Source organism: Wyeomyia smithii, chromosome 3, assembly GCF_029784165.1.
Source record: "Wyeomyia smithii strain HCP4-BCI-WySm-NY-G18 chromosome 3, ASM2978416v1, whole genome shotgun sequence".
Taxonomy (NCBI): domain Eukaryota; kingdom Metazoa; phylum Arthropoda; class Insecta; order Diptera; family Culicidae; genus Wyeomyia; species Wyeomyia smithii.
The window spans coordinates 129,174,570-129,307,258 of record NC_073696.1 but is presented as its reverse complement, the minus strand read 5'-3'; the positions used below and the strand labels follow the sequence as shown (position 1 = coordinate 129,307,258).

Genomic DNA, 132,689 nt, shown 5'->3' with positions numbered 1-132,689 from the left:
ATAAAAACTGGAAAATCAACTTCCCGAGTGAAACTCTTGTTGTTTTTAGTACTTATTAGAAAAAATTAGACATCGCGATTTTTAGTGATCCGTTTCACGAATTCTGACCCTATAGATTTTGTAATTTTTAATGTTTCTTTCACACAGTTCATGTCTCAAAAAATTCAGAATTCCCTCAAGAAGGAGCCATATACGCCGAAACGTCCGGTGAAAGAGCAATACTAGGTCATCTGCAGATTCATATTTCGGTTTCTGCATACAATCATCATCAGTGGACTGCTCAAGAACATAACTGAGCAACCCTCTTTTTATGTAGGTATGTAGTTAGAGCAAAAGCTAGGATGTCAGGAAGGTGCCATGAAGTTTCCTAACTGTAGTTAAGTGGTCAGGTTCTATGATTGGTTTTGTGCTCAAAAGAGTTGGTCGGCGTGCGTTCAGACCGAACCAAGCGCCAAAAGCACTCTTACGAGTAATCGGCGTTAAAAGTTTAACCACCCCGTATGTTTCCTGCGAGGTTGCTGTAGAGAAATTTTATTATAATACCATTATGAACTGTTCAGATGATTTAATTTTTTCATGAAAGATAAATCATCAATTTTAACATCCACTGGTATTAAAAACTCAATTTTCAAAATAAATGCGCTTGGTTCGGTCTGGTTGCACGCCGACCAGTTTATGTAAAAAAATGTATCGGTTCCAAACAATAAATGCGCGTTTTAGTAATAAGTGCTATTCGGTAAGTTATTCAGCAAACAACATTAATCATAAACAAAGTCGAGATTATCTCAGTAAATTTTATCGTGTTATAACAATTCTCATATTCGAATATAAACATATTCTGAAGCAGAGTCGAATATAATAAAGAATGTTTGGATTCTAGCGCAAATGTAGAGTATCTGCAAGATGAAATGTGTGGCAAAATGTAGTAACCATTCATTTGCGGGTTTATTAAAGTCCCATGTGTCTATTTTTATTTTACAGCCAACATAATACTGTACTGTTGATGGTAACCGTACATCTGACAAACATCTATATTTTGGGCTGTCCGGTTCTCGTTTGAACTCAGGATAACGGAGCGTAATTTTTACCTCTGTAATAAGGTTTCACACGAGCGCAGCTTTTATGTAATTCACCGTATTTTACAGTTATTTTTGATTTTATATTTGATTCTTCGTAAAATGTAAGTTAATCCATTTTTTTGTGAATTTCAATTTGTGAATTGCGTTAAGTAACTCTAAGGTTAACTTCGTTAGCTTTCGGAAAAACCATTATGGGCTAAAAGCATAACAAGAGTTAGGTGTATTCAATTAAGTTATTATCTAGGGAAACCGGATGCTGGGTTTCTCTCTTATAAAAACACGAGAACAATCGTACTAATAGTGAAACGTGGTTCACGTATAAGTATACTAAATTGCTGTTTATAATCCCGCATCACTAATCATGCTTATGCAATATTACTCGGTAAAAAATCAGCACCAGTGCATATTCCCTGGTGAAACCAGGTAATGTAATTATCTGCCACCTCCCTGCAGGGTCACACCGGAAGATAGTGAAACACGCAACCATGCGTAAATGCGTGGCGCAAATTACAAAACGATGCTCATCACTTTCTTACCTTTCCGGGGCCAGAATCGCGAAACACCGAAACATGTAAATCTACAATCTCGTACCGTGATGACATTATGATTAACGGCTCAGCTCCCACACTGTATACGCTCTATGCCTATAGCGTTACAGATAATACTCGGCAAAGATAAAAAAGTTCCAGTGGAAGAATTTTCGTAGGCCACCGCACCGTAATTTACATTTCGCGCCTCGTTCTTTCGAAAACTTTTTTTTCTCCTGTTCCGTCCTTGTGATTCTGTCGGTATCCTCAACACGACCATCGTCACACGGCAGAACGGTGCGCTGCCGGTGGTGCTTCAGAAATCACATGTGCATAAATCATGTTGATCATCGCATTTTTTCGCTTCGTTTCCCTCAATGTCGCGGCTGCCTCGCAATGCCATGTTTGTCGGATGGTGGACTCTTAGCGCTTTCGAGTTCCTGTTTTCCAACGAGACTTTTCCAAGGGAGCAGTGTAATGAGAAACCTCAGAGCCGCGGTCATGCCTGCTGTAGGACCTCAAGTGGGCTGATGGTAGTTTCGTAATTCATGGCTGATGTTATCCTGCTGCTGGCATGCGGTGCTGAAATTTACAAGTTTGCGCACGGTTATTTATTCTTATCATCCAACATACTGTTCACTTTACCAGTAATTTTTTAGGTATTCCACCGTTTTGAGCGCACTTTCGAAGGCCAAACATTGATGCTTGCTATGCTTGTTTGGTGTTGCGAAAAAGGCATTTCAATTGATTATTTTCTATTATGTACGTATCCGTATGTAATCTTGAATACGAAGGGAAAACTTTCCCCGTTAACAAATCATGTCCACAAAATAAATAGCAGATAAGATAATCTTGTAAAAGTGCCCCAATTTTTCATGACAATCGGTGTTGGAAGAAGTTCCGAAAATTAAGATAGCAACGGCTTCAATTTGAACCATGATTCAAATTACTAGCTGTTTTACGCAATAAATTTACGGGTAAACTATTACATACAGGGTGATGTTATGAAAGTACATATTTTTGTCCTACTCAATATCATGCATTTTAGTCAGTTTACTATATCAAAAAAGCAAATGAAAAAATTTCTTGAAATGTCTCGAAAACTGCGTCCATCCGGAATATGTGGTTAACATGTTCCTCCTAATATCGTTACTTGTACTCAAAGCACATAGTTTACGTTTGAATTTCAAGTAAAATTTAAATTTCAAAAGTGTAAATTTTGTGTGCCTCAAATTAGTTTTAGCTTTTTCTCCCACTGTAAATTTTTTTGACCCCATAGTTACTTTTTCTTGTCTCATCGAGATCTTTCAAACCATACATATATCACTCACCGGTATACACCAGAGAACTGAAATCAACCAGTCTGCGGTCATAATGCAATTGTTTTGTTACTTCTATTTCATTTTTGCTACTCAAGGACAAACTGTATTGAACTCACAGATGGCCGACTTAGAGCCACCACTTCGAATTTTCAGAAGCACAAGACTCAGTAACATTTAATGCGTCACTTGTGAAAACGCTATTTTAGGTTTGCTGCGCCGAAGGGAATTCAATACCGGTTCACCTTAACCCTCTAGTGCCCAAATTATTTTTCTGACGGACTTCGAAAAAACCACTTTAAAACTTTAAAAACATTTTTTAAGTATTGATTGAAGCTTTTTAGAAGTTCAACTGAAGACCGTCTAAAGGCGGCACTGGGCACTAGAGGGTTAATGTTAAAGAGTGTTGGAGCCTCAAATAGCCGACTTCGAGCCATCACGTGATCGATTTCGAATTTTCAACAACATACCACTCATCAATAGCTTTTTTTTATCCATAATAGTATATTTGACACGGCACGACCACTCAATAATAGTTTATGCGTAACATGTAAAAACATATCCCCGTGTTTGTTATGGTGATGAAAACATTCGACAGTGTTTTCATAAGTAACGCATTAACTATTTTCGAGTCTTGTGCCAACGAAAATTCGTAGTCAACCACGTGGTGACTTCTCCAGGGTCGTCGTCACACTTTTTCCCCGAGCGGGTAGTAAGGAATCGGGGAGGAAAATAGATGCGACAACGCCTCTATACAAATGTATCACTCGCGGTCAGAGATGCCAGATCTACGAGTTTTATTTAGAATTTTTTTTACCGTCACTCACTCATCTACATGTATACATTAGCTCCCATGCACTTTTCGTGTTTTTTATGGGTCCTATAACAACCGTGTAACTTTTCAGATCGATCGGTAGAACTATATTTTTGCGCCCAATTTTTAAAGTTTCCATACGATTTTATATGAGAAAATCCGCTTTTTCAAAACTTATTCTCTAGAGATGTCCAGTTGGTTTGTGGGAAATTATTTTGAGAAAAACTACAATGCTTGTAGAAAAAGTTATTCACCCCGAACTGATTGAATGTCTGACGAACGGCTCACCATTGATTTTCACTAGCAATACTGCTGTAGTATGCTGCTGTTGCAAATTCAATCATGTGATAAGAAATGACATCATCTAAAATTTATGTTGGTGGCTTCTCCGAAGATACTATGAGCAAAAATTACACTTTCAAGCTTACTTCCACGCAAAATTATTTCTCATTTATGTTAAACCTTTAAGATCGACGCGAAAACCCATTTTTAGTTGATTTTTAGTGCAAAAAGTTACATCATAGCTTAAGTGTGATGTAGTACGGTATTTTTAAAACATATCTTTTGCTGTGGACAAAGTGGTTTTAGATGGATTGATTTTTCAATTATTCGCAGTTTTTTCTGTCACCGCTGAATTTCAATTATGTTGATATTCGATTTTTTTCGGTGAAAAATTGACTTGGAAAGGCAAAAAATTTCCAACAGTTAATTTTCGGTCTCCCTCAGCGCTACAGACTATAAACTATACCGGTGTAATTTTTCCTTTCTATAAATATAAAAAAGAGGTCTTACTACAGTGTATTTATTGTTTCAACTTTGTTCCAAGTTCTTCATAAAGCTCAGCTTTTCAAGATGAATTTTAAAATCACAACGCGTGCCCCAAGTTTAACTAAACAACACCGTGAACGCTCTGTCATGCATTCCTGCTCGGATTTCCGTTCGGTCGTTGCCACATCATGGAGAAGTTTGCTATTCAGTTCCCGAGGGTCGGCGGTTCCGTGTGCGCCATTCGAACAGGAAGTGAAGCAAAATTCCCGACATAACGTGCTTCGATCATGGAACAGGGAACACAAATCGAGTGAAAATTCCATCTGGGGGTAATTTTCCACCACATGCGCGCTCTCAGAATATGTACCGTGTCAGGCAGTGGATACATCATCGCGGCTAGCATGAAAGCTAATGCCTGCCTACATGAACATGATCGCTATTTATCACATGGGGCGACGTTTCATGTGTTTCCGCAGTGTTTCTCTTACGGTGGCATGCGAACTTTTGAACGCTTGTATGTACCTAATCGATTAAACAAAAGTGTTGAACTTTAATAAATTATCAACACGGCCGAGCTGCTTAGCTTGAGGCGATTTTTTTGTAAAAAATGTGCTCCACTCAAAAAAATCACTGCTGGACGGAGGTGATCAACACTTATACACTTACATAGACTAACGCAATAAGCGAAATTGTTCAATACTGTATGGCATGTTTTTGATATCGAATATCATGACATGTAAAAAAATTAAAGTAGCAAAAATCAATTTATGAAAAATGTATTGTTAATACAATAATACGCATGATGTAAATTAAACATTATTTTGAGGGTCATCTATTAAAACTTTCATTTCAGTGACGATAAAAGTTAATCCATAATTAAAATTGTATTTAAATTTTATATTACTTCCAAGAAAATAAAACCCCTGAAATTTAGTAATTTGGAATTGGACTCACCATAAACACTGCTAAAACGAAGTGTATGGTGGCTGGCAGAAAGCGTGAGAGTTCTGCGGGTGTTGGTGCTGCGATGGAGATGGATGGGGATACTCTCGAAGCTGTCGACGAATTCGTTTATCTTGGTACTCTCGTGACATGTGACAACGAGGTGAGCCGCGAGGTGAAGAGATGGATTGTGGCAGCGAATAAGCACAGAGTCAATGTAGCCAATAATCTCGAGTAAAGTCTCTAACATTCAATGGGAACTACACAAAAGTGAATACCATCATTCATCAATATCTTCAGGCTAATAACTACCCACGAACACTCGTGTCTCGGCTGATCAACCAGTACACTGCGATGTAACGTACCGTTGCATCTCCACTACCAGCAGCTACCCGTTTCGAACACCCTTGTATCGCCTACTGGAAACAACAATCAAGGTGTGCTCATCGTAACCAGCTCACATAACAAACTACCCATTGATGTCCAGCAGATCAACACAATGCCCCCTCATCAGCAGCGAAACACTCAATGAGCAACCTACAGTTGAAACCGCTTATCGTACTCTCCCCTATATCCCTTAACTTAGTGATTGGCTCGTTAAGTGCTTCAAGAAAGATTATAGTTATCCTTACATCCGCATCGCCACAAAATTAAAAAGAATGATCAGCACCGTCATAGTTAGGTTAACCCTTTATAAGGCAGTGGCAACTATATTGCCACCAACAACTTTCGTTTTTTCCTGCTTGATAACTACGAGCTATGATTAGTGATCAGAAATAAACGATAAAATTTAATGACATTTTTTTATCCTCGGTCCGTTAAAGGGTTAAATCACCTGTAAATAAAACGAACATAGTAACATTACTTGAAAAATTCCGTGTAGTGGCTACAACAGCAGTTACATCGGAATGATTACCAACAAGTTAAAAATTAGACCGTATGATCATACATCTCATGTAAACAAACTTTACCAGATTTTGGATAACGACAAGAAAACAAACACTCAATTATCTGACCTAAGAGAGAAAACCACTTTAATAAAGCACTGTATCGACACACAACACAGATTCAATCCCGAGCAAATATGCATAATAGACAGAGCAAAACACGCAGCCTCACTCACAGCCTCGATATGTGTCATATTTACTGTACCACACACATAATGAACCGACGTGTTGATGTTGATCATCTCAACACAGCGTACGCGGGACCATACACAAACTTAACAATAGGCGGGAAGAAAGTAGGGGTAAGCGGGGTAAGACCACCCCCTTAAGCATTTCTGTTTATAGAAAAAAAGTTGCGACTGCAGTTTCATTTTTTCTTTGCCAGAGGCTCTTCCATTCAATACCCGCATCTAAAAAATAAGAACTGAAATATTTTTGTTCATTTTCCAGTTTCTTTTTCAATTTCAAAAATGCATTGAAAATTTGCAGATCTTTTCCATGCAGGGTAAGCCCGCCCACCAGCGCACAGTGGTCCAATAAGGCAAAAAGTGGAACTTAATTCCATAGCGCCTTTTAACTTCATCCTAGCTTAATAGTGTCTTCGGAGCAATTGTTTGTATGAATGACCCGCATAATTGCAAATTGTAAAAAAATATTAAAAGTTTACTATACTAAAAATTAAAAAATTAACTTTTTTGTGTTAAGAGATAGAAGAATAGTTTATTCAGCAAAGTTGTAGAAAATTCAAAAATATGAAACTTTGTTGAACAAATGAAAATCCTATCTTTTTTCGGTACAAAGTTATAAAGTACATTACATGGAACTTATTTAAAAGTTAGTTTTTTGTACTTAACTTTAGTTAGTTGCATTTTACACGAAAGTGTAGTTCGGAGGAATTGTTAGGGCACACAAAACAAACATTTTTGCCGAAGACTATATATCTCCAGGAGTTTTTTTTACAAAGTTATATCATATTTTAGCTCATTTTTTCGATAACTTCAAGAATGTATAGGTTAAAAAGGGGCAAGTGGAATCATGATGTCAATAGTTTTTCTTGAAGTTAAGCTGAAGTACTATAAACTTCTTTAGGTTCCATTTGTCCCAATGCACCCATTTTAGAGTACGGCGAACATATGTCACAGTAGGTTTTCATATATCAAAAATACTAACTTTTTTGTGTTAAGAGATAGAGGAATGGTCTTTTCGACAAAGTTTTAGAACGTGCAAAAATATGAAACTTTGTTGAACAAACAAAATTTGTATCTTCATTGGGAACAGAGTTACAGAGTATTTCATGTAAAAGTTACTTAAAAGTTAGTTTTTTGTACTAAACTTCTGTTAGTTACATTTTACAAAAAAACGTTGTTCTACAAAAGGATTTTGGCATACAAAATACACGTTTTTGTTGAAGGCTACACATCTCCAGGACTTTTACTTACAAAGATATAGCTTAATTCAGCATATTTTTTCGATAACTTTAAGAATGTATAAAGGAAAAAGGGGCAAGTGGAATCATGATGTCAATTTTTTTTTCTCAAAGTTCAGCTCAAGTGCTCAAAACTGCTATAAGTTCCATCCGTCCCAATCCACCTAATCTTTATTCTATACGTTGTTGAAGTTATCGAAAAAATATGCTGAAATGTGCTATAACTTTATAAGGAAAAGTCCTGGATATGTGTAGCCTTCAACAAAAACGTGTGTTTTGTATGCCCAAATGCTTCTTTAGAACAAAGTTTTCTTGTAAAATGTAACTAACAAAAGTTAAGTACAAAAACTAACTTTTAAGTAACTTTTACATGAAATACTCTGTAACTCTGTTCCCAATGAAGATACAAATTTTGTTTGTTCAGCAAAGTTTCATATTTTTGCACGTTCTAAAACTTTGCCGAAAAGACCATTCCTCTATCTCTTAAAACAAAAAAGTTAGTATTTTTGATATATGAAAACCTACTGTGACATATGTTCGCCGTACTCTAAAATGGGTGCATTGGGACAAATGGAACCTAAAGAAGTTTATAGTACTTCAGCTTAACTTCAAGAAAAACTATTGACATCATGATTCCACTTGCCCCTTTTTAACCTATACATTCTTGAAGTTATCGAAAAAATAAGCTAAAATATGATATAACTTTGTAAGGAAAACTCCTGGAGATATATAGTCTTCAGTAAAAATGTTTGTTTTGTGTGCCCTAACAATTCCTCCGAACTACACTTTCGTGTAAAATGCAACTAACTAAAGTTAAGTACAAAAAACTAACTTTTAAATAAGTTCAATGTAATGTACTTCATAACTTTGTACCGAAAAAAGATAGGATTTTCATTTGTTCAACAAAGTTTCATATTTTTGAATTTTCTACAACTTTGCTGAATAAACTATTCTTCTATCTCTTAACACAAAAAAGTTATTTTTTTTATTTTTAGTATAGTAAACTCTTAATATTTTTTTACAATTTGCAATTATGCGGGTCATTCATACAAACAATTGCTCCGAAGACACTATTAAGCTAGGATGAAGTTAAAAGGCGATATGGAATTAAGTTCCACTTTTTGCATTATTGGACCACTGTGCAGCGGGGTAAGATCGCCCACCATCAGTTGAGGATAACAAATATTTGTGGTCAAAACGGTTGATTTTACCGGTATAGTGTTTTGGCGAAGTTGTACCTAGATGATATTTTTTTCTTTTTAAAAAAATATACGCTGTAAAAAATCTGAAAAAAAAAATTTTTTTTTCTAAGTTTAAACTATTTTATTTTTTCAAAATGTTTCTCAAGTTCAAATCAGTGATTAGGTAACATTTGTGGTTTTCATAATAAATAGATATTTTAGAAATGAGGTTTCTCAAGATATTCAATTTATAATATACCTGCCTTTAATCTAAAAATAAATACTCATTAAACCAGCCTGTGTGATTTTTTCGAAAACTTTTTATATATGGAGTAATAAAAAAAAATATTAATTTATTAATTCATATTTTAATTTTTTATATACATATTTTTTTAAGAACAAAATTACTCTCTGAAACCTTACCAACGATTCTATACTGATACATATACAAAAACATGACTATTTTGAAATAAGTTTTGAATAATTTTATTTTTATTTCTATTTTTTTTATCTCTCCCTTAATTTTTTTACAATGTATACTTTTTTCGGAAGGACAAAACTACTATATTCAACTCTGCCGATGACGTCATACCGGTCAAACAACCCGTCATTCCTCTAAAATTATTTCTGTTCATCAATACTAATTTCACACAAGTTTACTTTTTTCCAAAAATTAGTCGTGATTGAAAAATATTTCTAGAAAAAATTACTAGAAATTACAAAATTACTCACTGCTTTCGATATTTCCGAAAGAAGATAGATTCAGGCAACCGATTAAACGTATATTCGCAAACAAAACAATAAATTTTAAGAAAGAAAAACCTTAAGTCCCGTTGCGGTAAAACAATAGCGCATTGACCGGTTGTCGGCTGAAAGGTTGTTTTTGATTATTTTTGTGACCGTTCGCGCACTAACAAAGCAAAAAAAAAATGCAAAGTGTTATGTAATTATATTATAACGTGTCTATTAAGGAAATTTTTCAATTATTATATAACTTGGTAATAAAACTATGGTGGGTGGTCTTACCCTGTTTACCCTATATACCAAACAGTTGAAACAGCAAAGTCTATGTGTATATAGAGCCGCGCAAAGAGAAAATCTATCGTTTCGGCAACCATAAGTTAAACATTTTTGAAGTAGTTCGAAAATAATTATTGTAAGTCAAAAATCAATTTTGAATGAAAATTTATAATAAAATAACCCTTTCATAGTTTCCCCTGATGAAAACACCAACAAGTGCTATGTGCCTTTTGTCTTTATATCATGTGTATAGTTTCACGAACTTTACTAATTTGCTCATTTTTCTGGATAGGTCAACTAAGTGTCATATCTGTCACTAATTATTTTTAGAAAAGCTGCACATTATAAGATAATCAAAAATGGTTAATTGAATTTGATAAAAAAAAACAATATGAAAAAAATAAATTTATCAAATGAAGGATTTTTTGACTTTTCTTGAAGTGAATATTATTTTTGAAGGACAAAATTATCATCTACAACTTTACCGAAGACACTATACCAATCGAATAAACCTTTTCAATGCTAAAAATGTTTTTTCATCTTTAACAGGCAACAAATAGTCCCGACGTTTGATTCATGTCAGCACAAAATCCGGGACATCAAGTTTCGGGATTATTTCCGTTGCCAAGATTCTATTAATGATAAAAACATTTTTAACATATAAACAGTTTGTTTGATCAGTATAGTGTCTTCGCCAAACTTGTAGATTTTTTTTAAATGCTTAAAGTCATCAATATTTTCTCTGTATAGCATTTTACATAGTCGTGATTCAAAGAAAAAAAAAGCTAAGGTTCAGCCAAATCAGAAATGACAATTGAAAAAAAAAAGTTGAACTGGAACATTTTTTGTGAAATTGCTCAATAGTAATGCTTTCAAACTAAATTCGAACCAAGAAATGTTCCACAAACTAACTCAAGCTGTAATCCTGGAAACCATTTATGAATACTTACCACTTTACAAATCAGCTACACGTCGAACTGTTCCTTACTATTCGAAAAAATCATCTTCATTTAATTCGGTCCATGGCTGCAGTTCGCCAGCCATGTCGTCTGCGGAGGCCCCGCAGATCGTCTTCAACTGCATCGATCCACCTTGCTCGCTGTACGCTTTGCTGCGTTGATCGAATCTGGTCGTTGTCGAGAAACCTTTCCGTCATTCGACATTCTCTCTCCTCCGGCACGATCCATTTTCATTTATCCTCCACCGCAGTATGCTGCACCTTCTGTTCGAAACCCCCAAGGGCGCGTTGGTCCTCCACGAGTATGGTCCAAGTTTCTTGGCGATAGAGAACTACCGGTCTGATCAGTTTTTTATAATCCCTCGCGCGTTAACGATTTTCATTCAATCGGAGCATCCCTCGTAGTCCGAAATAGGGGTCCACGAATTTATCTGCTGGTGTCGTTGTCAGTAATCATCGGTGAACCCAAGTACGAGAGCTCGTCTACCACGTCGTTCTTATCCCCGTTAATCTGAATTCGTAATAGGAGGTTGACTCTGTCTTCTCTGGAACCTTCTCCCTCTCATGTACTTAGTCATCGACGCGTTTATGACCATTCCAATCCGTCCGACTTAAGCCTTCAGTCTTCGTAAACTGCTCAAAACTTCATGCTACGATATCAATATCATGAGCAAAGCTTAAGAGCTGAACAGACCTGCTGAATTTCGTACCACTCGTTCCGATACCTGCGTATCACACCTTTCAAAGCGTCTATCTCCTTGCCGAAACCAGACATGTCCAAACGAATGGCGACAAGCGAAACGTCGGAGCCTGTGTCAGTGTTATATTTTCGGCCCGGGGGTTTTAAACTTTGCGCATTTTACCCAGCACCATGAAGCATGTCCTCAGCTCTTTGATGGTGCCACAGACCTACAAACCGTTGTTTTGAGACGCGACATCTTGGTGAACATACGTTTGTGATGGCGAAGTTAGACCACAGACAAACAAACGAACCACTCCATACATAATTCTAAGAAAGTTATGATCCCGACTAACTTGTGCGACACCTATTGGACATATACCGTACAAGATAAACTTTCCGTCTTTCTGCTATTTTGGTAGCACGGCTCGGAACAACTGTCAACTGAAAAAAGCATACCAGTCCCACCACCGCTGCGGCGGTAGTATTTCGTATAACTGTAACTCATTTGAATCGAACTTCATTTCGTTCCACGAAAATAAATTTTGTGGTACGTCTGTTTGTCTGTGGTTGTACCTCTACCACCGAAGCGCCAAAGATCGCGCCGTACCTTCTCCATCTCTGCTGGCAGTCTATTGTGATCGTGGAGGCATGAAATAGGGACTTGTGAGGATCGGAGCTAAATTTGACGCTCCTGTCAGGTTGTCAACTCATCATTTGAAGCTCAACTATTCAAACTGAAAAAGCTTTCATGTATTATTTCTCAGTGTGGGTAATCGAAACAAAAATACAGCATTCTTTTAGTAGTAGTTTGAATTCTATACAAGTGTTAGGCAACAAACTCATTAACATTAGTGTATTCTATCGACATAAGAAGGATTTTAAACTGATTGAATAATTTCTAAGAAAACGGGTTATTAGTGTCACACACAAACACAATAAGCTTAAATTGTTGGTCTGATGGCGAAAGATCTGTTAAATACATGAGAATGTGCGAATGTTCCATTTATTAGTAATTAGCAATTGTTTTATTGTATTTGCTAATCAATATGCGGAATTATAGGGTGCTTATTTTGAATAACAGCTTCGACGATGAATAACGACTTCGAGTGCAAGGTGCATACATTTGTAAGTTATCTTTTGATTTATAGAATGTATCAGTATAGTATCTACAAACCGATGGAAACTTATGACAACCCAACTTGCACGCAACATATCGGGTGAACTTCTCAAGATGAATTCTTCCCGCATTTTCAAGGCGCATGTGTACCAATCGAGAATGAATCGTACGAATCGGAAGTCTCCGTGAAACCGATCCACAATGGCAGATTATTTATTTGATACCTACAAAAGTAGCGACGTTGGGTGACATACGTTTAGTCCTTTTGCAAGGCTTCATTCTATCGGATCGCTTGCAAGCTCTGCGGATAGTGTGAAATATTTATCGCGCGCAGTGCCAGCTGATGCTTTGCGCCATCTGCCAAGAGGATACTATCTGATACATTTGAAAAAGCTGTTGTTACATTGCCAGTGTCCTCCGTACCTTCGACTGCTTTGTATGTACCATTTCGGTGTAGGGTCGTAAAAATAAGTGCGAATAGTATTGTGACTGGGACGAGGGCAATCTGATTTCATGTTTGTTTATTCCACCAGATGACGTTCCGTGGGGGCTATTCCCATCGATAGCGAAAGAAACCGCTCACGATGCTATCAGCGGCACGTCTGGGATTCGGCCCGGTTTGGTGGAATGCTCCGATCTTATGATAAAAATAAATCAACGTTGACTTATTGAAAGCTTTGCCCAGTAAGGTTCATAATTCTCAAATCAAACAACCAAGGAAAAACAATCATTTATAGTGCGTCCGAAGAAAATTACTGGTAATGTGGACGGGTTTGTTAACGGGAAAATTGATTCCGGCAAACGATTAGGTTGATTTTCATAAATTCTGTACGCGCCGAAAGTGAAGAATGGAATTACTTGAATCTAAATGAGTTTCTTTCCTTCCAACGACAATCTATCATCAAAGCAAAGCAAAATGCAAATACAAAACCTAAACATTGAGGATTACTGGTGACGATTTCCTTAAACGGATAAATGAATATCAAGCGTACACAAATGCGATAGCAAAAAGGTGCTTCCCAAGCTCCAGTGCCATCCAGTTCCGCAGCGTCAAAATAGTTTCGGCTTGTGCATACAGTGCTATACGGTATGAGTGAAGGGTGAGTCTCACCTACTTGTTGTGGCAACCGATTGAAGAAGGTTCAGCCAAGAAAGTAATAATGTAATAAATTTCTGTAGAAAGTACAATTCCGTGACAATCGGCGATAAAAACATTTCAAACAAAGAATACCTAAAGTGTAAAAACCGGCAGAACAAGCTAAAGCAGAAAATAAAACGGAAAGGAAATCTCTCCGCCCTGTGTTTCCTACTTCAGGGAGAGAGCCGGAGGCACCCCCAGCTCTTTTCTTCGTACAGACCGCGTGGTCATGCCAGCTGCCTTCGGAAAGTGTGAGAGCAAAATATTTATTATGCAAGACTAAAGTGAAGTGAGAAAATTCAAAGTGTTTTATTTTTCCTGCACTCATCCGTTCTTTGTCTGTTTCGGTTTGGCCGCTGTTGTCGGTTGAATCTGCTGCTACTGGGGTGTACTAACCCGAATCCACAAACCGTTCACCCGGTGTAGGTAGTATATGGGTTGTGCTGATGGTGGCGCTTATCCTTGGCTTCAGTGCAACCGTCATCGACACCGGATTATCACCGTCATCATCATCAGCATCACCGTCATTAGACAAAACCGCCAACCATACTCATCAACTTTACGACGAGCGGTGCGCTTGAATACAGTAAGTTCAACCTCTAGGAAAGGGTTTTCTAGCCTGCAGTGCCAGCACCACGTGGAAAATTTATTCGTATAACTGCTACCCCCAATCTCAAGTACAATTACACACACCAAACGAGAGCTTCAACCAAGTACCAGTGCTCTACAGCATAGAGTTTCTACCCTGCTACTCCAAGGAAAAGAAATTCGTCGCCATCGGGAAGAGAACGAAGTTTACCTGCTATAAGTTGAGCATGAAAGCATCAAAATCGAGTGCAATGCTGCTTGCAAGTGTTTTACTGATTTTAAATGGATTTCTCATCACAAGCACGCACAGTGAAGAAGGTAAGGAAACTTTATTGCACACCATCGTTCGAATAGACGTGCTCCAACTGCGTTATGTATGGGAATATATATATATTTGTCTACAAATGCGTTATATACCAATCTAGATAGATCGTTGAATAAATGAGCGAATGGTACCCAGTCGATAAAGATTGCAAATTTTCCATGTTTGCACACTAAGCTGTGCTTCGAAACTTAGTTTACTTCCTTTGATGATAATAATCTTCCAATTTGTGAATTGAAAAAGCGTTTAGTTCCAAGAATGACTTGCGTCACTCTGGTGCAGTGAGAAGGTTCGAACAGGACAAATTACACTTCAACTCGTTTCATGTTCCCTTGGCGTGGGACTACGTCTCGTAAGAAGGTACGGGTGTAGGATAAAAATCTAAATATTTAACCATGGAAAAGCGGTCAGGTTTTGAGCGCTGATATCTTTGTTACTTCTTATCAGATTCACGAGTTTCTAGCATCAATAGATCAAAAATTCTTTCACCACTGGATCCGTAGGAATAAACAACCGCTTACCAGTAAACACGCTATTGATAAAATTATTTACCGTGTCATAGCAAGCATAATCTATATCAATGAAACAACCAATCGTATTTCTTTCGCAATATAGCCAACGCTTACTTCCACAAACGATTTGATGGCGGGGGGCCTAGTGTAGTTGGTAACATATCCGCCAACCACGCTGGTGGCCTGGGTTCGAATCCCAACGCCGGCATATGTTTCGATTGTTGTGAAGATTAAACCCTAGCCGACATCAGGAGATTTTCTGAGGCGAAAAAATCTCTGGAAGTAAAGCCGTTGGCGCCGGTCCGTTAATCGACGGGTCGTTAGTTAGGGTCCTGGGTGGAGTCACCTTCCCAGGCGTCGGTGATTGGCCACTGTTAGCGGAACCAGGCCGACGGAAAATAAGCGAGGATAAAAAAAAACAACAAACGGTTTGACGACTTGTGAACGATTCGAACACCTTGAATATCTCGTGGTCCGGGAGTCTAAGCACCATCATTACCACATGTTACCAGAGTGTCGCGGTTCACAAAATCATCGGGCATCTCGTAATGTTAGTGTTTAGGCAGTGTTTGTGATCAATTCAGTTCTCTTAGATTCTATTTTCAAAGCCTCCACATAGTTTTTTGCGATCGACTCCAACACTGTTGAAGTCGTCCGCAAGTACAAGGTTCAGGTGCATGCGCAATTTAATAACGAATGCACCTGATGTTGCATCAGCTATTTTGACACTTGCTCCATCGAGCCTAATTCGTTTGATTAGCTCGGTTGGGGAACCAAGCTTAAGCATTATCTGTTACAATTTTTTTCTTTTTCTATGAATCTTCTTTGAAATATATAAACAGATGATGGGCCTCCAACTTGTATTTCCAGAATTTGTCACAAATTTGATCCATTTCATTTGATCTACCATCAGTGAATATCATACTGGTAACCAACGACAAAGGATGCTGGTAACAATCTCTAATCATTGAAAAAATACAGGGGAGGTACTGTTAGATTGCCACAAATTGGGTTGAATTGGGAAAAAAAACATCAATAGTGCCAGATGTTTTTTTGGCCGTGCCAACCATTATTTTTTAAAAATTGTTTTTGCCAGGAGGACGGCTCAATGAGCACCACTTTCTGGTAGGGTATCGAACGTCTTCTTCAGTGATTTTCTTCGGCAGGTTTTAACATTAGATCGCTACAGGAAACCTCCCGAAGACGTTCGATACCCTAGTTACGCTTTCGACGTCGGGGATTTTTTTATTGGAGCTCGAAACTCTCAATACCGATATCTTGATCAGCTCACTGCTGTAACCTAGTAACTTAGTGTCTGTTGTTGACCACTTCATAGACCTGTCGCCATCTCGCGTCCAGCATGTCTTCATTTGTCTGTTGTTTGATTCTTGCATCAGATTTATGAAGATTTCTGAGCCGATAGTTGCTGAATGTTAAGGCCCATCATTTCTAGACGTCTGCTCGACAACCTAGTGCGAACTACCAGATAATAATCAGGGTTGACATTGACATTTTCGAAGGACCTAATATCCAGAAACAACCTGCCATCAATCAAGACAAGGACGATTTGAAAGCACAAATCCCCATTTTGGTGCCTCCAAGTGTGCTTCCGAAGATTTCAGTTTACAAAGTAGGTGCCACAGGTTGTCAAATCTCTTGCTGTAGCGTAATTGACCTGAATCCGTTATCATTGGTAGTTAAGTGAAAGAAAAAAATCTTCCCTTACTATCTGTGCATGTTATCCAATGATTCCTGAAAATCAAACGCAGGACTCGATCTTGCGGAAGCTGAGGATGGAGAACCCGTTCGCAGAGTAATGCCTCCAATCTATCGGTAGCAGAATGAGCACTCTTTGCTATACACAATTGTTTTACCTTGATTTCAATTCCAATTCCAATCGATCCAATAATGTATAATAATATTGATAAAGATTTTTTCTATCATTTTCAAGGAAGTCGATGAATATTATGCCTTGCAAATCTCGAGAAATACTGGCTTCGAACGACTCTCACCAAATGAAAGCTACTCTACTATCTGCCGATCCATGATTCATCCATTAGCACGAATAGTCGCGAAAATTTCTTCCTATTCCGCATAATCAATGCCAAATTCTCCGTCAAAATTGCGACGTGTTGGTCTATTTGATGAATGATTAAGGGGTTATATACCCTTTGCTCGAGAAAAAAGAGAAAATTTCAGAATTCTTTTAAGCATGTAGCATCTTTTTTATTGCATAAAAGTAATTTTCTGAAATTTCAGTTGATCAACAACAATAAAAAATAAAAACAATAGTAATTTTCTGAAATTTCAGTTATTCAACAACAATAAAACACGTTTGTTTATAAGAAATGCCTAATATTTGAGGAGTAATGGCCGGTTCTCCAGAGCGTTTATTTGGCAGAGGTTTGCGGTGTTTACAATGGCGACGCAGCAGATCAACTGAAATCAAAAAACTCAAACTATATTATTAGTTTAGAAGTGTGCCAGGTATCTCAACGTTTGTTTTTATAAGTATTTTCAGTGCAAACTGGAACGCTTTTCCCGAAAATAACATGTTTTGAGCGCTGAAAATTGCAATAAAATCGTTTTTTCGGCAAAGTAAAATTCGTGTGTACAAAATCGATTGTTCAACGACTGGGGAATTTAGTAACGAACATTAAATGAATAAGATGAAGAAAATCGGTCAAAAAGTTTCATCGCAATCTCAAACACGGCAAAGTCATTTTTTGAGAAACAACATTCCGAAATAAACGCGTATAAAGTTTCAAGTTGAGCTTATGCGGCCGTAGCGAGGCGTGCTGCAAATCACTCTAACTTTCTCCTTATTGCTCAGATACTTATGAAAATTTGTAAAAATGTTCTCAACATGTTGTACTTGAAAATAATGCAATAAAATTTTTCGATTGTTTTAAAACTAAAAAGGAACGAGCGTGGTGTATCACGACGAAATTGAGCAAATCAAAACTTTACTGTTAAATTAGCTGGAGCCGATATTTTATAACACTTATTAGGCCCCGCTTGAACAGTAGTTCTTCCTATCAAGAAACAATACGTAATCAGTAGAGCTTATAGCCTCAAGATTAAAGAATCCGCTTTGACAAGCAAATTGTCATGAGTTCGAATTCTAGTAGAATCAGACCGTTCGGTGTCAGCATTCCACACTATTGACAGCATTCCACAAAGATTTTTGATTCGCAACGTCACCTCTGGGTCAGGCCAACAACTTTTCAGCGCATATTGGGAATTTCCCTATCAAAAACTGAAATGGATTTTTCTTTCTGTTTTTTGTTACGAGCACAACATTTTCTGGGTTCTCCACATATATAGCTTGCAAGATTCACTAATCTAGTTGTACATTCAAGAACTATCTAGATTTTTCACTTGGTACTCGCACGTTGTTTTTAATTGCTAAAGTCTGTTTCAACAAGCATTTGGCTGCTGTGCTCTTGGGAGGCCGCGGGAGTTGGAGATAGCTTGGAATAAACCTGTTGGGAAGAAAGTCTTTAAACCGAAGTGCGAATACAAGGTGAAACCGCAGCTGCTAAAACAACTCAAGCCGTCACGTACACCAGAAGCCGTTTCAATTCCACACTGTCTACTGTCTAGGAGCAGAGATTCCCGGCAACAGCCAACCTGCCGAAAAAGCGTCATCACGCTAATCCGGAAGAGCGTCGTCACGCCCAGCCGGAAGAGCGTCGTCGCGCCAAGCCATGCTACAGTCGGACATCCAAGCAACTACCGCCGCGGGACACCGAGCGAACAACGCAGATATCAGGATCAATAAGAGGTCACATGTAAATGGTAGTCAGTGAGTACACCTTCCTTTTTCTTTGTCATGCGCATGATCAAACCGTCCGGTACATACACACCGGCTATAATGAATCATTGGTTCAGAGGTTAGGCCGACTAGCCCACTTCGGGAAAGTTGTAACCCCCAAGTGCGAGCTGACACGAAGGTCGTTGAATCGGAATCCCTCTACCAATAATATATATTTGTGTGGCCGTAAATAACCTCTCGCCTCAGTGCGTCTTGAACTGTCCTACAGATCAGACGTTTTTTCGGTTGCTTGTGGACTGGTCTTTGACTGCCTGTAGCTTCAAAGTTTGTGTTTTGTAAGTGTGTCTTTTAAAGATTACCTGAAAGTTATTTCCCATCAGTCTTTCTCAAGACTACCTACTTTTGAATTTAATATTTGTTTTAACTTTTTTCGTATCACCTGAAATGGCTGGACGGAAAGAGAAACCTCGCATCGCTGCGGGGAGGAAAAGAGAGGCATCTCTTTCTGACACATCGAGTGTCTGTAGTGACAATCCTTTTGATATTTTGCCTGAGCAAGAAGCTGGTGAAATGGAAGTTATTAATAATGAAACTATACAAAATATAAAATTTTTAAAAAAGGAGAAAGTTCCACCTATTGTGGTAACTATTTCTTCTGAATTTAATATATTCAAAAAGGAACTTTCAACGTTTGTTTCTGACGTTAAAGTTACCTATCAAATTGGCCGTAGAGGTGAATGCCGCTTATTAGCCGACTCAGTAAAGGGTCGTGATCGTCTTGTTCAGTATTTAACTGACAAGATGTACAAATTTTTTACATATGACACCAAGAACGCCAAGCCGTTCAAGGTTGTCTTGAAAGGTCTTACCAACGATCAAACCGTTGATGAGATCAAACTTACTTTAACAGAATTACTTGGCATAGCCCCTACCCAAGTAATTCTAATGAAACAAAAATCACGAGGCGAAAACAGTCAGAGAACTGGAATTTCCCTTGTTAATTATTTAATTCATTTTAACCGCAATGAGGTTAACAACTTAAAATTTTTTGAAAAAGCACATGCTTTGTATAATGTGCGTGTAAAGTGGGAAATTTATAGGAAGTATGGCGGAGGTGAAAAGCATATCACCCAATGCCGTACTTGCCAACGTTATGGCCATGGTTCCAAATTCTGTAACATGGACCAAAAATGTCTTAATTGTGGAGACTCTTCTCACAAAAAGGATACATGTCCTGTGAAAGAGAGAAAAAATTTTCGCTGTGCGAATTGTAACGGCAACCATATGTCAAATTTTTATCAATGCCCAGTCCGTTTAGCAATTGTTAAGGCAAGGCAAGGTAAACAAAATTCAATTTCTCAATTAAACCCAACTTCAAAACAAAATTCTCCAAGCGTACCAGTGACGCATAGTTTACCTACTCCTTTGCATACCCGTTTAACTTATGCACAGGTTACAGGTAGTTCGAACATTATACCGCCTAGTGTTGGTAGTTCGAAAATGACCGTTAATATGGGTAAGCAAAACACGCTAGAAAATAATTGTACACCCATTACTCCAGCTAATTTTGCTGCCGAAAATATTTTTTCTAATGTCGACTGCCTGGGGCCTATTACGGCAGGTAAACTTTCTTTTTTGCAACAGGCAATGTTCGATCTTATGAACGCCATGTTGCAGGCAAAATCAATGTTTGAAGCCATTCAAATAGGCACAAATTTTACAATTAAAATTGTTTCTAATTTAAAATTTAGCAATGATTTTAAATAAAGCAATTAAAATATTAAATTGGAATGCTCGCTCATTGAAGGCCAATGAGAATGAGCTTTTTAATTTTTTAACAGTAAATAATGTGCATATTGCAATTATTACTGAAACATTTTTGAAACCTAACATAAAATTAAAATATGATCCCAATTACGTGGTTCATAGATATGATAGGATTCAGGGTTCCGGCGGTGGAGTTGCAATTGTTATTCATCGCCGAATCAAACATCGTGCTCTTCCCCATCTTGAGACGAAAGTTATTGAAACTTTGGGAATTGAAGTTCAAACTGAACTTGGGATTTTATTTATTGCCGCAGCATATTTACCATTTCAATGCACACGCGAGCTCAAAAATTATTTAAAGGTGATTTACAAAAACTCACCAGAAATCGTTCGAAATTTTTCATAATCGGCGATTTTAACGCTCAACATCGTTCATGGAATAATTCTCAAAGTAATTCCAATGGCAAAATTTTATTCAATGATTGTTCTTCAGGATACTATTCTATTTTGTCTCCGAATAGTCCTACATGCTTATCTTCTGTAAGAAACCCTTCAACAATTGATTTGGTGCTAACAGATCAAAGTCATGTATGTAGTGATTTGATCACACATGCTGACTTTGATTCTGATCATCTTCCAATAACTTTTTCTTTATCACATGAATCAGTTTTAAACCCTATGAGCTCTGTTTTTAATTATAACAAGGCTAATTGGGAAAGATACAAAACTCATATTGAGAGAAATTTCAATAATGAGCTTGATTTGCAAAACGAAGTGAATATTGATTCCGCTTTGGACGCATTAAAATGTGCAATTGTTGATGCCAGGAATTATTCTGTTCCAAAGGCTCAAATGAAATTTGATTCACCAATAATTGACGAAAATCTTCAACTTCTAATTCGTTTGAAAAATGTCCGCAGACGTCAATATCAACGTTCTCGTGACCCTGTTTTTAAAACTATTTATAAAGATTTACAGAAAGAGATTAAACATAGATTTACTCTTCTGAGAAATCAAAATTTTGAGACTAAAGTTGAAAAATTGAAACCATATTCAAAACCATTTTGGAAGCTGTTGAAGATTCTTGAGAAACCTTCAAAGCCTATTCCAGTTTTAAAAGATGGTGAACGTTTTCTTGTATCCAATGAACAAAAGGCTCAAAGACTTGCTCAGCAGTTTGAGAGTGTTCATAACTCAAATTTGAATTTTGTGAGTCCAATTGAAAATGAAGTCACACGTCAATTTGATTTAATTTCTTCCCAGAATTTTTTACCTGCAGAAATAATTGAAACTAACTTGAATGAGATTAAATCAATTATTAAAAATTTCAAAAATATGAAAGCACCTGGTGACGATGGAATCTTTAATATACTAATCAAACATCTCCCTGAGAGCACAATGGAATTTTTAGTGAAAATTTTCAATTGCTGCTTCAAAATTGCATATTTTCCCAAATTATGGAAAAATGCAAAAATTACTCCCATTTTAAAACCGGATAAGAACCCAGCTGAAGTTTCAAGTTATCGACCAATCAGTTTGCTTTCTTCAATAAGTAAACTGTTTGAGAGAATTATTCTTAACAGAACGATGTCACACATCAACGAAAATTCAATTTTTGCAAATGAACAGTTTGGATTTCGCCATGGGCATTCCACAACTCATCAATTGCTCAGAGTTACTAATATGATACGAGCCAACAAATCTGAAGGTTATTCCACTGGAGCTGCTCTTTTAGACATAGAAAAAGCATTCGACAGTGTTTGACATAAAGGTTTGATTGCGAAATTGCAAACTTTTAATTTTCCAATTTTCCTAATCAAAATTTTAAAAAATTATCTTACTGATCGAACTCTGCAGGTTGTCTATCAGAATTCAAAATCTGATAGATTTCCTGTCAGAGCAGGTGTACCTCAAGGTTCAGTCTTGGGTCCAGTCCTGTACAACATATTCACTTCAGATCTTCCTGATTTGCCTCCAGGATGCACAAAGTCATTGTTCTGCGATGACACAAGCATTTCCGTAAAAGGAAAAAGTCTTCGTGTCATATGCAGTCGATTGCAGAAAAGTTTAGATATTTTTTCTTCCTACTTGCAAAAGTGGAAAATCTCTCCCAATGCTTCTAAAACTCAAATGATAATTTTTCCGCATAAGCCTAGGGCTTCTTTCCTCAAGCCAAACAATAATCACGTTGTCAAGATGAATGGGGTTATTTTAAGTTGGTCCGACAAGGTTAAGTACTTGGGACTAACTTATGATAAAAAACTTATTTTCAAAGAGCACATTGAGAGTATACAAGCCAAGTGCATCAAATATACGAGATGTTTATATCCTCTCATTAACAGGAATTCTAAACTTTGTTTAAAGAACAAACTTTTGATTTACAAACAAATTTTTAGACCAGCAATGCTTTATGCTGTACCGATCTGGTCAAGTTGCTGTTCAACAAGGAAGAAAACGCTTCAAAGGATTCAGAATAAAATTCTGAAAATGATTTTGAAGCGTCCTCCTTGGTTTGGTACACTCGAATTACATAGACTTACTGGTGTTGAACCATTAGAAGCTATGTCAAATAAAATTATTAACAATTTTCGACAAAAATCGTTGCAATCCTCAATTGCTACGATAAGCTCTCTTTATAGCCAATAAGTTAGCAATTAAGTTAGTTGTAAGTTTACTTCCCCTTTTCTGGCAAGTAGGTTTAAATCCCTACGAATGATAAGTCCTAATTGCGAAAGCAAACAAATCCTAACAATTAAAATTACAAATTTCTAACAGTGTTGAGAAGTCACCATTTGTGATTGGACACACATACTCATTATTTACTAATATTTATCATAAATACTTAAGCTACTAACAAATCCCCCCTTAATAATAAAAAAAAAAAAAACCTCCCGCCTCCACAAACCGAAGTTGAAACCTGGGTCAGCGATGCAGAATTAGGTTCGGTCTACCGACTCACGCACTTAACCAGTTACCGATCATGTCGGTAGAGCTATCCTACCCGCTATAAGCGACCTGCAAACAGAAGTCGGCGATATCCGAGAGCGTTCGCGCACTGATGTAGAAGTTAGTTATCCCGTTCCAATCTTCACGTGTAATGAGTTGATAAAAGCGAAATAAAGTTCTCTACTTTAAGAAACTATTTCGGATATTATTTTTGGAATAACAAGAATCGCCGATTAGCTCGCTATTGTTTCCCATGTTTTTTGTAGTTGCTAAGTAAAGCTGGCTTATATTTTTCAGCCTCCTTTGATGGTATCTGGAGCGTTCGTAGTCAAAGCTGACAGAGAACATTCCCCGTGATGATAACCGGCAACTCCGATTGAATAGAGTTTTTGTTAATTTTCTTGGTTGCGTGAGGAATTGCTGACGTGGATTCTGACTCAGACGAACTCAGCCGTTTTCAAACCAAAATTCAAAAACAAACTGTACCCGCCCGTAAGAGGAGTCTCATCAGCTGGGCAACAGAGAAAAGCGAATGGCCTCCTTCGGGAGTGGCGCTCCAGCCATCCGCTAAATTTTGACGTCGGTTCCGGGTGCGTCTGGTCAAGGCGACATACGAATACGTCTCCACATCACACGATCTTCGGCTAGAAGTCTCCAATCGTTTTTATTCTCTACACCGTTCAAAAACACCTCGAAATGTTGTTTCCAACACATGGCTACCAATGTTCCATCGCTTATCAGATTTCTTTTTCTGTCGTTGCACAAGGCAGAGATTTGCACAGTCTGGTTTCCGTTTCTGTTTACCACTTTATAGAACCTTCTCGTGCTGTGCCTGGAGAAGCATACCTTCGGTTGTTCGTAGTACTCACGTTTTTTGCGTTAATGGAGTCTCTTTAACCTTGATAACGCTATCTAATCTGGCGTGTCACAAGATTTGCTGTCACCATCGTGCAATCACGAACGCGCTTTTTCTCGTCCTTTAACATTTGAAACTCCGCATTGAACCACGTACTGTGTGGTTACGTCGATCGTGAACAGCACCACTCGCGCTGTATTGCTAACCGTATCTCGGATGTGCCTCCTCTGTTCGTTCAGGCCTCCAACCGGTTCACCAATCTGCTTATCTGCTTTTCGGATGAACTCTGGAGCAACTCTGTCAACTGACAACTTCTAGATCTCCAACCGTATCTTCCTCGAAGTGATCGATTTGTATACGTTGGTCAGCCGGGCGCAAACCGTTCCTATCACGAGATGATGATTTGAATCGACGTTTGAGCCTAGAAAGGATCACACATCGATGACGTCTGAGAAATGCCGACCGTCAGTCATAATATAGCTGATTTGAGAGCAAGCTTTGTGATTTGACGGCTAGGAAAAATGAAGTCCTGCTTGTTTTCTGGACCAGATGGAATTCCTGCCATTGTACTTAAAAAATGTGCACCACATTTCTGAAGCTCAGCATGGCTTTTATCCCGGACGATCGACAACAACAAACTTGCTGCTTACCTCACACTGTTTTACGCGCATGGAGCTTGGATTGCAAGTGGATACAATATACACAGATTTGAAGGCAGCATTTGACCGCGTTGATCATGCTATCCTATTATCGAAAATTGAAAGACTTGGAGTTGCATCTCCTCTTGTTAATTGGATGAAGTCTTATATTATAGATCGATCTTTATCGGTTAAATTGGGAAATGCTGAGTCCTACAGTTTTGTGATTTTTTCGTGTGTGCTTCAAGGAAGCAACCTTGGTCCACTGCTTTTCTTACTGTTTTTCAATGATATCTGTCTGGTTTTGCCACTAGGATGCAGGCTGATTTATGCCGATGATCTTAAATTATATTTGGCAATCAGATCTATTGCTGACTGCCGGGAGCTGCAGAGGTACGTTGACCTTTTCTGCGACTGGTGTTGCAAAAATCCTCTGACCATAAGTGTGACAAAATGTTCCGTGATTTCATTCATCCGGAAGAAAAACCCAATAATCTGGAACTACACAATCAACGGTGAATTACTTAATCAGACAATTGAAGTTAAAGATCTTGGTGTACTGTTAGACTTACAAATGTCATTCCATGCAAACCACTCACATATCGTTTCGAAAGCGAACAAAAAACTTGGGTTTTATTAAGCGAATCGCCAGAGAGTTCAGAAACCCATATTGCCTAAGAGCCCTATACTTCTCGCTCGTGCGTTCTGTACTGGAATCATGTGTCATTGTATGGAGCCCGTACGCAGAATTATGGATCAGAAGTATTGAGTCTGTGCAGTCTAGGTTCATACGTTTTGCCCTTCGGTTCTTACCTTGGTGTAACAGAATGGAGCTGCCTCCTTACAAAAAGAGACGCTATCTACTAGGTATGGATACCCTGGCTAAAAGACGGAAAATATTTGGAGTTGTTATGGTTGGTAAACTGTTGACCGGCCTTATAGATGCCCTGGTATCCAGCGTCACCAGAACTATTTCGGTAAAATCCGTAGATTCTACGGATTTCTACGGCTTTCCCCTGATTTCCCCTCTTTTCTACGGATTTCCCATATAAATGTTTTCCGTAAAGGGAACAAATCCGTAGATCTGGCAAACCTGCTTGTATCTTGTCGCAAATAAACACCAACGCCCCCGCTAGAAACTCAGATCAGCAGATATTCTTAGACTTGACTTCCAGCGTACTGTATACGGACAAAATTAACCAATTAGAGCAATATGTAGTTTATATGTCCATTTTGACTTTTGTAGTTCTAGTGATAGTTTTAGGAATAGGCTAAGACAAGTTCTTTGACAAATTTTTAATGCTAATGTTAATTGTTGAATGTTAAATGTGGTATGTTGAATGCTAATTGTTAAATGCTAAATGTTAAATGTTTATTATTAAATGTTATTTTACGAAATTCTGGTGGGGTTTTAACGCCCGTTTGAGACTGGCTCTTGGTTATCTCAAGTGGGCTTTTGCCCGCCCTAGAAAAACCATCATGACCCTAAAGGCTAGATGGTCAAATAAGAAAATAAATAAATAAATAATGGAAAACTTGGAATCCGATAGGGGATAACTAATTCGCTTTATTTGTCTTTACTAATTTTTATTAAGTTATGTACAGCTAAAATTGTGTAGCTTATTTTCCAGTTATGTTCCAGTTGGAAAACAAAAAGAGGATGGAGATGTCATTCTATTTTATCAGTTCTTTTTATAAAATCACGACTGCTTTCTAAAATCAAATCAATCAAAAATGATACAAATAGGCACTAGTTTAAAAATTTCATCTAATCCATGAGAACCGATCGCGTTTTATGTTATAACACAGCACCAGGCGTCTCCATTGATCGGCATATGAATAACCAAGTGTTCACTTGGACGAGTGCGAAGCGTTGAAACAACGAACTGGAAAATTTCACAACCAGGTTGTTATCGAATTTTCTTGTATTCAAAAAGAGCAAAACACATATATTTTCACTTTATGACTCTATCACGATTCAAGACATTGCGATTTTAAGGACATCATAATTTTGAGTAAAACAGAGATGTTTTCTATAACGAACAACATAAGTCTATTATGAGCATTGCAACTCCAAAATATATCACTCATGTGGACAACCAATTTGAACAACTATATAACACCAAAAACTTGAGTGTGCTATATCGTGCCAAGCGAAAAAAAAAAACAACTCAAGATATTTATTACATCCTGGTGCTATCTAATTTGTATCAATCTAAGTACCAGCTGGATTGTCTGCAATTTTCTCAATTCATCTTACGTTGTATTCATCTGTACTTGGGGATTTTTTCCCAGCTGAAATTGTTATCACTTGCTCAGAAATGCACAGCAACACGCGATTCAACAATTTTCCGTTGTAAGACTATCCTCCCCAAAAAACCTAATCCATTTTCTTCATGTTTCGTATATTGTCCAAATGAGAAGAAAGAAAATAAAATGAGATGATCGTGCTAGCAAAAGGTTTGAGCACGTTTCGTGCTGCTTTCATTCCGATTAAATCTTCGCCTTAGTTGCTTCTTATTCAAGCTGAACTAGCACGTTTAGAGACCAGGGAAAACTCCATTACCGCACAACATGTGAAAATTTCATCACAAACAATGCTTCACTAACCGGCAGAAAAACGCATGCCTAGGTAGAGAACAGCTGAAATCATATTTATGGAATGTGATAAATCACCTCAGTAGAGCACATTTATCTCTTTACCACGCGCACTAATTTGGGATTCGAAGAAGCGTGGGAGGATTGTCCCTTTGGAACTGTTTTTTTGCTCGCAATTCCATTGCGACTCGTTTGTTTCAGATTTATTTCAAGTCTGATTTTTGCCCTACGCTCGATCTACTGGTACGGTGCTAAGTATCCCCGATGAGCTGATGATTATCGATTTTCGGCAGGGAATGATTAATTGTTCAATCCTATTTATTATAACTGTTACTTGAAATTGTTTACATTCCAAGGCCATTTAATCGTTCATCTAACTGAGTGGTGACTATAAGCACACAACATACAATAAAGGAACATCAACCCTCTAGTGCCCAATGCCGCCATTTGGCGGGCTTCAGTCGAAGTTCCGAAAAGCTTCAATAAATACTTAAAAGTGTTTATAACGGTTTATAGTGATTTTATCGAAGTCCATTTAGAAATTAATTTGGGCACTAGAGGGTTAAAGGTGGCGATCGAAATTGGAAAAACAATTAGCAATTATATTTGGTACACGGTTATTGCACAAACTTGCTTTATTATAGAATTGAATTGATATGAAAAATTTTACTGTAACGTTTGCGGTAAAAAATGGACTTTTTTTCAGATGGTGATGAACAAAAAAATAAAACAGATAATTGAGTTGGATAAATTTCCCATGGAAGTAATTCATATTCGCTTACTCGCAAAAAAAATATAACGTCCTTGCGTGCGGCCTTCCGGCAGTTAACCGGAACATTCGCCATGGCGAACGAAAACATGCGTGTAGTCATGTTTTTAAGCTCTTTCTTCGTTTTTTATTAATTCCTCCTCCGTTTCGCGACAAAATTGTTGGAATAGATCTTGCGCTTCAAGTTTGCCCAGAATTTCTCGTTGAGAAGCAGCTGGGGGACAGCAGCTCAATCTCCTCCAACGATCGCTTCGAGTAGTTGGCCGACGTCAAATCTGGTCCGAATGCCGTGTCTCCGCGCTTATGGTATATCTTGATGAACAATGCAACTTCTGGCAGGCACTTCGTACTTTAAATTTTCCCGTTCACGGCCAGCCCGGAGCGGAAGATGAGCAACTTTGGCACCCCTTTCTCGCTAATTGTCAGCCACAGCCGCACCTTCTTGGGAAACTTGTTCTGTGAAATAAACTTTACCCCGGTGCTCGTGGGGGAGGTAAAATACGAAGAGCCCTGCTAATCGTTGCCATCCAGGGTGAGATAGGTCTCGTCGTCCATCACCACTGCCACGTCACGATTCGCTGGGAAAATCGACTTGACCATCTTATTCAACCGCGCAGTCGCTGCGTCATTGCCTGCAGCTCCGAGACCAGTGGACGAGACTGACGCTTCCTGACATGTATGTCAATGTTCTCCAGATACTTTTTCACTGTTTTAGCGCAAGCACCAACCTCCCGGCCAAGTGCACGCGGCGATTTAGCCACTTCTCCCTCGGTCTTCCTCTTCAGCATCCTATGAAGCTTATTGTCGCACAGGGTCGTTGGCCGTCCGGAACCGGGCTTTCTTCCGATGCTCTGATCGTTGTCCAATAGTGTTAAGATGTTGTAGATAGCGGAACGGGCATACCCGGCGTCCACAAAGTGCCGCACGATGTCCGTTTTTTACACAGTAGGGTACCGTTCTTTGAACGCGCACACTTCTGAACGGAGTGGCTTCCCTTTTTTTTCACAGTTAGAGTTTGACTGATAGAGCTGTCAATTTTTTTTTGCTAACTCATGGGTTACTATGATTGATGATGCATGAGTAGTTTTATCAGTGCAATTAAAGGTAAAGCCATGAAAAATCGGCAATTTTTGTCCATTTTTTTACCGCAAACGTCATTTGTTCGGTGACTGCTCGAAGTTTATTTAGATTGATATTTTAATTAGGAGTTACAATAACCATTTTAGATCAACTGTTCATTTTTTTTATTTAATTTTTTTTTAATAGTATACTCTTGGGTTGAATCTGTTGTCTATTTAGATTGTTACAAAAAAACGAATTCTGAAAAAAAAATTAAAATAAGACTTAGCTGTTGTTGTTGTTCCTCATGGGATAAAAGGCGTGATCCCTGAGATTTTTCACCTCGGTAAATCTTCCATTTTCGGCTGAGATTGGATCTAGACCAGTTGGGGTAGGGAGTGGGTCATGCCACCCCACAACCATCGACACCTATGTCGGCGTTGGGATTCGATCTTAGGCCACCAGCGTCGTTATTGGAAAAGTTGCCAACTACGCTAGGTAAAATCAAAACTTGTCGCTTCAAAACTTTTTAGGTAGAAGCAATTCTCGCTGAGAGCACCCACCGCAGTGCGAATATAGATTCGGACTTCTACCTTGTAGCTGTATGCATGCGCTCGAAACACTCGACGGTGTATAATACTCGCCGAAGTCTAACGCCGAGACCAAATGTCTCTGCCGAACACCGAGGTTGCACAGGAATACACGCAGAAGCTGGAGGCAGCGCTACCCACGGAAGTAGCAGTGTAGCAGCTTGACTCTTGAAGATGACTGGAGGAGCATTCGATCCGCCATAGGTGACACTAATGTAGCGCTATTAGGTACAAGGGCTCCGAATCATAGAAAGGACGATCATGGAACGATACCAAAACTCAGTTCTCCGAAGAAGGAAGCGTCAATAAGAGGACCGAGATTGTGTAGCCATGAAAGAGCTATACTAAGCTAATGACACTCGGAAGTTCTAGGAGAAACTGAATGGCTCTCGCAAGCTTTGCGTACCGTAAGTCAATGTATGCAGGATCTTGGACGGTAACCTTCTTACGAACAAGTGTGAGGTCATCGGAAGGAGAAAGCAGCACTTACAGTAGAGCAAGAGAAGGGCACGGCAATTGATCTTAGTAAATCAGCAGGAGACAGCCCCTGATCTCTTGGAGGTGGAGAAGGATATTGACTGGCTGAAAAGCAACAAAGCTGCTGGAGTGGACCAACTTTACAACGAGCTGTTGAAATACGGAGAGACACTGGCTAGAGCCGTACACTTGATCATTGTCAAGATTTAGGAGTAAGAACGGGTACCGGAATAGTGGATGGAAGTTATTGTGTATCCCATCTACAATAAAGCCGGCAAATTGGAGTGCTGCAACTGTCCGATAATCACTCTGCTGAACGCTGCCTACAAGCTACTCTCGTAAGTACTTTACCGTCGACTATCACCATTTGCGAAGCAGTACGTGGGGTACGATGAGACAGGATTCAATGGTGCCCATGCTACCACGGATCCGATATTCGTGGTTCGGCAGGTTATGCAAAAATATCGCGAACATAACGTGCTTACACATCTTTTTAGAACTTTCAAGTCGGCATACGGCATAACCTAAAAGAGCTACGTCGTTTATGGGTGTTCCCTCAGAAGAACGGGGATAAACACGAGTGGTATTTTAAAAGCAGGTTCAATTGTTTGGCTTTGCCGACGATATCGACATCATGACTCGGACCTTTGTGGAGATAGCACAGACGTACATTGGAGGACCCTTGTAGTTTTCGAGCGAAGTTGTAGCGTACCATCTCCCGTGTACTGCAGATGGAGAACGGAACGTGCAGAAGGCGAATAAACCACGAACTACAGGAGCTGCATGGGGATCCCTCTATCGTTCACAACATTAAGATTGCTAGGCTGCGGTGGGCTGGACATGTTGTAAGGATGTTAATCGATAGTCAGGAATAAAACGGAGAGGTGCACAGTGGGCAAGGTGAATTAATCAGGTGCTAGACGACCTACGGATCCTACACAGATTGCAAAGCTGGCAAACTGCATCCATTAAGTGTGGAGTGGAGTGACTTCTTTTCTATTTGAATGTGTACTTCAGATCTTACCCACAGCAAAGACCACACCACGGCTTGGGCTTGTTTGGGAAGGAGATTCTAGCTGAAACCAGACCACTGGAGACTCGAGGTCTTTCAAAACCGAATAATGTGTTCAAATGTATGCAAGTAGTGTAGAAATGAGAAAACAACTTTGTTCAGTTCAAATTGATGACGCCCTCGGAAACCAAGATGTCAAACGGTTTCCAAAAAAGTTGTATTTGTGCAATTCTAGATCTTTATATTGATCTACATCTCTAAAATTTGTCATTGAACCCTAGTATCAATTTCGGTTTTATCAAAGTTTTATAGCGCTTAATACAGCCAAAACAGCACTATATGACTTTGATAAAACCTTTTTTGTTACTTGGGAATCCTCTACCCGCTTCTCATTTTTCTCTGCTTTCAATAATTTAGATTTCCAACATCCTTTTTGAAACATCTCGTATCACCAATAGCCCGGTTTCAACGAGATACTTTGTCACAGGCACTACTCAAAGAACGCTTTATTATTGGCTTTTCAAACATAAAAATGAGATGAATTACGGAGATCAGAGATGAATCTGTAATATAGAAATGGAGTTCTGTACGTCTGTTTGTCCGTCTGTCTGATCCATATAGACTCGGAAACTACTGAAGTGATCAGTTCTTATGATAATTTGAGACCCTCCCTCTTCTGAAAGGAAGGGCCACCTTACGAATGAAATACAAATTTGTGTATAACTCGAGATTTATCCAAGCAAATAAAACCAAATTTGGCATGTGGAGGTTTATAAGAGCAAAAAATATTTCTGTGGTAGATCGACACTTCTCCCTTTCCTATAACGGGGGGCTCTCATACAAAGAAACACAGATTTCTGCATAACTAATAAACAGATCAAGTAAATGGAATTAAATTTGTCATGTGGAGGTTTCCGGGGGTACGAAATGTTTCTATGGTGTTTTGACATCTTTTCCTTCTCTAAAAACGGAGGCTCCATACAAATGAAACACAAATACAAATTTTTGCATGACTTCAGAAAAAATCAAGCAAATGGAACTTTTGTGGGCAAAAAATACTTTTATGATGGTTTGACACCCCTCGCTACTTTGAAAGGGGAGGGGGGGCTGGAAAAAAGCCGAAGAGGCTCAAATACCACGAAATATGAGTATTTCTGTATTCATGGCTATGCACAGAAGTCAAAAATTGACCACAGGCACAATTTTTTATTCCAAAATGGTGACTTCCGGTATGTGGATAAAAGCTTAACGCGACCAAATACGTGAAGTATTTGAACATGGCTTTTTCTGTAATTGTGATGGTGCATAGAAGTCAAATTTCGACCTCAGACACCATTTTGAATTCTAAGGAGGTGACTTCCGGTGTCTGGAAAACAACACAAAATCACCAATTACCGCGCAACGCGGATATTTTCGGAAACAAAATGATACACAGAAGCAAAAAATCGACCCCGGACATCATTTTTAATTCTAAGATGGCGACTTCCGCTTTCTAGAAAACAGCCGAAAAAGACTAAATACCATACAATGAGCATACATATATCTGTAACCGTGACGATGCGTGGACACCGAAAATCAACCTCATATACCATTTTGGATTCTAAGATGGCGACTTCCGGTATCTGAAACATAGCTGAAAGTGGCCAAATATCATCCAGAATGGATGTTTCCGTAATTGTGATGATGCACGGAAGCCAATAATCGACCTCAGACACCATTTTGAATTCTAAGATGGTCGCTTACGGTTTCTATGAAACAACCCAAAAAGACCGATTACAACCCAATATGGTTATTTTCGGAACCAGAATGACGCTCAGAGGCAAGAAATAAACTCCACATGCCATTTTGAAATCCAAGATAGCGACTTCCGGTTTTTGGAAAACAGCCAGAAAATGGCCGAATACCACCCAATCTGGGTATACTCGGAGGTAGAATAACGCTCAGAGGCCCGAAATTAACTTCACATGCCATTTAGAAATTCAAAATGACGACTTCCGGTGTCTGGAAAACAGCCGAATGTGATCAAATACAGTATTTCCGTAATAATGATGATGCACAAATACTAAAAGTCCATCACAGACACCTTTTTGAATTCTAGGGTGGTGACTTCCGGTTTCTGGAAAACAGTCAAAATGACTAAAGGGCCATCTACATTCCACGTGGACTGTTCTGTAAGATCTGTGAGTTTTAGCATAATTTTAGCACCGAAATCTGTATAACTTTTTACCAAACAATCTGCAAAAATGCCAAATTGTGAATGCGGTGGCCATTTTTCTCATACGTGTAAACGTGCAGGACGCGAATATGTTCTACTGGTGCTGCTGATTTGTTTTAATTGTTGTTGTGTGCAAACATAGTATATTTATGATTTGAAAAGTGTTTATGGTGAATTACTGAAACAGGATGTACAAGTCGCTTACATTTTTCGTAAGTAATCTGGTTAATTTAGTTTGATTTTAGACGGTACCGGCAGGCTTATTTATAACCCACTTTTTCTGCTACCGGTATTTTTTACAGGTGCGTTCGGTATTTTTTTGTTCATTTTTACAGTTTTTTCGGTAAATTTTACTGGCTGCTCGGTTTGGAACATAACCAAAAAGCTGGTTGGTGGTTTCACAAACTGTTCGTCAATTTTCGGAAACACCGAAGATTTCACCGAACGTTCAGCTGTTGAGCTTCCGGTAAAATTTTACCGAATTCGGTGTTTCATTTTAAGTGTGTAAACAAATCGGAAGTTAAATCTTTGAATGCTGATGAAAATCAATTTGGTGTGAAATCATTTAAATGAAAAAAAAAAAAATGGGCGGAATGCAGTATGCCGGGACAGCTAGTTTTGAAATAAAAACATTCATTTTGTCAATCTGCATAGCAACAGTAAACAATCAATACTGTAAACCGTTATCAATTTCGTGTACGATGAGGGAAGCGCTGCACTGCATCCTGGTATAAAGATACGCGAACAAGCCAATTACCTCAACCGCATCATCGTGAAGTTTAATTATTTGTCACAAATTTTTCGCTCGGGAGCACCCAAACTACCGGGGTCGCTTGGAAAAGTTCAGCCAAACCGCATCAAAAGAGATTCATAAAATTTACACGAACCATGGTAAAAGGCCTTATTTCGTTTAATTAGCAGCTACCGTACGCCGCGGTGGCCGATGCAAAACATCCTTTCATCATCAACATCGTGCTAGCATTAAGCTCGACATCGGCGACGTCACCTGAATCCCAACGGTACCGCCGCTGTTGCTTTGGAGCTTTATAAAAACCAAGAAGAGAAAACTGAGCATCGTAACACTATCGACTTTATCGTTGAAGCAGAGTCAGTGATTTTGCTCCGCTAGGATGTCAATGGCAAACCGTTACAATTTCACAACCAACCTCCTCTCGTTGCGGGCGGGCATTTGCGGGTTCAACGAAGAAGGAATTATTTTCAAAGAGCTTACACAAACCAGAACTGGCGGTAAGCGTGAGCTTATGCGGGAAAACGGATGCAAAAATTGTTGGTTAACTTTTTTGTTTTTTTATTCAATTACACTTCAGATTTGAATAACAATGCAAGTGTCGTTACTTCGGATTCGCACTTATGTAACTTATTTTATGTAAAACACTTATTGTCTATAATTGCGCCAAAACCGATCCTGTACTTATCAATAGCGTAATTTTAACCGAAAATTCATATCAAATAACCAATTGCATGGTTTACATTCTCTGCACAGACATCATCAGATTTACATTATGTCACGAAAAAATATTCCAACATTAATTTTCCTGGCGATGTTCATTTTCGGTTCACGAAGAACAAGTTCGCCTCGTAAAACTGATATCGAAGAAACTCTTAATACTCAGAATCAGTTCAGCTTGAAAAGTTGAAATAATGAGAATAGACTTACGCCCCCACCCTAGCTAGAAGAATATCAACATTACAAAATACGTCCAATGATCTGCAAACAAACTTCATCGTTGACCTCCTATGAAGATATCTTTTCCTATAATAAGCTTTGGATCAGCATTCAAGCAGCCAAAGAAAAGAAACAACCAAATTACAAACGAAATGGAAGTTTTCAAAAGCGAATTATGACGCCTTGCATTTTTTTTCTGAATCCACAGAACATTTGCACATGAAGTCAGAGCTTAGATTTAGGCAAACATTAAAGTATTCATGAAGATTTGTAAATCAACTTCATTGTCATTATTGATCCAAGACCTTCGGTCAAATACTAATATTATTGCAATAGCAATATTTGGTGAACAGAATAGTCGGCTGAATATTTGGTTACATATTTGTTTAGGGATTGAACGTTTTAGTAATGTTGAGTCAATAATGATTGCAAGTACTTAACTAAAAGCATATATTTGAATAATGTAATATTTCTTGGATAGTACTTTCTCATAAAAGCGCGAAAAATATTTTAATTCAAGTATTTGTCAATTGAAAAAATCAAATTTGTTTGCAAACCGACAACTGATTGAGAGTACGTGATAATAAGCTTTCATGAATGAAGTAGAGGAATGAAACTGTAGTAGTATTCAATTAAATTTTACAATCAGTCTTTTAGGCTCAGGACTGGTCTAGCTCATACCTACTATACTGGTAATAATCAGAGCTATGAACATTAGTAGATGAGAGCGAGCTGTTTAATATTTCATAAACCATAAACAAATTCACGTTCGCATCACAAAAAAAACCGAGTTGCCATTGACTCTAACTTTCTTATTTACAATCAATCAATAGTATAAGTTACAAGCTTGTTTACAAATACAATTATCTGTTTTCTTCCTTCCTTCGAGCAGGCCAGATTCGTGAATTAAATCTCCATTCTTACCATTGTCGATAGCGTACTGAGCCCCGGTATGAATCTCGTTTCAAGTGAATTTCTTATACCTACCGCAATTTTATTACATAGCAATAAGCACTGAATTGAATCCCGCACTGTGCCTCCGAAACGGTGTGGTGTGATACGAATAGAACCGGTCGCACGTAAGACGTCTGCAGGCTTTGAAACTGCTTCCACCACTTATCCGTAATCCACTCATTCAATCGCAAAGTACCGCTTTGTGGTGGAACTCTTGGTGTAGGAAGATTAGACAGATTTGTTCCTTCGATTTCGAGGTTTCAGGCTTGTTTATCATCGCGATGGGGAGCTGATATTGTATTCTTTGATGAAACAATGTTTTAAGCATAAAAATGGAATACTTCTTGCAGGCAGGTTAAATTTAGAGGAACTAAAATAACGAAAACCATGAACGAACAAAAAAAATAAAACTTGTTTATTTTTCTGTGTCGAATCAATTTCTTTTGGAAATGCAACCGAAAGTTTAGCTTTTTGAAATTCCAGTGTTTAGGTCAAGAAAATAAAAACGGTAAGTTTCTTTCTGCCACACCGCGTGCCAGAGCGAACATAAATAAAAGGACCACATTCTTTTATTGTGTCAAATATCTTGATCCATAAAGCACTTTTTTTGCCCTTATAGACTGATCCGGCTCGGAAACCTGTGACCGAAGCGACAAAAAGATGGAAGAGATATGGCAGAGTTCGGTTATTTTCTGGTACTTCTCACTCCCTTGGACTTTTTATTCGTTTGTTGAATTTTATAGCTTCAATTTATCGAATAATATTCATAATGGATTCAACTGTCAGATACTGTGTTCTCCGATGCTGACAGTGCTGACAAGAGAAGAGAAGTATAGAACTGAACATGAGGAATGCCGCCCGTTAAATGTTTTCATCCAACAAGTGAAGAGCTGGGACTGCTCTTTGAAACTCTCCATATCCACAACAAAAACGTACAAAACCTGTCTGCAACTAAATGAAATTTGTTCACATTGCCTGTATACATGTTTGATCAGAAAGGAAGGTTGTTCACATTGTTTGATTGAACGATTGTTTTATGATTATACGATCTGATTTTAACACAAAGTTAAAAAACAGCATTCACCACGTAACCCGTACAAAGTTTTCGTTAGTGGCCTAAAAAAAATTAAAAGTTCTTTTAGGGAGCGTTAGTAATTTATGTCGACAGAATTACATATTGACACGTAAAGTTTCAAGCAGTGTTGGGTTCAGCTAACCAAAAATTTGGTGCAGTCCACGCTCTTCTGTCAATCGTAGTGTCCCTAACAAATACTACAAGGTATACAGCCCTAGGGTTGTATGAAATGGTGGCGTGGGACTAAACACTGTAATTAGGGGATTTTTTGTTACAAAATATACAGAGTCTGCAAACAGAATCAAGGTGTTTGCTCAGCGATTGTACGTATTTTTTTTTTCAGTCTACCCTGGAAATCAATTTTTTGAAATATATTCAACAACACTCGGAAGAATATCGTTTATATTTGGCGATATTATGCCTGTAGTATAATATCGTATAGCAAAAAATCGCAGCAATCAACAATTCCATTTTTGTTTTTTGCTTGTCAATTTTTTTCAATTGCCTACAACTACATTCGCTGTATTACGAAGACAGCTAATCAGCGTTGCCAACCCTCCAGTTTTTCCTGGATATCTCCAGTTTTTTTGAAGATCGCCAGCGAAACAGCTGAAGGTTAAATATTTTCAGTTTTTTGAACATTGGTCCAGTTTTATCCAGTTTTCTGTTCATCACCACATTTTTTGAACTGATTGACATTACATGTATGGTCTTTTCAGTATTTTGTGAATTCATGCCCTTCGGTTGTAAGATTTTAATCGAAATTCACTCAATTTCAAGTACGCCAGTGACTATAATCTCCATCAGTAAAAAATTTAATTTCACCCTTTTTCGTTACATACAATATTACGGTGCAGAATTTTTGAACCAAAAATCAAATAAATTTCTGTAAAAGCTTCAAATTTATATATCCAGTTTTCTCCAGTTTTTTATTTCAAATTCTTCCAGCTTTTGATAAAAAAAGGTTGGCGTCGCTTCAGCTAATAAACATAGGTATGCTAAAGCTTTGAACAATAATGTATCATCTAACAATTTTGAAATATAAAACGAGATTCTAAGATTCATCTCAGTAAATAAACCAAAAATTCACAAGCATTCACAGGCTCTTACTCTTCTATAAATGTGTATATGTGGAATTTACTCTTTCGATATTTTCCGGTCACGATTATTTAGTGAATATCGAAGATAAAATCAATTAAATATCCGTTGCAAAAATTTACAATTCTTGTTGAGTAATTTATGGTAATCATACTTATGAGATAAACTTTCAATCACCATCAAGAGCAGCATTGCAGTTTTTCCTCGATTGCACACAAATAAAAATGTACGAACAAAAGTGTACCACTGCAATACGAATAGTACCGCTGCAGTACGAATTGAAGTGTACCGCTGAAATGTACGAATGTACATAATGTACGAATGCAATCATAGGCGAGAGACCTGCGGTTCTTTACTCCACTGGCACTGTTGCTTTTACCGGCATGTTTTCTTTCAAGACATCAGTTTTTTAAAGGCTCTGAAAGCAGATTTAGAAATTGTTCAAGAATGGGGATTGTTCCAAACTGTACGGAAAACTTTTACCTTCGAGACATCATATTAGTCTAAGCTCATGGAAGCAGAAATTAATTGACCTATTGGGACGGGGTGACTTTGTCAATTTTTTTTTTCGCGGTACATCAATAAACTTATCGAATATCGATACTTCGATAGTATCGGTGTCAGACCTTCAATTTTTTTTTCGAAAACCTGCAAATAACTGCGAATTAACGAAAATCTGTTCACAAACTCTAAAAATCTACGTTTTGGAAACAAATCTGCACATCTGGTATCCCTGGAGAGCGGGAGTTGAAGATAAAAATAAAAATCTAACGAATCCGCAAATATTGTTTAGTAAGTATTGATACCGGTGAGTCCCGATGCCAAAATACTCGATGCTGCGACCCCCAGTATCAATTGCCTGTATACATGTTTGATCATAAAGGAAGGTTGTTCACATTGTTTGATTGAACGATTGTTTTATGATTATACGATCTGATTTTAACACAAAGTTAAAAAACAGCATTTACCACGTAACCCGTACAAAGTTTTCGTTAGTGGCCTAAAAAAATTAAAAGTTCTTTTAGGGAGCGTTAGTAATTTATGTCGACAGAATTACATATTGACACGTAAAGTTTCAAGCAGTGTTGGGTTCAGCTAACCAAAAATTTAGTGCAGTCCACGCTCTTCTGTCAATCGTAGTGTCCCTAACAAATACTACAAGGTATACAGCCCTAGGGTTGTATGAAATGGTGACGTGGGACTAAACACTGTAATTAGGGGATTTTTTGTTACAAAATATACAGAGTCTGCAAACAGAATCAAGGTGTTTGCTCAGCGATTGTACGTATTTTTATTTCCAGTCTACCCTGGAAATCAATTTTTTGAAATATATTCAACAACACTCGGAAGAATATCGTTTATATTTGGCGATATTATGCCTGTAGTATAATATCGTATAGCAAAAATCGCAGCAATCAACAATTCCATTTTTGTTTTTTGCTCGTCAATTTTTTTCAATTGCCTACAACTACATTCGCTGTATTACGAAGACAGCTAATCAGCGTTGCCAACCCTCCAGGTTTTCCTGGATATCTCCAATTTTTTTGAAGATCGCCAGCGAAACAGCTGAAGGTTAAATATTTTCAGTTTTTTGAACATTGGTCCAGTTTTATCCAGTTTTCTGTTCATCACCACATTTTTTGAACTGATTCACATTACATGTATGGTCTTTTCAGTATTTTGTGAATTCATGCCCTTCGGTTGTAAGATTTTAATCGAAATTCACTCAATTTCAAGTACGCCAGTGACTATAATCTCCATCAGTAGAAAATTTAATTTCACCCTTTTTGGTTACATACAATATTACGGTGCAGAATTTTTGAACCAAAAATCAAACAAATTTCTGTAAAAGCTTCAAATTTATATATCCAGTTTTCTCCAGTTTTTTATTTCAAATTCTTCCAGCTTTTGATAAAAAAAGGTTGGCATCGTTGGCGGTATGCTAAAGCTTTGAATAATAATATATCATCTAACAATTTTGAAATATAAAACGAGATTCTAAGATTCATCTCAGTAAATAAACCAAAAATTCACAAGCATTCACAGGCTCTTACTCTTCTATAAATGTGTATATGTGGAATTTACTCTTTCGATATTTTCCGGTCACGATTGTTTAGTGAATATCGAAGATAAAATCAATTAAATATCCGTTGCAAAAATTTTCAATTCTTGTTGAGTAATTTATGGTAATCATACTTATGAGATAAACTTTCAATCACCATCAAGAGCAGCATTGCAGTTTTTCCTCGATTGCACACAAATAAAAATGTACGAACAAAAGTGTACCACTGCAATACGAACAGTACCGCTGCAGTACGAATTGAAGTGTACCGCTGAAATGTACGAATATACATAATGTACGAATGCAATCATAGGCGAGAGACCTGCGGTTCTTTACTCCACTGGTACTGTTGCTTTTACCAGCATGTTTTCTTTCAAGACATCAGTTTTTTAAAGGTTCTGAAAGCAGATTTAGAAATTGTTCAAGAATGGGGATTGTTCCAAACTGTACGGAAAACTTTTACCTTCAAGACATCATATTAGTCTAAGCTCATGGAAGCAAAAATTAATTGACCTATTGGGACGGGGTGACTTTGTAAATTTTTTTTTTCGCGGTACATCAATAAACTTATCGAATATCGATACTTCGATAGTATCGGTGTCAGACCTTCAATTTTTTTTTCAAAAACCTGCAAATAACTGCGAATTAACGAAAATCTGTTCACAAACTCTAAAAATCTACGTTTTGGAAACAAATCTGCACATCTGGTATCCCTGGAGAGCGGGAGTTGAAGATAAAAATAAAAATCTAACGAATCCGCAAGTATTGTTTAGTAAGTATTGATACCGGTGAGTCTCGATGCCAAAATACTCGATGCTGCGACCCCTGTATCGATACCATTGGTATCGATGGTAGTATCGCCCAACCAGTGATGGAAACGAAATGAATATGATGCAATCGTCGTTTATTCATCACATGTACACTTCATGAAGTGTACAGACCGCGACTTAACTTGAATCCTCTCAACCCATAATGAAATGATGATATGGTGCTTAGTTTTCTGGGAGAACAGCAGCAGAGGTGTAGTGCGGTGAGAGGGTAGGTGTGGGGGAAGGGACTACTTCGGCAGCGGTTGAGTTAAGCGAGAGTAGGAGAGCATACACTGTCATTTTCTTTCTTTTCTGACAAAAATCATATTCATGAGTCAAATGAATAATACACTTTTTCGGACTACACTTTTCAGCTTTAAAAAAAAACTTTTTAAGTGTAGTTACATAGGTGTGTGTGATACCAGAGGCAGCTGTCAATTTGTTTTGTTTTGGTAATCATTACTGTCAACAGTCCACATAAGCACTGATGATGGTTGCATGTAGCAGACGAAATACGTATCTGCTGACGGTATTCGATTAGAGGGTATTCGATTTTTTGTAGTAGAATTAAATGGAAACATAACCTTTTCTCAATATTTAAAAAACTTGTTACTCTGCTGTTACCTGACAGCTGAATTGACGGCGATTATAGGGGAGAACCGTACAAGACGCACTAATTGGGTAAGATGTAGGGATACCATCCGTCCTGATTTAGCAGGACATGTCCTGATTCTGAGACCCATATGAAGCGTCCTGATTTATTTTTCATATTTTAGCATTTGTCCTGATTTTACTTAATGAAGCCGGGTATTCAAAAAGGTAGCAAACTGTTCAGTACTCTCATTTTGATTCCGGAAAGAAACGAACATAATTCGAACGAATTTTTTCTCCGGTTGAATCTTGACGAGAGAAATTGTTTAGTCGTTGAAACCGTTAAACGTTTTTTGACAATTGTTAAGTTTATTTCAAACAGTTTAGTTGCAAAATTGAACCGTTCGAGAAATCCGTTAAAAATGAGTCTTTTGGCGTATTTTGAAGTGCAAATCTCAAATTATCTGTTTTATTTATTGTTACCTCAAAAAATAAAAATAGCTAAGATAAAATTTTTGCTAGAAAAAAGTTGTCCTGATTTTACCTCCGACCAAATGGCAACCCTAAGATGGCCCATGCTATTAATTCCCCAAAATACTTACACATGTGGCTTTTTATGACGAAATTCTTCGCTTTTCTCATAAAAACCCAGCTTCTCTACAGTTCTCATATAAGTAAGTGTGACTAATGACTAAAATACTCAAAAACCTGTGCAATTGTATATGGCTCTGTCGAACATGTAATAATTCATAAATTTTATTTAAGCTTTTATGATTAACTGACTAGTAAATCATAAAAAAACTATGGTTCCCCTCACCTTTACACTTTTGGAGTTTATTTACTATGAGTGTTTCAAATTATTTCACTAACTTTCGTCAACTTTCACCTAAAAACAATCAAAATTAAAATTGGGGCAGAATACACTATGAAGAGCTAGCTGGAGATTGCTTGGCAACTTAGAGCATGTTCCATTATTTTTCATTTTACTTTCGAGACTTCAAGCGCTTCTCACTTCGCGTTCTGATTTCTGCTAGTGGCATATTAGCCTACTGCTTTGGAGCATACTGACCTTTGTTGTGGTGCGTTTTGGTCACGGGCTTGTTTGGCGGCAATGGTAATTTTTTCCAAAAAAGATATTGAAATCGAGTATTTTATAATAAACTTTGTCATAAACATACAATAAATAAATCCTACAATCATCCTACACGTTCAATGTCGCTTTGAAATGATTTGAAGCGCTGTAAATCACGGAAATGCTTATTTGGTGCGTTTTGTACAATCCTCCCCTAATTACAATTTTATCCACAACTTTCATGAGAAGCAGAGAAACTTGTCGCCAAGACAACTTACCTCATCATCTGTGTATTTGTCAATTACGTCCGTGATGAATCCTTCAACGCGAGGAATGGCTAACTTTTCACAATTATCGTCGTTAAACATGTAAAAAAAATCATCATCCTACCCGGACGAAGATGATTCAAAAAGATTCAAAATAGCTTCCATCCCGCAAACGGTTTTTTTTTTTGTTCATCTATAATTTATTTGACACGGCACAAATACAATTAAATGTTTAACGGCGCCAATTATATCTGGTAGCTTACTTTCTAAAGTATCTTAATAACTAAAAGCAAATTTTTTATCCTCGCTGCCGACTACGAGCTAAAACTAAATCTAACTTAAAGCTATAATATTTTGCATTAAAAGCACTGGTTTACTGTATGATGGTTTTCATTGCCATAGGTAAGCAGCATATTAAATTTGTTCCGCTGCTGGGCCAAGATATTACGGACTGGCATATTGGGTTGTTTCCATCGGGCCTTGAGAGTATCGTGCGGGTCTGATTGCTGTTTCCGGATCCGGGGTCTTAACGTGTTCTTGTCGTTAGGTTGGATGTAGGCGGAAGGGGATAGGACTAAACTGGGGCGTGGATGGATTTCAGGAAAACGTATATAAGGGACATGTAGGATAGGTCACGGCTCGCCAAGACATCACGAACAGGAACAGCCGACTGCCTACCTTCGGCCTGCAGGAAAGCTATTAATTTAGACCTGGCGTCACGGTGTACAGGGAATGACCAAACAACGTGCTCTATGTCGTGATAACCTTCACCACAGGCACAGACACCACTCTCTCCGAGCCCAACACGACGGAGATGCGCGTCAAATCTATAGTGATTGGACATTAGCCGGAACATCACGCAAATGAAATCCCGACATACATCCAACCCCTTGAACCACGGGTTCGTCGACACCTTGGGGATTATGGAATGTAACCACCTTCCCAGTTCCCCTCTGGTCCAAGCATTTTGCCAACTGATGATCGTATTCTGACGTACAAATGAGAAAAATTCATTAAAGGCAATTGGTCTTTCATAAATTCCACCGTTTGTTGCGCCCACCTTAGCCAAAGAGTCCGCTTTCTCATTACCCGGTATCGAGCAGTGAGAAGGGACCCACGCTAAGGTAATCTGAGTAGATTTTTCGGATAAAGCACTCAGATGTTCCCGTATTTTCCCCAGGAAATACGGAGAGTGCTTAACATCTTTCATCGATCGGAGAGCCTCAATGGAACTGAGACTGTCCGTAAAGATGAAATAATGGTCCGTGGGCATTTTTTCGATAATCCCTAGGGTGTACTTAATTGCAGCCAATTCTGCGACGTAAACAGAAGCAGGATTATCGAGCTTATGGGAGACGGTTAAATTGTTATTGAAAATACCGAAGCCAGTGGACCCATCAAGAAGTGATCCGTCAGTGTAGAACATATTGTCGCAGTTGATGTTTCGATATTTATTGGAAAAAATTTTGGGGATCTGCTGCACGCGTAAATGATCCGGGATTTCACGAGTTTCTTCTATCATGGATGTATCGAAAAACACAGTAGAATCCGAAGTATTTGATAAGTTGACACGATTTGGAATATTCGAAGAAGGGTTAATATTTTGGGACGCGTGATTGAAATACAATGTCATAAAACGGGTTTGAGAATTAAGTTCGATTAACCTTTCAAAATTTTCAATCACGGGACGGTTCAAGACCTCACATTTGATAAGAATGCGAGAAGACAGGCTCCAGAAGCGGTTTTTCAATGGTAGTACTCCAGCTAAGACCTCCAAACTCATCGTATGGGTCGACTGCATGCAACCCAAGGCGATACGCAAACAACGATATTGTATTCGCTCCAGTTTGATCAAATGTGTGTTTGCTGCGGAGCGGAAGCAGAAACACCCGTATTCAATAACAGACAGTATCGTTGTTTGGTAAAGCCTTATAAGGTCTCCTGGGTGGGCTCCCCACCATTGTCCGGTTATTGTACGAAGAAAATTCACTCTTTGTTGACATTTTTTCATCAGATACCTAACGTGACAACCCCAGGTGCCTTTAGAGTCCAACCAGACACCAAGATATTTGTGTACCAAAACCTGAGAAATCGTTTTACCCATTAATTGTGTTTGAAGCTGAGCAGGTTCATGCTTCCTAGAAAAAACTACTATCTCAGTCTTCTCCGGAGAGAATTCGATACCTAGCTGTAAAGCCCAAGCAGACAAATTGTCCAAGGTATCTTGCAATGGTCCTTGCAAATCGGCAGCTTTGGCTCCTGTAACAGAGATTACACTGTCGTCTGCAAGTTGTCTTATCGTGCATGAATTTGCCAGACCCTCGTCGATGTCATTTACATAAAAGTTGTAAAGAAGGGGGCTTAAACATGAGCCCTGGGGAAGACCCATGTAGCTAATGCGAAAAGTTGCCAAATCGCCGTGCGTAAAATGCATGTGCTTTTCGGACAACAAACTGTGCAAAAAATTGTTCAAAATTGGAGAAAATCCTTGTCGGTGAAGTTTACCCGAAAGAATGTTAATAGAAACGGAATCAAAAGCCCCCTTAATGTCCAAGAACGCAGATGCCATTTGTTCTTTGCGAGCATACGCCAGCTGAATATCTGTTGAAAGCAACGCAAGACAATCATTCGTCCCTTTGGCACGGCGGAAGCCAAATTGAGTATCTGATAGTAGACCATTTGATTCGACCCAGTGGTCTAAACGACGGAGTATCATTTTTTCCATCAATTTCCGGATACAGGATAGCATTGCAATCGGCCTATAAGAGTTGTGATCAGAAGCTGGTTTCCCTGGTTTTTGGATGGCGATCACCTTCACTTGCCTCCAATTCTGCGGTACAATGTTTTGCTCCAGGAACTTATTGAACAAGTTCAACAAGCGCCTCTTGAATTTGATTCTATCTAACCCAGGCGCGTTATTGTTACAGGACAGGAGGGCAACTGAAAATTCTGCCATCGTAAAAGGTGATTCTATCGCGTCGTGACCCGGAGACGTATCGCGAACAAAGTTTTGCGCAGGAACAGAGTCCGGACATACTTTCCTGGCAAAATCAAATATCCACCGACTTGAAGACTCCTCGCTTTCGTTGACCGTTACGCGATTCCGCATTCTTCGGGCTGTGTTCCAAAGAGTGCTCATCGATGTCTCCCTCGACGTCTCGTTCACGAACCGACGCCAATATCCGCGTTTCTTTGCTTTAGCCAGGCTTTTAAGCCTGGTATTAAGCTCCGAATACCGTATATAGTCGTCGGGTATACCTCCCTTCTGGAAGGCCAAAAACGCGTCGGATCTTTGCGTGTAGACATCGGAGCACTCTTTGTCCCACCACGGAGTTGGAGGCCGCTCTTTGATCGTTACGCCGGGATATTTCTTCGTTTGGGCTTGCAACGCGGCGTCGAGGATTAAGCCCGCGAGGAGGTTGTATTCTTCAAGTGGTGGATGATGTTGAATCGACTCAACCGCTTTTGAAATCATTTCCTCGTATAACTTCCAATCGACATTCCGTGTGAGGTCATACGGAATGTCAATTGGTCGCATGCGGGTTGACCCGTTAGTAATTGAAATAAGAATAGGCAAATGGTCGCTACCGTGGGGATCGAGGATTACCTTCCATGTGCAATCCAACCGTAGCGACGTCGAACATAAGGATAGATCCAAAGCGCTTGGGCGCGCTGGAGGTTTCGGGATACGTGTCATTTCACCGTTGTTCAAAATAGTCATGTCGAAGTCATCGCAAAGGTTATAGATTAAAGAGGAGCGGTTATCATTGTAGGGGGAACCCCAAGCCACACCCTGAGAGTTGAAGTCTCCCAAAATCAAACGTGGCGAGGGAAGAAGTTCTATTAAATCAAAGAGCAACCGTTGCCCAACCTGTGCTCTGGGAGGAATATATATTGAGGCAACACAAAGCTCTTTACCTTGTATTGTCATTTGACATGCGACAACTTCGATGCCTGGAATCGAGGGGAGGTTAATACGATAGAAAGAATAGCACTTTTTAATCCCTAAAAGTACTCCTCCATATGGGGTGTCTCGATCAAGGCGAATAATATTAAAATCATGGAAGTTGAGATCAATATTTGAAGTAAGCCAAGTTTCACAAAGGGAAAATGCATCGCATTTGTTTCTATTTATTAAAACTTCAAACGAATCCATTTTTGGTAAAATACTTCTACAATTCCACTGTAAGACAGAGATAGAATCCTTCATATACGCAGATGAATTAGGCATCGAAGGATACAATCGCTGCAAGGAGGGGCCATTGGGCAGTCAACTGCTTCAAAAATGATCTAACTGTTGGGAGGAATGCTGTAAGAAAAACTTTAATTGGATCGGGTATATTGAAATTTTCAAAGATCCAGTCCACAATGTCAGAGAATTCCACAAATCCAGAGTTTGTTTCATCAACTGGGTGTGCAAAAGGAACAACTGGGGTTTTAGATGTTCCTAGCAGTGCTGGGAACTTCTTCTGGGACTTTAAATTTGCAAGCCCAGGAGGAGTTTGCTTCGGTTTTTCCGCAGCACTGTTTGGTTTGTTTGTAACTTTCATTTCACTTTGGGAAATCTTAGGACCTTTTCGGGGAAGTTTAGGAGAGGAAATATTTTTCCTCTTTCTAGACGCCCCAGGATTGGCATAAGATGTTCCCGCTGGTGAAGCGTCAGAATCGGTTTCATCAGAGGACAACAGATCAAAGGGGTTCGATGTTATGGCAAACGTAACACGAAACAAGTCTGACGGAGTGTACACTTTTGTGCCGTTGACAAGAGACACAGACCGCAATTGCTTGCAATCTATGATCTTTACTTTCACGTCGTGACACAAAGCATTTTTGAAGCAGCCAAAACCGCTTGCCAAGATACACTCGACCGACAGACTCGAATCGGTTATGACACCGTCGATCTCCACGTCTCGTGCGGGTATATAAACGCGATACTCGCGTGTGAAAAGCTCGGAGCGAGCAATAGCGTTGGCCTGTTCCAGGTCGCTGACCACGACACGGAACTTGTTGGGTCTGACCTTGGAGATTTCGGTCACGGCCTTGTACCCCTCCGTCAGGTCTTTCGAAATCTGCAGGATGTTTAACGGTTTCGATTTCGGTCCTGCTTTTGGCCGAAAGAAAACAGTTAAGCTGCCCTGAGATCCGTCCGGGTAAAGCCTGGGGCGAGGGGGGACTGGAGAATTAACAGAGGAAGGATTGGCAGGAGGGACAGGGTCGGAGCGGTTCGGGGATGGTGGCACGAGAGGCGAGGGATCTACATCCATCGCGCTAAATCTAGCGCACTAGCGCCGACAGAACACGTACCTCTTTACTTCTCCTTTCAGCAGGGTTGGTTGTCCGAACGATCGAAGCTGCAGCCGTTACAGCCAGCAGCACCAATACAGCAGCTCCAAACAGCCACCAACAGCGAGCCGGGTGTGCGAACACTCAGCACAGCGACACAACTCGCTGTCAACTGTTGGCTTCTTCTTTTTCCTCCCTTGTGTTGAGATTCTCGTCCACTGCTGTAGCACAAATCACTTAGCAGCCAAATCGGCTTACGCACCAGCAAACAGCCGCGATGCGAAACAGTTGCACAAAGGCGGGCGACCTTGAACCTTCACTCGACCAGGCGAACAATGCCAACACTTGCTCACGCGTCTTTTGTTTTATATTCTATCGGAGCGATCACCAAACACGTCCGATACTGATGCGTGTTCGGCACAGAATGGTCCCGCAAACGATTGTTTGAAATGAAATTTACCTGACACTTCAACACGTAGAACGAGAAACGAGAACCAAAACCAAGCAGTTTTGACACATACGTGTGAATGTATTGGTAACTCCCTACAGTACACTATGCTTTTTTCGGGTGTCGTCCGGGACAGAAAAAGTGTATTCAGAGACAGAAAAAGTGTAGTCCGAAAAGTCAAATAAAACATTTACGGTGTCAAAAGTGTAGTTTGAGTGTAGCTACACCGCGTAAACGAAAGCGACATGAGAATATAACAAGATCTGATCGCTCTGTGGTAACAGAGACGAGTAACTTTATATACCGAGTTGTGCACATTGAGAACCACTTGTTGTGGTGTACACTAATGAATAGAAATATATCGTGAAGAGGAAAGCAAAGAGAGTGCACCAGCACCGATACTTTGTTTTTCACATACTGACGACGATATCAACGCATCATAGGCTTGCTTTATATGTATTCATTAATCGCTAGAGGTGATTTTTTTCCTTCGCTGCTCCCGACCCTATTTAACATGGTCAGAAAAACATCCGCCAAGCGCTAACTATAAATTCGTAATGGTGTAACATGTAAAGTATTGTCGACAATCTACAATAAACTAAAAGAAAAAACTAACCAAATTTTGTCGAAAATTCCAAAAAATGAAATCAAATATAACCATTTTTCGTTATTTTAAGGAGAGCATTGATTTATCATAGCCATTGATGAAGGCGTTGGCCTAGCGTAGTTGGTAACGCCTCCGCCAAGCTGGGTTCGAAGCCCAATACCGACACAGGTTGTAACCTGCGCGGTTGCAATTTCAGCATCGAGTGGAATATTTCCTAATTTTGGGTACTGCTGCGTATATGTTAAAATTGCCCGAATTTGGATACTCTTTCAAGAGCGTGCACCCAACATGACAACTCTCTCCACTTTCGCTGAATATCGTTCACATAATTTTTTTATTTTCATTCAAATTCATTCGGTTTTTCGTTTGTGAACGATATTGAGCAGTTCTACAAAAAAGTCCCAGTTTTAATATTTTTTGACGTAGGAATACGTCTAGCCGCACTATTTCGAGATACATTCTGCGGAAACTAAAACCAAGGTGTAACGTTGGAATGAAAGACTTCAAACGGTAATACTAATGTAACCGCAAGATGGATTACAATAATCAATATGTCGTTGGATTGATAAAACTATGGACAATTTTGTGACTCCTCAGTTATCATTATCATTTCATTGTTAAACAGTGAAAATTTCACAAAAGTTTCAAGTTCGAATTTTCACGAACAATGTACCAATCACATGCGAGCGCCCCTGGTACAGACTTCATAAGTAGACACCATCTGCCTGCTGTGATATCCTGTACAGCAGTGGCAAAAAAAATTGACAGAATCTCCCCGTCCCATTAGGTCAACTAATGTTCGCTTCCATGAGCCTAGACTATTTTGATGTCTTGAAGGAGAAGCTTTTTCGGAAAGTTCGTGACCACCTATAATATTAGACAGTTTCACGTTCTGCGGTTAGAATGTTATTAAAACTGATGTCTTGAAGGAAAACATGTTGGCAACAGTACTGCACCGAGCAATGTATGAATAGAGCGCTGGTCACTCGTCGTCTATCAGTGCAGTAGGACTCGATATTCATTTGTGTGCAGCCACGGCAAGTGAAGACTACATTTCCGCTGTCGACGCACAGTGGGGCGAGTTGGGTTAACGCGTAGGTATCGTTTTGCGATCTGGAACACAATCGAATTGCCGTTTGAATTGTCTTCTTCTACTTCTTGTTTCGTATAGTAGCAAATATCAGAATTCAATATGATTATTCGGGTGCCGCAAAATACACTGCGCCATCGGGGACAACAAAGTTCTGTACGTGTCGGTCGAGGCAGATAGCAGGGTATATAAATTATTTTCATTGTACAGATAAAATGCGTTGTTTATTTTAATTTTTTTTTTCAAATTTTCTGTGAATAAACATTTTTGTTTAAAAACTGTAGTTCTCTATCGTTATTTGTTCCACGAGCTTGTAACTCGGAAATTTTATTATGTGACATCTTCGCCGCTTGGTGATCGAAGAGTGAGCCATCGTTCACAAGACAAATGAATGTTGTTCAATTCGTACTAAATCGTACTCAATTTAGGTCTGTATGGAAGCTTGCATTTTCACGTATTAACGGTGTGAAATTATATATGTTTTTCGCTTTATGTGCTAGAGACCGTTTTGTGCTTTCATTTGTATTAGTTGTAAATTTCATTTTTTGGCACTGTGTATTCATCAATTATAAAGAGAATATTTTTTCTTCTAAAATAGAGTGCTGCAAATAAATAATCAAAATACAGACCCCGTTTGATTTTGCCAAACACGACACGGTAGAATTTTCTTGTTGCCAAGATTGAACCATGCGAAAAATTAACTGTTTTTTTTATGACTTTTTTTCATAGATATTTCCACCAATGGAGTAGTTTTAGTTCCAAGTCGTTTGAGGTGTCGCTTGATGAATTGAGGCTGACGACCTAGATACTTGATATTACTACCCGAGTAATTAGAGGCTTAGTACTGCTTAGATCATGATCATTATATTACCGGCACATGTGTATATTCCAGGAACCGTTTTACCGATTCCGGCCATCCGCTTCGGCAACATAAAGAACCAAAATACTCCTCTTTTGGAGGATTTTGAGCTAAAATTGATTCAAACAATCAAGAAAACTAAGAAATGTGATTGGACATAATCGCTCGTTTTTGGCACATGTGTGCCAAAATCGAACCGTGCCAAAAGTAAAACGAGCTCAAATCAAACAGAGCTTCAAAGGGAAATATAGAACTATTGTAGTCCTACGTCAACTATGCGGTCGTGTTCTGAATACCACTCCCCAATTTTTTAAATTGTCATTTTTGGTTTGGCTGAAACTTTGCATAGACGTTTTTATAGGCAAAAGATCCCATTTTGTGCTATTGGTTTAATTTTTTGAAATACGACTCGTTTTTGAGAAGCTATTGAAGATTACAAATATTTTTAGGGCCAAACCGGTTTGTTTGATCGGTATAACGTCCTTGACAAAGTTGTAGAGAATAGTTTTGTCTTTCCGAAAAAAATACACTCTAAAAAAAGTTATTTACTTTTTGAAAAATGGTAAAAGAAAAATTATAAAATAATTAGGCGACATCCATAAATTACGTAATACAAAAAAACACTTTTTTACCCCCACCCTCCTATATGTAACGAAACGTAACGCTAACACCAATCCCCCCATAGAAATTACGTAACGCTGAAGAAGAATCTAATAACAAAAATGCTCGTTTTTGGAGAGTCTCTTCAGAGATTTTTTGTTACGTAACGCGATCTTGCCTCCCCCCTCCCCCATGTAACAACTCGTAACGCTCAAGGATACCCCCCCATCCCCCCTATGAGCGTTACGTAATTTATGGATGCCGCCTTATCTAAAAAGCTCATTATTTTTAAAATTTATTTTTTATATAAAAACTACAAAAGAAAACCTAAACAGCGCAATCGATTCGATCAGGGAGAAATTGAGAAAAAAAAGTTATGATATTTTTGTTAGTTTAATTTTCTATCTTCATTACTACATTTACTCCTTAAATTAAAATTAAAAAAGATATTTTGAAAATAAAAAATAAATATTTTTGGAAGGACAAAACTATTATCTGCAACTTTGCCAAAGATTTACATAGTATCAAACAAACCGATTTGACTGTAAAAATATTTTCAATTCCCCATAGAATGCTCTATTGTAAAATAAAAATTCTGCTGCAGCCAAAACGGTTAGAATGATTGGCATAGTGTCGTGGGCAAAGTTGTAGATAACAATTTTGTTTCTTTTTTTTTCCAAAAATTCATAACTTTTTTTCTTGATTTCTTCATGATCGGACCAGTTGCATTGTTTAGGTAATCTTTCGCAGATTTTATAAAAAAAATACATTTTAAAAATGAGCTTTTTTAAGTAATTGAGCAATAATAAAAATGAATAGTTTTTTTAGAGTGTATATTTTTTTCGAAAAGAAATTTTTTTTTCTCTACAACTTTGTCGACGACGTCGAACCGATCAAACAAACCGATCCGGCCCCAAAAATATTTGTAAACATCAATAGCTTCCCAAAATATCGAGATATTCTGTTTAGCCTCGACCTCGGTAAACGACACAAGTCGCGTTTTGATTTTTGTCTCTGTGCGTGTTTGTGAGAGCAAAGTTTGTTCCGCTTTTTGTGTAAGCCCAAGGTTGAAGGTTGTCCAAAGATTGTCCCAGCACCTGGTGGAGTCCGTGCGCTGCAGGAGCAGCTGAAAAGCCGCCCCAGACGACCATCTTAAAAAATCACCACTAACGACAGCTGGAGGGGCTCCAGGGAAATAAACTGATGAGTTTAAGTTTTGTAAATTTTGTTTGCTTCCCTTTTTTATTTTGTGTTATAGCGAAGATCCGAAAGTCCGTAGTCGCCCTGTAAGGGGTTCGTCGGGCAATTTAAATGTGTACAGGGTGACCCCCGTTTCAAAGGTGTCGATGGCTTTGGAGGGACTCACAACCAACCCAAGCGATATGCATAAAATTCTACTCGACACCAGTGATGTAAACGAAATTAATATGACGCAATCGTCGGCTTATCTCAAGCTGCACAACTCATGAATTGTTCAGATTGCAAAGAAGCCTGAATAAGCCTCTCAATCCGTAATTAAATGCTAATTTGGAGCATTGGTTTCTGGGAGAAAACAGATACATGATTAGACTACATCAGCTTTCAGAAGCGAGTCGCTTGTCATGTTTGTCTCTCCATACACCAGTCGTAAGGGGAAGAGAGGATAGCAACTGGAGAATATAATGCTGGCTAATAGGATAAGAGGTTTGGTGTGATAAGAGGGAAAATGAGATGGAAGGGACTACTTCGGCTGCGGTTGAGTTGAGCGAGAGTAGAAGAGTATACACAGTTACTCATTTACTCTCATTTTTTAACAAAAGAAAATCATGTTCGTCAGCCAAATTAACGCGAATAAATCATAATTGTTCGCTTGGTGCACATCGTACGAATAACTCCATATACCGAGTTGTGCACATTGTCGTATAAAGGAAGGCGAAGAGAGTGAACGACACTTATTTACTCGCATACTGACGACGCGTCAACACATAATAGGCTTGATTTTTATGTATTCAAAGCCGCTAAAAGTGATTTTTTCCATCGCTGCCCGACACCGGAGTTGAGATTCGCCTTTGCATGGAGAAGTAAGAACATTGTGCTGGAGCCCCTCAAGTTAACCATCCACCCTGCCAGTGCTGGGACTATCCGGAATAAGATATCCGGATATTGTCCGACAGGATTTTCGGATTTTCTGATAGTCAGATATCCGGATATCCGGATATTGTATCCGTCCATAGTCCACTATGTAAATAATTACTTTCGAGGAGATGGGGGATTGTGAAAGAAGCCATTTTTCGCGTTACGTTTTAGTTGAACGGGCTTCAAACGACAGAAAAAAATTGCGGATATCCGGATAGTAAATATCCGAATATCCGACTATTCGATTATCCGTATCCGGATATCCGGTCATCCGAATAGTATTCGTTTATCCATCCGTGATCCGAGCTTCGGAGAACCGGATCACGAATATATCCAGTTAAAAGTCCCAGCACTACACCCTGCCCGTGACGGTAAGCACTTTTGGAATGTATTTTCATATGTTAACGTAGTTACTAGGTTTAATAAAGGTTTAAAGGGAGTTCATCAGAGGTATTTTTATCCTCGTCCAACTACGTAACATTCTGGCGATGAAGATGGGACTATAGAATAGCCTCGTAAAAACGGTGATCAAGCGATATTTTACAGTCGTTCGCTCAATGACAAACCATCGCGCTCACAATGGATGGTTCGTCGAAATGATAGGCAATCAGGAGAAAATTTTAAACAAACTAGTCATGTCTCGGACAATGTCAACAGCTACCGCAGGACCATCAACTACTGATGCCCGTATGGAATATCTTGCTGATTATATGACATAATTCTATTACGATCCCGTCGAACCTCACTTTCGACAACTGGTACATGAGGGACCGCTTTGCTTGTCAAGCTGAGGGATAATAAATCATTGACTCTGGACCATCTCACTATTGAGTGTCGTCGTATAATCAATCTTCGGAAAGACGCTTCAATCATAAGATGTCACAGCGAGAAGGCGTCAGTCAACGCTATCAACTCGACCAAGTGCCCGAAAAAGCCTGTCGTTTCCAAAGCTGCAGTGACAGTTTCACAGACACACAACAACAACGATCATCAGAACAATACTGGGAGCAACAACAAACCGAAGACGTCGTGCAACCTTCAAAGAGGACTATTGCTCAGGGAATAAGCGGAGATGGAAACAACGAGCACCACAACCAAAGGGTATTTATTCTGTTCGACAATTGGCTACTTGTGACAAGAGAAAGTACACGCAAAAGTTGGAGTGTGCGTAACCAGATCATTTATGAGCGAAATTAGCGCATTTACTGATTAAAATTGGAACCAATACAACGCATGTGCATTGGGCATAACGCATTTGATGCTCTAGCCTATTTTGAATGTATTGCGCAACTCCAAACCGCTACACTTATAAAGCATCAGCCAATGTCCAGACGGTTGGCATCGTTAAAACAGTGCAACCAGCAATCAATACTGATAAGTTGGGTACTAACTCCATTGAAGAAATTATTGTCTGATCGATTCACTTTCTTGAATCAGGTCATTCGAAAACATCATTCAATCATTAACAATAAACAAAAACATGAGATTAGTCCAAAACATTTTGCATTTAATTATGACTCTGGTTATATTCACATGCATTCGGTTCTGCGTTACTGGCACCAGCGTCAATAACTTCCGCGGCAACAAGGCTCGCTATTGGCTGTTTCGGTTGCTGACGATTTTTAGGGAAGCACGAGCCGTTGATACGCACCGGCTCGCGAAAGTAAAGAACGATTTTTTTGAGCGCCTCGAAACTGATCGTTCGTCCGAAGCCGAAGTTTACCGAGACATTACGATTTTTGTGTATATGATACATATTCTGATTTTGATCTCTGTCAATGTATTCCTTGTACAACTTTTGCGTTATGCGTATCACGCATTGGTTGTGCGAAGTCAGAGCAAATTCTGTGCGAATTGAAAGGACACATTGGATGATTAAAGCTTGAACTTTTGCGTGTATGTCACCGTGTTTATCAACAACGCAGGAATATTCCACTTCAGACATCCGCATCATCACTCAAGCTAACAATTCGGACATCCACCGCCTTTGTCACAACAAACATGCACTGCTTCTGGTCAACCGCTGCAGGTCATCGTAGAGGTCGATTGCGACGTTATGCTGAGAGGAGTTAATCGTTCAAGTAAACTGTTTGTCACCAACGTTCACAATCTAAATCTTTTAGGCCTCGTCATCATCAAGCTCTTCAATCTGTATAAAGTTCCTTTGAGCACGGTCTGCAACAGCATCACATTACTTACGATGTATCGGTGCTGAAAGCATAATTTCCGCAGCAGTTTTTCGACACTTTTGGTTACTTCAACAATACTATCTAAAGCCTGATATTCAACCTGTTTTCCGTGGAAAACACCTATTTCGTTTGCCACACTTGAGCCAATCGAAACCGAGCTAAAGTGATTAAAAGACCTGAAAAATTATTGAGAGTGTGCCGACTATTCTACAAGCTTAAACAGTGTCATCCAGCCAAATCGGCATCCTCTCCCGCTTCCCGAGAAGATTTTGGCAAAGCTTTATCGTATGCCTATTTGGAAGCTCCAGTTGAAAAAGATTCCAGACAGTATCTTACGATCAACACTCATCGTGGGCTGAAGTCTACCCTAAGCACCTTTCAAAAGATCTTTGATGCCATGGTAGCTTGTCTGGAAGAAGTCGATACGTACCTCCACGACGTATTAGCTCCGTATATCCGTATAGAAACTGATGATGCCAGGTGGGAGATTAGGCCCTCCATTGTTCCACATAGAGCGGTTTGTTTCAATCAATCTATACGGAATATGTTGGTCCTAACGTCCATCCAGTCGGAGACTGTGGTTCTGTTTCCCGTTCACTGCAAATCTTCTTGTCCGTCTAACAATCAACATTAAAAAAGTAGCTCCCGATGGACTGCCCCCGGCTAATATTTTGATGGGGAGAATACATCGTACCGCTTTGGACTAACTGAAACCTCCTGCGGACATGGCTATCTAGAAAAACCAACAAATGAAAATCTAGTTTAACAGGCACCATGGGGCGACGAAGCGAAACTTTGAAAAAGGCGATAAAGTGTACGCAAGCACCTTTATGTAGGGAAAACCTGTGTGGCTTGCCAAAACCGTCATCAAACGCGTTGGTTGCGTCAACTTTAATGTGTTGCTAGATCAATGCAGACTCATCAGATCACACACCAATCAACTCCGTGTTCGGGGGTACATCAAAATCAATGTCTCTCCGGAAAAAACTTCATCGGACCATCAGCTGCCGTTGCACGCCTTGCTGAAGAAATTCCAGCTTTCCGAAGGTTCACCAATACTAACGACTCCACCCGGATCCGCCAAATGTCTGTTAGGTACGACCTGTACCACTTCAGATAAAAGGGGTAGATATTGGAGCCCCCTCAGTGAACCACTGTGCTTAGCCTAGGGCGGTCGTCACTCACGACAGCTGTCGCCTGGGGTGGAAATGATCACGCTGCCATTCTACTCTCGGGTCGCAAATGTAGAACACGTTACTATTTTTAATAAATGTTACAAGGTAGTCTATTGTAATTACTTGTTACCCTCATCCAACTACGTAGCACGTTGACACTGGTCCATTAGTCAACAGGTCGTTAACTTGGGTAGGTGGGTGGAGTCGCCTCCTCGATCACCGGTTATTAGCACAACAGTGGCCCATTAAAAATTAACAAAATTTAGAAAAACCGTTATTCGTAACAATGCAAGGTAGGTTTGAACTACTCTTTGAATTCTCGACTCCTGAACAAATCATTCCAACATTCAATATTGAGTTTTTTAAAGAATTTCTTCTTTGATTAAAGCTGTTGAAACATTTTTACTCAACGTTAATTACAGTGGTAAACGCTGAGCTCAAACTAAAAGACAAGAAAGATTATAGCTTTTCAACCATTCCTGTAAATTTTGGTGTCCCTAGTGAAGACCCGGCGGGCTATTACTCTGCCGCACTTTGACGCACTTATGCATACACTAGGGGCACCAATATTCAAAAGAATGGTTAAAAAGCTTTAATCTTTTTAGAGCAACTATTTTGAGCTTCTGAGAAACTTTTTTTCCGCATTTTGTCGACCAACGTTATTCAACAAGCATTTATGTCTATTAAGTTTTCACATAAAAAATATGCCAATTTTTCAAAAACTATTACATTATTTCATCCAATCTTAAACTACTATACGATTTGAGTATGGAAGTTTTACCAAATTTGAATAATTTGACTGGGATAGCTGAATACATTTTTGTATGCGTATTTGTTGCGAATGTTGGACAGCAATTGGCTTTTCAACACAATGAAAATTGTTCACCCTCATTCTGTGCCGAACACGCATCAGTATCGGACGTGTGATCGGTGATCGCTCCGATAGAATATAAAACAAAAGACGTGTGAACAAGTGTTGGCATCCGGGTTCAAGGTCGCGCCTTTGTGCAACTGTTTCGCATCGTGACTACCAGCTGGTGCGTAAGCCGATTTGGCTGCTGGCTGAATTGTGCTACAGCAGTGGACGAGACACAAAAGAGGAAAAAGAAGAAGCCACCAGTTGACAGTGAGTTGTATCGCTGTGTGGAGTGATCTCACACCTGGCTCGCTGCTGATGGCTGTTTGGTGCTGCTGTATTGGTGCTGCTGGCTGTAACGGCTGCAACTTCGAACGATCGGACAACCAACCTTACTGGAAGGGAGAAGTAAAAAGGTACGTGCTCTTGTCGGCGCTTGTGCGCTAGACTTAGCGGGATGGATGTAGATCCCTCGCCTCCCGCGCAACCATCCTCGAACCCCTCTGACCCTGACCCTTCTGTTACCCCCTCCCCTGTTCATTCTTCAGTCCCCCCTCGCCCCAGGCTTTACCCAGACGGAGCCCAGGGCAGCTATACTGTCTATTTTCGGCCAAAGGCGGGACCGAAATCGAATCAGTTGAACCTCTTGCAGATTTCTAAAGACCTGACGAAGGAGTACAAGGGCGTGACCGAAATTTCCAAGGTCCGGCCTAACAAGCCATGTCGTGGTCAGTAACCTGAAAGAGGCCAACGATAAAGCTTGCTCTGAGCTCTTCACACGCGAGTATCGCGTTTACATACCCGCACGAGACGTGGAGATCGACAGTGTCATAACCGATTCGAGTCTGTCCGTCGAGTGTATACTGAAAAGTGCCAATGGGTGCTTTAAGAACAAAACCTGTTCCGATGTAAAGGTGCTCGACTGCAAGCAATTGCGGTCAGCATCGATCATCGGTGGCAAAACAGTATACACCCCGTCAGACTCGTTTCGAGTTACGTTCGCTGGGTCAGCGCTACCAAGCCACGTCTCGATCCACCGGGTTCGTCTCCCTGTGCGATTATATGTGCCTCGCGTCATGAACTGCCTGAATTGTAAGCAGTTAGGCCACACCGCCGCCTACTGCTGCAATAAGGTACGTTGTGGCAAGTGTGGGGAGAATCATGCGGATGATTCCTGCAGTAAAAATGCTGAAAAATGCATTCACTGCGGGGAGAGTCAGCATGAGCTCTCGACATGTTCGGTGTACATGCAGCGCAGGGATAAAATAAAGAGGTCTCTCAAAGAGCGTTCGAAGCGTTCTTACGCTGAGATGCTGAAGAAGACCGTTACCACTTCTCCCATTACATCAAACCCTTATGATCTGTTGTCCTCTGACGAAACCGATTCTGACGATTCTCCAGCGGGAACATCTTACGCCAATCCTGGGGAGTCTAGAAAGAGGAAAAATATTTCCTCTCCTAAACTTCCCAGAAAAGGTCCTAAGATTTCTCAAAGTGAAATGAAAGTTACAAGCAAACCAAACAGTGCTGCGGAAAAACCGAAGCAAACTCCTCCTGGGCTTGCAAATTTAAAGTCCCAGAAGGAGTTCCCAGCACTGCCAGGAACATCTAAAACCCCAGTTGTTCCTTTTGCACATCCAGTTGATGAAACAAACTCTGGATTTGTGAAATTTTCTGACATTGTGGACTGGATTTTTGAAACTTTCAATGTACCCGATCCAATTAAAACTTTTCTTACAGCATTTCTCCCAACAGTTAGATCATTTTTGAAGCAGTTGACTGCCCAATGGCCCCTCCTTGCAGCGATTGTATCCTTCGATGCCTAATTCAACTGCGTATATGAAGGATTCTATCTCTGTATTACAGTGGAATTGTAGAAGTATTTTACCAAAAATTGATTCGTTTAAAGTTTTGATAAATAAAAACAAATGCGATGCATTTTCCCTTTGTGAAACTTGGTTTACTTCAAATATTGATCTCAACTTCCATGATTTTAATATTATTCGCCTTGATCGAGACACCCCATATGGAGGAGTACTTTTAGGGATTAAAAAGTGCTATTCTTTCTATCGTATTAACCTCCCCTCGATTCCAGGCATCGAAGTTGTCGCATGTCAAATGACAATACAAGGTAAAGAGCTTTGTATTGCCTCAATATATATTCCTCCCAGAGCACAGGTTGGGCAACGGCTGCTCTTTGATTTAATAGAACTTCTTCCCTCGCCACGTTTGATTTTGGGAGACTTCAACTCTCATGGCGTGGCTTGGGGTTCCCCTTACAATGATAACCGCTCCTCTTTAATCTATAACCTTTGCGATGACTTCGACATGACTATTTTAAACAACGGCGAAATGACACGTATCCCGAAACCTCCAGCGCGCCCAAGCGCTTTGGATTTATCCTTATGTTCGACGTCGCTACCGTTGGATTGCACATGGAAGGTAATCCTCGATCCTCACGGTAGCGACCATTTGCCTATTCTTATTTCAATTAATAACGGGTCAACTCTCATGCGACCTGTTGACATTCCGTATGACCTCACACGGAATGTCGATTGGAAGTTATACGAGGAAATGATTTCAAAAGCGGTCGATTCGATTCAACATCATCCACCACTTGAAGAATACAACCTCCTCGCGGGCTTGATTCTCGACGCCGCGTTACAAGCCCAAACGAAGAAATATCCCGGCGTAGCGATTAAAGAACGGCCTCCCACTCCGTGGTGGGACAAAGAGTGCTCCGATGTCTACACGCAAAGATCCGACGCGTTTTTGGCCTACCAGAAGGGAGGTATACCTGGCGACTATTTACGGTATTCGGAGCTTGATACCAAGCTTAGAAACTTGGCTAAAGCAAAGAAACGCGGATATTGGCGTCGGTTCGTGAACGAGACGTCGAGGGAGACATCGATGAGCCATCTTTGGAACACAGCCCGAAGAATGCGGAATCGCGTAACGGTCAACGAAAGCGAGGAGTCTTCAAGTAGGTGGATATTTGATTTTGCCAGGAAAGTATGTCCGGACTCTGTTCCTGAGCAAAATATTGTTCGTGATACGTCTCCGGGCCACGACGCGATAGAATCACCTTTTACGATGGCAGAATTTTCAGTTGCCCTCCTGTCCTGTAACAATAACGCGCCAGGGTTAGATAGAATCAAATTCAACTTGTTGAAGAATCTACCCGGCAATGCCAAGAGGCGCTTGTTGAACTTGTTCAATAAGTTCCTGGAGCAAAACATTGTACCGCAGGATTGGAGGCAAGTGAAGGTGATCGCCATCCAAAAACCAGGGAAACCAGCTTCTGATCACAACTCTTATAGGCCGATTGCAATGCTATCCTTAATCCGGAAATGGATGGAAAAAATGATACTCCGTCGTTTAGACCATTGGGTCGAATCAAATGGCCTACTATCGGATACTCAATTTGGCTTCTGCCGTGCCAAAGGGACGAATGATTGTCTTGCGTTGCTTTTAACAGATATTCAGCTGGCGTATGCTCGCAAAGAACAAATGGCGTCTGCGTTCTTGGACATTAAGGGGACTTTTGATTCCGTTTCTATTGACATTCTTTCGGGTAAACTTCACCGACAAGGATTTTCTCCAATTTTAAACAATTTTTTGCACAATTTGTTGTCCGAAAAGCACATGCATTTTACGCACGGCGATTTGGCAACTTTTCGCATTAGCTACATGGGTCTTCCCCAGGGCTCATGTTTACGCCCCCTTCTTTACAACTTTTATGTAAATGACATCGACGAATGTCTGGCAAATTCATGCACGATAAGACAACTTGCAGACGACAGTGTAATCTCTGTTACAGGAGCCAAAGCTGCCGATTTGCAAGGACCATTGCAAGATACCTTGGACAATTTGTCTGCTTGGGCTTTACAGCTAGGTATCGAATTCTCTCCGGAGAAGACTGAGATAGTAGTTTTTTCTAGGAAGCATGAACCTGCTCAGCTTCAAACACAATTAATGGGTAAAACGATTTCTCAGGTTTTGGTACACAAATATCTTGGTATCTGGTTCGACTCTAAAGGCACCTGGGGTTGTCACGTTAGGTATCTGATGAAAAAATGTCAACAAAGAGTGAATTTTCTTCGTACAATAACCGGACAATGGTGGGGAGTCCATCCAGGAGACCTTATAAGGCTTTACCAAACAACGATATTGTCTGTTATTGAATACGGGTTCTTTGTTTGCGTATCGCCTTGGGTTGCATGCAGTCGACCCATACGATGAGTTTGGAGGTCTTAGCTGGAGTACTACCATTGAAAAACCGCTTCTGGAGCCTGTCTTCTCGCATTCTTATCAAATGTGAGGTCTTGAACCGTCCCGTGATTGAAAATTTTGAAAGGTTAATCGAACTTAATTCTCAAACCCGTTTTATGACATTGTATTTCCATCACATGTCCCAAAATATTAACCCTTCTTCGAATATTCCAAATCGTGTCGACTTATCAAATACTTCTGATTCTACTGTGTTTTTAGATACATCCATGATAGAAGAAACTCGTGGAATCCCGGATCATTTACGCGTGCCCCAAAATTTTTTCCAATAAATATCGAAACATCAACTGCAACAATATGTTCTACACTGACGGATCACTTCTTGATGGGTCCACTGGCTTCGGTATTTTCAATAACAATTTAACCGTCTCCCATAAGCTCGATAATCCTGCTTCTGTTTACGTCGCAGAATTGGCTGCAATTAAGTACACCCTAGAGATTATCAAAAAAATACCCACGGACCATTATTTCATCTTTACGGACAGTCTCAGTTCCATTGAGGCTCTCCGATCGATGAAAGATGTTAAGCACTCTCCGTATTTCCTGGGAAAAATACGGGAACATCTGAGTGCTTTATCCGAAAAATCGTTTCAGATTACCTTAGCGTGGGTCCCTTCTCACTGCTCGATACCGGGCAATGAGAAAGCGGACTCTCTGGCTAAGGTGGGCGCAACAAACGGTGATATTTATGAAAGACCAATTGCTTTTAATGAATTTTTCGCACTTGTACGTCAGAATACGATCATCAGTTGGCAAAATGCTTGGACCAGAGGGGAATTGGGAAGGTGGTTACATTCCATAATCCCCAAAGTATCGACGAACCCGTGGTTCAAGGGGTTGGATGTAGGTCGGGATTTCATTTGCGTGATGTCCCGGCTTATGTCCAATCACTATAGATTTGACGCGCATCTCCGTCGTGTTGGGCTCGGGGAAAGTGGTATCTGTGCCTGTGATGAGGGTTATCACGACATAGAGCATGTGGTTGGGTCATGCCCTGTACACCGTGACGCCAGGTCTAAATTAATAGCTTCCCTGCAGGCCGGAATTAGGCAGCCGGTTCCTGTTCGTGATGTCTTGGCGAGCCGTGACCTATCCTACATGTCCCTTATATACGTTTTCCTGAAATTCATCCACGCCCCAGTTTAATCCTATAGGGAATAGGATCCGCCTACATCCAACCAAACGACAAGAACACGTTAAGACCCCGGATCCGGAAACAGCAACTAGACCCGCACGATACTCTCAGGTCCCGAGGGAGACAACCCAATATGCCAGTCAGTAATATCTTGGCCCAGCAGCGGAACATATTAAATATGCTGCTCACCTATGGCGATGGAAAACCATCAAACAACAAATCAGTGCTTTTAATGCAAAACATTCTAGCTCTAAGTTAGATATAGTTTTAGCTCGTAGTCGGCAGCGAGGATAAAAAATTTGCTTTTAGTTATTAAGATACTTTAGAAAGTAAGCTACCAGATATAATTGGCACCGTTAAACATTAAATTGTATTTGTGCCGTGTCAAATAAATTATAGATGAAGAAAAAACAATGAAAATTGTGTGCAGTATGGTATTGTTGAAAGAAATTTTAAAAAGAGAATTTGTCTAATAGCGTTGCACCGAATAATTAGGCTGGGCAAAAAGTTTTTTTGTGGAAAGTACAGAGTTTTCAGTTTACCTAAAAATGGTTTGAACTCAAGCATGTCTAGGGTAACTTACTTTGAGTCAAGAATAATTTGATTTTAATTTTTTCTCATCTTATCATCATTTTTCGTTAAATATTCGGCTGCCTGTTCAGCCGAATACTCAACAGAACATGATGATTGAATAAAAAAATTAAGAACCAAATTACTCTTGAATTGAAGTGACTTACCCTAGCTCGCGATCAAATCGTTATTCGATAATTCGAAAATTCGGTAATTTTCAAAAATAAATTTTTCCCAGTCGTATTATTTGGTGCAAGTCTAGTATGTAGGTGGACAATGTTTTTGTTTTCATTCCCAGAAGGACTTAGAAAAGTGTTTTCAAAAGTCTGTGTACCATTAAGCGTTATTAAATTTCATAATAGTGTCCGAATTAATAGTAACCATATTTAATTAGTTCTTTTTCTCTTATTTACAGAAGAGCCGGCCGATGAAAATAACTCGTATTTTTTAGACAGAGGTAAATATATGCAAAAAAAAAGGTAAAAGTATGCGGTGATCTGCCCTTTATTTTAAATTAGAGTTCTGCATTACTGTTAATGAGGGTACCAATGGAAGATATGGGAAAATTTAACCTTTGAATTTCGTTTAGCGGCTGCATCATACTTCAGAAAGTCTTGCCTCAAAGCGGTCAAAGTGCCATTCAATCAAACTGATTGTCAGCATGCAACTTCAACTGATTTTTCTTTTTCTGATTAATACTAATAATATTGAGAAAGGGATTTTAGGAATGTTAGTTTGGTACTTGCTGCTCGGTCAGAACGAGGAATCCTCTACATCATCCAAAAGTATCAAAGGAAAAGTCTAGTGTTAGTAGGAAGGTACAGATCTGAATCCTCCGAGGTTAGTGGTGCGATCTTTATAAACCGCGTGCACGTGATGGATACTTCGCGGTCTCTAGGCAACCAGCCACCAGGAGAGATTACATTTTAAACCGTGTAACAATCGCTGCATTGGTTTGCAAGAAAATCGGACTATCTAATTAACTTCAGCTACCTAACGATCGCTAATCGTCCGGCTTGCACAATACCACGCGTTTCAATCTGTGCATGTTTAAAGTTTCCTCTTCACGTATTGATAAATAACTTCGTAGAACGTGAACGCCCGTACGCTGGACGCGAAAATTCATATATTCGACCGGTAACAATAATTAAAATGCATTGCCTACTCTGTGATATGATAGATTTGTCGTTCGGGGAACAGATTGAGTGAAAATAACGCTGATGAAGTTTCTAAGCACCATGATACGCACCATATTCGAATGCCAACTATGAAAAATATTTCCAAGCGCAGGTTGCATAGCATAAGGCACGCGGTATATTAACATCTGCGCGCGATTATTACCTAGATAGGTGCACATAAGATAGATAAAAATAAACAAATCTTCATCAGTAATAAGAATGCTAGGTAAAATCCCGTTGTCAAAATTCCCATTGACATTTATTCCGAACGCATGAGCGCTATTCTAGAAAAACGATAAAATATTCTCCATTGTGAAAGTACATTATTCCTAACATCGTTTTTCATCCAACAACACAGTTGAAACAACACTCTTTCAAATTACAAAGTTGAGTTCGTGCAGTTTAACAAGCTTCTCGAATAAAATTCTTCTTTCCTCTATTCATTCTCGTCGGATTACTTCCTCAGCTTTCGGCTACGAGTTGAACAAAATCAATCTTCATTCAATCAATTTCACAAAAAAAGTCTCGTACCGTATGCTGATTTTTATCTTCAATACCTCGTTATAACTTTTCCTAGTTTGATAGGAAAAATAAAGAGTGAGTACGAAATCAAACGTCCCGGATAGTTCCCCCTGTTCGCACTGGCGAATGAGAAAAGTAAGCTGAGCCTTTCCAGTATGTAAATGCTCCAAGGGACGAGAACTTAGCCCTTCAACTAATACTCATTTCATTTTGCATCCATTCACACCGCGGTGCGGTCTAAGATTCGCCTTGATGAAACTTCACACTAACCCACCTCCCTGAACGATAGAGCAGAACTTTCACTATAACGTTAATTTGCATAACTTTCAACAGATTACGTGCTTAGTTTACGAAAATCTGGGTTAAAAACTTAATTGCTCTGGCTCGGTCGTTTCAACGCTGTGCTCGGTGCCAGTATCGGAACTCAAGTACAGGTACATTGGGTTTTTTTGGTCGCTTCTCACTTGGTGTTAGTTTTGCTCTTGTTCGCTTTGGATGGAAGGACTCACATGCATACGGCAAAGTTACACCGAGGATTTCGTTGTCTATCTCGACAGAAACTAAAAATAATAATAGGTAAACCCACGGAACGTGAAGATGAATGTACTTAGACGGTGTATTTAGCATTCGTTAGAGAAAGGTCGAATTACTGTAGATATGTGAAAATAAAAATATTTGCTCGCCAATTTTTAGTCTGAAATTACTTGCCTTATATAAAATAATATTCTGGGATGAAAATCAATTGGTAAAGTCTTTTCACTATTTTCATGCAAACAAAAATGCGACCAAAAGTCTTCACCTATTTCTATTTCAGCGTGAACTGATAAGTATCTATTATGCTACGTAATTTACTTTTGTGCACAGATTTGCCCAAGTTCGGCGAGCCCATTCAAAATCTGACGGTGGCGCTAGGACGCGAAGCAGTTCTGATCTGCGTGATTGATAATCTCCAAACGTACAAGGTAAGGTTCATGGCACCGAGGTGTAGAAAATCACCTTCACTAAGTGTTTGCACGTTACTCTGTCACACGTAGGTCGCCTGGTTAAGGGTCGACACACAGACGATTCTGACGATACAGACGCATGTGATAACCAAGAATAGCCGGATGACGATAACTCGCGTAGAGGGACGTAAATGGGTGCTTCGAATAAAAGATGTTAAAGAGTCCGACAAAGGTTGGTACATGTGCCAAGTGAACACGGATCCCATGCGAAACCAGATTGGCTTCTTGAACGTCGTTGGTAAGTACGAAGCGCAAAACTGGGGTGTTGAAATATGCCCCACTATCACAATAGGAGTTGCGTTGATTAATCACTCGCTCCTCGTTCGTTCATTTACAGTACCGCCAAACATCTTAGACTACCCTACCAGTACGGATATGGTAGTGCGCGAGGGTAGCAACGTGACACTAAAATGTGCTGCGTCTGGTTCGCCTCAGCCGTCCATTATATGGCGACGCGAGGGAAACGAACCAATTAGTTCTGGAGGTATTTGAAAAAAATAAAATGAATTCATGTTTCGGAACCCATTACATTTAGTCCGTTATCACTTTTTGTTGTTACAGCGTCCAGCTTAAACACCTCGGTGTTTTCAATCGCCCGGGTTAATCGACTGAACATGGGTGCTTATCTCTGCATCGCTTCTAACGGCATACCGCCATCAGTCAGCAAACGAGTGATGCTGATAGTGCACTGTAAGGAACATTAGATTGCGCTCTAACTGTTATTAGCTGCAGATTTTACGGCAGCGAATATTCAATAGCTGATGACTATGACCACTAGCAAGTCAGTTTGTGTGTAAAACTTTTGAACTATATAGAGACAAGTTTATTCCTGCAACTTTTTAGCAAATCTTGTCTTAATGCTATTGTAATTATACAAATCGTAGTTAGTTGTTACGATTAAGCTACACCAAAGATGCTATCAAACTTTCTATCGAGCTAAAACATTTTCATTACCAAATATATTCAAAAGATCCTATGCTTCAAGATAGGTACTTGATTTTCGAATTTTTATTTCGATGCTTCATCTTTGGTTCTGAAAGTTATAGCATGCATAAACAAAAGCAATTTCTTGCAGCTTCAGACAATTACATGACATTACATTACATTACCGATGAGTGCTTGCGTCATTTCGCTTCAACATTTAACTCTAAGACATGATGATTGAACAATATTCTTCGAGTGTTTGTTGTTCGATAATTCAACAGTTATTATGAGGGTGCCTAAATTCCAATCACAGTGAGAATGTAATGGTACAGTCATACCTCGATATAAGGCAACTTTATTTTTATTTTTGTTACGTTATCTCGAGTTACGTTATATCGAAGCAGATTTTTTTTTAGTTTTAAATTAGTTTATTTGACACGGCACGATACATTTTCTGTTTTACTGAGCCAAGTACAATTCGTTTTAATTCTACGTTAGCAGGGAAAAGAGGGAGGCCTTTTCTTTATTCTCGCGGCCAACTACGAGCTAGTGGGGATTTAAGGTGAGAGGAGGGGAGATACAATTTTGACTTAAAACTATTTTGGAACTTTGTTTTTCAACTGGTAGAGCAATTGTATTCTTGTTTGTTGTGGGTTCAAAATATTTGTGTAAGCATAGCTGCGGGCTCTTCGTTTCCGTGTCTTCAGCATAGCATATTTGTATCCTTAATCTGACAAATAGACAAAGAAAATTTTAAATTTTAATGTCAGCGTTTTTCAGAAAGCAGTATAACTGTGTCATGTACTGGAGATCACCGCTTCCCAGAATGTCTCTAACGGGTACGTTCGGTTGTTTTCCTCGGGCCCGAAGGGAATCTATAAGCTCGGACCTAACACCACAGTATTCGGTACACGACCAAACAACATGCTCGATGTCATGGTAGCCATCGCCACAAACGCAGTGATTACTGTCTACAAGCCCTATACGAAAGAGATGCGTGTTTAACGTGTAGTGATTGGACATAAGTCTAGACATCACGCGAATGAAGTCCCGACCTACATCCAACCCCTTGAACCATGCTTTCGTCGATACCTTAGGAAAAATGGAATGTAGCCACCGTCCCAGTTCATTTGAGTTCCATGATGATTGCCAACTGTTGAGTGTTCTCTGACGCAAAATGCTATAAAATTCATCATAAGCAATTGGTCTTTCATAAATATCGCCATCAATAGCACCCACCTTAGCTAAAGAGTCAGCCTTTTCGTTACCCGGAATCGAGCAATGAGAAGGGACCCACGCTAAGGTAACCCGGTAATTTTTATCTGTTAAAGCACTTAAAAACCACCGTATTTTCCCCAGGAAATACGGGGTGTGCTTCACAGGCTTCATCGATCGCAGAGCCTCAATGGCACTGAGACTGTCTGTGAAGATGAAGTAGTGGTCTGTGGGTAGGGTTTCGATGATTCCAAGAGAGTACTGAATAGCAGCAAGTTCTGCGACGTACACGGAAGCAGGAGCATCGAGTTTGTAGGAGGCGGTAAAATTTTCGTGGAAAACACCGAAGCCAGTGGACTCATCTAGATTAGATCCGTCAGTGTAAAACCTTTTATCATAACTAACATGTTTGAACTTATTCGAAAAAATCTTAGGGATCTCTTGGGGTCGCAATTGATCCGGGATACCAGAAATGTCTTGTTTCATGGTGGTGTCGAAAAATATAGCATTATTAGAAGTATCTAAAAGTGCGACATTGGAGGAATCGTATGAAGAAGGATTAATATCTTGAGCCATATAGTCAAAATATAAAGTCATAAATCTGGATTGAAATTGAAGGTCGACCAACCTCTCGAAATTTTCAATTACTAATGGGTTCCTAACTGTGCATCGAATTAGCAACCGGTAAGAGAGATTCCAAAAACGATGTTTCAACGGAAGAATACCCGCTAACACTTCAAGACTCATCGTATGGGTCGACTGCATGCAACCCAAGGCAATACGCAAACAACGATATTGTATTCTCTCTAATTTTATAATGTGCGTGTTCGCGGCGGAGCGGAAGCAGAAACAGCCGTACTCAAGAACTGACAATATCGTTGTTTGGTAAAGCCTTAGAAGGTCTCCTGGGTGGGCTCCCCACCAGGTTCCGGTAATCGTACGAAGAAAATTAATCCTCTGTTGGCATTTTCGTGTCAGATACCTAATATGACAAGCCCAGGTGCATTTAGAGTCGAACCAGACCCCGAGATATTTAGCGACTAAAACCTGAGAGATCGTTTTACCCGTTAGTAGGAGCTGCAGCTGAGCTGGGTTATGCTTCCTAGAAAAAACAACCAACTCAGTTTTCTCCGGAGAGAATTCGATACCCAGCTTAAGAGCCCATTCAGACAAATTGTCTAAGGTATCTTGCAATGGTCCTTGCAGATCGCTAGCCTCGCTACCAGTAATGGATACAACGCTATCGTCTGCAAGTTGCCTTAGCGTGCATGAATTTGCAAGACATTCATCGATGTCATTGACGTAAAAATTATATAAGAGAGGACTTAAACATGAGCCCTGGGGAAGGCCCATGTAACTAATTCGGGAAGTTGTCGAATCGCCATGTGAGAAATACATATGCTTTTCTGACAACAGATTGAGCGAAAAGTTATTCAAATTTAGTGAAAGTCCCTGCGAATGAAGTTTCGCGCTTAAAACTTCTACAGAGACAGAGTCAAAAGCCCCCTTAATATCCAAGAACGCAGAAGCCATTTGCTCTTTTCGAGCAAATGCGAGTTGAATTTCAGTAGAAAGCAACGCTAGGCAATCGTTCGTCCCTTTGCCCCGGCGAAAGCCAAATTGAGTATCTGAAAGTAAACCGTTTGTTTCGACCCATTTGTCTAACCGTAAGAGGATCATTTTCTCCATTAATTTCCGGAGGCAAGAGAGCATTGCAATCGGCCTATATGAATTGTGATCAGAGGCAGGTTTCCCGGGTTTCCGAATAGCAATGACTTTTACCTCCCTCCAGTCATGCGGAACAATATTTAGCTCAAGAAACTTGTTGAACAAGTCCAACAAGCGTCTTTTTGCAGAGTCGGGTAGATTCTTCAACAGGTTGAATTTTATTCTATCTAACCCTGGAGCCTTATTGTTGCACGACAGGAGAGCCATTGAAAATTCCAACATCGAAAATGGAGGCTCTTCCGTAGTTACTATAAACGCGTCGCGAAAGGTTTTCTGTTCCGGTACAGAGTCCGGACAGACCTTTTTGGCAAAATCGAGTATCCAGCGATCTGAATACTCCTCACTCTCATCCGAAACGTCACGGTTCCGCATGCGCCTGGCGGTATCCCAAAGAGTGCTCATCGCTGTTTCCCTCGACAACGCGTTTACGAACCGCCGCCAGTACCCGCGTTTTTTCGCCTTTACTAAGCTCTTCATCTGCCTGCCCAGTGCCTCGTACTTTCGTAGTAGGTTGACAGTGCCGTACTCCCGGTAGTCCTTATACGCCGCGGACCTTCGCGCGTACAGCTCAGAGCACTCTTTGTCCCACCATTTGTTGGGAGGGCGTTGTCTAATCGTTACCCCGGGTATCGGTTTCGTCTGAGCTTGCGTCGCGGCGTCGATTATCAAGCCAGCTAAGAACGCGTATTCTTCCTCCGGAGGAAGTTCCTCGTGAGTCTCGATAGATTCCGCTATAATAGACTCATAACGCTTCCAATCAATATTACGTGTAAGGTCGTAGGAAATATTGATTGGGTTCGGGGGAGTTGAACCATTAGCAATTGATATAACGATTGGAAGATGATCATTACCGTGGGGATCGTTGATTACTTTCCACTGGCAATCTAACGCTAGTGATGTCGAGCAGAGGGATAGGTCAAGCACGCTTTCACGTGCCGGAGGATTAGGTACGCGTGTCGCTTCCCCAGTATTCAAAACTGTCATATTGAAGTCGTCGATCAAGTTACAGATTAAAGAAGATCGGTTGTCGTCGTACAGCGACCCCCATAGCGAACAGTGAGAGTTAAAATCTCCCAAAATCAAAAAAGGTGCGGGAAGCAATTCTGCTATATCAAGGAGTTGCTTCTGTTCAATCCGCGCGGATGGGGGAATATATAACGAAACAAGGCAAAGGTCTTTTCCATTCATATTCGTTTGAATGGCAACAACTTCAATATTCGAGATCGAGGGGAGGTCAATTCTGAAAAAAGAATAGCACTTTTTGATCCCTAAAAGTACCCCTCCACCGTGTGAGTCTCGATCTCGACGAATGATGTTAAAATCGTGGAAATTAAGTTGGTCATTTGAATTGAGAAAAGTTTCACAAAGCGCGAACGCATCACAATTGTATGTGTTTATCAAATGTGAAAATAAATCAAATTTGGGGATGATACTTCTGCAGTTCCACTGTAACACAGTGACAAAATTCCTAACCTCTTTCAACGAATTAGTCATCGAAAGATACGATAGCTGAAATGAGGGGCCAAGTTGCTGTGAGTTGCTTCAAAAAGGTTTTCACTGTTGGGAGAAGGGCAAGAAGAATGTTTTGAAGGGGATCTGGTATGTTGAATGTTTTAAATATCCAGTCCACAATATCAGAGAATTTTATGAACCCTGTTTCTTTTATGTCTTCTGATCGAGAAATGGGTGCCCGAGGGGTTTTTGGTGCCCCAGGAAGCGGTGGGTACTCCTGGTTTGATTTGAAATTAAAACCGGGGGGTACTTGCTTCGGTTTTTCTTCACCGCTTCCTTTTTGTGTTGTCTTATTGGTCATTCCGCTAGGGGTTATCTTACGACCTTTACGAGAAAGATTAGGAGAGTTGAGCATTCTCCTCTTCCTAGATCCCTCTGGCAAGGCATAGGAACACCCTTCGACGGGATCGTCAGATGTACCCTCATCGGTTGGCAAAAAGGAAAAGATGTTTCCTGTCGAGGGTGGCTCAGCCCTCTTAAGCATTTCTGCAAAAGAGCGCTTTGATCGTTCCTTAAGGGAACGCTTAATTTTTTCCTCGCGCTGTTTGTACGCGGGACATGCCGGAAGGTCATGCCGAGTTCCCTCGCAATAAAGACACTTTTCAGTATCCCCACTGCAAGCGTTCTCAGCATGATTGCCTCCGCACTTGCTACAGCGTGCCTTGTTGCAGCAGTAGGTGGCTGTGTGACCTAACTGCTTACAGTTTTGGCAATGCATGACCCGCGGTACGAACAGGCGTACAGGTAGACGAACCCTGTCCAAGCGGACGTAGTTCGGCAGCGCGGATCCGGCGAATGTTACTCGGAAGGAATCCGAAGGGAGGAATTTCTTCTTGCCTTCTTCGATGGATACTGAATGCAATTGCTTGCAATCCAGTATCTTTACACTTTGCATCAAGGGGTTTTTAAAGCAGCCAACTCCATGACGCAAAATGTCATCGACAGTGAGATTCCCCTCGGTAACCACACCGTCGATTTCTACATCCTTGGCAGGGATGTACACGCGATACTCTCTCGTGAAGAGCTCGTAGCCAGCAATTTCGTTTGCTTGCTTCAAGCTACTCACGACAACTCGCAGTTTGTTCGGCCTCACCTTCGTAATCTCGGTTACGGCCGAAAAATGTTTTGCCAGGTCTTTGCCAATTTGGATAATATTCAATGGCTTCTTTATGGGCCGGAAAAAAACAACGTAAGGACCGCCAGCGGCATCTGGGTAAGCTTTTACCCGTACTTCCGGTACTCTTGGTACAGGACTTGGCAAAGGGGAGGGCACAGGGGAAGGTAGGGGTGTGCTGATGGGAGAAATTTCAATTTCTTCCCCGTTTGTTTCCACCTCCAGGAAAAGTTGCACCTGCATGTCGTCCATTTTGCGGGAGCGTTACGCTCTACCGCACACAAACGATAAATATTCGAATATGGGGGGGGGGTTCAAGTAGTTGATGTTAAATTTTAAAAACAATTTTTCAATCTACAATGGATCAAATAAAAAAAAAGACAGTAATACTAATACTAATAACAATAGTAATGATAATAATAATAATAATAATTATAGTAATAGTATTAATAATAACAATAATAATATCAATAATAATATTAATAATAATATTATAACATAGTAATAATATTGATAATAATAGTAAAAATTCTAAAGGTAATACTTCACCGAACGTCTAAGTCACGACCTCACGGCTGATAGTAGGATTAATCGAGCGTCTCCGCAGAACAAACAATGACGATCCAGCTTCGTGTTGAGACACAGTGGCCGTGTCCTACACGCGACCTTGTAGATGCCACTTGTAGTTGACTTCCACTCGCTCGATCGTATGATGGTCCGTGCTGCTAGCGGGGTAACAGCGGTGCGGGAGAATTATTCTTGCTGATATATCAGCTGCGTATCGAATCACTGGCGGGGTAGCCTGCCCCTACCAGTGTGCAGATGTTTCTGCCGATATATAACAGTCTATTGTTATTGCGCAGCACGAGAACTAATCGACAAAAAAACACCCGTACGATAACTCGTGTATTGTTATTTTGCGAACTCAAACGGAGATAAACAATTTGCGTCTAATCGAGACGAAAGCAAAACAACGAATGGGATTTTTTTTTATTCATGCAAGAATTTGGTTACTCAAAGATGCGCGAAAACCTATTTTCCATAACCTGTCAGTAATTTTAAACCATTCCAATGCCCATTTAGGACAATTTTTAACAAGCAAAAAATTTTTTTTTCATTGATGCAAGACTGTTGATTTTTTTTCTGTGTGGACTCATCACTGCGACCAGAGCTTAGATCTATTGTGATATTGCCCAGGTGTTTTCTGTACTCCGCACTTCATATTATTAGCAGTAACACTATTGTAGTTAATGATAGGCTTATCATTCATATCAGTAAAAACAATATCGCACGCTTAGCCTTGGGGCTAATAGCGGTCTCGATCAACTAGATTAGTTGAGAGATTTCGTTATCGCTATTGTTATTTTGGCACATTTTGCATGTGTAGGATAAGTACAACGATACACCGTGCCCCAGTGCTGAGTCGAGAAAATTTCCAGCTCGAAAAGATCCTCGACTCCATCGGGAATCGAACCCGATATCACAACCGTGTGGGAGAGCTAGCAGACCGACATCGCCAAACACAGAGCCACGGGGACCATTCATATCAGTGCTTGTGTGTAATAACCTTTCCGTTTCAAGCTTACTGCTCTACTATACCAAGCCTCTGTCCATCCTAACAATACCGCCTAGTTACAATTCCCTGGAGAGAACTTTCATATGTTACTCACACCAGTTTTATTATAATAGGGACTTATGTTTGTTAGGAGGGAGTCAACAGGGGTACTGTAGAATCCAAATTGAAGAAAGGTTACGAGGTGGGGAGCCTGAGAATAAACCCATGCTAAAATTCCTTCGACAACCAAATGGCCTGATTCTACTAAGATTCGAACCCACGACCACCCGCTTACCAAAGCGGACTCTGTCACCTTGCGGCTACGGAGCTCCCTGAGACTGTTGCTGGTTACCCAAAGATGCACGAAAACGTATTTCCCATCACCTATCAGTATTTTTGAACCCTTCTTATGCCCATTTATATCACCAGCAAAAAAAAAAAGATTTTTTTTTAATTGATGCCTGTGTGCTTGAATTGATTGACTGTGAATTGTTACTGAAGGATGCGTGAAAACCTATTTCCCATCACCTGTTAGTATTTTAAAACCTTTCTTATGCCCATTTAGGACAATTTTACTTAAAACTTACTAGAAACATTTTTTTGAAGCAATTTATATCCCTAAAACAGTTTCTGTATCATTTATTTTCAATTTCAATACATCTTAAATAGTTACGTTATATCGAGGTATAAGTAAGGTTATATCGAGGTTGCCTTATATCGAGGTTGCTTTATATCGAGGTTGCCTTATATCGAGGTATGACTGTTTTACATAACATACAAACCGAGTATATTTCAGTAATATGAATAATAGTCCTTTGGGGTGTGACATGCCACGAAGATTTTGAGTTCACACGCGCAACGCATTGCACAATTTCGTTTAGGAAAAACGTCCTATATACTTTACGGCAATTCCAATCGAACATTTTTAATGACATTTCCACCGATATCCAGTCCATTATTATCAAGCCTTATTCTTAATTTAAACGGCATATATGTTTGATAATGAAAATCTGCCAAAAATTGTATCTCAAGAGTTTTGATGCCTAACATTTTGACTATGGACGAGTCGTGTAAATATAAATTCTGGACATTCAAAAGAAATATACACTAAAAAAATTACTTCTCTTAAATAGTGAATGGAAACTGGATGCTTTTGAAGGGGTTATATACCCTTATTTTCGAAAAACTGGAGAAAATTCAATTTTTTTTCAAGGTATGTAGCATTTTTTTATGTAGGTCCAACGATGGCAATTTCGGTCACGGGTTTCTTTTAAACACGTTTCACTATGTCTAGGCCGACGTTTCAAGGATATATTTCCTCGTCCTTATATATTCTTGAAATGTCTGCCTAGACATAGTAAAACGAGATCAAAAAAAGCTCGAGATCAAAATTGTCATCATTGAACCCACTAATTAATTATTGGTCAAACACCGCTGAACATAAAATAGCATTTCTTATTATATGAAAGTCAAAACTTCTCAATAAAACAGTTTTACAACAGCGAAGTAATGTATTTGTTAATAAAAACTATCCAACATTATTGAAGTTATTGCCTTTTTCCAGATTTATTTTTATAAGCTCTCGGTGATTACGATCGGAGCTCAGTAGACCAACTGGAATCATAAAACCCATAATATTTCATTAATTTAAGGTTATACATTTCATTGTAACATTTTTCCCAAAAATGCGTGCTGAAAGCGATACAAATTTTATGTAAAAATTGATTCGACGATGTTAAACATTGTGTATAAAAAATGATCGTTCATGTACTGACGACGTCAATACCGAAGAAAAAACCTAAATTAATCCACCTAGCGGTCAGAGCCAGCCTTTCTCATTCAAACTTATTATTTGTAAAAATAGATTTACATGAACGCTTCAATCCAATAAATGTGTATTCACTTTTTGGGTTCTAAAATAATGATGTTGTAATTCAAGTATAAAATATGAAATTTGACGTAATGTAAATGCTCAAGAAATAGCGAAATAAAAGAAATGACTCTTAATTTCGAACAATTCAATCACGAGCGATACCGGGAACAATCAAATGGTACGATACCACATTTAAATTATATTGAGGCCACATATATTGATCAAAGCAGGTAAAGTTTTAAATAGCCTTTGAATTTCTATTTTTTTTTTCATAACTTTTGAACCACATATCAAATTGTTATGAAGTTTGTTATTTGAAAGTTTGAGAGATGACTCGTTCGTATGACACTAGTTATGTTCAAATAAGTCGTGTAATCTTTGAGATAATAGACTTTCGTTGTTTTATTAACAATTTAATACATAACGGTTGCTTAGTTCGATTATAATCAAATGAAATGAGAACGTATAGGGCAGCCAAACTTTGAAACCACGTGTTAAATCATAATTCATCAGTTGACCCTTAACTAGCCCGTTAATCTGATAATACTATTGATAAAATCGGTTGTGTACTTTCTGAGATAATGAAGTTTCGTGATTTTCACAATTCGGTACATTACAGACGAAGTTACAGTTCGATTACAGTAAAATTCAATAGGGTGTTATGAGTCAACTAGACCTTTCATTTGACACAAATTTCTTGAAAATCGGTTCAACCATCTCTGAGAAAAGTGAGTGAGTTTATGTATTCTTCAGAATATGTTTCTTTTCATAGCTGGATTTCACATTTTAAAACATAACAGGCAAAGTAATAGTCCGATTGCAAAAAAATCAATAGAGTTTTATGGGGTAACTAGATTTTTCATATGACACTGATTTTGTGGAAATCGGTCCAGCCATCTCTGAGAAACATGAGTGAAATTAAACAGTCTTCAGAAGACGTTTCTTTTCATAACTTTTGAACCACATATTCAATCTATAGAAAATTCACATAAAATAAAAATGAAATTTGACCGCGGCTAAACATGCCGTTGAATGCGGAATGTCCATAAAACACCATTTTTTCACCGTTTCCCAATCATTGCTAGAGTAATCGCTTTATAAGATTCATCATCTCACAACTCAACATCTGAAAAAAAAATATGAGTGATCATTTTACAAGTTTTCACCGTTTCCCAATCATTGCTAGAGTAATCGCTTTATAAGAATCTTCATCTCACAACTCAACATCTGAAAAAAAGAATGATATGAGTGATCATTTTACAAGTTTAATGCAGTATTTTAAAAAATTTTAACAAAAAAGCATTTAAAGCTTGCTGTTTTACGGTTAATGGATGGATTTGCTCAATACTGCAATAACTAGTCTAACTTTTCTGTTGAAAGCGAACCAACAAACGCAGATCGATTTTGAAGTGGTCTCCATTTTGCTTCCTTCAAGGCCCGAAGGGTAAATTTCTAACCTATTTGTCATTGATTAAAATAAAGTGTAGTGCTTTAATCGTTCAGTATGTCAGTACGTTCTTGAAACATTTGTAATTTTGGAAATTGAGTTTGTATTCCGTTTTTAGATTGTTTTTCAAAAATTTCAACATAAAGGAGATCTTGAAAGGAGAAGGGTACAACTAGACACTTCCACAACGGGTGCAAAAGCTCTACTTGACGCCACTGAAAACAAGGTTTTTAACGGTTTCTAGTTTTGAAACAAAATATATATTTTATTTTGAAAACGTCATGTATGTTCGTTCTAAGCTGACTACCATGTTGATATCTCTCGAAATACTAAAAATCAAGTGAAGCCCTCCAAAGTTGTGACGTTGTAGTTCTTTTAAATCCCGTCAGATCTGTGTTTAACCTGATGCTGATGAGAACAATAACTTTTGACACTTTCATATGAAATAGTAAATTTGTAGAAACCGGTATGACTGTTATCGTATTTTTAGTTATAGCCTCCCTAGCTATATATAGTTGATACATTAGTGGCAGAAAACATACCAACGGAAAATAAACAACAATAAAAATTCCAGCATTTACAATCTTCACCGTCGGTGGTGCTCATTTTCAGAAGCAGCAGAATATAGGTACCAGAGAGGTAGTTAGCAATATACTGGATTGTGTTGTGGATAAAGATTATTTGAAATTAACATAAAATGACTTACCGAACAAATGTTTTGTTTTATGCAGTTTGAATGTAAAAATACATTCAAAATAATTTTACGGAAATTTGTTCGAAATGTCACACTGCAATTCTAATAGTATGATTTTGCAAAAACATCTGCAATTTAATTATGTTCAAACATCGAAAAATCAAATAAAATGACCATAAGAGAAGCTACTTTTCATAGTTTTTGTTTTAAGTTTAAGTCGCAATATTGATTATAAAAATGCTTCACAATTATTTCTACCGTATTCCACAGTTATTTCTACCCTATTTACGCACACCCTTTACTACTCAATAAGTCGTACAAATTTTGTTACCGACTTTTGAGGAAACAGTCAAAAATAGGTGAAAAATGTAACCTTTTATAACATCAAAATATTAGTAACAAACAGAGATACAACTCAAATACAACTGATTTGCTATGTGGTACAGTGCAATGAAAATGCAAGAGAACAACATTAGAGTGTAAAAAAACTTCCAGAACAAAACAGTCGCAGCTAATTACAGCTATGCATATTTTTTTACACAATCGTCCACAGTCCCTCCTATGATATGGATCCAGGATCAGCTGGTAGGAGCTGCATTGGGTCAGAAATTGACACTCGAGTGCAACTCCGAAGCGTTCCCCAGATCAATCAACTACTGGATGAAGAACGAAACAATCATAACGCAAGGTAAGTCAACAAGATCAATCTTATCCGTCGACCGGAAACCTGTTTATAATACATAATCATCAACCATGCTTCGGTGAAAAAGTCACGCAGGCCTCAAAGCAATTCCAATGAGGCAGTCAATCGAATCCTGTTTCCTTTGCTTCCTGCCGTTGTATGGTATAGGCATCCGTCTGACCATTTCAGCCCACAGTGTGCCCCAAACACAACATCCATCATTAAAATTTTCCTTCTCGTTGATTGCCATACAGAATGGCTTCATTCTCTTCTTGGCTAAACGACTCCAGAACTATCGGGGGGACTTCGCAGCAAAATGAAACGCTACAGTTACTGTTCACCGGTACACAACATGATTTGAATGGTCAGCCTAACAGCAAATTGGCGACCGAGCGTAACGAAACAAAGTCCGAGGGATGAAAATAATAAGCATGGAAAAATCTGATAACGAGAAAAATTGTGACAAAATCATCTTCTTGTTATTCAATCACGAATGAAGAAGGGCAGAAGACGCATTTGGTAAAATACTGCCCAAGATACTTTTTGTAGACTCTACTACTGTTCTGTCCGTGTTGTTTTGGATAAGCTGGTAAAATAATGTTTGCTCGATCCGTTGGTGACAGGGTTATAACGAGGTCGAAATCGCGTTGGATTCATTATAGTGCTTTCTTGAGCTCAGCAAAAAGACATGCCAAAAAAAGGAAGCTTGTTGACATATTACAATGTTCCCGAGCACAACACAATGTTATCTCTACTCTCTTGGTTTGTCCTGGGTTATAATAAAGGACGTATCAAGATGAGATGTTAAATATCTTTTTTCTGTCAGACTTGACGAAAAATCAGTGTAACCGAACAGTGATGCTCTGTTGGTAAGATAACTTGCCCAATCAAATGTATCACATGACAATTATTTCGTTTCTGCACAATACACTTGAGTATGAGAAGTGGGTGATACTGACTGTGCCATTATGTGATTAGCCGAGAGATTGTAATTAGTTTAATGGGATTTTGCTTTAGAAAAAAATTTGGATTTTTCTACGAGTTGACTTTAAGAACATTTCACACAGATGATTACCGTAACATTCATTCAGTGCATTAATCAAATGCTGATAACAATCAATCACCAGTATATTTAACAATAATTTGATCGGTTTCAAATTTTGAATGTCAATTGAAGATAATAGTTCAAGATTACTAAGGAAACACTGAGATTTTACTAATTGACTAGCACTAATTTTTTTGTGTTTTACCTATCCATTGTCAAAAAATACTGATTAATTTAGTGAGCTTATTTATTATTGTTTCCCAAATGGAATGGTTATTGAACCACATTATTAGAAGAAAGAAAAATAAGGTTAACAACCAATAAAAGTATAATTGTGTATATGCAAGCTATATGAAAAACTATAAAAATATTTGGATTGGGAGAATTGTTTAAAATCATCATGCGTCCCCTTATTTGTGAGAATTTGATGGAGGCGCACAAATATTATGTCCTATGTGTTAGTTATAAAATATATATTGAGAATTGAATTGCTCGTCAACTACAAATATGGTTGATAGAAACTTTGAAATTAAAGATCAATTTATTGCCCAATTAAGTTTAAAAGTGATTTAGGTTGAAATTTATTATAAAATCATTACAACCTCATTGAAGATGGGTTTTCTAATGATACCATATTCATCTCTATCATCAAGCGCTTGCTGAGCATAATCTTCATTTACAATAAACAGTGACTGAAAAAATATTGAAATTTAACCGTACCAAGTGTCCAGAAGTGTTCGAAACATTTTCAATTAGCAATTTCTCTCTTGATGAATCATTTTTCAGTTGAAATAAATTTCGAAATAATTTTTCAAGCTCACAAAACGAATATACATATTTTGGCATAACGCTTCACAATCTGTAACAGATCAATGCATATACCGCCGGTGCTCGGATAGCTGTCCCATAATGAAAAACAACATGTTGAGAAAACGGCGATATAATATTATCCGTGAATTTTCGGATTTCCAGCAATTACATCCAGAACCAATGACCATAACAGGTTCATGACAGCACAAGTTTATCGTTGAGAACAAAAAACCTTGGATGGAATTGGTTTTTCGTTATATAACTTGAAAAAAAGACAAAATGGGACAAAATATGCGGGTACATTTCAAAAGTACTCGCATATTTTGTCCCATCACATATAAATTCAACCAGCAACCGGCAGTATCATTGGCAACGTAGATTGTACTACAGACAAACAACATTAGTTTAGTTAATTAAATGACATACTTCTATATGCCTAAAATAATCCGTTATACACTAATCTGGAGCAAAATTATATGTTTGCAGTTTGTACCACTATGCAGTGGGACTGTAATGCGGGTACTTTCAATATGGGACAAAAACAACTTGGTATTTATTCCATGTTTTTTCCATACAAAAGCATCAATTTTAATTTTTTTTCCAGAAAATATGATAACAATTAAGTCGATTCCCGATGATAACTCAAAAGTGACCAAAATCAGTATGGGACAGTTATGCGGGTACCGGCAGTATAGGAACTTGCACAGCACAACTATTTATTCTCTCTTCCATTTCATTCCAGGCAAACGGTTCGAGCCATCGACGCACGAAGCCAGCAATTACAAGGTGGTGATGAAGCTGACGATAAAGGAGGTGGACATCAGTGATTTTGGCACATATAAATGTGTGGTCAAAAACTCACTCGGCGAGACTGATGGTTCAATTAAAGTGTATCGTAAGTTGAACAATAGTGAATATAACCTAAAGCGTAGTTAAACCGGTTCGACATTGCGGAGAAATTTCAATTTCAAACTATACAAACAAGTTGCAGTTCCAACAGTTCGAAACGATTGCTTCATAACAATATTACAATTCTCTAACGGGTTTTATTACTTTGCGTGTGTGAAGCTGAATTGCTTCCGGTCGCTTCTGAAATTGTTTAAATTCTAATATAATCATACACATACACACACACTGGTGTGGCAATCTATTCGCAGCTGGTAATCAAGAATCGGGTAACAACTAACAAACAGCAGCAATAGTGAGTAAATTTCCCAACCGGAACAAGTTCTGTGGACCTCTCATACACCATAAACTGTTTGCTCTTGTTGAACGGTGCAGTGTAGGGATCTTTCATGGAACACATTGTGATTCGAAATATGGTTCCGACGCTCGCTTATGCGTGAGCTGCTGTGCGAACTTTTGCCATACAGTCAACCGCAGTGCAGGACGATGCATGCGAAACTGGGATTTTGATGCGTATCTGGAGGAATAAATTTTACATTGTTTGAAATTATCTTTAACCGGATGAAACTCTTCTGTATTACAATTTTTCGGAAGTTGCATAAAGCTAGCATTTTAGGGTAATGGACCTCTCAAAATTTTTCAATGTATATAAATGGGATTTCAAGATGTTGAATTTACTCGGTATTTTTTTATTTCTATTTAAGTTATCTTCAACACACGTAAAATATTGTTTCTGTTTCTTTTACTATCCTATTCTATGATATATTAGGAATTACTGAGACTTAAGGAAAATCATATAAAAACTAGATATGATGATGTCCTAAGGGCAAAAGCAGTAGGTTGGCGGTAGAGAGGGTCATTCATCATTATTTTTTATTCTAATAAATCCATTTAATAAATTTATCCGACTAGAAGTCCCAATGATCACACTGGGGCCGCTTTTTACGCGGGTTGTTTTTATGCGTTTTTTCACTCGCGATATTTTTGCAATAACGCGGATTATTTTTACTCGATTCGGAAGATTATTTGTACGCTGTATCAAATAAGTTTTGTATAAATATATCGAATCTAATCTTTCAAATGCGGTACAAGCAACCGCATAAAAAGCGACCCCAGTGTAAGTGAATATATAAGCTGGGGAAAGCCGCCTTGAAAGACACTGGAGGGTGATCTACAAGGCGGCATAAAATTCCTGCGTCTTTTAAACATATGCTGAAATATTATAATAGTCCGATATAAATAAGATGAATAAAGCCAGAGTCAGAATTAGTGAAACGGATAATCAAAAATCCCGATGTCTTATTTTTTCAAATAACTGTTGAAAATCTCAAGAGTTTCACTCGAGAACTTGATTCTCCAATTTTTAGTGTATTTGAGTAAATTTCCAAGTTGTAATTGTCATTTGAAATTCAGGTCAATATTTTTCAAAGATAGACATATGAAAATATTTTTTTTTTTGAGAAAAATATTTTTTCAATAGCAACTATTCAAACAATATGTTGAAAAATGATATTCCAGGGCTCTGAAAAATCTAAACAAAGTCACAAGCATTTTTGACCAAAACAATACACTATTCTGAAAGTTCCGCGTTGGTTTTATTTTTTGTTTAAAAGATATGGGGTTTCATAGTTGCTGCCGCAAAGCATTTTCAAACGAGGAACGCCCCAAAGTCTAGTTTTCTTTAGTTCTCCTACCAAAAAGAGCACCAAAATGACTAAAATTGATAGTATTGGCGATCTCCCCCTGCTGATGCGGTCTATACGGTTGCGTGGTTTTTTAGTTAAGTGTGTAGGTAGACTTACGAACTGTTAAGGGTATAAACTATACAGTCTTCGTCATTAAGTTGGGTAACAGATTAAGCATATTATAACCACTCTGCGTCCAAAAATTATTTCTCAAACCTCAAAGAATTTCTACATATAACTGAAACTGGGGTTATCAATATTAGTATTGCTCGCTCGCTTCTCGCTTGAAAATACGTAGAGGCCCAACTTTTAAACTCTGGAAGTTTTTAATATTTATTTGAAAAAATAAGACATCGCGATTTTTGGTGTTCCATTTCACGAATTTTGACTCTAAAACAATAATAACACATCTATTAACTATACTAGGAACTAGAATTATCATTGAGTCGATTATAAACCAGGGCCATCCGACGAACAGGTTCATGCTGGCCATAGTTTGTGCGGTGTGCGTTCGTTTGCAGTAGTTGCTGATGACGTTGTGGACGAAGAGGGCATTGCAGCTGATACATTGCCAAGATAGCAGGTAACCTGTGGGGATTTTAAATAGATGGGTTTATTTAACATTATTCTAAAATCATTGTGGTCTATCGATCACTTACAAAGGTATCGTTTTTTGTTGCGCGCATGAGCTTTGCGGTTTTGTGTAATCAGAATTAATCAACTAGGGTATTTTGAGCTGAAGGGAAAGGGGGATTTTTGTTTAAACTGTTAATTATTAGTTGTTTTTTCACTCCTACCATTCTACTATCGTTATTCAACGTTTTCTATCGGCAATTTTTCTTCGATTTTCGTTATCACTTATTTGTGTTTGATTCCACTCACTGACTGTACTGTTTAGCCCTTGTATGTGAGCTTCAACTTAAACCGGTAGAGCTTTGGTGAGAATAGCGGAGCAAGTATTTTTCTCGGAGGGTTGTTGGTGAGCCTATTGGTTGAGGCTATGGTTGTTAATGGTGTTTGTGTGTGTGGCTGTGTTTGGTTGTAAGGTTTTGGTGGCTTGTCTTCGTTCTTGTGTTGCTTTCACTTAGTGTAAAAGTCCTCGTCGTTGAAATAAATGAGTAACTTTTGAAGTATACAAGAATCACCATGGTTCTCGATAATTTGGAATCTTTTAGTATCATCTTTAGAATTTTAGTAACATCATTAATGTACAAAGAAAAAAGCAGCGACTTAAAAATACTGCTTTGAGGAACACCAGAATTGATGCGAAACCAGGAGGATTGTAAAGTTCCCAACTTTACAGCAACCTGGCAATGCGTAGATAAGAACTGAGCCATTTTACCAATCCAGTTGCAGTTCCAAGCCCGTCGCATTTGACACAAAGTAATCCATGATCAACGCGAACGTAAGCAGCTTTTAGGTCCGTTTAGACAGCGAAGAGTTATGTGAATTCCAACATGTTAGTGGAAACGGATCGATCAAGGTAAAACCCATGCTGAGCAGTAATGAGATGATTATGGACAATCGTTTTAAAAATGTTTGAGCAATCACACAACATGAGATCATACGATAATGTTCCACATTTCGTTTATCACAGGTATTTTTCAATACCGGAAACAATAAAGATTCATTCCAACTGCAAGGAAATTGATGACATTGAAAATAGTGGCTAGCGGTGACTTTGAAACTGCAGCGCATTTTTTCAGAATCACAGCAGAAATACCATCGGGTTCAGGTGAGAAAGATTGTTTCAGCTGGCAAATGGCCAACAAGACGAATTTACTGTTATTCGTGTTTGACAAAAACATGTTAGATGGTAATCCATCCTCCTTACTTTCGAATTAAGTAACTTCCAGAAGCTTTTCGGGTTCGAACGTAGGTAATGTTCAGTCCCAAGCAGTTGTGTGGCCTTTGCTGCACGTAAGAGTCGTCTCCATTCCACTCGGTCCATGGCTGCAGTTCGCCAGCTCTACAGTCTGCGTAAAGTCCGTAAGTCGTCTTCCACCATCCACCCTGCCCGCTGTGCATCTCTCCTCCTCGTCCTTGACGGTTTGGTTTCAAGAAAAATCTTTAGTGGGCTGTCGTCTACTCGAAGACCAAAGTATGCACGATTTTCTGTCATAGTGCACCGATAAATTTCTATGCAGGTTTCGTTATCGGAAGTTACCAGTGAGACCAGGTACACGAGTTCGTTGACCACCTCGATTTCATCACCACGAACTTGACCTTGAGGTGGGAGGTTGGCTCTGTTTCTCGTGAACCCGCTACATTGATAACCAGTCCAATTTCGTTTGGCTTCGGCCGTTATTTCGATGTACGGCTCCGCCATCTTCACAAAATTCCGATCTACAATGTCGATATCGTCGGCGAAGCCAAACATTTGAACCGGCTTTTGGAATATCATGCAACACGCGCTTCTACTGACACCTTTCAAGGCAATGCTAAACCATAAGCACGAGAAGTCGCGGGTTTTCAACCGGCCAATCTCTTTCTCCACCTCAAAGGAGATCACCCGAATCCTGTTGTCTTTTGCTCGTGCACAAAGATCAATTGCCATATCGTCCTCGCGTTATACTGCATCGCCGTTCAGATGCTCATCGAAGTGCTGCTTCCACTTTTCGATCACCTCACATTTGTTTGTGAGGAGGTTGCCGTCCAAGCTTCTGCACGTATCGACTTGCGGCATGTAGCTTTTACGGGTGCTGATCAGCTTCTCGAAGAACTTTCGAGTGTCGTTGGCTTGGTACAACTCTTCCATCGGTAGCATGTGCATTGGTTTACTATTTAGTGTGAGAGCAGTTGTTTTCGCAGTGCAAGATGTTCTCCTGCACTCTAGAGGTTTTCTGAGGAGAAAAGCCAAGTCTGCCTGTCAGTAGCTCTCGTACAGCGTTACAGCATTCTCGCCCGTGCTGCGTTCTTCTTCTCGATGACGTTGTGCTTGCATTCGCATTCAGTCATTTATGTGATTCGGAGCCTTTGTAACTAGTAGCGCTACAGCAGTACTACCAATGGCGGATCGGAAGCTCCCCCAGCCATCTTCAAGAGTAGCTGCACCAAGCTGCTTTTCCGTGAGTAGCACTGCCTCCAGCTGCTGCGTGAATCCCTATGCAGCCCCGGCGTCCCGCAGTTGTTCGATATATGGTCGGGGCGTTTGACTTCGGCGGGTATTATACACCGTCGAAAGTTTTGAGTGCATGCACACAGCTACTAGGTAGTGGTCCGAATCTGTATTCACACTGCAGTAGGTGGGAACGTTGATGATGTCGGAGAAGAACCTGCCGTGGATTAGGACGTGGACGATTTGATTCTCTGTCTGTCGGTCGGGTTATCTCCAGGTGGATTTGTGGATATCTTTGCGGGGGAAGAAGGTACTTCGGACTACCATAGCAAAGTTTACGCACCGATGGCCGTTATTATTAGACACAGCATGCAGGCTATCTTGCCCGATTACTGGTCCTAACGGGTGACACCTAAAAATTTCGAATTTTTTGGAGGCTCTCTTATTCCACAACAAACACGCTCAGAGATAAATGAGAGTATGCATATGAAAGTTCTTTCCCGCTTATTTTTGCCAGTATTTTTTGTTTTGTTTATGCATGCCCAGTTGTGTTCAAAAAATGGCATCGAAACAAAGAACATTCCGCAAGCGCAGTTCGCTTTGAACTGCACAACAATTTTGGCAAAAAGTCCATGGTAAACTATTTTGAAGGCGAAAATCTTCCGGTTTCTAATGAGTATGATTCCCTGCAAACCTTAATTATAGTCCGCCAGGAAGGTAGTGGAAGACCGGCCAGAGTAGTGGACAGGAATACGAAACCCAACGAATCAATTTAAGTGTCACGACTACGTGACGACTACGAAGTTACGTGGATGTAGGTGTAGATTATCCTATTGCTTCCTGCAAAGCAGAGCGATTTGCAGTTCCATGTCCCAAGTTTCCAATAGTAGTCCCGTGTCAGCTTTGTTTGAAGTCCCACGCTGACACCAGGACGTTGAACAGCCGCTCATAGCATGGAGATCAGACGCTGTTTTGTGCCGCACCATCTTGGTTAACAGACCCTTGGTATGCCGAATTTCCTCTACCGCCGAAATATGATCGCGTCGCACCTTCTCATTTAGCTATCGTAGGATGAAAACATTGACCTGGCAAGGCCAACCAGTTATGCCTATGTTTCAACTGGCAGTCTAGTGTAATCATATGTCTCGTGGAGGTATGAGATAGGAACTTGTGAGGGCCGGAGCTGTGTTTGACGCTTCTTTCTGGTTGTCAACGCACGCTTTTAAGCCCGTACACCTTGTAGTATTTCCTTCAAAAGAATGTTCAACTCCCTAGAATTTTCGTCTCAAGAGTTGAAACACGAAATGTATAAGTGTTTATGTAAAATTTACAATAAATTTAACCGGGAAAAATCGTGAAAAAACAAAGACATCAAATTTTGAAATTAAGTGTCAACCCTGCAAATTGTATTCAATTTTTAAATGTTGTTTTTGTTTATTTGTTTTGTACCACCAGAATCTTGTAAGTTTTAGGAACAGAATTCAATTTCCAATAACTTGTACTTTTTTTGATTCTATAGTGCGTTCTGAAAAAAATATTTTTCAAAGAGAGGTTTTTGAAAATCATCAATTTTTTATTCAAAAATGTAGGTGATCCACCAATTTTTTTTTAGCTTAGAAAAGTTTTCCGCCAATTGTAAGCTCTTCTAAATTAGATCATTTTAACTCAATGCTTCTATTTTCGAATGGGATTTTTGTTTTAGAGGAGAATTTTTTTTTTCAATTTTTATTTAAAAATCTTTGATTTGTAATAAAATACTTACTTTGGATGAGTTGTTGAAAATTGATTTTTGACTTAGACTCTGAAAAACTAAATTCACCACTGAAAAAACAAATTCACCTGCTGGTCTCAAAGTACGATGCTTGTCTATTAAGCTAATCGTCGTGTGTTCGAATCCCGGCTCGGAAGACACCACAAACAATTTTTCAAAGATTCTACTTACTAAAATTGATACGTTTGTTAAAATGGTCCAAGAACCTCTAAAAAGGTCAGGTGTCTTGTAGTCGAAAACAATTTTTTTACAACATCACATGGTAAAGGTGTCTGTGACCTAACTAGTGAAACATTTGAACGCATAGTTACAGGAACTAGTTTGACTTGGCAGCATAAACATCCGATCATGAGCGTAAAAACATTATTTGGCTGGAAATATATTCTCATTTTCATATGCGTCGCAAGAAAAATAAAACAAATACGCTTTTTTGAAAAATAATGCCTGTCAAAGTCCAAACACCTGTGAAATAGCCATATATTTTTTATCGAAATCATATACACAATTTTCCTATTTCCCGTGGAATTGCTTGGTGTATAATAAGAATACTTTAAAGGCCTTTTCATACCGATTTCTACTGCTGATCAACATGCATGAAGAAGTGGAGAGTTCTCCTAGGTACATTATTTTAAGTTCGCTTTTTATTCTTCAGAGATGTTGGTCAAGAGAGGACACCGATAAGGAGCAATCATATAAGCAACATGTTTTAGTGTTTAGTCTAATTGATCTAAAGGACCGCTTCGCTTGAAACAGGTTCAATCTTACATAAAATAATTCCACGAAGCTTCGGTAGAAATGACACGAAAATCAAAATTGTCATGCGTTTCAATAACTTTCAAAATTATTATTTATCACAAAGTAACGCTTTAGTCACTACTTTAGTCGCCCTCCATTCGCCAATGGCTACATAAAGTGAGGAAAGGAAGGAAATGTTCTTAGCGGCAGCAAAAGTTTCTATTTGTGACTCTACTTCCTATAGAAGTATAGAACACCACATCCCATGCTGGCTGTTCTTGTTTCATTCATATTTATACCTTTTCAGTCCGGTTGGAAGCCGCACAATCGGTCGACTCGGGAGGAGGAGCATACGTACAATGTACATATAATGCAACTCGTCCTGTAAACACTGTTCGCTCAATGTTGTGAATCTGTTATTCTCGACTTATTCGACGTGTCGACAGACCATACCAGAAAGTTTAGGTGGGTCATGAATTTTAAGTGGCTCAAACAATGAAACGAACTCTAAAATATGAATTACAACCCAGACGCACAACGTCCGATATCACTTCAAATCTGGAGAGATGAAAAAAGGCAGGGGAAGGGTCAATCCACAATTCATAGTGAAAGCACAATGCTGCGGCTGAATGCAGGTATTGTACGTATTGTACGAGCAGCACGTGCTGTATCTTATCTTTCACCTATGGAAAAGCGGAGCAATAGTGTTTAAAGTTCTCGTTTCGACTATTGGAAAACGCTCTAGGTACCCCATGTTGATTAGAAAATTATTTAAGACCACCAATAAAGTCCAACATACTATTGAATACCAAGCCCAAATTAATTACAATAACGTGGATTTTTTTACAAGATTTGGAAGATTATTTGTACGCGGTATCGAATAATTTTAGTATAAGTAAATCTAATCTAATCTTTTAAACGCTCAACAATCTACAATACAATCATCCGCGTGAAAAAGACCCCAGTGTATGATTACTTATTTCAATTTTTTGAAACTTCATTTTAAATTCTAGAACATAAATATACTAATCTAAATTACTGCACCGTATATTGTTTTACTGAGTCTTAATGATCATTCCGGACCATTTTTTAAACCTGAAATTTGATAAAATGTACTAACTGAGTAATAAAACTAAACGAAAACCGTACAATGCAAATGTTAACCTGCGATGGTTACCCAGTTGTTGTAAAAGGTTGATTTATCTACAAGTGCTGCTTTTCCATTTTTGTTGAGCTTGTTTTAAGTGACATAAATTGGTATTACATGAAGCATCGAAGTATCAAAGCAAATAGATATATTTGAAGCCTTAGCATTGTTTCAATTTAGTCTGACCTTAATATAAACTACCCCAGTTCATTATTTTAAAATAAAATATTTATCTGTAAAAGTGCAGACTTTTGAAATTACTCCGTTTATGTTAGGACTAGGAGTTTTTTTGAAAACATTTTCGTAAAATTTTGATAAAAACATACGAAAATAATAATTTGAAGTGGCAGTAATTCCAATATACAGCTTACTCATCAAACTGTGTTTAAAGCAACGTATTCTCCTGTCCTCCAGATATTCCATCGACCACAACAACGCCTACCAGTCCGCCAAGCACCACCACCCTACCTACCACAACCGAAGCTTATTATCGCAAAAACTGTGAGTATAAATTCGTTTTCTATTATTGTTGTGCTTTAATAGCGTTTGCTGTAGACTAATACGATCCAGTCAAATGATGAAAAATTGTATTTTGTTTGAAATATAACGAACATTACAAGTTCAGAAAACATAAATATGTAAAAGTTGTAAGGAGAAGCACTCGACAATCATTTATTTTTTAATATTGTTACATTTAAGTTTTCAATTATTTGAGTTGCTAGAATATATCTTGCAGGCTTAGTGTTTTATGACAACAATTCAATTTGGGATCTATCGTCAAAGCAAGGACCATTCATCTACTATTAGTATCCCTCAACTGGTTCTTGCACGTAACTCTACATCAACGAACGGCTTCGTCTGTTATTTAGTCACTGACTTATGCTCGGTACTCTAAATAATATCTATAGGTCTTACTCATTCATCATTCGTGCTACTCGGCTAAAATCGGTCACCCTTCATATTTTATTAGCTTGATATTATTCGCCTGTTAGTGGCTACGACTTTCTTCAGTGGTCAAAATTCAAGATTATAAAACACTACCGTAAGATGAGGTGAGATTGTGCCAAACAAACCTATTGTTTGGCAGCCATCTCATGGCGATCACAAGACCAACCTTTCTTGAGTAAGTTTCCTCGAATACTTAACCAAGAAAAACTACCCTCAGCTCCTACTCCGCTCTTTATTCTCGTTGACATATTTTACAAAAAAAAATTGAAAAACGTATGTTTCTGTGGTTTGTTCAGTGATTAAACATAAAAAATGTCAGCAAAAGAATAACAAAAATAATTTCAGATTCAGCCTAGAACCACCTAGACCAGAAAAACTATAAATTGAATGATTGAAAATACTTCGAGAAAAACAACACAACAGACTCCAAAGTCTTTTTTAAAATGATTTCAAGCGAAACAAAATTGGAGCCCAAACAGAAAATAGTCAAAACATTGCACAAAATTCATGAAACCACGATTTAGCCAAAACAAAAATTATTTTTTAAAAAAAGTTGTAAATCGCTCTAAGAAGTCAAATAAAATGTAAAAAAAGAAGGATTTAAAAGTAAGTCAATATGGCAGAAATATTCTGTAGAAGCTGGAAAGATAAAAACTTTTCTACAAGCTAGAAAAGATTAAAAAAAATCTTCTTCTATACCTATAAAAATGCAGTCCGGTCTGGCCTATCAGGTCTGGGGTTTTAGGGGCCGAGAAAGGTTCCTATGATGGTTTGAGACCCTTCCCTCTTCTGGAAGGAAGGGGTCCCTTACAAACGAAACACAAATTTCTGCACACCTCAAAAACTAACCAAATAAATGGAACCAAATTTGGCATGTGGATGTTTTTAGAGGTAACAAATATGTCCATATAAGTTCGACACCACTCCCTCTTATGGGATTTTCTGCACATCTCGAGAACTAACCAAGTAAATAGAACCAAATTTGGTAGGTGAATGTGTTTAGGAGTAACAAATATATCCAAAATGGTTTGATACTCCTCCCTCTTCTACAAGGGAGGGGTCCCATACAAATGAAACACAAATTTCGCACAGCTCGAGAACCAATCAACCAAATACAACCAAATTCGGTATGTGGATGTTTTAAGAGGTAACAAATATGTCCATAATGATTCGACTCCCCTCCCTTTTCTGTGAGGGAGGGGTTCCATACAAATGAAACACAAATTTCTGCATATCTCGAGAACTAACCAAATAAATATACCAAATTTGGCAGGTGAATGCTTTGAGGGGTAACTAATATATCCATAATGTTTTGACACCTCTCCCTCTTCTATAAAGGAGGGGTCCCATAGAAATGAAACACAAATTTCGCACAGCTCGAGAATCAATCAACTGAATATAACCAAATTTGGCAAGTGAATGTTTTTAGGTGTAACAAACATGTCCATAATGTTTCGACACCCTTCTTCTGGCATGTCTCCAAATACCATTTCGAAATCTAAGATGGCGATTTCCGGTTTCTGAAAAACAGCGGCTAATGACCAAATACCACCCAACATGGGTATTTTCGGAATTGTTATGATGCACTGAAGCCACAAATCGACCTCAGACAACATTTTGAATTGTAAGATGGCGACTTCCGGTGTCCGAAAAACAGCCTGACCGTGACCAAATACCACCCAATATGAGTATCTTCGAAACCAGAATGATACAAGGAGCTAAAAATTGACTTCAGACACCATTATGAATTGTAAGACGGCAAAAATGGCCGATTTCCATAAAATATGAGTATCTTCGGAACCAAAATGATATACAGGAGCTAGAATCGACCACAGACACCACTTTGAATACGAAGATGGTGACATCCGGTTTCTGAAAAACAACCGAAAATGACCAAATAACACCCAATAAATGTTTCTTAAACCAGAATGACGCTCAGGGACCAGAAATTGTCTCCAGATTCCATATTAAAATCCAGGATGGCGACTTACGGTTTCTAAACAATAGCCTGAAGTGACCAAATACCACTCAATATGAGTATCACCGGATCCAGAATGATGCAAGGAGCTAAAAATTGACCTCAGACACAAGTTTGAATTGTAAAATGGCAACTTCTAGGAAACAGCCGAAAATAACCGAATACTACTACATATGGATGTGTCCGTAACCGAAATGATGTAAAGAAGCCAAGCATTGACCGTGGACACCAATTTGAATTCGAAGATGACCTCTTTCAGTTTCTGGAAAACAACGAAAATAACTGAAATCCACCCAATATATTTCCGGAATAGAGCTGATGTACAAAAGCCAAAAGTCGAGGATGTTGTCATTCCGATAAAACCAATCATTTCAAACGATATAAACAAATCGCGAGGAATCAATGAATTTGAAATGTTTAAAATTATTAAATCAAACACTAAAATAGGCGGGACGAAGTTTGCCGGGTCAGCTAGTACATATATAAATAAAATAAATGGGATTGAAAAAATATTATTTTCCAGGATGGACTCAACTCCTAACCTTCGGTAAGGTGCCAAGGTGCTCCCACAGACCGTTATTATGAAAAAAAAAATGCAAAGAATCTGAGTACATCATTCGATTCGTTATAACGTCCTGAGTTTCTGGTCAAAATTTAAAATCATCGTACGGTATATTTTTGAGTAATTTCTTTTTGAAGGTCGTAAACAAAAAACAACAGGAGGGTGTTCCACAAAAAACTCTATTTTGTCGTGTTCAACGTACAGATAGGATATCGCAGTATTCAGCAATTGTATTTCTTTTAAATTTTTTTCCACACATTGCTGAAAGAAGCAATCTGGTAAATTGAAAATTAGAAAAAAATATTTCATTTACCTAACCGCTAGGTGCATTGATCGAAAAACCGAAAACGCCAAAAGTAAGGTTTTGTTCTATGAAACAATTTTGCTGATGACATTTACATACATAAAATCAATTTTTCACAGTCAAATCTAAAACGATCACTATTTTTCGAGTTTAGACCACTGTGCACTGTGGGATGTTCAAATAAATCTTACCACCAATTATAAACGGTTCCCCTTTTAGAGCTAATTCTATGGTGGTGTAATCAAAAATGCACATTTTTCAATCCTCATTATTTTAATTCTCAACCTTCGTTACTATGTTCACTTCTTAAACATTTTTTGTTATCATACTACCTGACACATTGTTTCTCATTTTTAGATAAAAACAAAGTCTACAGGCCACTAGACGAGTACTCATCTTCGTCCAACAAAATCCTCGTAGGTGATAGTGGTGAATTATGGAACATTGAACTATCGAAAGATAAAGGTATACACTTGCTCCATCGTATTTTGATATTTTACTATATGCAATCGTACTTCGAAACGCGCTTTGATTATTGATTAACTATCCGTACAGAAAGAGACCGCTACAGGGAAAACTCAGCCGCCAACCTCGAAGACCAACGCGAAAAGGAAGCGTTCGTCGACAACGAGTCTAAATCAAGCACCGGCTCGCCGCGGTACACGTTACTGATGGAATTTAAACTACTCCTCGCGTTGCTTATGATCTTTCATCTAAGGTGATCAAACGTGTAAAATTGTTAAAAAAAGGCAGAAAAAAATATATATGCTAAATAAATTCGTTTGATTCAACTATTTACTAGATGCTAATTCCAATAGAATCAAATTTGGAGTAAATCGTAGATTAGAACAATCAGAGCGTATAATACATACTACATGAGAATAATAAGTAAAGAAAAGCTCCGACAAATTTCAACTGTGCAAATAATGTTATATAACACAATAGAATTTTATAAAAAAAAAAACTATACTGCTGTTTTCTTCTCAAATGAGTGAACCAAAGCCGATAAATACGAAAAACTGTTTAATGTTCCTACATCTGCTTGCTTACAATCTGCAAAAAGCATTAACATACGACTGTCGCAGGTAAGTTATTCATGAAATTCTGTTCGATTTCGCAACATACATTTTTGGTAAAACGTTGTTACTCATTTTATCAATCTTAAATCATCCAACGGAGCTCCGTAGCCGCAAGGGGTACAGAGTTCGCTTTGGCAAGCAGATGGTTGTGAGTTCGAATCTCAGTAGAACCAGACCATTTGGTTGTCAAAGAAATTCAACATGGGTTTATTCTCAGGCTCTCCACCACATCCTTCAGACTGAATTCTACACTGTTGACTTTCCGCCTAACAAAAATAAGTCCCTCTTATACTGAAGCTGGTCTGAGTAACGTATAATAGTACTCTTCAGAGAATTGTAATTATGGTGCGATATTGGCTGGATGAACAAGGTTTCGACAAGACTCCTTCCTCTTGACAAAATAAGTCCTTCTTAGAATAAAACTGACCAAAGAAATCTCAATCCTCGCCAGGGAATTGTAATTGGCGATATTAGCACGTGGAACGAGATTTCAATAAGACTCCATCCTCTTGACATAATAAGTTACTTTTTAGAAGACCAGGCCAAAGAGGAACGTTAGGTGAAGTCTGACTCCAGGGAATAATTTAATGATTTTGGTAGAGTAGAAAAAGACTCGGTATAGCAGAGAAGTAATCTTGTAACGAAAATATAAATATAAATATAAATTATCAGCGTTTTACTTACTTCAATAGTGATACTACCAATAATATGAAGTGCGGTGTGAAGAAAACACCTGGACAATATCAAAATAGATCAAATGTCTCTGGTTGCAGTGATGAGTGCATACAGAGGAATAAATATACCCTAAAAATGAAGTTACTCAAAAAAACAAATTCGGATTAAAGATTTATCTGTCTTCGATTCTTCCAGATTTTTTTTTTTTTCATTTTGTTTATCATTTCGATATTCAGTGTTCAGCAACTGAACTGCCTATAATCGCATATCAGTCCCATCTGGAAAATCATCGAGTTGAGAAAACAGCGCCTGAAGATATTTTTCTTGTTTCACGTATTTCACCGGTTTTGGGTGGGTTATTCTTGTTTTTTCGACATAATGTAATGAAATAGACCTTAATCATAACTTCTTCATTGATGAATTGCATTTTTCGTGAAAATTGAAAAGAAAAATAAAGAAGAGACTGATATGCGATTATTTAGGGTTTATGGCCGCAAACAGCTTCTCAATATGCTGCATGGAGAATGTCGGAGACGTCCACCCATTACTTACCCCGACTTAAAGGTCGTCGTTGGAAAAGCAAAATATAAGGTTGAAGTCTTGGATATGCAATAATTTCCTCTCTTACGTCTTCAGTGTTTTGAAATACGTGCTGAATAAAATTATTCATTTAGCATATTGGAAAAGTGGTATTGAGAAAGGGAAGTTTCCAATTTCATTACAACAGTGACTTGACGGAAGACGACGGCGATGAAAAGAGGTACAAGCTGTTCTTAGCTAAGCAGCTAAAAACGATTTCTTTTGAGTTCGGACAATTTCAACTTGAATAATCATTTGAAGTGAGCAGACCACCCACAGGAAATTAACCTCTTACAGAAACAAACATTGCTCAAGGCTATTATCTTTCTGATTGACGAAATCAATAATCTTTCGGGAATGAACTTTCGGGAAAAGCTTCAGTTTTAGTGTCTACTTACAATTAATTTTTGTGTGGAATTTATTTGAAACAACCTTGCATTTATTAGTTATTTGATTCAACATAACATTTTTCAACAGTAAAAAGCTTGAATAACAGCACCAAATATTTGTTATATGGATTGAAGAAAAAAAATATGGCCATACTCAGGATAAAAATTTGGTGGGACTGATATGCGATTATTTTTAACATGGGATAATTTGATCTCACATTTTCGACCTTTTCGAATGGAACATACTTTTTTGTTTCCTTAATCGATAGTAAGAAATAGATGGAATCTGATATTTACCTCCAAAACGATGAAAATCCATATGAGACTGGTATGCGATTATAGGCAGTGAAATGCTCTTGCAGTTTTTTTCTAGGTTACCGCCAGATGTCACGTCAAAACTTTCACCTCTTCATGTTTTTATACCAAATTTTGGCCTTCAACATACTCCAGGCGGTGAAGTCCATATAATTCAGGTTCGGTAAGCTCGCAGGCCATTCTCGTTTCGCTTAGTGAACCGGCGTCTGGTCATGTTAGAAAACCCAATGCTTAGTGTAACATTAGTTAATACTACCGCTAAGCGAAATTCGAAAGTTAAATTTTTCTCATACGTTCCATTGTCCCCAGCTGAAGAAGTCCCAGAAAGTCGATTTGACAAAAATTAGATAACATCAAATCTAGGTGGTACATGCAAAAAAAAACTAGATGCATTTTTCTCATCGGTCAAAAAGGTTAAAATTTGAGGCACGAGATCCCGAATTGATCTCAAATTTAGCTCAAATTTTGCAAGGTGTTTTTTTTTGGGTTTTATTCTTTTCTTACGTTTTTTCAAGGGGTTTATTTTCTGAACGGGAAATCTGCCCACAGACATCTAAGGAAAGAGCTCAGGGTGTTGGAGTGAGGCTGGGAAAGTGATGCTGGGGTAGTTACTCGCCCCCCAAACACCAACTCGGCCCGTCCTGGTACCAATGAAATCCTACTAGTCTGTCTGTCTATAGGCTGTCCAGAGCAGTGCTGATAAAAGTCATTTTCCCCAGCAAAATTCTTCGAAAATTACAGCCAATCATTTTCAATATTCACTTCCAATGATCGCAGCACTCTTTCAGATACACTAGATTTTCGTCCTAGTAACATGCTGTTATACTCAGATGAAATAGATCGCGCGCATCGTTCACGGTTACGGAATAAAATTTGACGACAAATCCAACCAAATGATCTTTACTTCAAAGCGAAAAAGAAAAACAAACAGTCCACTCAACCAAAATGATCCTCACCGAAACACTTTTTCACTGACACTGACCGATGCCTTGATAATCTTCGTTAACTGATAAACTGATTTTGTTGTCTTGCTTCCATCGCATGAAATATAATGAGGTGTTTTGACAGTTCACTTTCATGCAAAAAGCTGGAAGGCAGAACTCTGAAAGGATTGTAAAAAATAACGTTTTTTTCACTTTCACTCAAGAGTGTCAACAAATATCCAGAGTAGTGCCTTTCCCACTCACGTCGTTCATCGTACGTATAAAACAAGGGCGTACGAAGAAGACATGCTTAGTAGTATCTTCCGTACCCGCGCACTTCGGACATACCCTGCGTGTGCGAACCTGTGTGCAAGCATAGCCTGACATGACCTGTGTCAAGCGAAAGTTTATTTCTTCATGGCACTTCCCAGACCAACCAGATATCATTAAGATTCGTTCACATTAACGTGCGTTCATCTACCCTTCGTGAAATTAAACTATTTCCACTACTAATGGGACATCGAAGATGACCCCTTGTATCACTTTGAGCTCCGTTGAATCACTTTGAGCCACTCCCCGTCTTCCTCAATGGCGATGCTGGTAGGCAGTCTTGGCATACTCATCGTGTGTAACAAAGAGGCTCATATAATTTCCACAGAACACTAAAGCATGTTGAAAAAAAACGGATGAGTTGATTATTTTTTTCACGCGCTAAAAGCAAATGCACACTGTGTGAAGAAAGCAAAATACGCAACATCAGAAAGCTTGTATTGTAAAGAGGAAGCGCATAAATCTCCCGCAGAGAGACTTTCCCGATTGCAACTGATAAAATGTAGATAGCGCACATGTATTGCTCATTGATAAGTGCACTATGATGAAAATTCTAGCTGGAAAAACGTTTCTGACTGTTTTCTTAATAACCTGTTCTGTAGCGTTTACGTAGGGCTCTGCGCTATACTCACTGTGCTATGCTCACTGAGTTTTTTTACTATCACGGTGCAGGTCTATGATAAATTTAGCCCAGACACAGTAAATTTACTCAACAGCACGCAGCTTTGGCTCGCCTACTCATGTGTGTAGTTATATTCCACACTCCCTATGAGCAAAGGCATCGCTCAATAAGGTTGTGCTTTTTTTCTTGCTCATCACAATGCCTTCTAAAAAATTGATGTGATGCAATTTATGTGTTGATAAATGCACAAAGATGAGTAAGTGGACAAGACTGCTGGTAGGTATCATGTCCGGCAAAACGCAGATTGCAACGTATAAAACTGTACGGTACGCCCTGGCAACCCTTAGGTATATGGGCCTGTAAGTTCTTTCCAGTTTACCATCATACCTTAATATGGATAAAACAACGCTGACAAGCAGTCGTCACTTGCTGCCATACAAAGCTGATCAACAACACGCACGCCCTGACGAAACTACACCCGAATTAAACGGAGAAGATTTTGTTAGTTTTGAGCAACATTTTATTACTTTTTGTGTCTCAGGACCGCGCATTAGACACAAAAAGTAATAACCACAAAGTAACAAAATCTATGACGGCTACACGCTTGTATGTGTTTCTTCAGGGGAACATACAACCAAAAGCTACAATGCATGTGTTAGCAAGACTACACTCGCTGCATTTGATTTGATGTAACGAACTGGTTCATTTCTGTTCCCTTCACTCACACAAAAGTAGAATCTCACCGGTCAACCTTGATGTCTATTAAAGAAACATTTAAAAAAATATCACACATGCGAATATGGGTTTTCTAAATGGATACGAGTTTTGTATCGTCGAACATAGCTAAATGCGTATCCATGGCGCGATGAGTGTGTGTTTTTAGCAGAACTTGCATCCACAAGCTATAAAGCAAATGCTTGTGTTTTTCTCAAACGCAGTTTCATGGTATGATTTTGAGACGTACTTCATGTCTTTGAAATCATCAACGTTTGCTTACTGTATTACTCCATATGCGTATGATGAATAGATTTATACTCGCACACCGGATGCATTGTAAATGGAAAAAACTAGTAACATATGCAAAATATACGATAGTATGTGTTTTTTTTTTGACTGGAGGAAAATGTTATTACTTTATGAGGAATAAATTAAATGTGTGTAATAACTTTTTAAGGGACTAATTAGATGTGTGTAATGTATAACGATAAGCATTTTTCGTTATTGCTTTTGAAGGAACAAGGGAAAATTTTGCGTGTGGTTGTAACCGCCATAGTCATGATGTCGTAACATGTGCAAAACACATGACAGTATGTGTTGTTACTTGACTGTAGAAGAACTTTATCACTTTTTAAGAAACAAATCTATTACAAAACGAGGAATTTCTGCTAATGGTTTTTAAAGTAACAATACAAAGTTTTGCGTGTACCCATGAAGTATCAATCATAGTAACCCATGTGTCAGCAAAAAAAAATGGACAGTCGAACTCTAACCGTGATGATGCCAACAGTGAAGCTACTACTCCGTTCAGAAGTGTGCGCGTTTAAAGAACGGTACCCCGTCACGTCGAAAACGCACATCGTTCCGGAATTTACAACATCTTGTACTACTGGACAACAGTTAGAGCATCGAAAGAAAGCCCGGTTCCGGATGGCCGACCCTGAGGGACATGAGGCTACAAAGGATGCTGAAGAGGCAGACCGAGGGAAAAGTTGCTACATCGCTGCGTGCGCTTGGTCGGGATTGACGAAGATGGACATACATGTCAGAAAGCGGCAGTTCCGTCCACTGGTCTCGAAGCTGCAGATAATGACGCAGCGGCAGCGCCTGCATAAGATGGTCAAGTCGATTTCCCTGGCAAATCGCGACGAGACGGTGGGGATGGATGACGAGACCCGTCAAACCCTGGATGGTAACGACTGGCAGGGCACTTCGTATTTTCCTTCCCCTCGCATGTTTTCGTCCAGCATGGCGAATGTTCCGGTTAACTGTCAGAATGCCGCTCGCAAGGGTATAGATTCTTTTGCAAGTAAGCTAACAAAATTACCTTCCATGGGAAATTTATCGAGCTCAATTATCTGTCTTAGTTATTTTTCAACCACCATTTGAAATAAGTCCGTCAACCATAACTCTCAAAAGCTTCAAAGATTGCTTTGTGGTAATGGTGCAGTCTCCGACTCTGACCACCAGCTATTGCTTAGCTAGTTTTCGATCTTGGAAGATTTTTTTCATAGATAACAACGACACCGGTACGTGGATGCTCCAAAGCGCAAACGCTATGGAGTCCCAGCTAGCATTATTCACTAAAGCGTAGCGATTGCGCAACTACAAATGCCTCTTCTCTTGCACTGGAGTGCCATCTTTGTCGTCTTGGTGACGGAAAGAACCGCTCATGGATGGTCAGCAGGTTGGCCGACCATCCCTGGTTTTGCACGGAGTGTCACACTGCTAAAGTCCGCTGTCGCGTCAGTTCACCAGTATACCGTTGAGTTTCCATTCCTAGGCTGGTGGATCCTACGTATGGTGGCGTCTCACGCCCGCGATAGTGTGGCAACTAATTTATCAACAATCGGGCGGTGCCAACTACCCTCCGTGCACTCTTTTTTCATTACTTCTTCGAATACCTCAGCATCGAAGCGCGATGTCTTCCACTCGAGGACGGTCGGAGTCGGATTTATGCAGCATCGATAGATAGAACGAATTGTTTTACCAACAAAACAATACAATCAATAACAAATTTTAATCACATTTGTGATAGTATCTCAATTCTTCACAAATAATATACGTCATACGTTAGAAATTCTTATTTTAATTCAAAAATTTTTTATATTGCTAAAGCAGGTATTAGACGAAGCAAATATTTGCTATTTTTGATACGAATTTTATTTGCACAAAATAAAGTCCGTACCAAAAATTGCAAATGTTTGCTTCGTCTAATGACTGCTTAACCAATACAACAAGTTGCTAACATCTATTGGTAGTAGCAATAAATGAATTTCCATACTTTTAAAATGTTCATTAGGTGTCATCACTAATATACGTAACGTTCCTCCATAGAGAAGAAGGGGAGTTACAACTAACGCTACGTAACAAAATAAATCTCTTGCTTTCCTCTCTGAGGAGGACATAATTTCAAAAACAAGCATTTTAATCAAACAGAACAAGGGTAAAGGTCAAAAACACGCAAACTCATGCATATAGAAAATACTCAACCCGTTGAACTGAGTCGAGTGATAACTGTAATTCGGTCATATGGGCCTCATTCAAAAATTCGGTTTCCGTAGCAATTGCTCTACCATTCTGGGCGAGAGTCAAACACTATGCTTTTTTATAATGAAATTATATCCTTTCCTAGGTGAGAAAGAAAAAAACTACAGTAAGCGTAATTATAAAACTTTGGTTGTTCAGCAAATTTTAGTTTAGAAAGCTAGCTCCTCTTTCCAAGAAGAAAACCATGTACAGTGCAAGCAACGGGCAGAACAGTTTAGACATAAATCAAAACTTTATCAGCTCGAACTTTAAACTAAAAACTAGATACAATACCTTCCAGCCTGCACAGATCCTCTCCTAGGAGTTTACTGCCCCTATACACAGGCCGAACTTTTTCCAGTATATTTTCTTTCTTCTTATCCGATTTATCCGACTAAAAATAAATGTCCTTTTGGGTATTATAAAATAATTAAAATATCTTTTGCACATGACTCATATCGCCTTAAATGAAGGGATTTGTAAACTTTTAACTGAAGCGGCGTTCATTTACGTGATTGCTCCATCAAAGCGTTCCATTCGGGAAACTACAGTCGACCGATTTTGATAAAACTTTGAAAACGTATGTCATCATCTTTTTCGATTTCATTATCGCTAATTATTCTCCCAACCCTCGAGCTCACTTGGATGAGGAACTGTATCCAGTGTGTGGGTGTGTGAGATAGTCTCTCAACCGATAATTAAGCCCGTCATCTTCTATTTTAGACAACACAAGAGAAGTTCATCAATTTAAAACCTACACCTCATTATTTTAATTATGTGTCTGAAAGTTTTCTACCAGATTCAATCCGCCAAATACCTATTAGCTCCACTTGTTTCGAAATTAAAAAATTGTTCCGTGATGGTGAAACTTTGCCACTGGGAAATATTAGCTATTCTACTGATGGGGTGTTGTGTTGAATTGCTGGTTTTATTAGTTATAAGAAAACGAACTTTATTAAGAATTGATTGAATCACAAGAACTGTAATCCACATTTGATCCAGTTAGATTTGCCACCATTGCATGCGAAATGACTTAGCGTCCATATTCGACCATTTTTAGTTTGAATGAAACTTGACACACGTATATGACTTAGCCGACTAAGTATTTTCCGAGGGCAGAAAAATACAGAAAAAAAAATCTTTTTCTCAGAAGATATTTGTTTTTGAATTGTTAGGTCAGTTCCCTACAACTCGTTCTGCAACATTTTTCATAATTTTTATTTGCAAAACTTGTAAGCATTTGTAACTTATAAGCTCGCAAGCGTTAACAACTGAAAAAAAAATTGCATGGGCAAATTTAACAAAAAAGTCTGTATAAAACGTACATTTCGTTGAAGTTTTATAAAAATGATTATAAATAAAAAAATTCAAAGGAATTTCTGTTTAAACATCTGTTGTTACTCATCATCAAAAGTTATAATAACGCTTTTTATTTCCTTTTAAAATTTGAAGAAAGTCGAAAAAACTGTGCTTGAAAATATTGTATTTAATTTTTAGCATTTTAGATGTGAAAGGAATAATATATATTTAATGAAATAAAATTGCTTTTTAATTGAAACACCAAGATGGTTTTGATAACTTTAAAAAAAAAAAATGACACATAATAAAAAAGGACACCCAGTAGGGTGTCATATTTTTCGGCAAAGACTTCTTAATAACGTATTATTTTGGCCTCATTTTTACAAACAGTATATCGCTGGCCATTTTGGGGACGTTTTTCCTGAATCATAAAAAAATAAAAATGTCTAAACATATGGGACGCCGCGTTGTCTGTTCAATACACAAAATACCATTTTCGTAGTGTTCCTCAACGAGCAAGAAGATGTGATTGGGCATGAGGGCATGCTAACATCCTGGCATGAACACAAGCTCGTATGCAAAATTCATATTAAGTCAAACGGTTCGCGTATGAAAATCATGCATGCCTTCGGCGCCGCAAGAAGATCTCGAAGCAAAGCAGACCTTCACTAAACGAATGCTGCCAAGAAAGGGAATGGATGGCAAGAGACAAAACGCAGAAGCAGCCACAGCTGAAATCTCAGAGCCAAACGTTGCCGGGTCGTTGTCAAGTATTTGGCAGCTGAAGAAATGGAAAATTGAATAAAATTCAAATTCTCAGTGAAAATATTTTTTCTATACACTTATGTCATATTTTGGGAGCTTGTCGTTCTACTGCGTTATACACATTTGTGCTGAACCGGTTGTGATGATTTTTTCACAATTTTGTTGGGCGGTGAGTTATCCCTTTGATGACATTATGCTGATATAATTTAGGAAAAAGTATTTTTTTTGTCAACTCTTTACAATTCTACTACTCGGTTTGACAAACTACCATGTCAATAATTGAATCAAATGGATTCCTTATATCCAACTGCTGGGTTATTACTAAATAAGCTACTACTCTATTTTATTTATTCTCTCCACGAGAAAAACCGTCAACAATTTTTCAGCAAATGACACTTTTTTCACTGTCATCATATCATTTCTATGTAGCCATTTCAACTTAAAGCCTGTTCAAAGCTATTAGGCAATCACATTACCATTCACATAGCATATGCGAATACGAGCTTTTTTCCAGGCTTTTTTTTGGGCACATAATATTTTATTTATTGAGTACCGCATCTGAAGTAAAACGATAAATCTTTTCCGCCTGCATGGAATCAAATGACGATTATATATTTCACTTTTCTTCGGCCTGCTACGGGCTTTTAGGGTTAATCTGCAATGCACTCACCCCGTACAATTCAATTTAAAAAATTGAAAGCATTACGTCAATGTTGTCAACCGCATGCGGTATTCTACTAGCGTTTACCTAATAACCCGTTGTGGAATGGTACATGGATCCTGATGGCATACAAAAGCGTAATTTATTATCATTAGCAAACGTTTGCCAAATTGTTCCGATCGACCACGACAAACGTGGTCCTCGCATAAGAAAGCGTCCTCATTTTTTCCGATCTTGTAATCGTAAGCACCACATTTTCCTGACACTAATTGTTGAAAAATTTCCACAGCCAACAATTTTCTAGTCGTTTCGTTTCTCTTTCCTACACGGAAGTTGCTCTTGTTCATGCTGAAATGCATGTGAAATGTGCCAAAAGACAAGCAAAAGTTGAGAGGTTTGCATCGCTATTAAATAGAGATGATATGCATGCATGCTTGGACCGAGGGCCAAAGGTTCAGACCCACAGGTGACAGCACATGTAAGGATGATAAATGAGCGGAAAAGAAACGCAAGTAAGCATCCGACAGATGGCTTTCACGTCTTCTTTCGCGACTTATAATTAATGGAGTGGCAAGTACAACACGCGAAGCGATTGGGGATTATCCGGTATTATAGAATGGCCTGGTGGCGTGAATTGACCACTAGGGGCATCTTGAGCTCGTTTAGAATTTGTCTAATGTGTATGACTGAGAGTGAACACGACTTGTTAATATTGTCGATATATTATTGAGCAGATTAATGGCAAACTGTTCCGTACAATAGAGATTCATTGTCTATCTTAATTTTATTTAGCAAATTGTGTGTTTCATATAGCGCTCTTCAAATGTCAAACGGTAATTAAAGCTCTCTATTGAGGACGTCTTGCTACTCATTTGCATTGGCTAATCGAAGAATATTGATGTCTGTGATCAAAATAAATGAAATCGAGGATATTCACAGTCGACAATGAAATTTTTTTCAGAGTTTTAAAAATACATCGTCTTCTACTGCTGCCAGAACGGCATCTTTCCCGTTTCTGTGTATCAACTTATTGCACACATTTTTGCAATCCAAATTTTTCAGCGTATAAACAATTTGCACTTCAATAAATGCTAGCAGGTGCCAGCAGATCACAGCACAATTAAGTTTCACTTATACTTCTTTGGGGATGAAAGTTTCTTACCTGTTTCGTAGTATATCAGGAATGCAATAACTGTAATTAGCAAGTATTTAATAAGGGAATTATGGAAATCATGATGCTTCCACGCAACGCTTGTTATCTTGTTAACATTCCACTTTTGCCTCCCTACGATACCTAACTTTACGTAGCCAGCTCCCTCGTATCGTTCTTGTCCTTTGGATAACGGCACGGTGTCAGAAAACTTAGAGCGAATGATACTGCTCTGCCCTAAATCCTTCTCGGCGGCAACACCCCGTACATGCCAAATGTTGAAGCACGATGAGATCGGGCGGAAATAATTACCATAATAAAAGAAAAAATATTGCATCGCTAGATTCATGCGACAGGAGTTTACCCAAAGAGAAGGCCTGATGGCATGGCGTGTAGTGGGCTGCAATCCACATTGGAGTGGTGTTATATCACAGGCAGCGAATGAGGTAATCTTTTGATAATTGCTTTCATTACACCTCCGCAGGGCTCATAATTTACTGGAAGGTATTTTCATAGAGCGCGCTTTAAAAATACGACACTTTCAGCTCAAAGGAACAATGAACTGTGTTGAAATGAAAAGCACTCTGGTATTTGCCTTGCTTATGTTTCACTCTGGACTGAAATTTGCGCCACGAACACGTTTATGTTATTGTTATTGTTTAAAATCGTTCAAACAACGAAAAGTTTTTTTCATATAAACAGAACGAAGGAGTGATATTAATTCAATATAATTCACTAAATCAAAAGAGAAACATTAAGTGAATGATAATTACGTTGCTTTTTATGTTACATGGACTCCAACATGTTTCTCTATTAGTACAGCATTTTTTTCGAATAATTGAAGAAAGATATTTGAGTATTTACCGTTTTAGGTCGTACACTATTTAGTATTACCTAGGTTTGCTTTTGTAAAAGAGAAATAATTTTTCGGCTTTAATTTTGTATATAATAAAAAGCCTTGATGTTATATGTGGCTCCAGGAATTACTGTATGTTAATGTAATTTTTCGCAATCAGATGTAAGTGGTAGTTTCGAACATCCAACTTGATTGATAGACCAGCATCGAACCTCGAGACTATATAGGATCGAAGACAGAGTCTTCAAATACAACATAATCAACGTGTATGCCTCAACAAACGATAAAACCGACAGTGTAAAGGATGAGTTCAACGAGTTTTTGGAAATATCGTGTAGAGAGTGCTCATAACACGACATACAGATCGTCTGAACGCACGTGTCGGACAGGAGTTATTCTCTTGCCCCGTTGGTGCTAGGTTAAGCCTCCATTCTACTACCAACGACAACGGCTTGAAGATAGTGAACTTCGTTGCGGTCAGGAGAATGGTCATCTGTAGTATCTGTTTTGCATGTTGAAAAACTTGGGAACTCATCGGGAAACACCTTATGGAGAGGCCTGCTCCCATGTTGATCACATACTGTTGGAAGCTGACATTTTTCAAACGTTATTGATGCGCTGTATTTTCGGGGGCTGAACATCGATTCAGATCACTAGCTCGTGGTAGGCAAGATTCGCACGTATTAAAATTCGGAGCCAGACCTACGCTAACACGTTAGAAGAAACAAACCATGTGACATATCAGATGCGGGAGCGATACCGAGAGGCTAGAACTACCGAAAAGAGGCTTCGCTGACACAAGGAACGTGATCACTACGATTGCAGAAATGGAGAACTGCTTCACCAGGCACAACAAGAGGAACTTGTATAGAGCGCTTAACGGAATCAAAAACCGGACCGTGCAGGGCACTGAACTTAGTTTCCGATAAGTCGCAGGGGGCCAGACGTTACAAACAACATTTCGAATTGGTGCTGAGCGGTGACGATGGTAGAAGAATCGGCGAGGAAAACAGGAGAGAAATTAGGAAGGATGGACAAATTGTGGATTCACCAACCTTGTACGAGGTGAAAACAACTTGCAGAGAGTCGAAGGACCACAAAGCAGCTCGGGAAGAGGAATTACCGGCAGAACTTTTCAAAGCCTTGTAAGCTTGGCTAGTTCGAGTAACGAAGGTGGTAATGATTGCTTGTAGTTTTAAATCGCTGACATAGGAAAATAATGTAATGCATGCAAGAAGTGTTTGTCGTGGGTTGTTATCACCCCCCAACGCACCTCCAGAGATAGGCCATAAATAGACCACCACCACACCCTAAAGCACGCAGGCCTCCACCCATCCGTTTTCCTGACCCAAACACCAAATCGAGAGCAGCGAAAATATGTATGACATATGGAGAGATGGAAAAGCGCGGCTACGATTATTGGCGCGATGCATTAGACAAGGTCCATGTCTTAGGGCAAGGAGAAACGACCTGCAGTAGCAATAACGCTCACTTGTTAATCAGATTACAAGGTGAACGGTCGCGATCTGAGAAAACTCATAAACGAAAAGACAAGTACCTAAACTTAGAGAACAAATAAACCCAGAGAAAGTAAAAAAGTTTGTGGTTAACAATATATAATGTAGTATAGTGAACAAAGCCCACTCCTTGCCCCTCAATAATTGTCTTATCCTATGCATATTCCCTAGAACCTCGCTGTATTATATTGACCCTTCGCCTGTGACTGGAGACGGCGATCAGGCGCCATTTTTGGCGGCAAAGGCCGCAAGACAACGACTGGACAGGTCGGGTTGGTGCAGAAGCCTGGTGGAACTAGAAGAAGAACGTGGACAGTGTGTTGATGGTAGAAACGAGGCCCCGGAGAAGGAGAAAACTTGAAAGATTAGATAGAGATGAGAAAGTGGCAGGTAGAAAGCTGGAAATAAAAATTGTAAAAGCATAGTGGCTCTGACAAGCATTATGCTTTAACTCGCGAAATACCCTTAAGCACGCCGACCCTGAGGCTGTTAATCAGAGAGTCCCTACTGCGCTCGCTGCTGAGGCTCAATACTTACAGTCTGGAGCGTCTGGAGTCTGGAGCTGAGGGTATGGTCCGAAGATAAACTACCTACATATTGGTTGAAAGGACTTGAATGCCCTATCTGTAGCAACTATCGAGTCTCAACCCTCTTCAGTTTTGCATTTGAAATTATCTGCCGCAACCTGTCTATGAAACGACTAAGGCCGTTGCTGGAAACCTTTGTTGGTTAATACCAGTGCGGTTTTCGAGTAGGACGATCTAGAAACTAAATGTTCACCTTCCTCAACATATTTCAAGAACATAACTTGCACACACATAGACTTCAAGATGGTCTACCATCCAGTGAAATGCAACAAGGGGTGGCAGATTATGCTTGAGCATGGTTTCCTATAAGACTGATAAAGCTAAATCGTGCGTCCCTCGACAGTTTCACATCAATGAACACCTTGTGACGTTGGATAGTCTGAAGCAAGGGTACGGACTCTCTAACTTGCTGCGGTGCGGTGCTCTACGAACGGCAGGGATGCAAAGAATCAGTACTATCATCATGAAGTGTCACGTGCTTCTTGGTTTTGCGGACGACATTGAAATCATCGGTGTTATAAGAAGAGCAGGGGTGATGCGAGAATTGGACTTACCATCAACTCTTTCAAAACGAAGAACATGATGGCTGGCAGAGAGCGTGGTAGTCCTACGGCCATTAGTGCTGCGGTGGTGGGGGGGAATGCTTTAGAAGTGGTTGGTGAATTTGTTCGTCTTGGTACGCTATGCTCGTAGACCTCTGGCAAGTTATAGCGGGTTCGGTGCGTTGCTCGTATGTCGGATGAGCCACGGACAGAGACAATTTTTAACAGAGACCCGGATAGAGGCTGACAACTTCGCGGCAGCCTCACACGTGTTGGATGTGTGCTTTTAACGAGGATGTCCGAGCAGTGACTTTAAGGGGCGACTGGAGAATGGTAGCCCAAGATCTAGTTTGATGGAAGCGTATTCTTGATTCGACACAGGTTCTCTAAAATCTTTTGTCATGAAAATAAAGTAAGTATTATTCTTACTTTACTTCATTGGCCGACGGACCGATATCGTTCTAGGGCGAAACAAATTAGAGACGTCCAGCTTCTTCTATTTTGGGCAGCCATTCTCCAGTCACCTCGCACACCAGCAGATCGTGCATCTGCTTCCATCACGCACATCCACCGAGTGCGAGGCCTACCACGAAGTCGACGGCCTCTTTCTGGTTTACTGCTGAAGAAAGTTTTGGCGGCTCCGTGCAGCCCACTGAAGCCTGCCCCGCTGTATTACCTTTTGTATATTATCATGTTTATATACTTGGTACAACTCGTGATTCATGCACCTGCGCCACACCCCATCTTTTAATTTACCACCAAGTATCGATCGCAGGATCCACATCCAGTTCATTCTTTACCCCCCTTGCCTCTCACAAATATTTTCAGAGCCAAAACGGTTTGTTTGATCGGTGTGACGTCTTCAGCAAAGTTGTAGGTAATAATTTCATCTTTTCAGTGTACAGGACTAGTAGTGCGGAGCCAGTGCTACGGTCCTACTAACAATAACAGTTTCTTCCGAGCCGAGACTCGAACCTACGCCACATCTCATCTCCTAATTTACCACCAAGTATCGAGCGCAGAATCCTCATCCAGTTCATCCTTCGCTCCTCTTGCTTCTCACCGTTCAATAGCGCCTGAAAGTGCTCCTTCCACCTGGCTGCAACCGTCGGCTTATCTGTAAGCAGGTTCCCATCCTTGTCATTACACATGACCAGCGCAGGAAAATTTCTACTTCGGACTCTGTTGACTATTCTATAGAAGCCCCGCGCATCGCTCCTAGAAAAATTGTCCTGTGCGCTGGCGAGCAGCTCTTGCCTCCCTGTATCTCTCTCTGTTCTGACGGGTAGCCGCAAGTTGGCAAACGGCTGGACACGTGTAACTTGAGACCTGTAACCTGTACGGTTGCAATTTCAGCATCGAGTACAAATTTACCTAATTTTGGGTACTACTGCGAGAGAGTGTGTAAGTGAAAATTACCCGCATTTGGACACTCCCGCAGCAGCGTGTACCCAGTATGACAGTTCTCACAGTTTGTGTCGTGTGAAAGCGAAGTTTGATCCGCTTTTTGTGTAAGTCCAACGAAGGTTGTCCCGTTGGCCCGTGGATTGAGTGCTAACGTGTTCGCTCGCCGGATTGGGTTCGCAGAGCTATTGGCTGCCCCCGGCTAAACAACAAGGAGCAGCTGGAAAGCCGCCCTAGATGACCATTCCGGAAATCGCCACCAACGACAGCTGAGAGAAAATCAGGAATAAACGCGATAAGTTTGGTTTTGTTTATTTTGTTTGTTTTTTCTCTAGTGTTCTAGAAAAAGTCCGTAATCCGATAGAGGTATCTGGCCGCCCTGTAAGGGTTTCGCCGGGCAAATAAAAGTGTGTACAGGGTGACTTCCTGTTACAGACCCCAATGTACAGCAACTCCTATGCCGACCGGGATACGAGTAACCTTAGCGGAGATCGGCTAACCAACCCCCGGTGGAAACTTTGGTCGTATGCCGACTGAGAAGGTCGTGCGCGGCTGTCCCTATGTTAGGGGCGGCGTACAACAGCGTCTAACCCGTTGTATCCCACCAGCTACACCTAAGATGGCAGCCCCATCAGCAGGATGTAGGTATCGCGAAATCTTTCCTTACCACGAACAACGAAAACAGAAATGCGGAAACAATCAATCGGCAAAGACCCAGACTCATTATTCACAGAATTTGAAGGGAGCTTTGGAATAATAAATCTTTCCATTTCTTTTGGGTATATTTAGCTTATTTCAATACTGAACTTTTTTAAAAGAGGGCCATTCATACTCATCGTATGAATGGAGACTGGATGGCACCTCAGGACAATCACGATATTCCCTACAAGGTATGCGAAACGTCACGCACAGACTGGGAAGTCGGAGTTCCTGATGTCCGTCCCGGTTCAACAATATTTTTCACAGATGGCTCAAAAATAGAAACAAAAACTGGTGCAGGAATCTTCGGCCGTGTAATTAATGTTTCAGTGGCAATGGGACACTGGCCAACAGTATTTCAAGCAGAGATTTTTGCAATCCTTGAATGTGCGAATGTGTGTCTGACTAGAAAAATACAAACATGCTAATATTAGTATTTTCTCTGACAGTAGAGCAGCGCTGAAAGCACTTGATACTTATAAATGTACATCCAAGATTGTCTGGGAATTAATTCTCACATTGCGACAGTTATGTCAAACAATTTCAGTAAATTTGTATTGGGTTCCAGGACATTGTGGCATTGATTGGTGGGAATGAAAAGGCAGACGAACTCGCAAAACAAGGATCTAACTCACAGTTTATCGACCCACAACCTTTCTGCGGTATATCAAACTGTGCAGTGAAAATGGAACTTAAACGCTGGGAGGAACAAAATGTGATAACCAATTGGTTGGATGTCAAAAATTGTTCTCAATCTAAAAGATTTATAACACCAAACGAGAATAATTCGAAAAAGCTTCTAGAGCTCAACAAAAGAGCTCTTTGTACATACGTCGGCCTAGTAGCAGGGCACTGTCCGAGTAGATATCATTTAAAGAACATTGGCCGGGTTCAGGATGATATCTGTCGCTTTTATAATATGGAGGACGAGACATCGAAACATCTGCTGTGCAGTTGTGGTGCATTATTTAAGCGCAAATCAGGGTTTCTTGGCAGTGGCTGTTTACAGCCCAAAGAGATTTGGTTCTTAAATCCTGGGAAGGTGATTGGCTTATCTATCTGAACACACGCTTAAAGAATGAATGAAGACCAATGAAAAACACTAGGAAAAATATTGCAATCAACACGGTGACATCTACTCCTACACTGTCTGTGCGGCGTTAATATAGGGCATCAAATTTTTTTTAGTGGGTATGCGCTCGAATCCATTGAAATTGTTGCCTACTCAAGCGCCACATAGTCTACAGTAGCTACTCATACGAAAGATACTAGTTTTCACAAGCTTTCACAAGCTTTCACTAAGCAAACTATTCACTACATGACGAAGGAACATTTTTAGCACTAGAACTGAGCAGTTCCTAGTTTCAATTATTTATTCTTTTTGTTGTTTTTGTAGGCAAAAGATGGAATTTGGCACACGACTCAGTTTTGAAAAGCTATTGAAAAATGCTATTTTGGGAAGATATTGACGATTACAAATGTTTTCAGAGCCAAAACGGTTCGTTTGATCGGTGTGACATTTTCGGCAAAGTTGTAGATAATCTTTCTTATTTTTAATGACTATAATGCAAGTCAAGCTGTTTTTATTTCTATTTCAAGCAGTACATGTGGAGCTGACGATTGAAAAATGTACTAACTGGGGAAATAGTTAATTAGAAATTTACGAAAAATATAGTCCAGCAGGAACCCACAACTTCCAATCTCCGGTCAGATGCGTTTCCGATTACACCACCGCAAGACGTATAAGACGACCTCGCTAAATAGCTATTTTGTATCGCTTGCACACTTTATCGCACGTCATCATTTACTCAGTAGAGAGTATTGTTTGGTGGCTGGCTTTTGTTTCGTATCTCTCACGTCGCAGTGGGGTTTACTGCATCAGTAAGAAATCGAAAAGCGCCAGTCTGTTGCCGTCTCTACCAACGGCAACATCTTGACGTGTTGGGTCTGTCATGAAACATTTATCTTTCTTATTTTTAATGACTATAATGCAAGTCAAGCTGTTTTTATTTCTATTTCAAGCAGTAAATGTGGAGCTGACGATTGAAAAATGTACAAACTGGGGAAATAGTTAATTAGAAATTTACGAAAAATATAGTCCAGCAGGTGGGATGGATAATAATTTCGTCATTTCGGTGTACAGGGCTAGTAGTGCGGGGCTAGTGCTATGGTCCTACTAACACTAACAGTTTCTTCCGTACCGAGACTCAAACCTACGACGACTGGCTTGTTAGGCCAGCATCGTACCTCAAGTCCTGCTGGAAGAGCATATATACCATTAAGTTTAAATACCGTAGACCTAAGTAAATGCGGTTGACTTATCTACCCAACACAGACATAAACAGATTATATGAAAAACTAACGGACATAGAATGCAAGTTTGAGTTTTAACAGAAACATCGGCATGCGCAGCGCAGTTTTAGATCCAGTACCTTTGTACCTTGTACAAACCCTCCCAGCTGGTCTCGAGGTACGATGCTGGTCTAACAAGCCAGTCGTCGTAGGTTCGAGTCTCGGCTCGGGAGAGACTGTTTGTGGCAGTAGGATCGTATTGCTAGCCCCGCAAATGTCCAGTACACTTAACAGTTGGCTGCGGAGACTGTGTATAATAAACAGAAGGTCGAGTTCCGAATCGGAATGTAGCACCAAGGCTTTGCTTTGCTTTACCTTTGTAACGGGTGACAATTAAAACATTGGATTTTTTTAGGCTCTCTTATTCAACAACAAACATACTCAATTCTGCTCAAAATTGCAACGAAAAAAGGAGCCTTGTGCAAGCGCACTTTACAGTTTTAACTAAACTGCAAAAAAAAAAATTTACAATTTCACGATAAACCATTTTAAAAGCGAAAGTCTTTCGATTTCGACTGTGAATAATTTCCTTCAAATCTCAACAACAATTCACCTGGAAGGGGGTGGAAGACTGATCAAAGTAAAAGACAAACAAGGCTACATTTTGCCTTTCTCCTAGAAAGGTATAGCAATCACTGGAAAAACCGAAGGTATAAATGTGGTCCCAATGGCCAAATGTCATATACCACTCGACTTCTTTTGACGAACTGAGCATTTTCTGAATGTATGTATGTATGTGTGTATGTGTGTATGTGTGTGTGTGTATGTGCAACTTTTTTTTCTCACTCACTTTTCTCAGAGATGGCTGGACCGATTTTCATAAAATTAATTGCAAATGATAGGTCTAGTTGCACCATAGGTTGCTATTGAATTTCATTGTAATTGGGTTTTTAGTTTAGAGGTTATTTATCAAAATGAAAAAATCACGAAACATCAATATCTCAGAAACCACTCAATCGATTTCAATAAAACTGGTTGCAAATGATTGGGCTGTCCCCAGAACCCTTTACTTTTGAATGTCGTTATGATTGAACATATGGGTCAAAAGTTATGTAAAGAAAATTTATCCTGAGGTTGTTTAAACTCACTCATTTTTCTCAGTGATGGCTGAACCGATTTTCACAAAATTAGTGTCAAATGAAAGGTCTAGGTGCCCCATAGGTTGCTATTGAATTTCATTGCAATCGGATTGTAACTGTGTCCGTTGTTCATAAAAATGTGAAATCACATAATGAAAGTAAACATATTTTGACTATCTCCCAACGATCACTGGGTAATTGATAGGTAGAAAAATGATTGAAATGGCCAAATGTCATATACTACTCAACTCAGTCCGACGAATCGAGCATTTTCTGCATATATGCATGTATAGGTGTATATGTTTGTGTGTGGGTGTGTACGTGTGTATGTGCACCTTTCTTTCGCACTCACTTTTCTCAGAGATGGTCTGACTGATTCTTTCTATCTTGGTGTCAAATGAAGGGTCTATTTGCCGCTTAGGTTGCTATTGAATTTCATTGTAATCAAACTTTTAGTTTTGGCGCTGCGTCAGAATGTGAAAAACGCTCTTATATCTCAGAAGTTATGAACATAGTTGAATTCAAATAAATAGGCTTTCAAACCCTTAAACAATGAATTTCATAGTGTTTAAACATGTGGTTTGAAAGTTATAGAAAGAAACGAAACCCGCAGATTGTTTAAAACTATAGCTACGATCAAAATATGTGGCCTCAACATCATTTAAATTTAATATTGTACTATTTCAATGTTTGCGGCCTTGCCCGGGATTGAAGTTGAAATTAAAAGTCATTTCAATCATTTCATTTTTTGCCTTTCTCCTAGAAAGGTATAGCAATCACTGCAAAAACTAAAGGTATAAAAGTGCTCAAAAGGGCCGAATATCGTATACCACTCGACTCAGTTCGACGAGCTGAGCATTTTCTGCATGTGTGTGTGTGTAACGCTCTCCCAATCTCACTCGATTTTCTCAGAGATGGCTGAATCGATTTCAATGAAATCAATTGCAAATAAAAGGTCTAGTTGCCCTAAAAGACCCTGTTGAATTTTATTGTAATCTGATTTCTAGTTTAGAGGTTATGTATCAAAATGTAAAAATCACGAAACATCAATACCTCAGAAACTACACAACCGATTTTAACAAAATTGGTTTCAAATGAACGGGCTACCTAAAAACCCTCAACTTTTGAATTTTATGATGATTGAACATATGGTTCAGAAGTTACAGAAAGAAACGTGTTCTGGAGACTGTTTAATCTCACTCATGTTTCTCAGAGATGGCTGGACCGATTTTCATAAAATCAGTGTCATATGGAAAGTCTTGTTGCCCCATGAGACCCTAATGATTTTTTTTGCAAACGGATTATTACTTTTCCTGTTATGTTTAAAAATGTGAAATCCAGCTATGAAAAGAAACATATTCTGATGACTACTTGGGCTCACTCACTTTTCTCAGAGATGGTTGACCCGATTTCCACAGAATTAGTATCATATGAAAGGTCTAGCTGCCTCATAACACCCTATTGAATTTTACTGTAATCGGAATGTAACTTCGTCTGTAATGTATCGAAATGTGAAAATCACTAAACTTCATTATCTTAGAAACTACACAACAGATTTGAACAATATTGATATCGAATGAACGGGATAGTTAAGGGTTAACTGATGAATTATGATTGAACACGTGGTTTCAAAGTTTGGCTCCCCCATACGTTCCCTTTTCATTTGATTGTAATCAAACATAAGCAACCGTTATGTTTTAATTTGTAAAACAGCGAAAGTCTATTATCTCAAGTATCACACGACTTATTTGAACATAACTAGTGTCAATCAAACGAGTCATCTCTCAAACTTACAAATAACAAACTTCATAACAATTTGATATACTGTTCAAAAGTTTTGTAAAGAAAAGGAATTCAAAGACCATTCATCACTATACCTGCTTTGATCAATATATATGGCCTCAACATGATTTAAATGTGGTATCGTACTATTTGAACGTTCCCGGTATCGCTCGTGATTAATTTGTTCGAAATTAAGAGTCATTTCTTGTATTTCGCTATTTCTGAAGCACTAACATTACGTCAAATTTCATATTTTATACTTTAATTACAACGTCAATATTTTAGAACCCAAAGAGTGAATATACCTTTTTGGATTTAAGCGTTCATGTGAATCTATTTTTACAAATAATAAGTTTGAATGAGAAAGGCTGAGTCTGACCGCTAGGTGGATTAATTTAGGTTTTTTGTCTAAATAATTCTTCAAGTCCAGTGGTTTGGTTATCAATCAAGATGTGTACTCTGGTACGAATGTTTGAAAAAAATGTTGATTCCATTTCTTCACAAACACCATGCCGATCGAAGGGATATGTTTTGGCAGTTAAAGCACCATTACATCACGGCAATAAACACAAACGTTGCTGAACAACCATTCGACTCCATTTGTAACCAATATACGCAACCCAACGAATCGGTCTCAGTGTCATTTGTATCATCTCTACTAACCATGATGATTGCCTGTAATCGAATCTCAAAACCAAGATACATACCCTACCGACCTAAGCGAGTCTTTCTGATAACATATTTTGTATGAAAATTTGGATGCTATAAATAGTTCACTTATAAAACTAGATATTCAAAAGATTTATACAAGTTTAAGATGTTAGTTCTGTTCAACACCAGGTAGAATTTATTAATTTGATGTTTTGTTTTTATTAAATTAAACTAATTTTCAAAGAATGTGGTACATGTTTTTTGCTAGGGGATCAAAATTACGTTGGGCAATGATGTGAACTTGTGTAATATGTCCCTGTTTATTATACGTGTCACTATAGTTGAGTATAGTTTATTATAATGATTATTATAGTTGAGTGATCAGTAAAAAGTTGAGTGAAGTGGTATACACTTTTCTTTTTATAATACTAATAGTCGATTCATTCATTATCACCGCTCGGTTGGTTCAATGTTTCTTTCTTTTGATAGTGCCTATACTGTTCCCACTAAAGCCAATTTCAAAGCACCTTTGAGACGATTTCGAACGGTAACAGCTCTGTCTGCGGTTCTATCAATCCTTAGTAAACCGCTCCAGTGGAAGAGTTAACTGATAAAAGTACAGAGAACGGTGTGGTTTCGAGCTCTGGTGTCAGTATCATTTGCAAGTACATGATGATCGTATCAATTTGCATAAGCATGAAGTCATTTCTACTTGTTTTGCTACACAGAGATAGCTCTGTGAATAGACGCCTGTCTGACACTGTATAGAGGTAGGTATACACTTTATGCTGGCATGTTCCTCTGTCTGTCACAATGTTGTACTGAGTATATCCCTGCTGTGAGCAAGACACCGACGACAACATGAATGATACAGATACACCTTGCCGCATACACTCATTGTGTCTACCGCAATAGCTTAATTCACTCAATTCGGCGTTCGGCTTGTTTCTCGTTGGAGCCATCAGTAAGCCCTAAGCTACGATGAGCGGGTACTTTCTCTGTAAACCACAATCCGTATATTATGTTCATATTTTCTTACAGCCTAACTTGTGACGACAGTTAGTCTTTATTGCAACATAAGCTGCTCCCTGGGCTATTCTTTTCTGCCGCTAGAACCAGGTTGAGTGTATGTTGAAAATTGTCAGTATGTGTGTACAAGACGAAAAAGTTCACTGGCAGACAGCGTTCGATATTGTACTCCCGAGACTAACGGATATAAATTGTAGAACGTAGTGCAATAATTTTCACTCCCATCGACCGACCCGAGCCCGTAACCGAGGCAAGCCAAGTGCATCTGGCTTGATAGGTTGCGTGTCGGTTGGTGTGTCAAGTGAAGTATGTTGATTGATAGTAAGTCAAGAAGAGTAAGTGGAGCAGATAGTAGCATACATTTACATAATGGTGCAAGATGTATATTAGATACTTCTGCTTGTCCGTCGTACGTTTAGCATCAAAATTAGCTTGTGCAATGAGGAATGTATAAATAGGATTTATGTGAGTCTGATCAATTAAAATAATGTGTTTTTGATAAGTGTCTAGCAAACAATTATATTTTAATGCAAATTAACTTAAATTTTACTTTTCTCGATTTTCTTATCACCTCTATCTACCCCTACAAAAATTTTTTTTTACATTTTACACTTTATTTAAAAAAAGTACATTTATATTTGAATATCTGATGAGTCAATAACAAAATACTATCTCGTTTTTTTTTTCAATTTTGTACATCTATGTCTATGATGTCGAATATAAAAACTGATTTGCAGTTTTTTAGTTGTTTTTTATCAGCAAACACATTTAGGAGTAAACTTTATTTTTTCTATTTTCTCTCCCTCCAAAGTTTGGTGTCACAGAAAAATGTGGAGTGTGATAAAAAACTAGATTGCAGAAAGAAATTTTATTGTAAATCTGCCTTTCTTTGCTCACATTTATATGTAATTGCTAAAATGTACAACGACATTTAACATATGTTGTAGCATGTACCTCAAATCACGAATTCTTCATAAAGTTGTACCAAACGATGAAGCTGTTCTTGATGTGGATTACGACTTGGTTAGCAAAAAAAGTATAGTTTGCTCAACAGTTACGTCGTTATGCCATGATAAATGCGTTAGACCATACCGAACTTAAGATCGTTTTTTGATTTAATTATCCCGCCAATTATGAATCTGAAACAAAATCCTAAGCTACAAGACTTACGTTTGATTGCATAATCACTCTAGACCGCAGACATACTCGACCATTGTTTCAAAATAGTCTTCATCTTCAACCATTCCTCCGGCTACTGCACCGCGGAAAGCTATTTAAAATTTCCTCATGCATCAAAAATCACTCTTACCGGAAACGAAAAGGAACAAAAAGCAATGACGAAAGTTTTTATTATAAAAATCTTTTGTGCCACAACTTTCCGGAGGCTGAAAATTTATGTCTGCAGAAGGGATAAAATGGAAAGTGTCTTCTCCCACAGGGTCGAGCAATTTTAGAACGAGGTAGGTGTGGTTTACCTGATGGCTGTCCTCACAGACAATAAGTCAAAAGGTCGACAATACCAAACTCGATTGTTTGCGAAGCTGCTATCAAAGGTTCGCCATCACCCAGCATTCGCACGTACGTACGATGGGTGGCACGAGGAATCCGTTTCTGTTTACAAGTAACTTCTCATTTCTTTCGCTTTCACACTCAACTGAGTCAATCCTTAACACCCACTACAAGCGAGGTAAAGCGCAAAAGTTTTGTGAAAAAATTAAACGTATTGAAAAAGTTATTGCCAGGAAAAAAGATTAAGATGTAATGGAAATCGAAACGGTTGCTTCAACAATGTGTTCAACGATTGTGCCGAGCGGAAGTTTAAGAACCGCTTCGTTTCGCTCGCCTTGTTTATGAGTAGAAAATCGGTTGACAGACACTTTATTAGGCGCCATGAATATAAAGTCATGAAACTCTTACTTTTAATAATCACTGAACCGCAGCAATAAGTTGTAAATTTTCGTAGCATAAAGGTGCAAACAGAAAAGGGAGAAGCTTGGATTGAAATCAACTGAAACATTTTGTGGAAAACATCCAGACGAGCAAATGAATGCCCAATCATTGCTCAATGATCTTGCGCCAATTGATTTCAATTGAAGTATGCAAAGCGTTTTAATATGAACATATTGGCAAGACTTTAATTATGAAAAATTTTATGTGAACACATATTTGATTTTGTTTCTGAGTTGAAATTTGTATGGAATTGTGTAGTTACATATCAATAACCGTTCTCGGTTACACAAAAAACATCTGCATGCCCGACGCGGGGTCGTAAATTTTTTATGTCTCATAGTTTTTATCCGAATTGATTAATGTTAGCATGAAACGATTCAACGAGTAAATAGTGTGATGATGATGAAATCAGTTCTCTGGAATTTGTGGTCCGTAACTAAGGCATTCCGCAAATGTTAGTTTCGAAACATAAAAAATTATATCAAGTTGCAATTTTTGACGTAGGATTACGTTTTATGGTAACACCCTGGAATAAAGGTGACCGAAAAAATACCAAATACCGAAAACATCGAGAGGGTCACAAAAATTGTGCATTTTCGCATGCTTAGACTCCGTCAGCTTTCAACGGATTTTCTTCATACTTGCAGCAGTCAATTGCAAACTTAGCTAAGCTAGTGTACCATTGAAAAACGTAGAGCCTGCAGAGCAATCAGACCTGAAAACAAAACTAAATCCTATCTAATTTGGGCTTTTTCGGAACCGGAGACCCATTAATTTTCGAAATTCAACTTCAAACGCTATATTGAAAATAAAGATTTTGACTTCCAGCTTGCGGAAAACAGTCAAAAATGGCAAAATACCACCCAATATTACCATTTTCAAAGATTTGAATTCAAATAAAAAAAAATATACGATACTTAACGAGACGTGACAATCTCCGAAGTTTCCGAAATTAGTTTGGACGATTTTTTATATTGGGAACATTGACGTACCCGGATTAATCAGTGTGTAACCCTCTTGTTTCATCATATGAAATACACAACTAAGCTCTCGCTATTCGTCTCTAGATGGCACCGGCAGTAAGTGCTGGTCGATTTTGATATCTCTGAAACGTGATGAATCTTTGTACCAAATTATCATCATTTTCGGGAAGTTTTACTTTTCTTACGGATTACGGAAATGCTTCTCTTAACCCTCTAGTGCCCAGTGCCGCCTATAGACGGTCTTCAGTTAAACCTCTAAAAAGCTTCAATCAATACTTAAAAAAAGTTTATAAAGTTCCGAAATGATTTTTTCGAAGTCCGTCTAAAAATTAATTTCGGCAACTATAGGGTTAATTAAACAACGTGCTGGGATTGGTTTCGTCGCTTTGAAGACGGTAATTTCGATGATGACGATTGTCCGCGTGACGGAAGACCGAAAACCTGCAACAACGCTGAATTGGAGGAATTCCACCGCGAGAACCCATATCAAACGCATGAACAGCTTGCAACGGTTTCAGGAATTACCCGCCAAGCTATTTCCAAGCCAGGTGACTAAAAACTACAGCAGCTCAAAAAAAAATCAGGACTGCCTAGTGATGCTTTTACGTCGTCGGTTTGTCCGAATAATCACGCTGCGAGGAGTAAACCGTGGATTTGGTGGGGCCAGGTCGGCGTTATTAATAATGAGTTGAGTTATTGAAACTGAACGAAACTATCACTTGATAACGGTATCGACTTCAATTGATGCGATTAAACCTTAACTCTGTTCAACTGTTCGGTAACCAGTACGAAGTGTACCGGAACCGTTTGAATAGTCTTCGCGGTGTAGGCGGTGGTGTCATTATTGCCGTTAAAAAAGTTCTCGATTCCTGTTCCTGTGATATTGGATTTTGTGCTGCTCTCGAACAACTATTCATTACAATTCCATTGAATGGTTTGAAACTCAATGTTGAATGTTTTTACTTACCACCCGAGAAAAATAAAGATCCTGAGCTTATGAAACTCCATATCGGCTGCATTGAGAAGATCTGCGATGCTGCAAGTTTGAACGACATCATTATCATAGCTGGTGACTAAAATCAACCCAAAATCGCATGGAAGCGTTCCCGCCACGGTTACATGTTTGTTGATGTTTCGAACACTACCTCCAGACGTCGTGGTCGGAACGAAGCATCGGTTCAAGAAATACTTCTTGACGGTACCGCTAGGTGCAACTTACTGCAAGTGAATCCAGTCAGTAATTTTAACGGATGACACTTGGACCTGCTGTTTCTTAATGATGGAGCGAACTACACGATTCCGGTTAGCGCTGACGATCCTTTAGTACGTTTGGATTCATATCATCCTGCTCTGATCTTTGATGTCATAGTACACTCTCACCTACCGCTAGTTGAAGATATAGACTCGACGGCATTGAACTTTGAGAGAACTGATTACTCAGCACTTAGTGAATACCTCCTATGCTATGCTATGCTATGTTCAACAGAGCTAGTGGCAACTACAGACGATTTAATCGTCAACGATATGCTGAATATGTGCGAGAGCTTCAAGAGCGGCTAAGTCAGTTACCAGCCAAATTCTGGTCGTTTGTGCGATCAAAGCACAAAGAGAATGGGTTACCTGCGACAATAAATAAGGGAAATGTGGTGGCTTCTACCAACGCCGAAAAATGTGAACTTTTCGCCGAGCATTTTGCTACCATATTCAGTCCTCGTAACCATGCGGAGATTGATCCTCAATGCCTCGAATGCTTTCCATATTTCCCAAGACATGCTGTTAAAAGCTTAAGCAAACTGAAATCTTCATTCACGCCTGGGCCAGATGGTGTTCCAACTGTTTTCATGAAAAAGTGCTCGCAGGATATTAAAGCCTCTCTCATGAAAATTCTGAACCTTTCGATGCAGCAAGCTCGGTTTCCTTCAGAATGGAAAAAATCGATTATGTATAATCGGTGTTCAAGAAAGGTAAAAAACAGTTTGTTGAAAATTATCGAGGCATAACATCCCTTTGTGCTGGTTCTAAAGTTCTTGAGCTAGTAGTTAACAACTATATAATATTCAACTGTCGCAGTTACATTTCTACACAGCAACATGGATTTATACCTGGTCGATCAGTTGACACGAATCTCATGGAGTTTACCTCTCTGTGCTTTGATGTAATTTTCCGAGGTAACCAAGTCGATGCAATTTATACCGATTTGAAGGCCACCTTTGATCGTATCGACCATGGCATAGCTCTAAAAAAGTTTTAAACAACTTGGGTTTCCCACTCGCCTTTGCAGCTGGCTGGAATCTTACCTGAAACAGAGGAAATTACAGGTCAAAATTGGCACAACTCTCTCCCAGGAATTCACTAACTACTCCGGCGTGCCTCAAGGCAGCAATCTAGGGCCAATTATGTTTAATTTGTTCTTTAACGATGCCACGAACCTATTCACCGAACCTATTATAACTACACGATCGCTGGACACTCGTTGGAGCGTGTTGAAACCGTAAAAGATCTTGGTGTGTATCTAGATTCAGATCTATCCTTTCGACAGCATCAGCAATTTGTGATTGACAAAGTTAATCGACAGCTTGGCTTTTTATTTAAAATCGCCCAGAGTTCGATGACCCGCTATGCCTTCGATCACTTTATTTTGCGTTTGTACGGTCTCACTTGGAGTCTTCCGCCGTCATTTGGTCACCGTATCACGCAAGAAGTTCGTTTGGTACGCCCTCAGGAATCTAAGGTGGCTCAACCCTTTCGACCTGCCTCCATATGCAGCTCGTTGTAAATTGATGAGCATTACCACGTTGGAGAAAAGACGAAAAGTCTCGAAAGCTGTTTTTGCTGCCAAACTGCTTTCAACTGAGACTGATTGCAGCTACTGTTGGAACAGCTTAACGTCAGTGCGCAATCCAGGCGTCTGAGATCTAGAGCCGGCTTCCTCCGTCGCCCATGGATGTTGTTCATCGAAAGTACCGTTCCCTGTAATCTTAATATGATCTTTATTATTTTACAATCTTGACTATTTTACATGACTTTCTGCTTAGGACTAAGGATATGTCACTTTTTATTGTTATTTATGTTAGTTCTGTGTTCTGTGTTACCTAAGTTTATATATTTATGTTAAAAGATATGGGGTTTTTATGCCTAATGTTTGGCTTTTCCCCATCACCCACATTTCATGTAAACCATTGTGTTGGATGAAATAAATAAATAAATAAACAAAGAAATAAACAAATACACCAGCAGAAAATGCATCTTCTTCCACCGCGCACATCCACCGAGGGCGAGGCCTACCACGGAGTCGAAGGCCTCTTCCTGGTTCTCTGCTGAATATAGTTTTAACAGCTCCCTCGTCAGGCATTCTGGCAACATGTCCAGCCCACTAAAACATGCGCCGCTATATTACCTTCACTATATCAGCATGTTTGTATACCTGGTACAACTCGTGAATCATGCGTCTTCATCTTCCAATTTACCGACAAGTATCGATCACAAAACTTTATCACATGTTACAAGCGCACCAAGATAAACGAATTTATCAACCACTGCAAATCGTTCCCCATCAATATCCACTTCAGTACCAACACCGCCGGAACTCCCACGCTGCCTGTCAGCTACCATATACTTTGTTTTGGCAGAGTTAATGTTAAACCCTAACCTCGCTCCTTCCTTCTTAAAAACCCTGAAGGCCTCCTTCTCGGCCTTACGATCGATACCGATGATATCAATTACGTAAATATTTTTTGAATCACTGTACTGCCGTTACCCGGATAATTGTCCCATAATGAAAAACAACATGTTGAGGAAACGGCGATATAATATTATCCGTGAATTTTCGAATTTCCAGCAATTACATCCAGAATCAATTACCATAATAGTTTCATGGCACCACAAGTGTACCGTTGAGAACAAAAAACCTTGGATGGAATTGGTTTTACGTTATATAACTTAAAAAAAAAGACAAAATGGGACAAAATATGCGGGTACATTTCAAAAGTACTTGTATATTTTGTCCCATCACATATAAATTCTGCCAGCAACCAGCAATATCATGGCAACGTAGAAAATATGATAACAATGAGTTCGATTCCCGATGATAACTCAAAAGTGACCAAAATCAGTATGGGTCAGTTATGCGGGTACCGGCAGTGTAGTGAAAAATAAATACACCAGCCTAACGAAAATTGAGAAATGTTTTATATGTAGTTCGGAGCGATTTGTGAGTCATTCTAGAAGACAATTTTAAAAAATTTCATAGGGGAACTACTGCATTATTCTGTTACCGTTCGTAACATTTACTTGGTGTGATAGTTATAAATATATAAAATAAGAAACCTCCGTAATATTAAAATTCCCATGGGTTAAAAAGAATATTGGCCAATATAAATACACTAAGCACACAAAGGGTTAATATTAAGTTCACAGTACACTATACACGAAAAACTGCTGGAAAATAGACGGGACGACTTCAGTTCAGGGGACGGATTGAGACAGGAAGCAGAGATGGCAAACCAAGTGGAGAGAGAGAGAGAGAGAGAGAGAGAGAGAGAGAGATGGGAGTACACGAAAGCTAAGTATCTAGAGTCGGCCTCATTTCCATTGTACCCATTCGAAGAGCAAGTGATAAGTTATACACTTTTGTCAAAATCGATAAGTGTCGATCATCCGGATCGAAATTATTTGGTGCAAATCCCAACTAAACCTGGAAAAGAAGGCGAATCAGGTAAATTAATGGGAAAATTGTTAAACTAGAAGCAAGAGCGGAAATTAGAGCCTTCTAGCGAGGAAAGCAGTTTAGCCGTGATATTGAGTAGTGCTTTCTTCTCGTTAGGACCCGCAAAATTATAACCCATTGAATTGGACCCGTAACGAGCCCCAAGGTGGAATTGTTGAGTTTAGATTGGGGAAAACTCACCAACCTTCGGGTTCCCGGAGCCGTGCCCGGACCTGCGGAAAAGATCCGATAGTGTATGGTACACGTGGAGGAGTAGTCTTCAGAGAAATAAAGATAGAAACCCAGCTGTGAAGCACTTTTCTGCTACAAACACACCCGCGAGAGCCTTATCTTAACGCCCACGGAGCGCGTTACATGGTACCAACGTAGAAAGGAGAGCCAGCCACGTTCCTGTCCCATCTGTGCCGACCAGCCAGGAAACCAACCCCCTAACCGTCGCCGCAAGGTAACCTAGAATAGGCATACATTGACACTGATACACACCCACACAATTTGTTTAGATTTAAGGTTATTAAACGTAAATATTATAATCACAAGCTTTTCTCTAGTTCACACATATCACCGTCCTGATTAACCGACTAGACTTACAGCCGACCTTGAGGGAGAGGACCTCACGCTTGAGCTCGGGCATAAAAGAGGTCAAGAGTACCCGCCCCAATCGGTCTCCAGAGGAACGACCAGGGACCGGGGGTCTAGAATAGTAGGCCCGTCTGGCCGACTAGTAACAATTCATCTCAGCCCATATATTCATCTCATACAATATGAGAACACAATTGAAAACAAGAAAAAACGCATATTTTCTTCCTAAACCAATCTGCTGATCCATGGAATGGATTCTTATTTGTTCACTTTAGATTCCTCATAACTCACTTAAAAGCAAATTTGATATTTTAGTCGCGCATCTGCACTCGAAAACTCATTCAATTGGGTCCTGAAGCTATACCAGTTTTTATATTTCATTTGAAAAAGCCACGTTTTCTGAGCAACACGTGATTTTTAAAAAACGTTTATCGATTTTCTTCGGTTTTTAAATGAAGAATAAAAAAACTGCTCGAAAGGTCTTAGATGACGTTTCGCCCATGTACGGTATACGAGAGAACTGTCATTTAAGGCATTTCGAGCAGTTTTTTATTCTTCATTAAAAAATCGAAGGATAACGATAAAAATTTTAAAAAAATCACGTTTTGCTCAGAAAATTGCACTCTTTCTGCTGATATATAAAAATCAGAAAACCGTTTAAAACTTAAGGACCCCATTAAATCACCTACCTCAGAAAACAAAATCCGCGGAACGTTCTATACGGCTACAACGGGACGGGGCAACCAAAGTTTTTTTCATCACTAGCGGACCACTTTGTATTTTAATCACTAAACAAAATCACTCACTACACTAAGAACACTTTATTCTTTGAAATGTTCACCTCGAATTCCCTAAAACAATCTTGAATTAGCAAAAATATATGAGATGGATTCCTACAATTCCTAAATTTCAACTGGATGTATTTTCATCTGTTTTCACTGCCTTGAAAAAATCAAAAGTTGCCAAGTCAGTTTCTGTTAATACGAAAAAATCATACTGAAAACGTTTAATTATTCCGACATAATTGACATAAATCTGCAGCACTGTAGTGGTTACCTAGGTTACCAATTTTGCACGTAAACAACTGCAGCGGATAACTAGGTAACCTACTACGACGGACTGCGGCTACGTTCATTCATAAAAGTGTGATCTATTCATGATTAACAGTGTGATGAATATGGGAGCATATTTAGTTTATTTGTTCAATGATTTCGTGAAAATTTGGTGTTTAATCCGTGCATTCTTCGTGAATATTGGCTTAATGAGATGAATAATGGAGCAGTTCCTTTATGAAGCCTTCAGTTCCCCAAAGATTGGATCCCTAAAAAGTCCAAAAAGGTCGATTTTAAGCTAAGAAAGTTTTTTGATAACACCACATTGCGACGTTTTATGCATTTTTAAAACGATTGGTATCCAAAAACCAGTCTTCGATGTCTGTTTATAGGAGCCATTCTCAGAAGTACGTCGTGATTTAAAAAAAAAACAACCTATGGCACAAAGTGGCATCCCTGGCTCATAGAAACAGCTGTGAAAAGTTTCAGCGAAATCAAAAATGACAAGTAAAAATAAAATAAAAATTTCCTATCTTCTTCTTCAGACAGTCCTGTCTGATCCATGCAGACATGGAAACTACTGAACCAATCGGCGTGGAAATTTTTATTTAGGGGTTTTTGGGGCCGGAAATGGTGGCTAGAATAATTCTGGAAGAGGGGGCTACCATACTATTGAAACACGAATTACTGCACAACTCGAGAACTAGTTAATCAAGCGAATAGAACCAAATTTGGCATGTTCGGGTTTTGACGGCGGACGGACTTCAACTGGTGAGTTGACAACCTGGAAGGAGCGTCAAACTAAGCTACGACCACCTCCACGAACCATAAGAGTGCCAGCTGAAGCGTGAACACAACTGGTTGGTATTGCCGACAATAGCTAAATGATAAGGTGCGACGAGATCATTGGCAGCTAAACCATACTTTGACGGTAGAAGAAATGCTTCGCTAACCCGAGCATCTATTCACTAAAAAGCTGACAAAATGGCCCTCCGGTGAGACAGCGGGTTGGAAAAGGCCCAACGAGCCATCCCGTAAAACAAAATATTACAATAACGTATGAGATAATACGTTTCCGAACAATCGCCATGAACCTAGGCAACGAAATAAAAACTACGATTGGAAACTTGGGACATGGAACTGCAAATCGCTCTGATTTCCTGTATGCAACAGAATGAGCTACATCCACACAACTTCGAAGTCGTAGCGCGGCAGGAACTTTGTTAAGCAGGGCAAAGACATGGAAAAAACGGGCACTAGGCGGCTACTCTCTGCTAGAGGTGTGGCACTACCAGTGAGCTGTGACCCGGCTTCATAGTATTTGTCAAGATGGCCCAACGCGTGATGGAGTGGCAGCCGAGCCCCGTAAAAATGTGCATGTTGAGGATAAAGGGCATCCTCAACGGGCACTGCCAACATGAAGGAAAGCCCGACGACGAAAAGGAAGCGTTCTAGATTACTGGTTTGACGGTGAATGCAAACAGTTAGTCGAGGAGAAGAACGCAGCACGGGCGAGAATGCTGCAGCATCCTACATGAGTGAACGTGGGACGATATCGACGGGCACAGAAAGGCCAAAACTCAGTCCTTTAAAGGAAGAAACGACAACGAGAGAACCGAGATTGCCAAGCAATGAAAGAGCTGTACCGAAACACTCGGAAGTTCTACCAGAAGCAGATCAGCACCCGTAAAGGTTACGTGCCGCAAGTTGATATGTGCAGGAGCTTGGGCGCCAACCTCTTCACGGACGACAGTAAAGTAATCGAAAGCTGGAGGCATGGCAATTATCTTGTTGCACGAGCTGAAGACAACCAAATTCCAACCCACAGTGTTTCATTTTGCCCTTTTCGTGCGAATAATTAAACAGCGGTTCAAATGTTGATTATAGCCATAATATATGTTCGAAAAAGTTTCAAGATAATCAAAAAGGCATCCTTCTATGTAGGAAGATGAGTGATCAATCCTTCTAAAAGTGAGATAGAAAAATTTTTTTTTCATCAGATTGAGATAGATGCGTGATGTCTTCGGCAAAATTTTAAGTGAACCTAAAACAAGAAACTTTGCCGAAGACATTATGTTTCTATCTCCTAAATATTACAAGCCGTTTCGATTGATTTATAGTAGTAGTTTTAAGAGCGAACGAATTACCGGCAAACTAGATAGTAGTTTTGAGATCACCTGAAGTTTTGCCGAAGACACCACGCGTCTATCTCAATCTAATGGATAAATAAATCTTCTATCTCACTTTTAGGTGGATTGGTCACTCATTTTCCTACATTTAAAGATGCATTTTTGAATATCTTGAAACTTCTCCGAACATACATTATGACTATAAACAATTTGAAAATAAATTAATCGCACGGAAACGGCAAAATAAAACACTGTCCAACCCCCCGATCTCATACGGGGAAGGAGGAGATTAGCCGGCTGTAAAATAATAAAGCTGCTGGAGTGGACCAACTTCCCAGTGAGCTGTTGAAATACGGTGGAGAAATACTGGTTAGAGCCGTGGGTCATTGCCAAGTTTTGGGTAAAAGAAGAGTACCGTATGAGTGGATAGAGAGTATTGTGTGTCCCATCTACGAAAAGGGCAACAAACTGTAGTACTGCAATTACCGGGCAATCACTCTGCTGGACGTCGCCTGCAAGGTACTCTCCCAAATACTCTGCCGTAGACTATCACCATTTACGAAACAGCTCATGGGGCACTACCGGGCGGGATTCATCGGTACCGGCGCCACCACGGATCAGATATTCGCGGTTCGGCTGGTAAGGCAGAAATGCCGTTAATAGAACGTGCCCACACATCATCTATTCATCGATTTCTAATCAGCATACGACAGAGTCGATGGAAACCAGCTACGAGAAATTATGTAAGACTGCGGACTTCCAGACTAACGCGGTTAGTCAAAGCGACGATAGATCGAGTAATGTGTGTAGTTCGAGTATCGAGAGCATTCTCGGACCCTTACAAAACTCGCAGAGGCCTAATGCGTGGTGATGGTCACTCGTGCCCATTGTTTGATATTGCTCTGAAAGGTGTTAGAAGAGCGCGGATAAAAACGAGTGGCATGATATCCTAAAGTCGGTTTGACTGTTTGGATTTGCGATATTGATATCGACATCGTGGCTCGGACGTTTTTGAAGATGGCGAATACGTACATTAGACTGGAAGCCAAACGGGTTGGATTGGTTGTTAATGCATCGAATACGAAGTACATGAAAGGAAAAGCTTCAAGAGAAGATAATGCTAACCTCCCACCTAGAGTTCAAGTTGGTGGTGATGAAATCGAGGTGGTCGACGAGCTCGTGTACCTTTACTCACTGGTAACCGCCGACAACGATATCAGCAAAGCAATGCATCGGCGCATTATAATAGGAAATCGAGCATACTTTGGTCTTCGAACTAGTAACATTCGCGCCGCACAAAGTTGACCATCTACAGGACACTGAGCAGACCAGTAATCTTCTACGGCCATGAGACATGGAATATGGTTGTGGAGGGCTAACGCGACCTTGCGGTCTTTGAGCTGAAGGTGTTGCGTACCATCTTCGATAGTCTGCAGATGTAAAACGGAACGTGAAGAAGGCGAATG

General features: G+C 39.2%; 1 protein-coding gene across 1 annotated transcript; it reads left to right on the top strand.

Moving 5' to 3' along the window:
• Positions 1–13,035: 13,035 nt before the first annotated feature.
• Positions 13,036–96,215, top strand: LOC129728119 (lachesin-like). Its single transcript, XM_055686522.1, has 11 exons — positions 13,036–14,824; positions 65,292–65,333; positions 67,441–67,538; positions 67,611–67,818; positions 67,918–68,064; positions 68,142–68,270; positions 80,196–80,330; positions 82,922–83,074; positions 91,896–91,982; positions 95,631–95,738; positions 95,829–96,215. The coding sequence occupies exons 1-11, from the start codon at positions 14,734–14,736 to the stop codon at positions 95,993–95,995; spliced, it is 1,365 nt and encodes a 454-aa protein (XP_055542497.1). The 5' UTR covers positions 13,036–14,733; the 3' UTR covers positions 95,996–96,215.
• The last annotated feature ends 36,474 nt before the right edge of the window (positions 96,216–132,689 follow it).

What these genes read in the sequence shown, in the direction of transcription:
- LOC129728119 (XM_055686522.1), top strand. Translation starts at nt 14,734, where the DNA reads ATGAAAGCATCAAAATCGAGTGCAATGCTGCTTGCAAGTGTTTTACTG. An exon ending in ATAATCTCCAAACGTACAAG is followed by an intron (nt 67,539 to 67,610) that starts GTAAGGTTCATG and finishes TGTCACACGTAG; the next exon opens with GTCGCCTGGTTAAGGGTCGA. An exon ending in AGCTTATTATCGCAAAAACT is followed by an intron (nt 91,983 to 95,630) that starts GTGAGTATAAAT and finishes TCTCATTTTTAG; the next exon opens with ATAAAAACAAAGTCTACAGG.